General features: G+C 43.0%; 2 protein-coding genes across 4 annotated transcripts in view; one reads left to right on the top strand and one right to left on the bottom strand.

Annotated features, from left to right (window-relative positions):
- Positions 1 to 1,303: 1,303 nt before the first annotated feature.
- Positions 1,304 to 61,416, top strand: TMCC2 (transmembrane and coiled-coil domain family 2). 3 transcript variants are annotated; one of them, XM_072648056.1, is made up of 5 exons: positions 1,304 to 2,064; positions 23,215 to 23,763; positions 55,510 to 56,444; positions 58,835 to 58,970; positions 59,772 to 61,416. In XM_072648056.1, exons 1-5 carry the CDS (start codon positions 1,858 to 1,860, stop codon positions 60,081 to 60,083), a joined length of 2,139 nt encoding a protein of 712 aa, XP_072504157.1. In that variant the 5' UTR covers positions 1,304 to 1,857; the 3' UTR covers positions 60,084 to 61,416. The 3 variants fall into 3 exon arrangements, with proteins under 3 accessions (XP_072504157.1, XP_072504158.1, XP_072504159.1); XM_072648057.1 differs by lacking the exon at positions 1,304 to 2,064 and adding an exon at positions 2,087 to 3,194; XM_072648058.1 differs by lacking the exons at positions 1,304 to 2,064; positions 23,215 to 23,763 and adding an exon at positions 36,166 to 37,218.
- Positions 61,417 to 105,153: 43,737 nt separating this feature from the next.
- Positions 105,154 to 121,896, bottom strand: part of NUAK2 (NUAK family kinase 2) — a 21,382-nt gene continuing 4,639 nt past the window's right edge. The window contains exons 2-7 of the mRNA XM_072648055.1: positions 115,988 to 116,108; positions 112,648 to 112,799; positions 111,399 to 111,464; positions 108,909 to 109,028; positions 108,226 to 108,358; positions 105,154 to 107,172 (exon numbers count right to left, since the gene is read on the bottom strand). Of these exons, the coding sequence (XP_072504156.1) occupies positions 106,109 to 107,172; positions 108,226 to 108,358; positions 108,909 to 109,028; positions 111,399 to 111,464; positions 112,648 to 112,799; positions 115,988 to 116,108 (1,656 nt within the window). The 3' untranslated portion in view covers positions 105,154 to 106,108. The remainder of the gene's footprint in view (positions 107,173 to 108,225; positions 108,359 to 108,908; positions 109,029 to 111,398; positions 111,465 to 112,647; positions 112,800 to 115,987; positions 116,109 to 121,896) is intronic.

Below are 121,896 nucleotides of genomic sequence, written 5' to 3'. Positions count from 1 at the left end.
GAACTTCATGTTTGTCTAACTGCTTTGACATTTGTATTTTTTTCAGTCTTCCAGAGGAAGATCTGCAAATTGCTTGTCTAGCAACCTGACAACATAGGAATTTCTCTCACTGATTTTGTGACAGTTATCCAAGTTTGCTACTAATCAATGTGGCACTTGCTCTTGTGGTGGCCGACTCTTACTTTATGTTTACTTATCTGTCCTATAGATATATTGTTTCCTCCAAGTAGAATGGAAACTCTTTGAAGCCAAGGAAGTTTTCTTTCATTTCCTCTCTCCCTCCCTCCTTCTCTCCCTTCTTTCCTTCTTTCCTTTCATTCCCTTTTTTATCCCTGGCGTCTACCGCAATACCAGGTGCTGAACAGTAGTCAGCATGCTAAATAAATATTTGTTGATTTTAATTCAATCCACATGCTGCTGCACAAGGTCCTCCCTCCTGTTATTCTCATCTTCTGAGAGGAAGGTGAGTCCATACTCACCACTTAGAAACCTGCCCCAGAATCACTAGGTGACCCTTGAGGACTCGGGTTTGGATAACCCCGTGGGCTTTGGCGGAGATTTCTTCTCACACTTTACAAATAGGTATTAGCCATTTGCCAGGTCGTCTCAGTCTTAAACGACTGAAATCTTTGTAAACCTCTGGAGACAAGTTAAGGGTTCACCCACAGGTGAATGAGTGTTTTCAAAACCGAGAATTCCCTCGGGTTTGGACGGATCTGTTTGGGTTGCCCGGATGCCTCCTAGGACTCCCCGCTCAGCATGAGGCAAAGGATGTAAGGACTACGTGGCCTTCAACCCTCCGCTGGTCTCCGGGAGAATCTTGGTATCCGCGGCTTAAGCGGTCTAATTTATCAGCTGGGGGGAGAGGGAGACAGGTGTGGCAATGCCTAGGGTATGAATGGGAGAAGGTTCCCAGGCATTTCCTTGCTGGCGGGTGGGACTCGGAGAGCCGCTTTACGGAGGGGATGAGGGGCGCACCCAGCCGCTTCCCGCCACCCTCCCTTCCCGGCTCCCCGAGCCTCCTCTCTGCATTGCTGAAACGCAGCTGCATCGCCCTCCAGCCCACTCCGCGGGGAAATGCACAGTGCAACCAACCCTCCAACGTGCCTGGGCGACGCCCCCTCGGCCTGCCGCCCGGTTATTGGCCGCGCGTCGATGTCACTCGACGTCCTAGTGTGCCATCCCCTCCTGGGCTGAGGAAGACGGGCGGGGTAGGTTGTGCGCGCCGCTCTCCAGCTCCGGTGGCTGTGCCTTTGCAGCAGGCTCAGGGCGGGTAGAGAGGGAGAGGGCGGGGGAAGAGGGAAAGGGAGCGGGAGCTGGGCACTCTGCGGGCGAGGCGCTGGCCGCTCCATGCGGGGAGGGGCGCAGCCGGGCAGGCCAGGGCTGGGGGCGCTGCGGCCGGCGCCGAGGGCAGCCGAGGAGGACCTGCCCTGGCTGCCCCATGCCATGCCCTCCCTCGCCCAGGCGAGGCAGCGGGCGGGGAAGGATGCGCCGCCGTCCACTGCAGTTTGCAGTCCAGCTTTCCTTCTTGCAGCCCATGCCCTGAAGCAGAAAGTTTGGGGACCGGGGTCTTCCATCCTTCTTCCCTTCCAATGACTTTGCCCAAGGACTTCTGCTGCCCAGCCCTGACTGTGACCTGGCATCTGGTACCCAGATCAGAATGAATTGCTCCAGGCAGTAACCAAGGTTCCCCTGTTCCTTCAGCACCCCCTTCTTTTTTTCTTTAAATTTCAGTTTCTCACCTTTTTGTTTTGTAAAACTCCCTGCTCCTTTTCTGGGTGGGAAGGAGGGAGAACAGTTCTCCCTTAAGAAGGAAGCGCTGGAAGGGACAGATCCCCAAACCGACCCAAATTCACCATGAAGAGGTGTAAGTCTGATGAACTGCAGCAGCAGCGGGAGGAGGATGGAGCCGGGCTGGAAGATGCTGCTTGCCACCTGCCGGGCCCAGACCTGAAACCTGGAGAGGTCATGAGTGCAAATCCCACTGTGCCTCCGGCGACTCCAGACGTAGGTGCTACCATGGCCCCCAACCCTGGCCCTCGAAGCAAGCCTCCGGATTTAAAGGTGAGCCTACATTCTCCTCCTGAATCCCCTTCTTGCCCTCGGATCAACTAGAAACTGGAGGTGAATGTGAAAAGGGAAGTTGAGGTCAGGGGTCAGAGAGCTTGAGCTAGTGGTTTGGAATCTTAGATCATTAAATATTAAGAGTTGGCAGGGGCCTTTTAGGAATCATCTAACCTGACTTCATCTTACAGATGAGGAAACTGAGGCCCAGAAAAGGAAAATGATTTGCCCAAGGGCCCTGCCATACAGCTTAGGCATCAAGCCTCAGCTTTGTTTCCCTGGCTATACATCAGACATTCTAGTGACTCACCCAGAGAGGAGGATCCCTGACATCATGTGTGAAGTACTTTTAGCTCCTTAGCAGCAAATGCACTGGAGAAATTAAAAGTGTTAACATTGTCATAATTACCTCTTTGGGGGGTGAGAGAAGAGAGGAAAGGAGAAGAAATATGATTTGGGAATGATAGACCAGCAGTCCATTTTTGAGCCTTTTTCCCCCCTGAATGTCTTTGGAAATAATCCCCTGGAGCTCAGTTTGCCCACCTGTGAAATGGGAGAAAGGGACTTCTTGCCATTAGGTGGAGCCAGAGGCTAAGTTGGTGCTTGGAGATCCCTGGATGGCAATGGGTAACAGATAGGTGGCGCGAGTGGTACTTGGGCTGCCTTTGGGGACTCGGTTCAAATTGCACACATGCTGAGTTGAGGAGCCCAGGAGTGGAACTTAAAGGGAAGATGTGTAGGCAACTAGCAGTAATTAGCTTCAGGCCCGAGGTCCTTGAGACTGTTTCTCCAGTACTGGGTACTAATAATAGTGTGGGTAACAGCAATAATCAATAATAACGTACCTTTCTGAAAGAGTGCCTTCAGTGATTACAGGCACTGGCTTGTTCTCATCTTTCTGAGGGATGTTGGGTTCTGGAGGAACTTAAGCATTGTGGAGACGGATGCATCAGGGAGATAGCTTCTCTCACGGGGATGCAGGGCCTGGGCTAAGAAAGAAGTGAGGAATCAGTTACTCTAAATAAAGCCTGTAACCTATGGCAGCAACCACTAAGGAGCTCTCCGGCAAAGCCCAATGACACTCCTTATGTGGTGTGAGCGGACTGAAGTCAGGAAACTCTGGGGTAGAGGTGAGTATGTTTAGAAGCCAGTTCTCTTGCCTGTATGTTACCTGTCTGCTTTTCTTCTGGGGGCCGGGGGAGAGGGAACAACAGGGCTGCTAACTCCATGTTGAACCGACTACTTAAAAAAGAAAGAAAAAAAACCTGATTGTTGTCAGCAGGAAGAATGGAGGGCAGACTTCAGGTCAGGCTTCCTTAGGATCTGGGGCACATTTTTTTGGAAACAGGTTTCAGCTGACCCACCCTTTACCTTAACCTTTCCAGTGGCCTGAGAACAGCTATATTCCAAAGTAAGATAGGTTTTAGATGGAGATGTTAGGATAAAGTCACAATCCAAGGGAAGCTAAAACCCTTACTGCATAGTTCAGTAATCTTTTGCGCTTTTAATCCTAGTAAATAAATTTCTAAAATGCCCTTTTATTGAAAATATGAGTAAGGTAAATGCCATCCCACAGTTGTGGGCTTCCTACTCCTTCTCTGCTGATCCAGAGGAGCCTGGCCCACTGCTCTCATGGACTTCCTTTCCTCAGTTTTTATACCCAATGTTTCTTTGCTAATAATAAAAAACCCTCCTCATACCCCTGAGACAGCTTTGGAAATAACCAGTTGTCCAGGCCCAATAATACTGGCCCAAAGGCACATAGTAAAGACTGCTAATTTCATTCATTTTATTTGAGGTGTTACCTTCCTGGCTGAAGAGTGAACTGATAACAGTGTGTGGGCAGTCTAATATTTTGTACTTATCAACAAGGCAGTCTTATGGCGACTTGTACCTCTTCTATCCACCCACATATTCTCTAGCTCTCTGGCTGTTACTAGTGGCAGATGAAGCAGCAGTTCTGTCCTTAGTATTAGCTGTGGTACTTCCTAGAACATGAATTTGTTTTGGGTGTGGAATATAGGATAGGGGAGAGGGGGTGGGAGCTACTTAGGAAAAATAGTACTGGGGTTGGTCCCAGCAGCTCGGATTTGAGCTGTGAACAGGCAAGATAAGACCCAAGCACTACTTGCCTAGTGGGATCAAGAGGCAAGTGGATGATGCCTTTTCCTGTTTATCTCTGACCCTGTCATCATAACATGTTTACAGCTCTGTGCGATGACTAGACTTGGAATTGGGGCTACTGATTTCTTACCTGGACTCTGTTTTTGATTTTCTGTGTGATCTTTGGCATGTTATAACTTCTCTGGTCTTTTCGTCCCTGGGTAAAGGAGCAAGGGATATACTGATGGACTAGATTTAAAGCCCTGGAAATACTGTGACCAAGTTTGTTTCCCAGAGATAGGGCTGGAGTAGCGGGGCAGGACTGGGGAGGAATTCATCATTAATCTGGGATCTCTATTGGACTTGATTCATTTCAGACCCAATGATGAGAATGAAGGAGATTGGTTTCATTTTTTTTAACCTTCTCACCTGCCTTTTCTGAGGCCAAACTAACAGTTTGGACTTCTGTCTGTCTTACTGCAAATTATTCTGATGAGCACCTATGTCTCTACTTCATTTTTTTTCCCCAGTGACATAGCTCTGAGTTGTGATAGATTTCTGAATACCATTCCAAAGATGCTAAAAAATCCTGTACAAGGCACCCTCACTGAGGTGTGTTTTGGCTTTTGTCAAAGGGATTTGGATAACATTCCACTTGAGTTTTCTCCTCTCTCTGAGCTCTGTAGACATTAGTGACCCAGCTAGAGGTAAGGTGATGGAGTGGATGGATTGGTTTAAATTAAGCTTTGGACTCCTTGAGGTGTGACCTTGGGTAAATTACTTGAGTTCTCTGAGTCTCAGTGCTCTCTTCTGTCAAAAGGGGATAGTAGTACCTGTGCCATATCTCTCACAGGGTTGTTTTAATATACTGTATAGGGAGTGTTTCGCAAACCTTGAAACACTCTATAAATGTTAACTATTGTTATTTTCTTTTGATTTTGTGTCTCCCCATTCCTTAATTCCTCATTCTGTGATCCTTCAGTTCTGATGGGAAAGTCTCCAATCTGTTATTGTAAGTGGGGAGAAAATGTCAAGCAACAACTTTGAAAGCTAATGACATGAGGGGGGAGAGAATAAACATTCATATTGAACATACCTTACAGATATCTCATTTGATCCTCATAACAATCCTGTTATGGGATAAATACTGTTATTATTCACCTTTAAAGTTGAAGGAACTGAAACAAACAGGTTAAATGACTTGCCCAAGGTCATACAGCTAGTATATGTCTGAGGATAGATTTGTAAGTAGGTCTTCCTGACTCTAGGCCCAGTCTCTATCGCCTGCACCACCTGGCTGCCTCAGTGCCATTTGATGCTGTTACTGGGCAACTGCCGTTAGAGGGTCATCCTCCTTGATGTGGACCTGTCTGCAAATATTTCAGTGTTTTTTCCAGCCATTTCATGCTCAGGGTGTTCCAAAAATCTTAATGCAGTTTTAAACTTAAAACTACACTAAGGCTGTGGCATCTAGCCCCTGAATGCAGCAGGAATCGGATTAAAATGTAATTGGGAAATGTTTCACAAAATAAACAAAAATATAATCCGACATACATAATGTTAATTTCTGGTTTTCTAAGTCAGCATGTGGAACCCACAGGGAGTTTGATGGATCCCATTTCTATTTGACCGCACTGGTCTAGGACATCGAAGGGAGAGTTGGCACAGCCCAAATATACCAGCATACTCCAGCAGCAAAGAAAGCTTTGTCCCAGTGAGATCAAAGTTCAGCTCTCTGTCTCTCTCTCTTTCTGTCTCTGTCTCTGTCTCTGTCTCTGTCTCTCTCTCTCCCCCTCCCCCTCTCTCCCTCTCTCCCCTTCACCCCTCTCCCACCATTAGCAGCTGAAGTGATAAAAAGCAGAAACAGATTCGGGGCACATGGGCCTGTTTAAAAATACAGTTGTGATAGACATTTCTGAGGTTTGTGGCATAGTGACTAATTCCACACTGGGTGCAAGAGCTTGTTTTTCCTGAAACATTTTAGAGGTGCTAGGCTAGGGCCCCACAAGTTAAATACCACCTCTAAGTCCTCTCCACGTTCATTGTAATGAGAGGAATTTAGCATTTTCCTGAAGGAGAGAGAGCCAACTGTATTATCCAGAGGCCAGCCCCTACAATACCATTAATACCCATCCCTGTGATAGAAATACAGAATGTCCCAAAAGACCAGATGCGATTATAATCTTTAATACTTTAAAAGTTCATTAAGGCTTTTGTGAGATTCTTCCCTAAAGAAAAAGAAAGAAACCTTTTTGAATCACATTCCTGATTATGGATAATTTTTTTTCAAGTGAAAGTTTTTATATTTTTTCCAATTATAAAATTTTTTTTAACATTTGTTTTTTTTAAATTTTGAGTTCCAAATTCTTTTCCTTCCCTTCCCTCTTCTTGAGAAGGCAAACAATTTGATATAGATTATACATGTATAGTCATGCAAAACATAGTTTATGGATGAGTTTAAATCCCAGTCTCAGCCTACCCACTCAGCCTGTGTTTCAGTATATTGTCTTTTTTCTTCCATTCATATTAACATTGTCGTCATTAGAATCTTTCCTTGACTCAGAGCAGAGGACAGAAAACATGATAAGGAGCAGCACATCTCGAGGAATTCCTAATAAGATCTTGAAGACTTTTCATCTGTGCTTGATCACAAGCCCTGTTCATGACAGTAAATCTTTTGGCACTCATTGCATGGACTATATTAACTCTATTGTCTAGTGAAAACGTCATTAGAGAACTTTGGACCTAGATTACATTTCTAGCTTTGTCACTAATTTATTTTGTGTCTTTGAGCATGTCCTTTGATCTTTTGGGGTCTCTGTTGCTCCATCTGTAAAATGGGAAAGATGCTGCTATACAATTTAGATGGATGCAGTGGGAAACAGAGAGTGATCTTAGGGTCTCCAGAAAAAAACCTATGGAGATCTATGCTATGGAATGTAATGGTCATCAGATTTCAGAAATGAAAGGGACTTTAGATATTATCTAGACTAGCTCCTTTCGTTTACAAATGAGGAAACTGGGGCACAGTGGTAAAGTGACTTTCCCAATGTCATACCACTAATTCTTGGGGAGATCTAGGACTATCAGCCAGATTTCCTGATGCCTCCCTTCTTTCCTGTGCACCAATGCTGTCTCTTTATCATTCATTCCAACAGGTACATGCAGATAGCACCAAGCAAGGTTGTGTGTGTGTGTGTGTGTGTGTGTGTGTGTGTGTGTCCTGGGCTTTGTGCCACCAAAATCCGAATCTGATGAGATTGTGTATAGCAAAACACTTTGTAATTGTAAAGTGACGTATAAATGTGAGTAACTTTGTTATGATCACTATTAATGTCTTCATGTGGTTCTGGAAAAGCCTTTGATATTAGTATTTTTCAAGCATGGATGATTCTCATCATCACTGACATAAACCAATGACAAGGTTGGATTGCTGTGGGGGTCAATGCTAGGTTGCTTCCAGAACAAGGTAGATCAATAAGGAAATTGACAATTCAGAGCAGTCGACATTTACCATTTGTGTGTGAAGATCAGTAGACTCTGGGCTATGGTGAGATAAGGAGGACGTGGTGGCTTGTAACTGTTCCCCCTTCCCTTCAGGCATTCTCAGTGCAACAGGAGAAAGAATATATATTCATGAAAAATAAATTCAGCTATATAAGCATAAATAACTTGGGGTAGCTTATTATGGGGACCTCAGGACATCAAAGATGAAATATAAGTGGGGTTAACCACAGAAACTTTTCTGATAGAAGGAAGATGGGATTTAGATTTTGAATGAGTGAAGAGATGTCACTGGGCATGGAAGCACATGCCAGTAGTCCCTGATGCTGGAGAGGCTGAGGCTGAGGCTGGTAGATTACGTGAGTTTGGGAGCTCCGTTTCAGTAGGGCTGAAGCCAGTAAAGTGTTTGTCCTAAGTCCTGCAACAAGACATTGAGGCCCCCGGAGCTAAGGGCCATCAGGCTGCCTGAGGATGGAGCAAAACAGCCCAGATCTGACAGAAATGGGACTCATCCGTGTTGGCCCTATAGGGACTGTGAGTTGGTGCTGCATTTGCAGCCTGGGAAAGGTAGGGAAACCCATTCTCGGAAAAAAGAAAATAAAAACAAAAAACTCAAGGAGGGGAGAGGGGGAATGATAGGAATTGTCCTTCTAAACAAGGGGTATTGGTTACCCTAAACAAGTAAATTTTAAGGTACAGCAAATAGACATGCTTGACCAAAATGGTGGTTCTGCCATTCTTTCAGCAGCCATACAAATATCTAGTTGCTAGCAGCTAGGTACAAGACAACATTAGTGTTGCTGGTAGCTAGGTGGATCGAGCTCTGGACTTGAAGTCAGAAAGACTTGAGTTCAAATTTGGGCTCAGACACTAGCTATGTGACCCTGGGCAGGTCTTGTTCTGCCTCAGTTTCCTCATCTGATAAATGGAAATAATAGCACTTACCAACTAAGTTTCTTGTGAGAATCAAATGAGGTAACATTTATGAAGTTCTTAGCATGGTATCAGACACGTAGTCGGCATGCTCTTAATTAATCTATCAATCTAACCCTATTACTGGACACTAGATATTTGCAAGACTGCTAAAGGAAAGACAGAAACACCATTCTGGCCAAGCAGACCTGCTTGCTATGTCCTAAAAATCACTTGTTTGGGGCATCCAACTCACCTTTTTGCAAATTCTTGTCTCCTTTTCTGCTATGGTAAAGATCGCCAAGGTTATGTATTTCATTCCATCTAAACCTTCTAGGTAGGTTAGTTAAGCATTAAGTGGACTGTTCCATTTAGGGGACCATTGTTAATTGTTAAGGTATACTTACTGGCTCACTGGAAGACCACAAATGGCATGGTACGTCATGCAAGAGGGCATTGGACCTGTAATCCAAAGATCTGAGTTTAGGTCCCAGTTCTACTATTTAATAGCTCTTTGATCAAGGCAAATCATCTTATCTTTCTGATCATCAATTTCCTCATCAGTAAAATGGGGGGAGTCGGTTGACTTGAGTTGCGCACCTCATGGAGTTACATTATGAGGAAAGCATTTTGTAAGTTGCTGTATAAGATGTGATCTTGAAGTACCAGCAGGAAGATTGAGAATCAGGCTGAAGGAGTTAATGTTGGGAAAGCCTGTTTAAAATGAAGTGTTCTATGCTAATGTTGTGTGCATTTGAGTTCTGAATTAATTGGTTTGATGGCATGTTGCCTTCCTGTGTGCTCAGTATTTACAGAATTACCATCTCTTAGTTTGTTCCTAATTACATTTTAACTGTCAGCCCCATTGATGAGAATATCTTCCTTAGTGAAAAATTGAAATAGCCAGTTTAGTCCCAATGTTGGATTGGAATGTAGACGGAGAATTGGCACAGCATTTTTTCCGTGGTCTTAGAAGCCAGCTCAGAAACATCTCTATTTTCCTCTCTCCACTTAAGAATGACATTTCTCCTTTCAAAGTCCCTGAAGTTTAAGATGAGGAATTTTTGGAATGCTGCCATTGACCCTGTTGGACTAGTTCTTCTTACAGTGTCTTAATGGTCTAACCCTTCACAAGGCTGAGGTTTTTGAAGCAGGATTGGCGAATGATGACAGGTGGTTTTTGTTGTTGCCCTTCGGGTTTTTTGGTTAGGAAAAATAAAAGTATTTGTAACTTGGCCAGATCAAGCTTTTCTTTGGTCGTTTGGATTGAAAAAGCCAAAGAGGAAGTTGTGTCCTGTACTCTGGAAAGCAGAGCTGGGCTTAAAGAACATGACCTCCCTCACCCTTCTCTCTTAGCCAGTATACAAAAACAGTAAACAAGGCTTAGCTCTCCTTCCAGACCAACTCCAACTCAGTGATTTGCAGCTAGAAGAGTGTTGTTACTGAGGAGCACAAGTGGCTGTTCTCAGCCTCCAGATGAGAAAGGCTGAGTTGGGGCAAGGGAAGAAGGAGCTCATTTAGCCTATAATGGATTTAGCCTAGGATACAAAAGGGGCTTTCCTGGTTGACAGCTATTTAGAACTGGAAAGGGAAGTTAAATGATACAGGATTGAAATAAAAGAGATAAAGACAAATGGCTGATGATATTAATGAGGTACCACATGACCAAATGCCAGAGGAGAGGCATGGTACTCTTAGTGTAGTAGGAGCACAGAGGAAGTTAGGTTGAGGTAGTCAAGGAAGTGAACAGTTAGGTGGCACAGTGGATAGAGCATAGGTCCTCGAGTCAGAAATACCTGAGTTCAAAACTGGCCTCATACAATTACTAGCTATGTGACCCTAGGTATGTCACTTAGCCCTGTTTGCCTCAGTTTCCTCATCTGTAAAGTAAGCTGGAGAAAGAAATGACAACTCCAGTATTTTTGCCAAGAAAGCCCCAAATTGTGAAAGGTCAAACACAACTGACTTAATGAACAAATCAAGGAAGGCCTCGCAGAAGGTGGAATTGGAATGTGGTCTTGAGATCTGGGTCTCAGTCTAACTCTGGTCTATACAAAGGGCATTTGGAAGGCCTATCAGAACTAGACAACACTTTTGAGACTATCAACTTGAGGTCCATGAACTTGTTAAAAAAAATTATACTTTGATAACCGTATTTCAATATAATTGGCTTTCATTTTAATTCTCTGTACTTTATATATTGAAAAACATGATTCTGAAAAGGGTCCATAGGCTTTCCCAAACAACCAAAGGCAGATCCATAACACACACAAAGTTAAGAATCCCTCATCTAGTCCAACCCTTTCATTTTACAGATTAGGAAACCAAGAAAGAGTCACAGTGTTGAGCTGGACTTTGAACCAAGGTTTCCTGGTTCACAGTCAGTCCATGGTTCTTTCCTTTACAAGACTGAGGAGAAATCACATGCCCTTCCATGAACTGACTTATTTGTTAATATCAGCTTGGATGCTGGGAAAATAAAAGATTGCAGAAACCTTGCATAGTGATGTTTCTGTGGAGACCATGAGCAAATCCCAAACTCCAGTGCCTTTTCTCTCCTCCCAGTTGTCCTTGTCGTGAGTTCTAAAGCTGGTCTAATGGCTCCCCTTATACTTATTTTGTGGAAAGCTTCTTCAAGTCAAGCCAAGCCCAGGCTTTCTCAATTCACTTTGTACCCTGAGAGTGGGTTTTTACGGTGATTAGCTCTGTTTCCATAGAGACCCTATAAATAGAGGAAAATTTCAATCCTGATTCCTCCAAATAAAGATTCACTGTATAATGTGGGGACTTTGGCTTGATGTGACTCAAGATGACCTAGTCACCCCATCTTGCCCCCTCAGGAATGAATGACAAGATTAAAGCCAGTTGGGAAGGGGGAAAGGATCAATAATAATGAAAAGGGTAAATGCAAATTAGGTAAGGGATTTTTTAAAAAAATCCTTCTAGTTTTTCTTAGAAATGTCAAGAAGACCATGGGAACCGTTAGGAATAAGCTGGTGTATCTGAGCATTTCTGAGCCCAGCAGAGCAAGAAGCTGAGATTTTTTAGTTTTGGGCAGCCTGGTTTCCCAATTGAAGACAGACCCTGGTGGTCTTCCCCTTCCTAGATTACTTTGTATCTATCTTATATTCATTACGTCTGTACCTGTGTAGAGTCAGCATAGTGCAACTGGGAGGGATAGACTAGGCATTTATTAAACACTTAATGCAGTACCTAGCGCATAGTAGGTGCTTATGCTCCAAGCTCTGCATTAAGTGCTTTTTACCAATATAATCTCATTAGATGCTCACAACAACCATGGGAGGTAAGTGCTATGTGACTTGCCCAAGGTCACACAACTGGTAAGTGTCTGAGGCCAAATTTGAACTCAGGTCTTCCTAATTCCAAGCCTGGTGTTCTATCCATGCTACCAGCTACCTCAGTAGAAAGGATATTGGGATTTGTAATCAGAGGACCTGGGTTGCAACCTTGGCTCTGGCATTTCCTATCCAGGTCACTTTAGGCAGGAAGCCCCTTTGCCACTCAGTCTTGTTTTCTCATATGTAAAGTGAAGAGCATGGCGTAAATGGTCTTTTAGGTCCCTTTGAATTCTAAATCTATGATCCTATGACATGACATATTGTCTCCCCTGGTAAAATAGGAACTTTTTATGGACAGAGATGGTTTTGCTTTTGTCTTTTTTTTGTCCCCAGCATTGAGCAGTGTGTTGAGTCTACAACAGGCACTTAATAAAATGCTTGTTGATTCAATAGGAAAAACAGTTGTGCTATAACAGAGTCCTACTGCAGGGAATTCCAGAAATCATTTGGCCTACCCTGGGGGAGTGACAGCTCTGGAGAGATAGAAATCTGGAGTGAAATTGGTTAAATTTCTAAAGGAAGGAAATATCAAACCTAATTCCTATAGGAAATTCCTGTGTCAAGCAACCTCTTTGGCAGGAAGTTCTACTTTCTGTCCAGTTTTACTTGGAGAAGTAAGAACTTTCACTTTTCTGTTCTCAGGGTGTATAAGGTCCAGATGACCTTCCTGTACTTCTGCACTGATTTCCTAACATGTGCTATTAACTTGGTCACTAAAAAGTTTGGGTTTTTTTTCTTCACCTGGAAAAAAAGTTTTTTTTAAAAGTCTTTATGGGAAAGCAAGTGACATTTATTTTCTGGAGTGTGCTAGTTAAAGCAGGTGGTGCTTTCTGATGCGTTGGTTGCTGAGTTCCCCAGAATCAGTCACCATGGTTTTCCTTACTTTCAAAATTTGTAGTTGGGTTGTGATATGTGCATATGATTTTCTTATGAAAAAAAAATATCCTATTTGTATTTGTCTAGTTCTCCAGTCTAGTAGGAAGGGCTGCATTCCCCCACCCCCACTCCAACAAATATTTACATATAACCCCAGCACTTGGAGCTAAGGGGTAACTACCCCTTAGCTCCAGGTAAGCTACCAACAATCAGTTCTTCCAGAGAACCTAGTTCATGCTCAACTCTTTGTGACCCCACTTGGAATTTTCTTGGCAAAGATACCAGAGTGGTTTGCTATTTCCTTCTCCAGCTCATTTTACAGATGAGGAAACTGAGGCTAACAGGGTTAAGTGACTTGCTAAGGGGTCACACAGGTAGTAAGCATCTGAGGTCAGATTTGAACTCAGGAAGATGAGTTTTCATGATTCCAGACCCAGCGCTCCATTCACCTCACCACTGGGGTACTTGGCATGGGCCAAGTTAGTCCTTGCTTAAGCCATCTTTTTGTTTTATTGGTACTTTCATCTTTGTCACTTTCTATTGAATGCCCTTGTATTCTTTACCCTTGGAACAAATAGTCAAGTAAAATAAATCAGTTTATCAGGCTTGTTTTGCTGTCAGTCTTTTGAAGTCGGTGCTTTCATCAGAGTTCCAAAATCTTTTTACTCTTGTTTTCCTTTAGACTATCTATGGTGTTAATCATGTAAGCTATTCTTCTGAGTCTGCTCACCTTGCTTTGTATCAGTTCATGTAAGTCTTCCCAAGTGCCTCTGAATTCATCATATTCCTAATTTTTCGCACCATAGTATTCCATTTCATTTACATATCACAATTTGCTCAGCCATTCCCCAATTGATGGGCTTTCCTTTTGTTTCCATTTCTTTGCTGCTATAAAAAGTGTTGCTATAAATATTTTCATATATATATATATGAGACCATTCCTTCTGTTATTGACCTCCTTGGGATATATGCCTAGTACTGGTTTCTCTGGGTCAGAGGACAAGTATATTTCGGTGACTTTTTTCTTTCTTGTAAATTCCAAACTGTTTTCTAGAGCAGTTGGACCAATTCACAACTCCACTAAAAGTTCATTCATGCGCCTATCCCACTTCGGTCACATAAACTGTAAGCAGCAGAGTTAAGATCAGTGCCCCCTCCCCTGGAATCTAAGGATTTCTTCAGGCTCATTTCAAATGGGTTTAGAGCTACAGTTTGGTTTGAGACTCTTTGGCCTAGAGCAAACCAAGAAGGACTCATATTCCAGAGCAGTTCAGTATCCTGGGAGTTTGTCTAGGACAGGGATGAGAGGAAATGATGAGGATTCTATTATTTCTTGCCTGCTCCAAACCAGAGCCCTATGCCAGAAATTGGACTGACCTCAAAGGTGAAATATAGGGCCCCCCTTTGCCCCAGGTTGCCTGCTTGTCTTAAAACCTTTGTAAATATTCATTTCCCCTGTGTAGAGTTGTCAAAGATGAGAAAGTTTAAAAAAAAAAAAGGATCCATTGATAAATACTTACTGAGTGTCTGTGGCACCATGGAAAGAACACTAGGTCAAGGGTCAGAAGATCTGGTCAGAATCACACTTTACCACTCAGAATACTTAGTCACTCTGAGACACTGAGCAAATTGTTTTCCCAGCTTTCCCATTGGTAAAATGGGAATAATAATATCTATCCTACATCCCTTGAAGTTTTAATGTGAAGATCTTAATAAATGCTTTTGAGTTCAGGATCAAATGAGATGATGGAGGTGAACTCATAGAGGTATGGTGTTGATAGCAGCACTATCATTTTACTGGGCATTAGAGGTCAAAGAGAGAGCTGCTAGAGAAAAAGAAAACAGCTTCAGAGTTCACTGTCTAATCCAAGGGAAGTGAGACCTACATACAGGACAATATTTAGACATTGAAAAAGGAACATGCAGATTATTAGACCACATAGTAAATGTACAAGTGTGAGAGGCAGGGTGGCCTTCTGTAATGGGTAGAGAGCTGCTCTCATGTCAGGAAGATCTGGCTTTTAGTCTCTGCCTCTGATATACTAGGTACGTGACCCTGGATAAATTGTCCAAGGCTAGAAATTTCTGATTTGCATTGGTAGAGGAAGTTCCTCACCTGGCATTCCCTATAACAAGGAAATCACAGGTCTGGTTCAAAACACCAACAGTAATGTCACCAGCTAGCGCGCACCCTCCTAGGAGACCTCTCTCTTTCCAGCAATTCCTTGATGATCTCAGAATGCTTTTGGTAATCCCACACAGTAAGCACTCCATGATCTTAGACTTCTCAGTAGTGTAAAACCCTTATCTCTTTAAATACCAGTTTTCCTCCCTTGATTCTACATGGCTGCAAACCATGACACATGATTTCTGAAAAAAGCAAATGACATATGCCTCAGAAGGGTGAAGGAAAGATGATGCTTGGGGACTTCTGGCCAAGATAGCTTCCTGAACAGAGGCAGGCCAATTTGCTCCTCCTCACTTACTCCAGCAGAAACCTGAAAATTGTACCAAGCCAATTAATGATCAAAAAGTTCAATGACAAATTAATAGTGACTTCTTCCACCCCAAGACTATACAAGAAGGTGGCCAGAATCCAGTGGCCCATTGACTGTAGACAAGTGAGACACCAGCTCAGGCAAATCAACCTCTCAGTGCTAGCAGAGGTGAATCACATATGGCCCCTGTGAGGCTTTGTGTCCCATGGTAACGAGAATAGAAAAAACCCCAGGGTGATGGGAAACCCACAGTGAGGTGCCTTCTATCAATCAGTGAAGCACATTATCACTCCGAACAGGACCCTCCAAGGTCAGGGGTTCTGAGGTCCTTAACACTGACTTGAGAGATCCTAAAGGGCTTTATAGCTCCAGAGCTCTGAATTTCAAAAATCCAAGAGGACCTCTAGGATGTGAGGGGAGCTAAAAGATTCAGAACAAGACCAAGCATCGAAACTATCCCCACTCACCCAAACCACAGCATGAGAAGAGCCTGCACGTATTATAAAGTCCCAATTCATCAACTAAAGCCAGAGTACTAAAGAAGCTGAAGAACACACCAACCACTATAAAGAATGATTATAGATCCAAAACATGGCCAGAATCCAATTTATAAAGACAGAATAATGCCATAGTAACTGCAAGCAGAGGCTCAAAGGAAAAAATTGTATTTTCTACAAATACTACATAGATAACTACGAGAAATGAACTAGAAAGTAGGAGGGAGATTCCCGTCAGCTGGGGAATAGCTGAGCGAATTGTGGTATGTGAGTTGTAGTGGAATTTTGTGACAACCTAAGGAATGATGAGAGATTATTTCAGAGAATCCTGGAAAGTATGAACTGATGCAGACTGGGGTAAGTGGAACCAGGAGAACAATAATACTGCAAAGAAAAACAACCCTGAAAGACAAGAATTCTGATCAAAGCGATGACCAACCAGAGGACCAACGATGAAGTAAATTACTGCCCTCCTGTTAGAAAGATGATGGGCTCAAGATGAAGAGATGTACATTTTTTTTGACGTGGCCGCTGTGGGGATTTGTTTAGTTTAATGATTCTTATCTGTTAAAAGAGGTTTGTTTATTTTTCCTGTTTTTAATTGGGGAGGAGGTTGGGAGTAGAGAAAGGGTTAGTAATACTTATGAAGAAAAGAGGGTCATTGAAACATTTTTTACAATGCACAGAAGAGACCAGAAGGTAGTCCAGAAGGAAGCACAAATAAGTAGGACAGTTTTAAAAGTTATGTGTGAAATTTGTTATATACTTCCAAAAAAATGATATGAAATGGAGACTCATGGTTTTGTATACAGTCTTCCTTTTGTGTTGAATTATTAATATGAAAATGATTATGGAGAGTTAAGTTGAGAATAAAAAAGATGCCTGACAGGTGTACGCAGGCTCCATCTTACTAGAATGGATGGTTTATAGTTAACAAGTCACATAAAGACATTATTGAGGAGACACATGACCAGAAAAGGACTTGAGGTGAGGGACTTCTATACGGATAATGAGGAATAGCAGCTGGACAACATGAGTGGTACATAGATACTCTTGAAATATCAAAAATAAGAGGAAACAGAAACACAATGGATGAATCGTCTTTGGAGGTGACAAGATTTGCACAAATGAGAAAATGTACCTATCGCTCTGATCCTCGTCAATGGAAGGAATAACCCGACCAAAAGAGTAATCAAAAATAAACTCAACGGAAGCTCACCTTTCTAAAGTGCTTGAAGATTTAAAAGTACAAATCATATATGATCTTATTTGATTTCCCGCAATAATCCTATGAAACTATTATTATTTCCATTTTACAGAAAAGAAAACTGAGTCTCAGAAGTTAAATAATGTGTAGTGTCACAAAGAGAGTACATTTCTGAGATGGAATTTGAATCTAGGCCTTCCTGACTTCAAGACGAAAACTGAATTTACTATATACCAAAGCACAATAATTCAGAGAATGAATGCCAAGAAGTAAAGAAAAGAATTATGAGAATGGAATGGGATTAGTTAGGAGTAGGTGAGGCCCTTTGGGGGACTGCTGGTTGTTCCTTAAATCCAGCAGCAGGTTTGGATCAAGACATGCTCTAGCTCCCACTAAGTGGAGATAAGAGAACATCCTTCCCCTACTTAGTATCAAATTCTTTCCCAATTCCTCTTTGCCCTAATCGCCCTAGACTATGTGAAAACCATACACTGATTCTTGGTTCTGCCTCCACCACATCTCTTGCATCCATACATCTCTCCACTCATATGGCTGGCCTCCACTGGGGACCATCTCCAGTCATCCTGATCTATACCTGGCCACTGGATCCAGATGGCTCTGGACGAGACGGTGAGGCTAAATGACTTTGCACAGCTCTCTCTCACTCAGATCAAAATTACCTCCCTGATGTCATGGTCCTCCTCCAGACCACAGAACAATAGCAATCACAATGACCTTCACTCTAATTCAGGCCTTCACCTGGACTACTGGAGTAGCCTCCCAACAGGTCTGTCTGCCTAAAGTCTTTCTCCACTTCCACACAGATGCCAAAGAGCTTTTTTTTAAAAGTGTAGATCTGACAGTGTCACTCTGCTGATCACTGAACTCCATGTATAATGTAATGTAATATATTATATAATGTAATATAATACAATGTGATATAATATGACATGACATAAAATATATTATATAATATAAATATATTATTATATTATCAAATATAAATTCTGTTCAGCACCTACTTTGCCTTAGCTTAACTTACTTTTCTAGCCTCTTCATGTATCCTATAGTCCAACCCACAGTGAGGTGCTTTTGCATTGGCTATCCTCTGCCTAAAATGCATTTTCTCTTCACTAATGCCTCACAAAATCTCCAGCTTCTTCTAGGCTTAGCTCCCTTTGCATGAAGTTTTCTCATATTACATCCTCCCCCTCACCACCCTTATCCAGCTACTCGTGTCTTTCCTGCAAAATTATCTTGATTCTATTTTGTATCTCCCTATCTATGTATGCTTTGTTTCCTGTTGCAGGGAGTATTTCACTATTGTCTGTATATACCCAGCACTTAGAATAGTGCCTGGCCCCTAGTTTTGTGCTTAATAAATACTTACTTGTTGGTTGGCTGATAAAGCCCTGAGTCTACATTCCATTCCTTTGAAGGAAGGGCCTTTCTCGGATTCCCTCATGTGCCTTTACTGTCTGAGCCATGCAGTTATGAGATGAAGGCTCACTGGACTGTTCTGTCTCATTACATTCCTGACTTCAAGACCGATTTGTTTCATTGATGCCAATTGTTTAGTATTGCTTCAAATAACATTTTCTGATAGACTGCCCTGCCCTAGCCTCAGAACATTCTTTTGGAACAAAAACCACCGAGCAAAACTGACTCACATAATGATTGTATTTGACACTGTGTGCAGTAGTTTGTACTTTTAGTTCCTCACCTTCTGCTGAGAGGAGGGAAGTGTGATCCGTCTGTTTTCTGGGACCAAGATTGGTCATTGCATGAAATCTGAGATCAGCTATAAGGCTGATTTTTTTTTTAAAAGGCAGAATTGATATGTCCTCATTTATTCAGCAAACATTTACTGAGGGTCTACGATGTGGTAGCTACTGTGGGCATTGTGAAGATGATTAAGGCATAGCCATGGCTCACCAGGAATTTTCAATTTAGTAGACAAGATCAGATATGTGTGCTAGAACTTCTGTTCTAAGGCAGAGTGTGATAAGGGCCATAAGAGGCTGTAGGAGAATAAATTTTGAGTTGGAAGAGGCCTTAGAGGTCATTTAGTTTAACTCCTTCATTTACAGAACAGTAACCTGAGACTCAGAAAGGCTAAGTGGTTTGCCAGCAGTCACATAGGGGGTAATGGCAAGGCTGGGATTGGAACAGGAGTCTTTTAACTATAAATCCAGCATTCTTTCTATTGTGCCAAACTCCTAAAAAGTGTTTTGTGAATGCAGAAGAGGGAGAGATCAGGTCAGGGAGAGATAACATGCTGGTCAGGGAAGTCTTCAGGGAGAAGAGAGAATCTGAATCCAACCATGAAGGCTAGATCAAATTTGAGATGGGGATCCCGGGAAGTAAAAGAAGAAGTCATCCAGGCAGAGGAAACAATGTAAGCAAAGGCAAGAAAATGCAGAATGTGTTTGGGGAATGGTATGTAGTCCTATTTATAGAATATCCAAAGAGGAATCACATGGAAAGATCATTTGAGGCTAGATAAAGGATGTCTCTGAATATAAGACTATGGCATGTCATCCTTCAGAGTAGTCCTCCTGGAAAAGTGTACACTTAATAGTTAGTGTGTATGTATGTGTCACACACAGACACACACTTTAAAGATAACTGTATGTGCATATATGGATGCATGTTATATATATATGTATGTGTATACACATAGCTATGAGATGTATATACACATAGCTATGAGATGAAGGTTCACTGAGCTGTTTTGTCTTGCTCCGTTCCTAACTTCATGGCTGATTTATTTCATTAATGCTTTTTGCTTTGTATATAATTTTCTGACATACATACATGTGCATTTTTACATACACATATATGTATGTATATATGTGTGTATAAATCTATCTACTTATCTTTCTCTCTATCTCTATATCTTTAAAGGTGCAGCTAGGTGATGGAATGGATAGAGTGCCAGGCCTGGAGTCAGGAAGATTTATCTTCCTGAGTTCAAATCCAGCCTCAGACACTTACTAGCTGTGTGACCCTGGGCAAGTCACTTAATCCTATTTGCCTCAGTTTCCTCATCTATAAAATGAGTTGAAGAAGGAGATGGCAAACTACTCCAGTATCTTTGCCAAGAAAACCCCAATTGGGGTCATGAAGAGTCAGACAGGACTGAAAACAACTGAACAACAGAAACAGTCTTTAAAATTTGTAGAACACTTCATATATGTCTATTGTTTCCCCCATTTTACAGATGAGGAAACAGAGGATCAGAGGAAGTCAATGACTTGTGCAGGGTTATGCAGTTAGAAAGTGTCTGAATTGAGATTTGAACCAAGATCTTCCTATCTCTAAGTCCAGCACTAGCACTATGCCACAGCAAGGTTGGCACCATTGCCCCTAACATATTTGGAGCTCTTTGGGGAGGTCAGTTTCCTTAGAATCAGCTTGAGTGACATAAGAAAATCAATTCTATATCATATTCTCCTCCTTTCTTTCCTGCCAACCTAAAAAATCCCAGTTTTCCTGCTTGATTGCTTGTCTTGCTCACTAGACTTGGCTGTGAATGACATTTGGTTGTTTCCCAAAATCAAAACCATTCTCAACGAATGAATATTTACCACCACTGAAGATATTTGGGGAGGGAAAGTTAAGGGAGAGAAATAGAATTCCTCCCTCCAAAATAAAGAAAAGGTCATTGAAGCATTTCTAAATGTGTAAAAGAGAACAGAAAAACTAGAAATAATCACAGAGACACAGAGCAGCTCTGAGTTGTATGCTGAATTTATTATATACTTGAAAATTTATTTACATATATTATATATAAATTTATGACATACTTCACACTAGACATTCAAAATTTCATGTGTAATCTTCTGTTCTATTGTGTATATGGAAATATTAATTTAGTTTGTTCATTTCATAAATAAGAATAAATTAAAAATCCACAAATAAATAAATTTAAAATCCCCTCCCAAAGAACAAAAATAATGAAGCATAGTCAATCATATTATTCTCACTAAATTTCTGTTATTAATGATGTTTCGTGAGAGAGATAAAAGTTTTTTTGTACCTTTAATAAATATAATTTTAAAATCTTTTTAAGTGGTAGAGGTGGGAATATCCTTGCTTTACCTTTTTACTTATTGGGAAAGTTTCTAGTGATTCTTTTTTGCAAATATATTGGCTCTTGGTTTTGTATAAATATTTTTGATCACACTTAGCAGGGCCCCTCCTTTTAGAGTTTTGGCATGAATGAGCACTGTATTTTGTTGAAGTTGCTTATTCATTTGTTAATATGGTCACATTTTTATTGTATATATGAACAATTTTACTAATTATTTTCCTAATGAATAAATAGCTTTGTATCCTTGTTATAAAGCCAACCTGAATTAGTAGGGAAGGGGAAAAATAGTCTTAGATTTGGAAGCAGAGGACCTGGTTTTGAATCCTAATTCTGTATGACCTTGAGCAAGTTGATTACTCTCTCTGATCCCCAGTTTCCTTGTCTGTTCAATTTGTTAAATGAGAAAGTTAGACTCTATGACTTTCAATTACCCTTTCACTTCTTATTCTATGATCCTTTACTCAGAAAAAGATGTGCTGCAAGTAGACCCTAAAGCCTTTTTCCAAAAATATTTGGAGTATTATAAGCTCAGTTGGGATGACCAAAATAGTTTTCTAAGGGTACAGCTTGAAAAGAAAGAATATTTTTCTGGATGTGTACTGAATTGTGTTTATTATTTCATGACCCCACTCAGCCTAGTGAGTTTGAAATACTTGGAAGTTTGCAAAGCACTTTATAATATATAGAACACAAAATACACTTTATAATAATGTAGTACAAGAAAATTTGTAAAATACTTGATATACGTCTCATTTGAGCCTCTTAAAAATTCCTTGGGGTAGACACTGCAGGAATTATTATTCCCATTTTTACAGATGAGGGAACCAAGCCTCTGAGGTTAAAGAATTTATCCATAGTTACAGTGCAAGCAAGCATCAGAGGAGACATTTGAACATAGATTTGACTGACTTTAAGGCCAACCAACATTGCATCCATTGTACCAGCTGTCTCTTTATTCATTCTGCAACCATAATCTGTTTGATAGGATGAGTTGGAATTGCCAAATGTCTGGTGAGATGACTCTGAAAACTCCAGGGACTTGACTTTTAAGCCAGCAACTATCTCTATTTCTCAAGATGTAAAGAATCCTAGTACCCTTCTACCCTGAAAGAGTTAATGCTGCTTCCAGAAGTAAAACTTTACAACAGTAGTTTCAATCCAATATTAGATATTGAAGGCATCTGGAAGATCACCTTTTCCTGAGTTCAAATACAGCTTCAGACACTTACTAGCTGTGTGACCCTGGACTAGTCACTTACTCTCTGTCTGCCTCTATCTCCTTATCTGTAGGATGGGGATAATGCTTTGAAGGATTGTGGTGAGAATCAAATGCTGTATTTGTGAAGCTATTTTCAAATCTAAAAACACTTTATAAGTGCTAACTATTGCAAATATTATTATCACAAGTTAGACAACTGAATCCTGGAAAAATGAAATACCATGCCCAGGGTAACACAGGTAGTATAGGGCATAAGTAGGATTCGAATCCAGTTGTAGTTAAAAAGCTAGCTCATACTCTTCTCTTCCTATTATGCTATATACTACCCATGGTTTTGAAAGTGCTTTCACATATATTTTATATATTTTTTGTTACCTAACTTGACTTATGCCCAATGAGGAAAACAGGATAAGAATTATTATCTCAATTTTATGGTGGAAATGGGAGTTCAGAAAGGTTATATATCTCTGCTCACACAACTAGTAAATAGAGGAACTGGGATTAGAACCTAGGCTATCTGATTCTTCATTCAATGCTCCATGCTGGTGAGGCTAGGAAGAACCTGGCTGAATAGAAAAAATTTGCTAATGTGAGTCATGTATTCCATGGGAAACAGTGTTAAAGTAGCATGATGTTCAGTATCCCCGAACCTGTCACTTCCCATCATACTCTCTTAGAATGCCATGTGGTAGCCATGGGAGTGACTCTCTGGGGCATGAGGTGAGTGATGTTTGTAAATAGAAACTTATCCATGGGTATCTCTGGATTTGAAGTGTTGTTGGTGACTGGGATCTCACTAGGATCCAGGCTCAAAGGACCTGTGGAGGCAAAGTAGAAAGATGCATTCTGATCACTTTTGTCCTGTCTTCTCTCCTTAAGAAAATCCAGCAGCTTTCTGAGGGCTCCATGTTTGGCCACGGTCTGAAGCATCTGTTCCATAGTCGAAGGAGGTCCAGGGAACGGGAGCAGCAGCAGCAGACATCTCAGGACTCCCAGCAGCAGCACGGCATGTCAGACCATGACTCCCCAGATGAGAAAGAGCGCTCCCCAGAGATGCACCGTGTGTCCTACGCCATGTCCCTGCACGACCTACCTGCTCGGCCCACTGCCTTCAACCGTGTGCTGCAGCAGATCCGCTCCCGCCCTTCCATTAAGAGGGGGGCCAGCCTACACAGCAGCAGCGGGGGCAGTGGAGGGGGTGGTGGTGGCAGTAGCAGTAGCCGCAGAACCAAGAGCAGCTCCCTGGAGCCCCAGCGGGGCAGCCCTCACCTGCTGCGCAAGGCCCCCCAAGACAGCAGCCTGACAGCCATCTTGCACCAACACCAATGTCGTCCCCGCTCTTCTTCCACCACTGACACTGCCCTGCTGTTGACAGAGAGCAGCAATACCTATTTCTTGACTGAGGAATCTGAGGGCCTTTCTGATAAGGTAAAATTGGAATTGGGGAGGAGGATGAGGGCACAAGGCGGGGAGGGAGGGAATTAGGGAAGATTTGAAAGGGAAGAGAGTAGAGAAAGTCTGTCCTGGACTGTGGATCCTACCTGCTGCAGTTCGTAACAGTGATGTTATTCAGAGATAAGTATCACCTGCACTGATGGAAGGATTCAGTGAAGTGAATGATCCAAAGTAGGAGTCTATGAAAAGAAATCATTCGTATCTGTTGATGATTTTCTATTAGATCTGTGTTCCTAATTACATTTTGCTTTGACTGATGACAAAGTTGGTTTGCTCTTCCTGAATGACCAGCTGATGAGGAGTAGGAAATAGCTATGAAGTGTGCTGATTGGCAGTGTTACGCAGTTGAAGGAGCACCAGATTGAGAGTCAGGATATCTGGGTTCTTGTTCCAACTATACCAATTAATAACTGTGACCTTGATCAAGCTATTTAATTGATTTCATTCAATTCAATAGGTATTCATTAAGTGCTTTCAAGATGCTGCTTTTAGGCACTGGGGATATAGAGATGAAAAATGATACACTCCCTGGTCTCAGGATGTTTACAAACCAAGTGGGGATATGACCTGAACACAAGTGAGTATGATACAAAGTTCAAAATACTAAAGGCGAAAGACAGATCCAGACAGAATAATGTAAGAAAATTTGAGGAGGGAGAGATCACTTTCAACTGATCAAGAAAGGTTTTGTAGATCAAGTGGCACCTGAAGCGGACCATGAAGGGAGAAAAGAAACTCAGTCATGGAGGAAGTGGATTCTAGACATAAAGGGTAGTCTGCATGATTGCACAAAGACTGAAGAAAATAAGACAAGATTAGGGAACAACTAGGAATTCCTTTTGACTGGATTGCAGAGTATGTGAAGGGGAATAATGTGAAATAAGGACAGAAAGGTAAATGAGAGCTGTTTGTGGTGGGTTTTAAATACCAGGCTAAGGAGTTATTTGATTCTAGAGGCAATACAGAGCCTTTGAAGGGTGTTGAGCAGGAGTGACATGGTCAGACTTAATTATCATATTTTTGCAAATATTTAGAGGAGGAAGAGACCGGAGAAGGCAGAGAGACCAGTAGTTACACAGGTAGCTTTTACAACAGTCTAGGTCAGAGGTGATAAGGACATGAATGAGGTGTTGGTACCATGGGTAAAAAAGAAGATATTGATGTGAAATATTTTGGAATCTTAATTTTTCCTTCTACCAAAGGGGCATGTTTATATCTATCATTCTTACCTCACAGTGCTGTGGTAAGACCAAAAAGACAATGAAAGTGAAATCTTTTGGAAACTGTAAAGAACTCTTATTTGCAAAAGTAAGAGACTGATAAAAGGGAACAATTTTGGCATTTCATATTTGCAGTGTATAAGCCCCCAGGTGAATGACCTGTGCTCAAACCACTGATACCTTCATAGCAACATAAACTGTAATGCCTTTGTATAATTTCAGTTTCAGTAATTTCAATGACCATATATGTGACAAGTTAGCTAAAACCAGCATCAGAGAATAGAATCCATAATGATTTAACACAATACAGTTCCATTTTCTAAGCCCTCATAGTTTCCATTCCTCATAGTATTTTGGTATAATCCTGTTTTACAAGTTGTAGATCCTACTGGCTATTGGCTCTTGAGCTATATTAGAAACTTCATGGGTTATCTTGGCCCTTGGTTCCTCAGATCAGGACTCTCTGATAGGTAGAGCTCTATCTGCCATAGACCTCAAAGCCTAGCATGGGGATACACCAAGCCCACTACACTTTAGCTTGTGGGGAAGAGAACATATCTGGAAACCAGCCCCGTCCTCCAAAATGGCACTTGGATGCCACTATTCCCTGCTCTTCCTTTGGGAGAAAATCGAAAGTAGCTCTCTTGGAAAAAAGTTAATGCCAAAAACAAAAAAGGAGAAAAAGTTAATGCCAACTAAAACTGGCAGCAGAGAATGGAATCCATAATGTTTTAACACAAATATAGTTCCATTTTCTAGGCTCACATAATCCCCATCCTTCATGGTACTTTGGTTCAATCCTTTTCTGCACATTGCCGAACTTACCACCATTGGCTCCTGAGCTGTTCTAGAAATTCCATGGGTGATCCTGGCCCTTCATTTCTCAGATTAGGTAGATCCCTGTCTGCCTGTAGATCTTAAAGCCCAGTTTGGATGATCACCAAGCTCACTATTCTTTAGCTTGTGGGGAAGAGAGCATTTCTGGAGGCCAGCCCCATCCTCCACTCTCAGTGTATGTCACTTGGATACTATAATTCTATGTCCTCCCTTTGGGGGAAAATCAAAAATAGGTCACTCAGAATAAGTTAATGATCCTTGCTCTAAAAGGTGGGAAGTGAATGAATCAACTGACATTGTTATGTGGCCCAGAGCTCAGAGTGGGCAGGGTAGTGAATGGTAAAACATTAAAGTTTAATGTGCATCTGGAGGTCATGCATCCAGGACTCTTTATACCTAGTGGGTTTTTTTTTTTTTTTAAAGTGCAGGTAAGGAACTCTACTGTTACTTCAGTTTTTTAATAAAAGAGAATTTGAACCTCCTCATTCTTGAATGCAGAAGAATTTGGAAAGTTTTCCAGACAAACAGAGGACAATGGAAGGCAGAGGATAAGGAGAAAATAGAGTTGTTGACACTGGAAACACAGGAATGAGATGGGCCAAGGGTCAAATAGGGTTCTTAGTGCCAGGTTGGACATACTAGTCGGTTTGGTAAACTGATCTGCCAGGCTCTTCCATCTGTTATCTCATTTTGTCTGCACATTGTTCCTGAGAGAGCGAGACAGAGAGGGAGGATTCAAATGAAAGCTCAGTGGCATTTGGTGACTTATTGACCAGATCACATAGTGTGTCCTTACAGCTAGACTCCTACCTTAGATAGTGGGAGTTATTTTTATTTTACATCTGTCAGTTACTTTTAACTTTTCACGTTTATATCCTTGAATTGATTTTCACAGTAGTCATGAAAAGTAGGTAGCTTAGGAATTACTTTCTCCATTTCACTGATAAATCTCAGAGATAGTAATAAGAGCCAGCATTTAAGTAGCATTTCAAAGTTTGCAAAGTGCTTTATGTGTTATCTCACTTGATCTTCACCACAGTCCTGGGAGGTAGGTCCTTATTCTGACTTTACAGATGAGCAAACTGAGACTGAGAGAGGTTAAGCATAAACAAATGTTTCTTGAATTGGATGATTGAATTAAGTGACTTGCCCAGGGTCACACAGCTAGGAAATATCTGAGGAAGAATTTGAACCTGTGAAATGAAGGTGTTAAACAGAATGTTCTTCCAAGTTCCTTTAATAGATTTGATGGAAGCTATTATTATGAGGTTCTCAGTTTGACCCTTGTGGAAGCAGCATTAACCCTTTCAGGGTAGAAGGGCACTAGGATACTTGACATCTTGAGAGCTAGAGACAGTCCCTTAAGAGTCAAGTCCCTGGAGCTTTCAGAGTGGTCTGGAGCCCTGTCTACCAAGGCTTACCTGAGATCACTCATCTAAACCCACAGCCAGGACTAGGACCTAATTCTCTACACTCCTAACTTTGTGGTCTTTTCCTTAGACCTGACTATGACCTGAGATGCCTTTTTTGTCAGCAAGAATTGACTATATACCAGGTATCATGGTAAAAACTAAAGATACCAAGAAAGGCAAAAACCCTGTCCCTACCCTCAAGGACCTCGAGTTCCAGTGGAAGAGACAACATACAAACAATATGTAGGTACAAGATATCTACAGAATAAACTGGAGGTAGTCACAGAGGGAGGGAACTAGCAGTGGGGGGCACTGGGGAAGTCTTCCAGCAGAAGGTGGGATGTAAGTGGAGTCTTGAAAGCCAGAGAAGCCAGGAGGCAGAGATGAGGTGGGAGAGCCTTGCAAGCATGGAGGACAGTCAGAGAAAAGGAACGCAGTCAAGAGATGGAGGGTCTTGTGTGAGGAATGGCAGTGAGGCCAGCATCACCAGATCCTAGAAAGTAAGGCTTTCCTCACCATGGACGCTAGTGACTACTTCTCTTAGCTGCTCTTTCCTTAAGCTTTTCCAACCCTTGGAGTTTTTCCTTCAGGAAGGTGAAGTGAGAATTTTGAGAAGTCAAGAGGGGATCAGGACAGACTGGTTTTGAAGTCAGAGGACCTGGGTTCAAAACTTGTTACTTTAACTACCTATGTGTCTTTAGGGAAGTCAGTTGGATCTTCTGGGCCTCAGAGCCCTTATCTAAAATGAGGAAGTTAGACTAGGTGATTTTGGAGGTCCTCTGATCCCGTATTCCCACCTAGAATAAAAACTGGGAGTTGGAGGCAGGGAGGAGAGGTAAAAGGCCTGTTCAGGAAATGTGGTTTGCTGTCAGCAGCTGGTTTCCCTCAGGCACCAGAAGATACTTGGTTAATGTGAGAAGCCTGGGTGCTGGTGGTTTAATCCCTGTAGTCTCTATGCCTGAATAGAAGGTATTTTTCTCTCCTCGTAAATAGAGAGTTGCACATGCTCCCTCCAGTCTCCAGGCTATTACTAGCATCTATTTTTAATTCATGAGCTTCCCCCGCTCCCTACACCCTTTGCCATTGTTTCGATTTCACCAGCTGGCTTCCTGACCAGAGATGGCCCAGCTGGAATGCTGCATTACTGAGTGCCACCATGACAGCTAACATTTGCTGCTCGGCTACAACCAACCTCCGTATCCCACCCCAGAAAGGCAAGAGACCCTGAGCCAGAAGAAGAGAAGTCAGAATTTCAGAGAGACACACAGTGACGGCCTCAAGTTCCAGGGAGTCTCCTGACTTCTCCATTGGCTAAGGAGATACATGGACTATGAATCTAGACCACATGGATTCTCTTCACCTTTGATGCTGTAGGATATACATAACTCACAGGGGAAACCTAGGCCTGGTTTAAGGGGCAGGTTAGGGCCAAAATAACTTCATGTACCTGTCTAGGAGACCATAAAAATTCTGGTAGGGGTGAATGGTTTGGGAAATGGAGCTTATCTTCACCTCCAGCCCAGGTGTAGACAAACAAGTGCATTCCTATTTGTTGCTAAATAGCTGCATCGTTGGGAAAGATATAGCTCTCTGACTCCTCCTACCCTGACCACCACTCTTCCCCCAGGAGACATTTTGGGCCCTAGCGGTGGCACGTTATAAGGCTCTTCATGCCTTCCTGTAATCTGACCGAATTCTCCCTCCCCTTTCTTCTCTTCTTCCTCATCTTTGCCCTGCTGCTGAGCTTTTCAGAGCTTTTCACTGTCTGTGGGAGCCCCACTGGCTGTCACTACACCCCAGGCTGAGGCCTTCTGCTTGAGCACCCACCAGACTCATGCAGCAGGATCCCAAGCTCAGACGTTGGGAGCGTGTAGCCCATCTCTCCGTTGCCTGTGCAGTGTAACCTCTTGCCCCTCTGTGAAATATGAACTACCCCATTCTAGGACTGGAGTAAAGATGAATGAAATTCCATGGGTGGAATGCTGGTAGCTTAGGGAGAAAAGAAAACATCCAGTAGCTTTAAGAAATACAGATCCAAAGCATTTGGGAGAACTGTTCATGAGCAGAATTGACACTGTGGGACTGACAGACAGGCACACAAGTTAAACCATTTCCTTTGAAGCCCTAGTGCAGAAGTGGAGCTGAGATCACTCTCAGCCTTAGGGGACTAGGCAGTTGAGGGTGGAGCTTGCTTAGGATACTCTGACTGGGCTTTTTCTAACATTCACACCAGGATGTTATCTCCAGAACCCATACAGGGAGACAGCAGGGAATCAGTAAATCAGTAAACAGGGAGAGACCTCAGGTTTCCTGTCCTTTCAATTTCCTCTTCCAGCTTTAGCAACTGATTGAGATTTTCTCACTTTGGCATAAACAAACACCCGTGTTTACCACAAGGGATGGCTAGTGAGGGACAGGCCCCTGGTTGGAAGCCCTTGCCAAGAAAAGTCTAAGATCTTGGCAAAGGCTGAGGGATTCCTGCTTGTTTATGTGTCTAGAGACCAATGGGTGGGGGAAGGGTGAAATTGCCTTTTCTGAGACTTGTTTTTTTTAACATCCTTCCTCCTCTGTTTGGGATGGGAGGGGAAAGGTTATAATTGAGGAATAATCAATGATTATAGTGCCACCCAAGTCCGAACAGGCCATTCTGTCATCTGTAGCATCCAAACCCAAAAGGCTACGTTGCTTATTAGGCAACTTAAGTGGGCATCAGCCTCGGCTACTGAGGACTAAGAGAACCAAGGAATCTGGGCTGTCACCAGGACCTCCTGGCCTAGATTCATATGGGAACAGAGATATTCATTTACAGTACACATGTACACACATAGACATGCATTGTACTGTAAGTATAACTGTGTGCAAGTACTTTCATGTTTATCACAAATACACACATACATGCGCATTACCTTCTCTTTGAGATGCTAGAGGAGAAAAGTTCCTTCCTCCTTCCTGTCCTGTGTCTAATGGATGATCTACTTTTCCACCTCTGGAACCCTTTGGTTTCTTCAGGCAGAAAGAACCAGGAGAGCAGCATCCAGCATTGCCCACTAGGCAACCTTCTTTGGCAGTGCCCTGATCGACTAGCTAGAGAGGAGCACTGCCTTTGATCTGCCAGGAATCCTTATTCATTAGTGATTAAAAGGTCCTCCAATTCCCAGAGGCCTTCAGGCTCCAGCACAGCAATCTGCCCTTTTGAGATATAATGATCCGCACAGTCAGGAAATTCTTCCTTAAATCTAAATAGCACTCCTCATGCTTAAGTTGAAGACTGAAGAGGCCTTAGAAAATGGGAAATTGCCCCTTCCCCAAATAGATAAACTTCAAGGATCATAAACAGCTTTTTTGACTTCATTGAATTTGTTCTTGTCTTATGAGGATAATCTATTTTTAATTCACTCCCAGACCTGGGCATCTGGCAGTCTTCCTGTGTGCCCTTGCACAAGTTACATAACATCTGTCTCAGTGCTCTAGGTAACTCTTAAAGGCTATAAAACTGAAGGTGGCAGACGAAGCTTCCTTGTCCAGGGAGTTCCCTGTATTAATAAAATCGCAAGTCCATTCTCTATCCCTATAGCCCATTCCCATGAGGATGCATGTCTCCTGTTCAACCAAGCCTCAAGAATTGGACTGCATTCCTCTCTTCCCCTATACCATCTCAGATTCTGCTCCGTATTGTTCTGGATTCTTTTTAGAAGACACCCTGCCCACCATGTATTCAAATACCATGTCAAGTGAGACAGTATTTGGAAAGCACTTAGCACAGTAACTAGTACGTAATAGGTACTTAAATGTTCTTTCCTTCTTTCCTTCCTTTCTTCTTTTCTTCCTTCCTTTCTCCTTCCTTCTTATCCCCCTCTACAAGTATGGTTTCCAAGGAGTTGTGTGTGTGTGTATGTGGGGGGGGGTAACTTGGGGTATAGTGAGTTTATGAGTGAATTGTTCCTAGGGATCTGGCCTAGAGGGAATTTTGGTCCAGGCCTTTTCCTACCTGACTCCTTGCCTTTTAGTCAATGATTCTTCAGCAAAGGCTACCTTGGCTAACAATGGCAGTAGAGATTTGGAGGCAAAGCCAGTCCAAACCCAGAGAAGAGCTACTGAATTAGTCTTCTCTCCTCTCCAGGGTTCTATCCATTTCAGCTTTGGCTCCCTCACCACCCCCTGACTCCCTTTGCCTGGGAAGAAGGCATAGTGGAGTTTCAGGTGTCAGACCTCTCTCTGCCAGAGCCAATAGCAGCCGGGGTGAAGGCGTTCTCTGGCATTGAGTTTCAGACCAAGAGGAGTCTGGTCTGGCAGGGTGGGTGGGGGCTGTGGGAGTTAGCTCAGTACTCCTGGTCACCAAGACGGATTCCTCTCTGGATCTGGTCACATCCCTGAGAAGTGAAATGTGACCCTGGGCCCTTCTGCTGCCTGATGAGGCAATGGAAATACAGTATCATGAACATGATCCTAGCTTCTCTTCCTCCACCCTCCCCCACTTTTATGTAAACTACATTTGGACTTTCTCTATTTACGCTTGAAGGAGAAGAGTGACTTGAAATAGGAACAAAGATGGACACACATACATAAGGCCTTCTAGTCCCCTGGGAAACCAAGGAATTCCCTAAGCTTCATTAAAGGGTGGTGAGCTAAGCTTCTAAGGATAGTAGGCCCTCAACAAATCCACAGCAGAGAGTTGGGGGCTGGGCAGAGGGTGAGATTGATTTCTAGGGAGTTGCTTCCATTAACTTGTCCTGCACTTGCTGGAGTTTTTAGCAGCCTTGACAAGCTGGCCGAGACACTACTTGTTTCTTTGGTCCTCTTTAACCTTCCTATCAGTCTGGCTGCTAGAGATCTGAATGAGAGTATATTGAGTCTCCATCCTCCTCTCTTTATAGCCCACTGCCTGGACCCCCTCCCCCAAATCAAGGGCTGTCTTCACATCTGGTGAATAATTTAGTGAGTCTCATAGAAAAAAAGGAGAATTAGATCCAAGGCGATATTGTGATGAGGAGGCCTCCTTAGGGCTGCTGGAAAGGTGAACCCTGTCCTAGAAAGACAACTGCCTGTAACATTAACTTCATTACATAAGGTTTCTCCATAGCCTGAGAAAGGCAGCTTTAGCCTTGCACATAATCTGGGCTCTGTGCCTTTCTGTTAACTCCTTGGGGGATGGATGGCCTTGTGGATATATTCCTTGGCCAAACTCTAAGACTTGCCAGACAAGCCCCTTTGATAGGGACCCTAGCACAAAGATAGCCTGTGATAAAAAGCAGAGATGCTGAGTTAGAAGGACTCTGTAAAGGTCATCTTGTTGAGCCCCCTGTCTCCAGACAAGGCTGTTCTACACGATTCCAAGAAAATGATGTTGAGGGAAAGATTTCTCTCTTTTCTTAAAGACCTCCAGGAAAAGAAATCTGGCTTCCTCCCTGGGTCCTTGGCTTTTTACCAGCCCATCCTTCCCTATGGCAGTTGCTATGAATGTGAAGTGCGTGAAATCAAGGATCTTTTCCTCCTGCCTGGCACAAATTTTGCTTTGCCTCTGCTAACTCTAGTGAGTGACTGTTTCTCTGTTTCTATGGAACAGTCTCTGGTACCGTGTTAGTGTCACACCCACCCACCTACCCACCCCCACACTTACTCAAGAAGGACTTCCACACACAGAGTTCTGCCCAAGACACATTTGTATACACAGTTCTCCCTGTGTGCCTGTAGTCAGAAGTCGCAGAGTATAAGCTTCCCTACCACCCTATGCTTTGGACCTGTCTGGGTTAGGTCCTGTGTGGATAGGCCTCCTGTGTGGATACTCCCAGGAAACCTTGGTACCCTTGTCTTGATTCACTCAGAAGGATATGTGATTCCATGCTGGATCTCCATGGGTGGGGAAGAGAGGTTCAGATTTACTTCTCTGTATACATATTATATTCTCCTTGACCCCCATTTTGTTCCTTCAGAACAAAAACTATTCTGTTTCTCTTTGTATCCTCAGTGCCTAGCATAGGGTCATGTACATAGTGAATGTTTAATAAATTAAATTTGGTGCATAAACACGGCACAGTAGGAAAAACACTGACTCTAGAGTCAGAAGACCTGTCCAATTATGCCTCTAAGCGTTTCTGCTTGTGTTACCCTGGCCAAATCATTTAATCTCTCTGGGCCTCAGTTTCCTCATCTGTAGAATGAACATGAAGGCCTTTGGGGTCTCTTCTAGCTCTACATCTTGGATCCTAGCAGATTCCATGTAGGCAAATCTGGCAGTAACTGAAAAGAGATGTAAGAAAGAGAGAAAATAATGAACATTGACTTTTGTGGACCAGCCAGGTAGAGAGAGAGGAGAGTTAAAGGCAAATCCAGCATTTTTTTTTCTAAAAAAAAAAAAAAAGGATTGATTTATTTGTTGTATGTAGACATGGAAAACAACCCAACAAACTCTTCACAAAGTACACTCCCTGAAACAGTTATGCAAAACAACCCGGGAGAAGGATTGCCACTGATGCTGTGTATCTCTTTCCACTTTTATCAGTTATATTTGTCAACAAAAAGGAAAGACATTCACTTTCACTTTTATTATGTGAGTCCCTAGCTTTTGAAGGAGGAATGTTGGGTGGCAGATTTTCTTGCTTTGGTCCAGGCTCCTGGAGCTCCAGGCCGTCCTGTTCTCAGCCACTAAATTTAGCAGCTTTGGATGCCATTCTCTCCTACAGCCTGTGCTTCCTTCCCTCCCCTCCCCCGCCCAATGACAACTTGTGTTCTAGTATATTATTGAAATGAGAAAAAAGGAAGGGGAAAACAGGAAATGGGGGAAAGGTGGGGAGAGGAGAGAGGAAAGAAAGGAAAGGATGACAAAGTTAAACTAGAAGAAAATGAAGAGGATAATGTACTGCTAGACCTGGAAGGGACCTCAGTTCATTTTACAGATGAGGAAACTGAGGCCCAAGGAGGGATTTGCCCCAAGTCATACAGATGGGGGGGAGATGCTGAAAGAGAAGTGAAAGATGAGTGAAATAAAGAAAATAGAAATGCAGCAAAGATGATAGAAACCGGGAGATTATGAGTGGAGAATGATAATATTGCTAGGAAGATACAATCAAACATTTATTAAGTGCCTATTATATGCAAAACACTGCAGTAGGGAAGGTTATAATTTTGTACAGTTTAGAGTTGAGGAGTCAATAGAATGTCGCCTTCTTGGGCTTTTTTTCCCCCTCAATATCCAGAGCCCAAGAGTTTTCTTACTTATAGTAGGTAGGCTCCTAAGGGCTGAATTGAATCTTTTTCAGACACCTCATTTTATAGATAGAGAAACTATAGCCAATAGAGATGAAGTAATTTTTCCAGAGTCATACAGGTACTAAGTAGCAGAGATGAAATTCAAATCTTAGTCTTATGATTCTTTGTTCCTGTGTCACACTGCCTTGTCTCCACGGTCTCTCTAAGGTCCCATTTTGAAGTGGAGGGAAGTCCATTTGTTTTGTTAGGTCAGGTAAGTGAGATATGTAGAAGCTGCAATACCTTCCTATAGCCAGTATAAAGGAACTAATACCAGATTTTATTAAAATTCAGTTACATCTCCGAGACACTGCAGTGTTGTGGAGACCATGTGCTTTGCCTGAACCATTTCAAAGGAGAGGCTGCAGGGTCATGGGATTTCCATTCTAGGGCCAGACCTCCAAAACTGGGAGTTGCAGGGTTGATAGAATTTCCAATAAACAGCATTTTTATTTACAGAACTATAGTTATTCTTTACCTCATCCCATCCTTCCTCAAACCAGTTTGCCTCTGATTTTTGTCTTTTTTTCCCTGTGTCTTCCTCATTCTTTCTCCTTTCATTGCTATTGAAATGACATTTCTGACTTCCTCTGACTCACCCAGGTGGTATCTAGGTGGATACCTATTGTCTCCTTCCACTCTCCCAGAAAAAAAAAAAAAAGTTATATGGAAGGAACCTCAGGACAGCTTAAACCTAACTTGTAGTCAATCAATAAGCATTTAAATCTTTTTTAGTGTTTGGAGAATCCCCTGACTTCCAGAGAGTGTATCTGTTACTCAACAGGGCCGCCTCTTTGAGAGCACTTACCCCTCCTACTTTCCTGTCAGCCCCCAAGGAAGAATTTACTCTTATATAGATGTAAATTTTTCTTTTCAAATTTTCTTTATTTTTAAAGTTTTTTTTCAATTAGTAAGCATTTTGCCCTCTTTCCCCATCTTTCCTTCCCCCACTAGAAAAGAAGAAAAAAAGAAAAGCCTTGTGACAAATACACATATTCATGCAAAACGAATATTCCCACTAGCTATGTCTGAAAATGTGTGCCTCCTTCAGCATCCTGAGTCCATCAGCTCTCCATCAGGTGGTGGGCAGCTGGCTTCATCCTTGGTCCTCTGGAATTATAGTTAGTCATTGCACTGATCAGAATTCTCAAGACTTAAAGTTAAACATTTTACTGTTGACTTTAAATCCACAGGGAAGACATTGGTGAGAATGACTTTCTTCTGCCCATTTTGAACCTTGATATTAATTTTTTTCTTTTATCATTCATTCATTCATCCATTCAGAAAGCAAAGCTGCTCTGTGTCAAGTTTGTCTACCCAGCATATACAGAATTCCTGACTGAGGAACAAGAGATTTTGCTACCTTATATTTAAGATCTTTTTCTGCTTCTGAAAGAAAAGTACTAGCCAACATTTCTATATCACTTTAAAACTTGTAAAGCACTTTAACATACTTCACCTCATATAATCGTTATAACATCCTTATATATAATCCAACCTTGTGAGGCAGGCTCTATAATTATCCATGGAGGATGAAGGAATGGAATTTCAAAGTTAAGTGACTTTCCACTGATCACATAGCTAGTAGGCAGCAGTCAGAGGAGGAAGCTGGGTCATGGTTTCCCTTGATTCCAAATCCAGCACTTTTCTGTTGCACTCAACGCTCTGTTACACTGTTATACTGTTAAACTTTTCTGTTACACTCAAGAAGAGAACAGAGCAGTGGAGAGAAGTATAAGGCTAGGGAGGGTGTTCTCTGTCCTGTCAGACTGTCTGCCAGTCTTTACCCTATCTCTTTCTTCCCTTTTAGCAGATGGTGATTTCTCTCTGCCACCTGCTGCTGGGTAATTGTGCTGAGCACAAAGTCCTCCCTGGCATGGAACTCAGACTTCCAAAATGGGGTGATGGCAAAACCCTAGAAGAGGCTGGAAAAACTTCCCAGGGCATTTGACTGACATGCTGTAGGCTTGACTGATGATTAGGAATCCTAAAGATCCCTAAAGTATGTTCTTGGCAGAGGGAGTGAGGTCTCTGACTACAGAGATTCCCTGAACTCCCTTCTTTAGCTGACTTCATCCAACTTCTTACATTCCTTGAAATCTATCAGTGGCCTCTGGGTTCAGACCTCTGGATCTAAAGCTGAGGCAGTTTTCTGGGCACTCTTCCCTCTCCTCTATCTCCTCCCACCCGCCAAACTCTAGCCTCCACTTCTTCTGTGTAAGCTAACTTTAACCCAGCTCCTTGGCCCTCAAGTCATCATCAATGACAAATATTTATTAGGTTTTCATAGAGCTCATGACTCGCATGGCTAGGTCATCGTGGGTACAGGGTGATCTCCTTGGATTTCCCCATATGTCCCCTACCCCCACCCTATTTTTTTGGCAGCAGGGAACCCAAAGATACCAACCAGTTGCTCTTATCTCTCTGCTCCTTCTTGAGCTTCGGGATTCTGACAGTCAGCAGTCTTGATCACTCCCTCTATATAAGACCTAAGCCCCTGGCTGGAACCTCAAGTGTGGAATTGGATGACCGTGGGGACCTGTGTGAAGTTCATTACAGAGGCCTGGAAATCCCAGTCTGCCAACCCTGGCCACTTTCTTCCCTTGGCTAACTTCACCCAGTTCTGTGGACTCCTGGCCCCCTCTACTGGCTACTTAGAGTTTCTTCTGCTGATTGAAAACATCCCGATGAAGTCCCAAGAGGCAGAGAAAATTGTATGTTAGCCTTCCTTATTTCTTCTCTGAAGCTGCTTTGCTGGACAGGGCCTGGTGCAAGTCAGGGAAAGCTAATCTCTTGAGAGAGGCTCAAAGGGAGGCTGTGACTCCAGCCTCAGCCGAGTATGGACTAGGTATCAGGACACTGGATTGGGTGTCAGGAGACCTGAGTTCTAGTTCTGGCTCTGCTGTTTCACTAATTGTATGACTCTGGGCAAATTGCTGGATTCTCTGGATCTTGGTTTACCCATTTGTGAAAGGAGGGGGTTGGGCTAGATTCTTTCTGGGATTTCTTTCAGCTCTCACATTCTCTAGTTAAGAGATATCTTTTTTTAATTAGAAATCTTGGAGTCTAAGGAAATTGGGTAGATTCCTCACCTATAACAGGTGAGGGTTAGACTAGAAGACTTCTAAGGTCCCCTTCAGCTTTAGACCAATGATCCCATGATCCTAAGACCATCTCATATCTCCTCAGCATAATACAACAGACATTTATTAAGCATCTGGTGTATGCAAAGTACTGTGCTCAGCTTGGCTAAGAGATAATCCCTAACATCAAAGAGTTGACAGTTGAGTCAGAAGGGGAGGACGAGTAGAAAGTAGGGTCAGGAAACTCTGAGTTCAGTTCCTGCCTCTGATGCTTACAGCCTGTGTAAACCTAGATATCACAATGTACTTCTCAGTGTTCCAGGAAACTCTCTAAAGATACGTAGTTTGAAGAGTAGATGGTGTGGTATGCATTGGTGGAGGGAATTTCCTCACTGGGACTTCTCTATATCAATGAAATCACATATATGGTACAAGAAGATAGCCCCAACAGGTAACTATAACCTACAAGATTATAGGATACGTGAGTTAACCAAAAAAGGGAGGAGGGGAGGAGACATGGAGTGGAGGTCATGGGGAGAATAAGGAAAGGCTTCAGAGGTAACATTTGAGCTGAGCTTTAAAGATAGATAGGAATTTAGCAGGTAAAGAGGAGGAGGGAGATATCCCTCCCAGGCACAGGGAACAGACAGAAAAAAAGGAAGAGAGATGTGAGAATGGGGTTTGTTGGGAAGCTGAGGGAGGAGGAGGGAGGGAGAGTCATTCTGGGTAGCTGGAATATGTAGTGCTTGGAGGGGAGTAATGTGAGATCTGGCTGGAAAGGTAAGAGGGCCCCCTATTTTGGGGGATCAGATCTGTGATCTCTGGGTAAGGAAGATGCATCTGACAGCAATACCAAAGGCAGATTGGAACTGGTAGAAGGTGGGAGCAGGAATAACTGTTACAAAATTACTTCAATAGTCTAGGTCAGCATTTCTCAAACTTCATAGTCTTAGGAGCCCTTTATACTCTTAAAAATTATTTAGAACTGTCCAAAGAACTTTTGTTTACATGGTTTGTATCTATCAACAGTTATCAATTTGGAAATAAAAACATGTTAGCATTATTTTAAAAAATAGTTTTGATCTTATGGACCTCCTGAAAGGGTCTCAGGGATTCCCAGAGCTCTTTGGGCTATATTTTGAGAGCTGCTGATCCAGGTAATAAGAAGCTATCCTAGGGTGGTGGCAGTGAACATGCAAAAGAGGAGGGGATGGATGTAAGAAACGACTATGGGCAGCCCTAAAGGTTTTGAGACCATGTGGTATGGTAGAAGGAGTGCTGATCGTTTAGTCAAAGCACTTGAGTGCAAATCGAATCTCTGATGCTCACTACCTATATGACCTTGGGGAAGTCACTTAGCCTCCTGGGGCCTCGGTGTCCTCATCTATAAAATGAAAGGCTTATACAAGGGCAGAGGTTCTTAACTCAGGGTCTATGAACTTGCTTTTAAAAATATTTTTATAATTTTATTTCAACATAATTAGTTTCCTTTAAAATCTTTTGAATTTCATTTTATGCATTAAAAAATGTGGCTCTGAGAAGGGGGTCCTAGGCTCCACCAGTCTACCAAAGGGATTCATTGCATAGAACAGGATAAGAAACCCTGGGCTAGATGGTCCCGTCCAGGGGGCACACTATTCATTGGTGTGGAGTAAGCTCTTTGAGGGCAGGGATTGCTTCTTCCTTTGTATCAGTATCCCTTGCTCCTGGCATGGTGCCCGCCATATAACAAGCGCTTAATAAATGCTTGTGGATTGATTGATGATGTGATTTGTGCAGAGGGAATTACAGGTGGGTATATGCCAATGTTTGTAGGGGTTTGAGTATGAACATGCACATGTTCCTGTAACAGTGTACTACTGTGTCATAACCATGAGTATGTATATGTAAGTGTAAGAAGCTGGTTTTGCACATGTGTGTGCGTGTGTGTGTGTGTGTGTGTGTGTGTGTTCTGTTAACTGGGAGAGAGAGTTGTGTCTATGAGTGGTACCTATACACGTGTCCATGGCAATAGCTTTGCTGCTCTCACCTGAATTAGGAATGACTGATTACTACATCTATTCATCCCTGTGCAGGCTGAGTTCCTAGTTCAACTAGCTGGGATTAGGGATTAGGACAGCCCTACTAGGAGAACCCTCCCTCCTCCTCCCCCAGCTAGGTCCAATTCCCAATGATCCCTCCTTGGTGACCTGCCAGGAGGCTGCCAGATGGGAATGCACAGTACCACCAGTGCTGGGGGAGGGGGTGGGGGAGGGATGGGAAGGCTTTCAGAGCAATCCGTCCCTAATCCCCCAGGGCTGGTACTCAGATGAGATGCCCCGCTGTGCCTGCTAGTAGGTCCCTTCTTCCCAAGCAAGGCTGGCGCTTCCCAGGGACGGTGAGATCCTGAGCCTGATCCAGTCCACAGAGAGCTGGGGGGTCAGAGAGCCTGGGACCCCATCACCAGCACAGCTTTTGGAGATGGTACATGGGCAGGTGAGGTCCTCAGAGACATTCTGAGCCCATGTAAATAGGGAGGTGGGTATAGGGGTATGTGGAGAGAAGGCTCCTCAGATTGTCTCTGCAGGCTGATCCATCCTTGGGGTATGTGTGTGTGTGGGTGTGGGTGTGTGTGGGGGTGTGTGTGGGTGCATGGTGGTACAGGGAAGAGACAGGTCCAGCAAGCTACAAGAGATAGGGGATCACTAGATTTTTTTTATCCTGTTATCCTAGGAGAACTTCAGATGTAGCCCCATCTTCTCTCCTTGAGGATCTTAGGAGATAATGGAAATGAGAAAGGTGTTTGACCTCCCTGAATATTTCCTGGATGTGAGATCCAGATGATCTACTAGAGAACTAGGAGAGGCAGGATCAGAAACTCAGGCTGAAAAGACTAAACAATAGAGCCCAAGAGGAGATCTGGAAAGAGAGGTAGTGTAGAAACTAGAGATGTAGGAGAAAATGGGTAAGAGCCATGACTTAGAGGAAATGTGAGGATCAGTGGGGGTGATATGGGAGAGGTGGGGGAGTAGTTATTTGGTGCACATGGTATGAGCTTAATAAATATTGACTATTTACTGTCCTGAAATATGAGAGGTGAGAATCTGTCAAGTGCAGAGAAATTCTGGTTGGGATGAGCTGTAGTAGAGGGGCCCTCTAGCAGATTGTGTGGCCAATAAAACAAAAGATACTCCCTAAATATACCCTAAATGTTGGGTTGGAGAAATGGATGAGTGGATGATTATAATGTTTATCAGAAAAGCAGCACTGTCAGGTAGATAGGGGCTGGAGGTGTGACTCCCTTGTGGAGGGCAATGTGTTTATCTCTTTTGGGAGGCTGGATAAATGTCTTAGTCAGTCATCCAACAAGCATTTATTAAATACCTACTGGGTGCCAGGGATTATGTTATGCACTGGGGATACAAAGATAGACAAAAGACAGAACCTGCTGTCAAGGGGCTCATGGCTCCTAACTTGATGCTTTCAAAGGGCAAGGGAATGGGGCATTTAACAGCCCCATGATGGGCTAATGGAGATTGGTGGGGGCATTTCAGGACAGCTGAACAGAGCGCTGTTCAGAAGAGAGATTAGTTCAGCAAATTCCTGGGGTGGGGAGAGGAAGTGGAGTCCGCATGACAGCCGCCGAACTGGGGTTCAGGTGACCACTAAGGGAGCAGATTCTTCTTGAAGCTGATGATTGGACTTTAAGCTCAGACAGAAAAGGGGCCTGCTCTTTCTTGAACCAAAGAAATGAGGAGGAGTAACCCTGGCTATGGCCTGGTATTAGCAAGAAGTGACAAGAGACCCTCAGAGTCAAGAGGGAGTCCATGGAAAGAAGGGTGACACAGGGAGTGCCTAGAAAAGACTAATTCATGCTTGAAACCAGGGCCAAACTATTTAAATGAGAACCTGAACCTCTAATAGTGCTTTACACAGAGTAGACTGAAGGATTTCATTTGTGGCTTTGCCTGTGACGCAGGTTGTGACTTTTGGTCCTCAGGTACCTAACTGAAATAAACATTGCAGTGACAATTATACTTATTTCGTGTTTTAAAATGTTAATGCACTTTAGCCAACCCTTTGAGTATGCATTAGATGCTTTTTGGGAGGAGGAACAGGGTCAGATAAATGAAAGGGGAAAAGGCTCTGAGTCAGGGGCGGGAGGGTGCCTCTCCTCATTTGCCAAGGTCTTGGGGATTCTCAGAGAGCCCTGGTGATGCATCCAACTCTGAGGCCCAGACTTTGGAGGGGAAATCTTGGGAATTTATAAAGGAAAAGTAGGACTCAAAATCTAGAATAAAACATGCATTTTTGGACACAGCTTTTGTGGGAATTAATTTTGCTTCACTATGCATATTTGTTACAAAGACTTTATTTTTCTCCACTCACTCCCACCGTCAACCCAGTTCAGGATGGTAAGGACAGAAGGATAGGGCAGTAAGGAAAAAAATAAAATAGTCATTAAGGAATCTTTTTTTTTTTAATGCAGGAAGGCCAAAAGGAAGCACAGACAAGCAAGACAGCTTTGGAATCTACTGTTTATGTAGTTTGCATGTATTGGAAGGTTGTCTATATTGTATATATTGAAAGGTCAATATATATTGTTCTATAGATTGTGTATATTGAAAGCTATTGGCATATATTATTTTATGGGTTGAAATTATTTATTTAAAATTATTTATGTAAATTATTTTATTTAAAATTAAATTATTTATTTAAAAAAGAAAAGCAAGCTATGCCAAATAAGATGCACAGTTCCATGTACAGACCTTTTTGTGTTTGACTAGGTATATGGAAATGGCCGTTTTATTTAGTGTAAAGTTCAGAATAAAAAGAAATTTTCTAAAAGGAAACACCCTAGGACTTCAACCAGCTGCAAACCTTCTCCTCTCATCTGACGTTATGCTGTAGGGAGGGTCTGCCTTGCCTTAAGCCTGTCTGAACAGTTGGTTCCCAGACTCAGAGAGGAAAGCTTCTTATACTTTTAGGGCAGCGCCCGACTAGCTAGGTGGATCGATGCCTCCCTTCCCATTCTAGCCGTCTGCAGTAAAGGCCCTGGAAGCCCTTGGAGTCAATATTTCAGAAGCACCTGGATGTGGGTGTTTAGTTCTATACAGCGTCTCCACTGAGAGTGAGATTGGTGAGAATCTGCCCTCAACAAGGACAGTCCAGGAGAAGGCTGGTTACCTGGGCCCCTTTTAACTTCAGGACCAGGTCCCAGAAATATTTGCCCAACCCCCATCAACAAAGATGTCAATGGGTACTGGAATTAGCAAAGCACCTCTTCCCGTCCCTCCCAGCTGTTCCTATGGAGCCATCAGTTGGGATTATTAAGGAATGAAAGATTTCTAAGGTCTCTGCTTTTTTTTTCTTTTAGTCCTTGGTATGGTGGGGAAAGAATCAGATTTGATATGTGGAATTGGGTCCAAGCTCCAGGTCTCTTACTAACTGTATGACTTATCTGAGCCTCAGTATCCCCATCTGTAAAATGGGGAGATTTCTTTACACTACCTAATAGAGTTATCGTGAACAGAAGTTAAAATGTAATTGTGGACCGCCATCATTGTTCATTTTGCTAACTTTCACCCCCCCTACAGAAGAAGGAGTAATGGGAAAATAGGAGTTTTCAGATGCTTTTGCATCTCATAAAATCTTCACATTACTCTGTGAGGGAGGCAAGGAGTTATTATTCCCATTTTAGAGAAGAGGAAATAGTCTTGGAGATGCCATGACTTTCCCAGCTAGTAAAGTGGGTTTGGGGGGTGGGCATTTAACAGCCTGAGCTTTTACTTCCATACCATAGAGCAGAGGTTCTTAACCTTCTCTGAGTCATAGACCCCTTGGACAGTCTGATGAAGTTTATGAACCCTTTCTCAAATATATTTAAATCTATTTGATATTTAATATAAAATATATTTAAATATAAAATATTAAATATATATGTATAAATGAACCCCTTCTCATGTATTTAAATGCATAAAATAGAATTTTGTTGTTGAGTCATTTTTCAGTTATAGCTGACTCTTTATGACCGCATTTGGGGTTTTCTTGGCAAAGATACTATAGTGGTTTGCCATTTCCTTCTCTAATTCATTTTACAGGTGAGGAAACTGAGGCAAACAGGGTGAAGTGACTTGCCCAGGGTCACACAACTCAAAGGCCAGATTTGAAGTCAGGAAGATGAGTCTTCCTGACTCCGGGTCCTAAATAGAATTCTAAAATAAAATACATAGGTATAAATAAGAGATCAATGCAAAGATTTTCTTTATAAAACAAAAAAGTTCATGGATTCCAAATTAAAAAATGATGATGATGATGATCTCCACTGAGAGGAGATAATGTTAATTAGCATTTATATGGCACCCTAAAGTCTATAAAGTACACTTTGTGTGTTGTCTCATTTGGTGGTGGTTACAACAGCCCTGTGAGATAGGTATCATTATTACCCTCATTTTTACAGATGAAGAAACTGAGGCAGAGGAAGGTTACATGATCAGCAGGATGTGGAATTGTCTGAGGCAGGATTTAAACTCATGTCTCCTCCTGCTTCCAAGTCTAGAATACTGTCCCAACTATCCTGGGTGAGATCAGCTCAGTTGTCAGGTGACTGGCAGTGGGAGGGTGAAAACTTTTTTTTTTTTTTGCCAGCATTTGCTCTTCCTGCCAGACCCCAGAATCAGTAAAAGATGAGCTGAGAAATTCCCACTGAGCTGTGTCCAGGGGTTATTCCAGCTGGAGTCCTAGATCTTGGAAGAAGCCTCTGGCACAGACCCCATGTCCTTGCTGGCCCATCCGCAGCTCTCCAGGAACATCCTGCAGGCTCAGAGCATCCGAGTCCACAGCAGACATCTAGCTCTGTCATTTCCAAGTGCTGGGAGGCATGGCCAGGGTGGTGGCACACAGGCAGAGGTACCTCTTTTCTGAGGCCAGTCTTGACAGGCTGAAGCGAGGGAGGCCAAGAGAGCCCAGCAAGGTTTATCTTCTGGGTCTCAGAGTTGCCTTTGATGGGAAGCTATTCAGTTCTGTTAACAGTCCAGAGGCCTGTTTGCCCAGCTCATGGTGCAGATGGTTAAGGTGCAACATTCCCTCTGCAGGGTTCCTGACATACAATGTCACAGCAAGAATACTAGATCTGGGTTCAAATCTCACTTCTGCTACTTGCTGACTATGTGACCTGAAGCAAATCAGTTCCCATTTCTAGGCCTGTTTCCTCATCTCTAAGATCAGGGCAGGGTCTTTCTGGATGAGCTCTAAAATCCCTTGCTGACTTAAAGCCTGTTTTTCTTTTTTTCCTATCTGACCTCAATAAAAACCTGCCTTTCAGTCTATTAAGGAGAGTTGGCATCCTTGAGGTGTTGAGGAGTTGTGTTTGCAAACAGTCCCTCCTATTGGCCTATCATCATCAAGAGGACAGTAGTCCAGACAGTGTCTGGTATCTGCCACTGGATAGTCTTTAATTCTGGAGATGTGACATCTTTTTAAAAAATTATCTTTTAAAATTATGCACTAGAAAATCACCAGCAAACATGGGATGTTTCCATTAACAAAGAAAGTCAGAAAAAGATGATTGTATATGATCTCATGGATCTATTACGCACAGCTTGTTTTTCAAAATATATGTTTAATTTAATATGGTAGTAATAACATTGCCCTGCTTCTCTATTTCCCCTTATAACTTCCTTCTCTCCTCTGTGTATTCTTTTAAAATGTTTCGTTGATGTTCTCTTTCTTCTTTCTTTGATGTCACTTGGTTACCCTCCCAAGTCTCCCCCCAAATAAAAACTCTCCCCTGTAACAAATAAGTATAGCCAAGCCAAATAAACTTGTGTTATATTGATTGTGTCTGAGAACGCTTCCTCCTCCAACTCTCTCCAGCAAGGGGTAGGAGACATGTTTCATCAGAGTTTTCTGGGGTTGTGATTGGTCATTGCATTGATCAAAGTTTAATTTTTTATTAATTAATTTAAATTAATTTTTTATTAATTTTTTTTCAATCAGAGTTCTTAAGTGTTTCAAAGTTGTTCTCCTTTAAAGGGTTTTGGTCGTTGTATAAATGTTTCTCCTGGTTCTGCTTCCATCATTCCTCATCAGTTCACACAAGCATGATCGGCATCTTAGTGTCTGGAGAGCAGGGAGAAGGATGGAGTGTCACATGGATGGGGCAGGCTAATGTCAGGAAACAGACTACAGCTTAGGAGAGAGAGGGTGAAGGAGCATGTGTGAGCTTCTGAAAAGGCCTGGTATAGGGCTGGGTAGGCAGGTCTGACTGTTCCTATCTGGCAGGGTGCCTCATCTGTTTTCTTAGTGCTGCTAGGAAGGAGCTCCTGTCCTTGGGAGGAGTCAGGTGGTATGGTAGATGGAATGCCAGGCTTGTACTCAGGAAGATCTAAGTTCAAATTCTGCCTTAGACACCTACTAGCAGTATGAACCAGGGCATATCATTTAACCTCTTAGCCTCAGTTTCCTCATCTAGAAAATAAGGGGATTGAACTCTATGGTTTCTAAGGTTCTTTCCAGAATTAAATCTATTGGATAGAGATTTCCATATATGATCTATACTGGGCAGGGCACAATTCCCCTTAGAGAAGAGTACATAGAAAAAGGCTGCTCCACCTCATGGTGTTAGAGCATTTCTGGAGCCTCAGCTGGACTACCATCAATTCATTTCATTTCAGGCAAATATTGATTAAATGCCTACTATGTGCAAGACTTGGCACTGGAGGCACTATTACTGAGCACCACTGAAAATATGTTCCAGTAGCCCAGTCCCTCACCTTGATGGGCACTGTCAGTCCAAATGGTACCATTAACCTCTCCCAGAAGCCTGGTTAGAGAAAGGAGCAGGTGCTGGGAAGTTGTCAGATTTGTAAATTAGAAACCCTTGAAAGGAACGTTTTCTGCCTAAACTAGGACTGTAAGAAGGAGTGGGGTGGTAAATAAGTCCTCTAGGAAGGAGAATAAAGAAAATGATCCTTAATCCAGATGGCTTTCCTCTGTCAGCAGCCAGACTGAGGTACCCAGGAGGTTGGCTCTCAGAGCCTGCCTGGCTAAGCAGGTGGGAGTTGTCCAGTAAGGATCATTGCCTGCTTTGCATCTCCTAGAAGCCCTAGTCATTATCACTTGTGCAATATCACTTGGATTGGGCTGGGGAGGAGGGAGGGAGCGAGCAGTGGTAAAGGGGAGTGTATAGTATCAGTAGAGACAATTCCAGATATGGGGGCTGACAGCTGTGTGCAGGCATTTGGTGGGATTTATTTCCAAGATTCATGCAGAGAGCTGAGCTGCCTATTGGGTGTGTGTGTGCTAATTGGAGGAGGCAGAAGAGGATGATTCTGCAAATGTGTGTGTGCCCAGGTGTCTGTGGCAATGGGGGAGGTGGAAAGGCTCACTTCCAAAACCCCAATGGTCTTCTATAAATCGTCACAAGGCCCTGGGAGTGCCTGACTTTGACTGAGTATGTGGGATTTGAATTGGAAAATGTTTGTTGCTTGTGTTTCTTCCAGGTCTTGGTTGATAGAAGCTCTAATGTATTAATATCATTGTCATTATCATGTATTTAGCATTTTGCTCATAGTAACCCTATTGAAGTAAGTAGTACAAGTATTATTATCCCCATTTTACAGAGGAGGAGACTAAGGCTTAGAAAAGCGAAGTGATTTGCCCAAGATCCCACAGACAGTGAACAGTATCAGGTCTAGAACTCAGTTCTCTTGATTCTCACCTAATCAAGTGTGTTTGGCTCTCACTCAGTCTAGTGACCTTTTCTCTGTATCTCACTGGCTTTGGGGAGAGGGATGCTCGAAACCATCAGCCATCAAGACACAGTTTTCCTTTCTTCTAGGGTTGTCTCTGTTATGGAGGCTCTTCCTCTCCCCACCCCCCAACGCATTTCAGCTTTGCCAAACACTTGTCTTTCTCCTCTCCCTGCCTCACTGACTTATTTCGTCACCCTTTCCATCTGTCTCCTTCCTTTTCCTTTTTTCTCAACTCTTGCTTTGTCTTGGAGTACGGAGCTCATTGCTTCCTTCTTCGTCCTTTGTTTCCTCTGTCTCCTCCCTCCCCTTCTCCATCTTCCCTCTTTGTTGTCTTTCTTTCTCCCCTTTCCCTTTCCTCCCCCCTTTTTCCTCCTTCTCCTCTTCTTTCCATTTCCCTCTACCCTTTCCTTTCTATCCTCCACAATTCCCTTTTCTTTTCCCTTCCTTCCCCTTCTTTCTTCTCCCCATTTTTCCTTTGCCCTATTCCTTTCTTCCTTTCCCCTTTCTAGCTTCCTTATTTCCCTCCCCCTTTCCCTTCTTTATTTCTCCCCACCCTCATTCTTTTCCTTCTCATTCCTCTCTCCCTCTCCCTCCATCTCCCCCCTCCTGTGTCTATGACTGAAAAGTTTAGAAACAATTGCCTAGTGCTGTCCTCAGCCCAGCCCTCCCTCCCTCTTGCCCATCCTGGGAGAGAAGCTGTTGGCAGTTCTACAAGGCTCGAAGCTGAACACTGGCTTGTTCACATTCTCTTCGAGCTTACCCAGGCACAGCCAGTGGTTCTTTGGACTCCCTCTGGGATGGAGGTAGGAGACTCTGAGCAGAGGGGTGGGCTTCTGGTTAAAGTATAAGGAATATTTCTCATTCTCTAGAACCCTAACATGTTCCCCTCTCTAGGTTCTAGGTTCCTAAGTTCAGATAATCAATTTGCTTTGAGTATGAGAGAGAGTCGGTGTCAGGGTCTATGGAAGACTGACACCCTTGAACTTTGAGAATAGCTTATCCCCAGGTTTGGGAGCTAGCTTTGCATCTCTGTTTCTACAGCTTCCTTCCCCTGCTCACCAGTGAGCTCAGTATAGCAATGACTAATGGGATTAGTGACATATTGCCTGAGAGCTCCTGATGGGCATGGGTGGGACTGTGTGCACCTGGGAAGGGTTGAAGTGGATGGTGGGGGAGGATCTGTCAACTTCTGTGATTTTTTTTTTCGTTTAGCCCTTTCCCCTCCTACTCACCAAAGGTACGGCTGTCACCCCATATGCCTAGGCCACCAGGCAGGATAGTGGATAGAGTGCTGAACTTGGGAACAGGAAGACCAGAGTTCCAATCATGCCTCAGACACTTAACAGGTGTGTGACTCTGAGCAAGTCTCTTAACCTGTATTTGCCTCAGTTTCCACATCTGTAAAATGGTGTTGATAATAATATCACTCACCTCCCAGGGTTGTTGTGCAGATCAAATGGGGTGACCTATGTAAAGCACTTTGCAAACCCTTAAAGTGCTACAAAAATGTTAGCTGTTATTACTGTTTTGATTGTTGTATCACAAACTGGTTTCCTTCTAAATGGGGGATCCTCCCTTAAGCAAGGATGGCGGAGATGCTCAGCTGTCACCCTTTCCTTTTTTGCACTTACTGCTGTCACCCGGCATATTGGCAGATGACAGTTTTGCCGGCTTTTTTAACACTTTTCCCCTCCCTAACCCTGTCTCATGAAAGCTCAATACGGTTGTGTCCTAGCAGGCATGGCATCAAGGGAGACATCGAAGGAGAGAACCACTGAGGGATCCCTCTGGATCTGTCAGTCCCCTGCTTACAGACCAATTTCAGGTCCAGTGACCAGGCAGACATGTCTCAAAAGGGAATTCTTGATGCTTCTAACAGTTACAGGAAACATGGGAGGGTAGAAAGAGACAGGAGGCCTGGGTTCTTATTCTGGCTAGACTACTTTGATCAATTGATAAATCAGACAATAAACATTTATTTAATCAAGCAATAAACATTTATTATTATTAATTAATTAATTTGTAATTTATTATAGTAAATAAACATTTACTATGTGCCAGGCACTGTGCTAAGCTCTGGGAATACAAAAAGAGGCAAAAGACAGTGCCTGCCCTCAATGATACTAATCTAATGATACTAATGATTCTAATTAGCTATTGGACTTTGAGTGGGCTCTTTAACTTTTCTGAAACTCAGTTTTTATGTCTATAAAATTAGTAAATTGGGCTGCATCCCAAGGTTCCTCACAATTCTAATAATTTTACTGAGGGAGGATGGAAGAACACTGACTTTGAAGTCAGAGGACCTAGGTTCAAATCCTGTCTCTAACACTTAACTCTCGATGTGACTTTGAACAAGTCTGCCTCCCTCACCCCCGCCAGCCTCAATTTCCTTATTCGTAAAATCAGCAGGATTGGTCAGAACCAGGAGAACATTTACACAGTAACACCACAGTAACACAGTATTGGTAAAGATAGCCAACTGCGAAAAACTTAGTAACTCTGATTAATACCGTGACCCACCATAGTTCCAAAGGACTCATGAAAAATGCTCTCTATTTCTAGTTAGAGAACTAATGGACTCAAAGTGCAATTTGAAGCATTTTTTTCTCTGTCTTGTTTTTCTTTCTTTCTTTTTTTGCTAGTATGGCTAATAACAGACTTGTTTTGCATGCCTTCATATTTGCCACGGGTTTTATATTTCTTGCTTTCTAAATGGAAGGAAGAGAAGCTAGAAATGAAAATAAAATAAATTTAGGGATGGTGTGGAGAGACGAGAGGGTTGAACTAGAAGCCATCTGAGGTCCTGTCTGGCTCTAGATCTCTAATCTTAGTATAAGTATTCTTCCCCAATGAGGACAAAAGATAGAAGGGTAGAAGGAGAAGGTGGAATCTAAGGCCTTTATTTCTCCTTACACATCTTCATACCAGATGTGTAAAAGTAAGTTGCAGACATTGTGCGATGATCGACTTTGTTAGACTTAGCTCTTCTGAGCATTGCAATGATCTAAGATAATTCTAAGAGACTCCTGATGCTATCCACATCCAGAGAAAGAACTATGGTGTCTGACATGCAGATCTAAACGTAATATTTTCTCTTTTTTGTTTTTTTTGTCTTTTCTTTCTCATGGTTTTTCCCTTTCATTCTGGTTCTTTAACAACATGACTAATGTGGAAATATGTTTATATGGTCATATGTGTACAGCCTGTATCAGAGTGCATGCCATCTTAGGGAGGAGGGAGTGGATGGATGGGGGGAAATTTAGAACTCAAAATCTTATAAAAGTAAATGGTGAAAACTAAAAAATAATTCATTTTTTTAAAAAGCAAGTTGCAGAAGAGGGTCAAAGTCCATTACCACAGGATGATAGAATGGAAAGAGCATTGGATTTGAATTCTACCTCCAACACTTATTAACTATGTGACCTTGGACAAGTCACTGATTTTACCTTTCTAGGCTTCTGTTTTCTTGTCTTTAAAGTCAATTGGACCTAGATGACTTTCAGGAGCCCTTACAGAGGCTCATCTGTGGTCCTCAGGTCTCAGGTAAATAAAGAACTGAAAAGCTTGTAGGAGCAAGGGAGCCCACCCGGCTGGACCAGGTTCAGAAGTCAAAAGCATCAGCCAGCAATAATGTTGTAGCTCCTGGGCCAAAGGAATAATTTTTCTCCAGTTATGAGGTTTCTGTTGCTCTGTTCATCCAGTATAGTTTCAGGGTCCCCCCCCCCCACCTCCTGCTCCCAGGGCAGCTGTTCCTTCCTCTGCTTCCAGGGCACTTAGAATAGCAACTCAAGAAGAACAAAATGCTGACTATGGCAGTAGGCAATCCTGGTGCTTGTAGGAGTTCTTCTAGCCACTCGCTGTGTCCACACTGAAATCCTCCCCCAAGGGAAATAGCTGCATGAGGAAGGGCTCTTTTGTGAATGGAGACCCTAATGGCAGCTCCAGAAGCAGCTTAGTGCTGGGGAGAAGTGGGGTTTTGGCTTTATCCCTCTCTAAAATATAATTAATCGCCTGCATCAGAACCAGTCACATTGACCTTGATATTTAGGCAATCTGCTCTCTTTATACCCCATCCTGGGGCCAATCCCTAACCCACCTGGGGCTACTTTCTCCCCTAGGTAAAGGAAAAGGCTGCACAGGAAGTCAAATTAGTGACCAGAGGCCTTTCTTTGAGCACCGGTTATCTACCAAGCCAGCAATAAGCATTTATTTATTTATTTTTTTACTTTCAATTAAATTTTATTTTATTATTATTATTTTTTAATGTTTAACAATCACTGCCATAAAATTAGGATTTTATCCCCCCCACACCAACCCCCCACTACCCCCCTCCCTCCCCACGACTGCATACAATTCTGTATAGGTTCTACATATACTTTCCTATTGAGTACATTTTCACTATAGTCATGCTATGTAGTCAGACTAAAATAAATGAAAGAAATCATATAACAAATCAAAACATGATACACAAAAACACACACACACACTCAAACATGATCTGCTACATTCTGCGAATGACTTCCATATTTCTTTCTCTGTGTGTGGAAGGCATTTTGCCTTAGAAAACCACCATTGGGATTTTTTTTTTTAATAAGTTCTTGCGTTAAGCAATAAGCATTTATTAAGCACCTTCTGTAATGTGTTAGGCACTCTGTTAAGCGCTGAGGATACAAAAAGAGGCTGGCCTCAAGGAGCTTACCATCTCATTAGATTGTCTTGCATAACTCTTATCCCTTCTGTTCCCCAGCCTACCTGCTGAGAGTAGCTTCTGTCTGACCCACAAATAGGAAAGGAAGAGGACTGCATTCTTAGAGAGGCTGTGAGACAAACTCCGGGCCCTGCCTTCTTGTTAATAACTATGGGCGCAGGGCTTATCCATTATCCAGGACTAGCACAGGACGCCTGGTCTTCACAACCAGCCTGTGAGGTCAAAGGGACTTCTTCCCCATTTTCTGGGCAAGGACAGCTGAGGCCCCAACAGTATTAAGTGGCTTGCTCAAGGTTTGTTGGTTGGCAGGGCCAGGGCTCCAGATTGTAGGACAAGAGAAAGAACACTGAACTAGGTGTTGGAAAACACCCAACTCTGCCACTTACAAGCTATAAGGACAAGCTGCTTTACCTTAAGAACCTTCATCGGTGAAATGTGAAGTTAGCCCAACGTTCCTTTCAACTATAAAATTCAGTGATTAAGATGGATAGTGGATGAAAGGAAACAAATATTTGTATAGTTCTTACTGTATGCCAAGCGCTTTACAAACGTTGTTTACAACAGTCCTGGGAGGTAAGTGCTATTATTATCCCCATTTTAGAGATGAGGAAACTGAAGCAGATGACAGTTAAGTGACTGTTCAGGATCACACAACTAGTAAAGTGTTTGAACTCAGGTCTTCCTGACTCCAGGTCTACTACTCTAACCCATTATGCTACTTATCTGCCCCTAGGAAAGGGAATGGGTATTGATGAGAATAATAAGAGCTGACATTTACATAGCATTGTGTATGACTTTAAAAGCACTTCATGTATGTGACCTAATTTATTACCTTGTATTTTCCTTGCACACATACACACACACACTCATACGCACACACACACACACACAGAGTATCTATTTATGTGTGTACATGTTATTTCTCCAGAAAGAGTGTAAGGTTTTAAGATAGTGCTTGGCACATAGTAGCTATTTAACAAATGCTTATCTATTAATGACTTCAGTCTCACAACAGCTATGTGAGATAGGGAGTATAACTGGTATTAATCCTATTTTGTAGAGGTGAAGGGCAGCTAGTGGCACAATGGATAGAGTGCTGGGTATGGAATCAGGAAGACCCGAGTTCAAATCCAGTCTCAAATACTTACTAGCTGTGTGACCCTGGGCAAGTTACTTCACCGTGTTTGCCTCAGTTTCTCCATCTGTAAAATGAGCTGGAGAAGGAAAAGGCAAACCACTCCAGTATCTTTGCCAAAAAAAAAACCCAAATGGGATCATGAAGAGTCAGACATAACTGAAAATGACTAAAACGCAGCAGCAGCAACATAGACCTGAAGCAACTTGTCCACAGTCAAGTGGAAAAGCCACAGTTTGAACCCAGGTCCTTTCACTTTAAATTAAGTGACTAAAGCAAGATTCTCTCTCCTAGTAGTGAGCAACCAGGGATTCTGAGGAGCAAAGACTGGATAAGTGAAAATCTGTAGGAGAAAGAGGGAGGAAGAGCAAAGACCAAACAAAATGACATGAATGAAAAGACTCAGTCTTGTTGGAGAGAATTAGTGACCTGTCCAAGGTGGAGTGGCAAGTGAATGGCAAATTCATCAAAGGCTAAAGGGACCATGAGCTAGAAAAGCTGATTGATTTCCAGCCTCGGAGCCTCTGAGACCTCTTGTCTCAGGACATTGACAAAGCCAAGTTGTCCAATAATTTTGCACGTTGGTGAAAATCTGGTCTAGTGGCTTCTGAATTTAATTGGAGTGAATCTATTTCCTGTCACAGGGTGCGAAATGGGGCTTTTCTTAGCTTTCACCCCATTGTCTCACTCACCTTACTCCCTCCCTCTAACACACAAACACAGAGAAGAACCCAGCTGACATGGCAATATACGTAGGGTGTGCTGTGCGTAAAAATACCCAAGTTGAGCCATTTCCTTCTGCTTCCGCTGTTGTTTATGATAAGATACCCCAGATCCTCCTAATAGGCTGAACTAGGCAGCCTAGGAGTTTGGTGCTGCTCAGAAAAGTCTCCTGGTTTTTCTGTCCTTTGTGTGTTTTGGGTGGTGCTGAGTGGTTTTTTTTCCCCTTTCTTGGGTCCTTTTTTTTTTCATTCTTTTTCCATCTGCCTGTATTTTTCTCCTATCTTTCTCTGCCTTTTTCTTTGTTGTCTTTCCTTGTGGCTAAGTGACACTCTGGTGTTCTGTGTGTAGCTCTGCTGTAACTGGGGGAGGAAGGGAGCAGTGTCTCTCATTTCCCCTCAATCTGACTGCATACCTTGAGAAGCTGATTCCTCCAGGTCCTCAGAACAGTCAGGAACCTCTCTCCTGACTTATCCCACCTGGCCTGTGAGTCACTTCTTTCAGCTTTGGTTCTTGGGGAGTTCTAGCCAGTTACCTAGGTGTTTGTCTGGTTTCTCCCCAAAGCCTGGGGAAAGGGTGAGGGGTTTGGATGCACCCATCACCATGAAGCGGAAGATATTGGTGACTCCCCATGAAAGCTGGAAGGTAACATCACCCATACCCCAGAGTGCTTCGGGGGTCACATACAGACCCACCATCTGCAAGCTTGGTGGGGACAGTAGGAAGCTGAGTCAGGGGAGGGCAGGCCTTTCCTATGGATATTGGGATGGAGGATTGGAATAAGTTTGACATCATCTTTATAATTCTCCTACAAAGAGTTGGACTTATTCAGTATTAGTACTGAGATGTAGGGTGTTTGTTTGTCCTTCCCCAGAAATATCCAGTGCATATTTTATTTACATGTAGGGAAGTCAAGGCCCAAAATGACCATGTGTAATTTGTTTTGCTAGATTCTGCATTCCTGAGTTTTTTTCTTTTTCCTCATGTAGGATGTGGGTTGGAGAGTGAGGGAGGAAAAGGAATTTGATAGCAAAAGGAAGGAAAGAAGCAAGGAATAAAGGAAGAAAAGGGAGAAAAAAGAAAGAAAAAACAAAGGAAGAAAGAAAAAAGGAGAAAGAAAGAGTGTTGGGTTTTTTTTTAGACAGAGAAGAGAATAAAAAGGAAGGTGAGGAAGAAGCACAAACAAGCAGAACAACTTTGAAAGCATCAGGCTGAACTTGTTATATATTTCCAAAGTAGATTCTTTGTTATATGTACTTTGTAAAAATCAATTCTTTGTTATAAGAGAAGCTTCTCTGGGAGAAGAGAGGGAGAACAATATAAGGGAAAATTGTAAGAACAAGAAAATCAGTAAAAGTTTATTTTAGAATAGTGATCTGCGTTTTTATATGCAATCCTCTTTTGTCTGTCACATGTATGTGTCTATGTAAATGCCTATTTTATTTAGTGTTTGCTAAATTCAGAATAAAAATAAAATTGAAAAGATAAAAATCCCTACAAAAGGACCAATGAAGTGGAATAGTCTTCTTAGGACATAGAACCAAGAATATCCCATCAACCTCAGAACTCCTCCTTCCAATTCATTTTACTTACCTCTCTCCTTTTATTCCTCTCACCTCCAGGCAGAAAAGGGTGACCTCATCACACTTCCTGGTGGCCCTGGCCATGGTGACTCAGATGGCCCCATCAGCCTGGATGTCCCTGAAGGGACCCCAGATCCCCACCGGACCAAGGCTGCCATTGAACACCTGCATCAAAAGATTCTCAAGATCACAGAGCAGATCAAGATTGAGCAGGAGGCCCGGGATGACAATGTGGCTGAATACCTAAAGCTGGCCAACAACGCAGACAAGCAGCAGGTGTCACGCATCAAGCAGGTGTTTGAGAAGAAAAACCAGAAATCAGCCCAGACCATTGCCCAGCTTCACAAGAAACTAGAGCATTACCACCGGAGACTGAAAGAAATTGAACAGAATGGACCATCCCGACAGCCCAAAGATGTCCTGAGGGACATGCAACAGGGGCTGAAAGATGTGGGTGCCAACATGCGGGCAGGCATCAGTGGCTTTGGGGGTGGTGTGGTGGAGGGTGTGAAGGGAAGCCTCTCGGGGCTCTCCCAGGTGACCCATACAGCCGTGGTGTCCAAGCCCCGGGAATTCGCAAGCCTCATCCGTAACAAGTTTGGCAGTGCGGACAACATTGCCCACCTGAAGGACCCGCTTGAAGATGGTCACCCGGAGGAAGCAGCCAGGGCTCTAAGTGGCAGTGCCACCCTGGTGTCCAGTCCCAAGTATGGGAGTGATGATGAGTGTTCCAGTGCCAGTGCCAGCTCAGCTGGAGCGGGCAGTAACTCTGGGGCAGGGGCTGGTGGGGGGCTAGGGAGCCCTAAGTCCAACACTCTGTATAGCCACCCCAACAACCTAGATACTCTGCTGGAAGAGCTGCGGGAGATCAAGGAGGGCCAGTCACACATGGAGGACTCCATGGAGGACCTGAAGGCTCAGCTACAGCGAGACTACACTTACATGACCCAGTGCCTACAGGAGGAGCGCTATAGGTAGGAGACTCCATGATAATGCCCATTGTCCCTGCAAATCTCAATTCTCCTTCTTCTCTCTATGCCTCCTCATGCTTATCACTTAGATATACTTCTCCATGGGATGGTATCTCCAAATAGCTCCTCTATGAGATGTGAGTGGAACAAGAGGGATCTAGAAAGATCATGGAATGTTATGATGGGGAGACCAGGAGCAGATTTTAGGGCCACCTAAAGGCACAGGGGTGGATTAAGGTGACCTTGGATGATTTTACATACACATATATATGTATATATATGTATGTATATTATAGGTAGGTATATATGTGTGCTTGTATATGTGTATCTACACATGCATACATATGTATGTGTAGATACATACAGTGTGTATACAACATATATACATACAAACATACGTGGAGGCAGCCAGGTGACTTACTGGATAGAGCACTGGGCCTGGAGTAAAGAAGATCTGACAAACACTTAGTAGCTGTGTGACCCTGGACAAGTCACTTAACCTCTATTTGCCTTAATCCACTGGAGAAGGAAATGGCAAACCACTCTAGCATCTTTGTCAAGAAAACCTCATGGACAGTATTGGTCCATGGGTTCATGAAGAATTGAATGCAACTGAACAACAATGTGTTTATGTATATACCTATATACATACCTATATACCTATATACCTATATACATACATATACATTCATGCATAAAATATTATTTGGCATACTATATACCTATATATTTTATATATGTGTATGTACAGTAAGGTGAAATGGGAAGGATGTTAGCCCAAGAGTCAGGAGCCCTGAGTTCTGTCCCCAGGCCTACCCCTAATTAGCTACATAACCTTAAGTAAGTGCCTTCACCTCCCTAGGCCTTGGTTCACCTACCTGTATAACAAGGAGACTGGACTAGATGATCCACGAACTTCCTTCCAGCTTTGACATTCTAAGATTTTATGAGCTGAAGGCACAAGGGAAGGTAGTGGCAGTATCACGGAAAGAATATAGGATTGGAAGTCAGGAGATCAGAATCCTAATCCCATCTTGACCTTTAAGCAGCTGGGTAACCAGGGCAAATTGCTTCCCCTTCCCCAAATTGCCTCTCTTTCCTCCTCTACAAAACCAGAGGTATGGATTTGTTGACCCCTACAGGATTTTCTGCTCTTAAATTCTAAAAGTCTATGACTATCTTCAAAGTGATAAACCAAGCTCAAGCCATACAAACAAAATGCCCTTCGACATTACATGGATGGGAAAATTAAGGATAGGACCAGTTTATGGGTTTAGTTTAGAATTTCAGGTGCCAGGCCAAAATCGATCGGGACCTCTCTCTGTCCCCTGAATAAAAGGAGAGGTGGTGTGGTCATCATTGTCACAGTAACAGCTCATGTTTCCTTTGGCATTTGCACTTTTCAAAGCAATTTCCTCTCAACCAGTCCATCAAGAAATATTTATTAAGCTCCTACTGTGTGCGAGGCACTGCGCTAAGGGCTAGGGATACAAAGAAAGTTGAAAGACAGTCAATCCCTGCCCTCAAGGAACTCCCAGTTAAATGGGGCAGACGACATGCAAGCAGCTAGGTACAGACAAGCCATAGGCAGGATACACCGGAGATAAGTAGCAGAGGGAGGCAATGCAATTATTTCATTATTCCTGTTTTAAAGATGAAGATAGAGAGATAAAGTGACTTGTCTAAGGGCACGTCGCTAGTAAGTAACAGAGCCAGAAATTTAGCCAAGTCTCCCATGAACATTGTAGTGCTAATACAATGCCATATGATAAAGCTACATAATAGTATTAGGAGATCATGGGGTGGCGGAGTTCACAGAGCTCTCAACCTGGAGTCAGAAAGACTTGAGTTTGAATCCTGTCTCAGACACTGCGTCACCCTGGGCAAGTCACTTAACCTCTGTGTGCCTCAGTTTCCCCACCTACCTCCCAGGATTGTAGTGAGGATCAAATGAGTTAACCTAAGTAAAGCACTTTGCAAATCTTAAAGCCCTGTATAAAAAGCTAGCTATTATTATGTAAACATGAGCTGTTGTCATTCCCTCTCTAAGTACAATGCTTACCTCTCTCAGCTCATCGGTTGTTCTTTCTGTCTTTAAATACTCTCCTGGTTAGCATATATACTTTTTGTTGTCTTTTTTATTAGTTATCTTTTTATACAAGTATCCTATCTCCCCAGCTAGATTATAAGCTTCAGAGACCCCAGCTTTATCCTTTATAGTCTTCTCTTCTCTTCCCCTTTTGTTGCCTTGTGCTCAAACTTGGAGCTCATGGAATGTTTATTAAACATGAATGAATGAATGAATGAATGAATGAAAAACCAGATGGGAAAAGAGGGGGAGGAATTGGGTGAGTAGTAACAACTGGGCTGTCATCCCCCCTGTCCTCCACCAGGTATGAGCGCCTAGAGGAGCAGTTAAATGACCTGACAGAGCTACACCAGAATGAGATGACCAATCTGAAACAGGAATTGGCCAGCATGGAAGAGAAAGTGGCCTACCAGTCCTATGAGAGGGCTCGAGACATCCAGGTATACAGGGGTTGGACTGGGCCAAGTCAGGCTAGGCCAGGCCAAACCATGGATGGTCCTAAGGATGGCTTTTTCCTCTGTAAGGACTGGTGATAACAGTAGGATAGGCATCTTTTTTTGGCTAGGCCAGGGCAGATAGTCAGGAGGACAGAAAGAGACAAAAGTGCACAGAGGGAAAAAAAATCCAGCAAATATTGGTGAGATAGGCATAAACAGACCCAGGTACGTAGTGAGAGCTAGATAGTTGCAGGTGCATCAGTCTGTGGATGACATCTATCCCCAGACCATCTTAAGATACTTGCCCTTTCCTGTCACCAGGTGCATTTTCAACCTTGCCACAAGAAGCGCTGTTTGTAGAACTGCTCTGATTAGGATTGAATCAATTTACTCCCTTTCCCAACCCCTCATTTCCTAGACTTTTATTCTCACATTCATAACTGGAACAGCCCCAGATCTAGGTTGTAAATAGGCAAAACACAGGACTGGTAGTCAGAAGACTTAGTTCCAACTCTGCTGTTAACTTGCTGTGTGATCTTAGATAGGCTATTTCAATTCTCTAGGTCCAAGTTTTCTCTTCTGTCAAACAAGGGATACTCTCTTGGTTAATGTTAATCTGGAAGCCCCTCTGTACCTTCCCCAATGTTTTGAGACCTTATACATTTTAACCTTCCCAGTGTGAGGGCTCCAGCCAAGATCTGTCCCCTTCCCCATAGGTTATGGGCGGATTTAGAACTCTAGAGCAGGTTTCCTGGCAAGTAGATCTCCTCCTTTCCTCACCCTCATCTCCCTGCCCACACCCAGGAGGCCGTGGAGTCCTGCCTGACCAGAGTCACCAAGCTGGAGCTCCAGCAGCAGCAGCAACAGGTGGTCCAGCTAGAGGGCGTCGAGAACGCCAATGCCCGGGCACTGCTGGGCAAATTCATCAACGTGATCCTGGCACTGATGGCTGTGCTGCTGGTGTTTGTCTCCACCATCGCCAACTTCATCACACCGCTCATGAAGACCCGCCTGCGCATCGCCAGCACTGCACTCCTCGTCCTTGTTCTTTTTCTCCTTTGGAAACATTGGGACTCCCTCAGCTACCTCCTGGAGCATGTGCTACTGCCCAGCTGAATCACCAGCCCGAGCGCTTACCCGAGCTCCTAGGCAGCTTCTCTTCTCTAGTGGGGAGACCTGGTCCCCCTTGGACTTTTTCGTGTGTTTGGTTCAGGCTCTCGCCCCAGATTCCTGCACTCTGTTGCCCTCCTCTGTTTTCCTTGTGTTTCGTTCATATCTGATAATGTTTTCTCCCTCCCAAGGGGAAATTCATCCCAAGGTAGATTGGAAGCTGACTGCTTCCCTCCCTCAGCACAGATAAGGGAACTGTAACAGAGTGGAGAAGAAAACCAGGGATTATATTTATTTGATTATTTAAAAAACATTCCAAGTCTTCTTCCTGTTGGCCTAGAGATGGCCCCAAGGGCCCAAAAGTCCTTTGAGAGAGGGAGGGAGAGAGGCCTCTGCTCTAAGCCCCTTGGGAAGGATGGAGACCTCTCTGTGTTTGAGCTCAGGACAAAGATGGGCAAGCAGACCAAATGGGAGGGAGAAAGATGTTCACAGACCCCTGAGGTCTCAGAGAGGCCACTGCAGGAGAGAGGTATTTGATGGGGCAGGAAGCGATCCCTAGTGCCCCAGATGTCTGCAGGGCAAAAGGGGACTAAGAGGAGCAGAGTCTGCTGCAGAGCCGACCTCTGTGATGCACAGCATTATGGGCCAGAGGGTGAGGGGCCCTGCGCCTTGGGAATTGTGTGCTTTTAAATGTTTTGCTGTTCTTTTCCATAATGTCATCGACCTGTCATTTTCAGAGAAATACAGCTCCCTCCCCAACCCCCACCCCAACCAGGGCCCTACGCCTCAGGTCTTTGGCTCCTGTGAGTACTGTGGATTTATTTCTTTATTTATTTATGACTGCATTTCTTCTTTCCATCCTGAATTCCAGGGAGCTCCCCCCCCTACACACTCAAAGTAACCTCTCCCTGTCTTCTCTCCCTGGAACCAGGGTCTTACCCTGGGGAATCCCATCTGGGTGGTGTTAGCACTATACAATTTGCTTTCTGGATCACTGAGTCCAGACTGGGAGCAAAATTATCAAACCCCCTATACCCTGTGGGAGCAGCTCCCCAGCTGGGACAGGAGGAGTCAAGCTTTGGCCTCCATTTTTTAATGTCTATTTATTATTTGTATATGTGTGTATGCGTGTGTATGTATATGGTTTTTTTTTTTAAGTCACTGGAGTGTTGTGTGTGGTTGCTGTTCACAGCCCCCGCCTTCCCATTGGCACTTCCAGGAGAAAAGGGGGTTCCTGGGAGAATGAGCAGCGGAATCCTCTGGGGTTTGGGTGAGCCCTCCCTACTTGAACTTGACTGGGGATTTCAAGAGAAATAAAGAACCTTCCTGAATTCTCAAACCAGATTGTGTGGCCTGAGTTGATTGTTAAGGGCGGGTCCAGGAAAGCCACTCTCCCATGTTCTCTTGCACCCTTCTCTGCCAATCATAGTAAAACAGCTCTAGTAAAATGGGTGGAATCCTTGGGAAAATACTACTAGTATTGCAACCATTGCTGATAAACATGAGGATGAAGATGGTGAGAACAGTAATAACTGAGAGTTAACCTTTGCAAAGTGCTTCTCCTCACAATAACCCAATGAGGTAGGTAGTTCCAATAGCATTGTCTCCATTGTACAGATAAGGAACCGAGACTCAGCCAAGTTGGTGTACTGCCCACGGTCGCACAACTGGCAAAGGTCAGAACTGGTGTTTTGACTTTGGTTCCAATACAAAATCCTGTACTCTTTCCACAGTATTACATTGCCTCCATGCAGACAATTATCATTAATTTTCCTGGATCTCAGTTTCTTCCTCTGAAAATGGGTTGCATGGAAAGTTCTTTGCAAATAATAAATATGAACTGCTGTCATTATCGTTATTATAATAATTGATTATTGTTATTTTCCCAAGGATTCAACCCATTTTTACTAGGTGGAGCCAGACAAGATTGTCTGTAAGGTCTGTTCTGGCCCTAGATCTAGGATGCTGTAATCAGTGCACAAAGCACTTGGTGGCATCCTCTACAATCATGGGACCTCCAGAAATTGGCATTCTCAGAGAAATAACCCATCCCCTGTATTTCTCTTTTCAATCCTTCTCCATCGTTTTTCATCTGGGAGGGTTTCTTGAAACAGGAGAATCTGAGAGAAAGGGAGTAATCTTAGTTGATGAGAGAAAAGGCCCTGCCAGTCATACCCAAATATGGCCACAAGAGGGAAACAAAGTCCCAGCTTTTCCTAGGTCCACTCTGAAAGCCTTTCAGCTTCAGAGGCCACCCTTAACCTTCTATCCCAGCTCTGCCTCAAGAGGGAACATTTCTCTGGATCACTTAGCTCTGCTTGTTCATTCCTTTGCCAGTCCTTCAGCCCCGAGCCCTTCTCCACTAGGATTTAGAGCTTTAAATAGGGAGGCCAGGTGGTCTGGTAATGCCCCCATTTCAGCTCCTGCCCTTCTCTACAGCTCACCATGCCCAAGCTCTGTGCCCACAAAGGCCACCTTTGCCTACCAGCAAGAAACTCACTTGAGACTACAGGCTCTCTCCCAGAAGATGGAGCTGCTATGGAAGGGGGGAAAGAATGGTCCCTGGCAGTCCCATCGTGGCAAAGAATAACGGCGTACAGCAGTCAAACTCAAATAGAAAGAGATTCCTGTGGGTGGCATATTGACATAGAAAACCACAAATTAGCATTATCTGTGCTTGTTGTATTTTTAGTTATTTTGTTAAACGTTTCCCAATTACATTTTAATATTCTAGAAGTTTTGTGGGCCACTTGCAACCTAAAGGTGACGAGTCTGACACCACAAACTTTTAAGAAATTTTTTGATAATTATATTTTAATAGAATTGGTTTCTTTCGTAATTTCTATGTTTTATGCATTTAAAAACATTGCTCTGAAAAGGGGTCCTAGGCTTCTCTAGAATGTCCAGGGTCCCTCACATGCACAGGTACAAAAGATTAAGCACTTTGTTTGAGGGGAAAGAGCACTGAACTTGGCAGTTAGGAAACCTGATCCTCAGATTCACTTACTTCTAGTCTCATTGTTAGCATAATGTAAAATGAACTCTTTTCTCTAGGCTTCTTCTGATCTTGAAGTCAGGAAACCTGGATTTGAATGGAGAGGGTGGGGCATGGAGAAGATGGGGAAGGATCTCCTTGGGTCTTAGTAGTTTTAGGTTTGGATGCTCACTAGCTGTGTGACCCGGGGTAATCCCTTCCCTTCTCTGATCCACTTGGTTCCTTCCCCAAGGAACAAGGTTTCTGTTGTTTGCACTACCAAAATACGACAACAAATATTTATTCTGTGTGCCAAGTACAGTGTCAGGCACCGAGAGAGAGAGAGAGAGAGAGAGAGAGAGAGAGAGAGAGAGATGTAGATACAACTGCTTAAAATTTAGATTAAAATTGCTCTCAGATTCAGTGAGTTTACCATTTAGGAGGGGAATAAAATGGCCGTTAATACCCAGTTATGTGGTAATATCCAAATTGTCTTCTTAGGTGGAATGTCAACTCCTTGAGGGCAGGACATACAGTTTTATTTGTCTTTGTATCCCCGGTGTCTAGTACAGTGTAGCACACTATGTAGCACATAGTAGGTTCTTTCAAAATGCCTGTTGACAGACTGAAGTACCCCAGAGAGGCACAAAACCAAGTGTTGCGGGAGGCCTGAGGGGGAAGATCTGGGGAAGATCACTCCCTGTCTTGCAGGCTTTCAAGAGAACTGCCTAAACTTTAAAGTGCTCTGTCATAATAATAACTCCTATTTGCATGGCACTTTAAGGCTTACAAAGCTCTCCTCACAAGCTACAACTCTGTGAGCTAGGCAATGCTCCTACGACAGCTGAGGCAGCTGAGGATGAGAGGAAGGGACTTGCTTAAGGTCTCTTGCTTAGCAAGTGAGCATCAAAGCTTGCCGTGGGTTACTCAATTATTAAAGGCTGAAACTCTGATCTTGTGACTCCAAGATGAGTGTTCTTTCTACTACACTATGTTAGTTCGGAGTTTCTTAGTATTTATGTCTCCTCTGTCAAATGAGGGTGTTGGATTTCAGATGATCCCTAAGGCCTCTTTCCATTTTGATATTCAGAGATTCTCTTGTGTCTCAGGAGTCTGCCTCCTCCCCCCTCTCTCTCCTCCCCTAAGGAGATGAGGATAAGCAAGGAGCCCACATTCCTGGACTCAGGTGGGGGGTGGCTGTTTTCTGCCACAGACATTTTACACATTCCTCCTCAAGGTCAGGAGGCTTCTGTTCATTGGTTCTCACAAACAATTCCCTCACTGCTGTTCTGGCTACCGGGGAGGGAGAGAGGAAGGAGGAGAGGGCAGGGGGTCAGTGTCTCCTCAGCAGATCTGGAACTGACAGAGCAAACACCTAGCCCAGGGGAAACATCCAAGCAGCAAAAAAAAAAAAAAATGTCCTGCAAGAAGAATGGGCCAGGCCTCAGAGTCACTGACCACCTTGGGCCTGGAATTGTCCATTTCAAGGAAAAGCAATCTGGTCTACTGATGTCTGAGCAGGGAGCTGGGACTTCTTGGTTCAGGCTGCTGCAGTGAAGAACATATTGGATTGGAACAAATTCCTTTCTTGTGTCATAGACCTCTTTGGCAGTATGATGAAGCCTAGTACTACGGTAGTACATTCATAATTGAAGGAAACACTACATTTCAGTTAGAAGTTAGTGAAAATAAAGTAATTTTTTCCATCCAAGTTCATGAACTCCCTCAAATATATCCATGGACTCCAGTTTAAGAACTCCTGGTCTAGATAATCTCTAAAGTATCTTTTAGCTCTAAACACTATGATGCTGTTTTAATTTTTTTCGTCATGGACTCTCCCATGTTATTTAGACTCAGTTATTTGCCTAGCTTGGGCCCTGGTATTCCTTTATAAAACAGGTTAGATGGTCCCTATGTCTGTCTTTTTCCCACCTTCAACATGAGCAAGATTGAATTTGGGGTCATTAGGACTTGGGGATCTCTCCATTTGGGTGAGTTGGGGGCTGACCATTCAGTAGTATCTGCCCCAGCAAACTGGCTATTTCTTGGAGCTCCTGCCCCTTCAGGCCTCTGTCCTCTCCACCTAGCAGGGATACTACCTCTCTTGGGAGGGGCCATGGCATCAATCCAGGTTGACACACAATAGGCCTTAGTCCATCTCTAGGGTGGGGATGGGTGAGAGAGTTCTCTGCCCAGGGCCATCTCTTCATCTCACTGATGGGCATTAAACAGGCAGATGTCCAAGGCCTAGGGCAGGCTCCTGTGGCACGCAGGGCCTGTTAGAGCATGGTTATGATGCCTGTGGGGAATTAGGGTGCTCCACCACCCTCTTGTTTGGAGAAAGTGAATTCCAGCATGTGAGACTTGTCCAATAACTGTAACCCAGTGGTGTCAAACTCAAACAGAAATAGGATCATTAAACTATACGTAAGGATCCCTGCCAACAGCATATTGACTTAGAAAACCAGATGAATATTATCAATGTTCTATTATATTTTATTTTTATTTACTTTGTTAAATAATTACATTTTAATGTGGTTCAGGAATGGTATGGGACCCATGTGCCCAGCAAGTGGTGGGTTTTGCACCCATGGCAGGCGAAAGGTGATATGACTGAGGAAACAAAGGATTGAGCTGTTGAGTATATCAATTTATTAAGCAGTGACACATGCTGATTGCCTAACAAATCAGGACAGACATCCTCAGCTTAGGGCTAGATCCCAAATAGAAGGGGAGACAGACTTTTATGCATTAAAAACAATCAAATAAGACCAATTATTTGAAAGGAAACAGTGCAACATTAGGTAATTTGATTTCTAATTGGAAGAAAGATTAGGAACTTTCCAAATTGGGAGGAGGAGTGAACAGGTGCAGTCTTTGAATTCAGAAAAGAAGGTGTCCCACTCCCCAAAGTGTCTGTATTCAATCAAAGGAAACAATAACTGATTGATCAGTACAGGACCAATTTTCAGATAAGACTTATGGGTTGCTTGAGATGTACAATTGTGAGAAAATTCCTTGCATCAATCTTTGGATCATGGCTGGGTTTTTGGGCAGCATAAACTAGGTCCTTAGTTAAGGAGTCTCTGAGCAGTAGGTGGAGGTAGTCCAGCTTCCCAGTCACACAGGGCTAGATTCAAACCATATAATAAGGTTTTCTCCCAATTCCCTGAATTGAATAAAGTTTTTCATAGGACAGAAATTGAACTAGGCCCATAATTGAATAGCAAGGGAACTCAGCTAGCTCCAGAACTGAATCACAAGACAAAGTCAGCATGGTTCACTCAATTTCCACTATCAACCACTTGCTATCGCTCATACCGCTGCAGTGTAGCCCACAACAGTTTAGGGAAAGGGGGAGATGGGGACCATGGAGGTAGTATTGAGGACTTAACCAGGAGACCCAGACTTGAATCTAGGCTTTCAAAATCATAGAAGTTGAGATTTAGAAGGGAATCTGATACTTGAACGGATTCTCACTAGTTGTGTAGCCATGCACTCTGAGACTCAGGCCCTTTAGTCAGTAAAATGGTGATAATTCAATGCAGTTCAGTAACTACTAATTACCTAGGTAGGCTGCTTTGTGGATAGAATGCTCATCTCCCAGGAAAACTCCTTCTTGAATTCAAATCTCATCTCAGACACTGACTACCTGTGTGACCCTGGGCAAGTCACTTAATTCTTTTTGCCTCCGTTTCCTCATCTATAAAATGAGCTGAAGAAAGAAATGGTAAACCACTCTAGCAACTTGGCCAAGAAAACTCCAAGTGAGATCACAAAGAGACAAGACTAAACCCCAGCAATGGGTAAGGCACTAAGATAAGTACTAGGGATATGAAGAGAAAAAACAGCTTTTACCCTCAAGAGGTTTACATTTTTCTGGGAGATACATGTAAAAAGATACAGACAAGACCATTGGTGGGATCTGGGAAGACTGGTGAAGAGGGCAGACCCTGAGCTGAGCCTTGAAGGAAGCTGAGATTCTAAGAAGAGGGAGGGAATGTATTCCAGATATGTGGGGTAAGAAGGAGAAGAAGACAGCTTGTGTGAAAGTACAAAGGTGGGGATGGAATGCTGAGTTCAGAGAAGCAAGTAGTCCAGCTTGACTGGAAAGTTTAGTACAAGAAGGAAATAATGTGAAATAAGGCTAGAAGGTGTAGACCTGGGAGGGACCTCAGAGGTCATCTGGTCCAGTTCTCCCATTTTGTAGATGAAGAAACTAAAGCCCAGGGACTTGACAAAGCTGGCTGGATTTCAGCTGAGACCCTCCAGTTTTAGAGCTAGACTTCTTTAAATGTCAAGCTGAAGAGTTTATCGGTTTATCTGAGAGGGGTCACTCAAGGCTTTTGAGTGAGGGAATTTCATGGTTAGGAAAGGCATAGACCTATGCCTCAGAAATAATAATGTTTTTACTATCACCCAATGAAGGTATTGCGAAAAAAGCCAAAGGACCAGAGAAACAGGAACTATGGCTAATATCTCCTCCACCCTCCACCTTCTTAGGACGGTGAATGTTAAGGAATAACGGGATTAGAGGGTGGAGAGCTAAAGTGACCCTTTGGAGGAGCTTTCCAGGAACAGCTTCATCCAGGTACAGCAGAAACATCACTGACCAGGGACAATAAGAAATCAATGGACTTGCCCAGGATCATACAGTCAGTATGGCTCAGAGGCAAGACTGAACCCCAGGACTTCTTGACTAACAGGCCTGGACCCCATCCATTAAGCCACACTACCTCCAGCACTTGAACTCTCCAAGTATAAGTATTATTTGTTATTCTCATTTTACAGATGAGGAAACTGAGGCTCAGATAAAGGAAGATGGGATTTGCCCATGGTCACACTTCTAATGTATTGGAGCCTAAGGCCTCCCAAGTCCAATGAGATACTTCCCCTCTGACCTACCAGTGGATCCTGGGATGAAGGAGAGGCTGTTCTAGGTCATTCATCTCATGAGGAGGTAGAACCTAGGTACTTGATGTTCTGCCTACCCTCCTGAATATACATAGAAGGCTGTTCCAGTTCTGATCTAACCATACATTGTCTCTAGAGAAGGCCTGGGTAGCACTGCCATGTTGGTACCAGAACTACTTAGCCTTTAGAGGTGAAGATTAGGTTAGGATCAAGTGCCTGGGCATTCCTTATCAATATCTGGAGCCCTTAATAACTTGCATCTAGTTGGGATTTTAATATTTACAAATGACTTTGCTCACAGAATCATAGAATTTGAGAGCTGGAAGGGGCCTCTATGGCCACCTAATTCAACCTATCCAAAGAGGAATGCCTGTTATATGAGCTTTCATTCTCTCTCTGCTTGAAGATCTCCAAGGAAGGGGAGCCCCTCACTTTTTAAGTCAGTCCATTCCGATTTTGGATTCAAAATATCCCATTGAGGTAAGCAGTAGAGGTATCATTCTCATTTTACAGGTGAGGAAACTAAGGCTCCAAATGGTTAAATTATTTTCCCAGCTAGTATTGATTGAATGTCTTTATTTTAGACTTGGTCCCAGTCCTGACTGGGGAGTGGGGAGCCCTTGGGGATGCCATCAGACTCTCCTGAGAGCAGAGGGGAAATGTCCTTACCTACAATGTCAGAAACAGGACCCATCAGACATTAAATAGGTGAGCTAGGAAAAGAGAAAAGGTTGGAGGAGGAGGAGAAAGAAAGGCAGACTTGATGTCAATATGAAAAAAGAAACTCAAAACCCACTGAGCCTGTTTGAAGTGACAGAGTTGGGGTGTGAGAAGGCAAGAGAAGGGAATGGAAGCCACAAACTTGTCCCAGCACATCCTGAGGCTGACAATAGGGTCTGAGTCACAAGCCTGCAGGGCCACAGCTGGAGCATGAGGAGCTACAATGATCAGTAACATCCCCACATCCTGGGCCCCACAGAAATGCCCTTGCTCCCCTAAAACCTCGGAATTTCTTAGTTGGAAGGGAAATTGAGTTGCTTAGTGCAACCTGAACTAGCATCTCCTCTATAGAACCCCTAACAAATGGTCACCCAGTGTCTGCTGAAAGAACTTTAGTAACAGGTGAATCTACTTCAGAGCTTGTCTATTTCATTTTGGGGCAGCTAGAATTGCTTTTCACAGATACTCTTACCTTTTATTTCGTTGTTGTTTAGTTGATTAGTCATGTCTGATCCCATTTGGGGTTTTCTGAGCAAAGATACTTTTCCTTTACCAACTCATTTTACAAATGAGGAAACTGAGGCCACTGAGGTTAAGTGATTTGCTGCACTCACACTGATAGTAAATGTCTGGGACCAAATTTGAACTCAGGTCCTCCTGACTCAAGGGCTGACAAGAGGCAGAGGGGGAGAAGGAAGAGCTTTTCAGGCATAGGGCACAAGCCAATGAAAAGACAGAGTTGGGAGATGGTATCAAGTCTAAGGAAGAGCAAAGGAGCCCGTGTCCCTGGATCACAGAGTATACAGAGGGTAATGAAACATAAGAAGATTGAACAGGTAGGGTGGGGCCGGGTTGTGAAGGGCTTTCAGATCCGAACAGAGGAGTTTACAGTTGACCATAGAGGTGAAAGGCATCCGCTATTTTATTTTATGTATTTATTATTGAAGAGGGGTATAGGGTGAGTGACATGATCAGATTTCAAAAGGGTGAGAATTGCTGACCTAGAGAATTAAATTCCCCAAAGTCTAATCCCTCTTCACTTGCTCCAGAACTTCTGTCCTCTTTCATTCCTGTTTCACAGAATCATAGATTTGGAGTTGGTAGGTCCTCAGAGGCCATCTAGTCTACTCTTCCATTTTGCAGATAAGAAAACTGAGGACCTCAGAAGTAAAGCAACTACGCTAAGATCACACAGCTACGGAGTGGCGAGACTGAGCCTGATTGGACCAGGTTCTTCCAATTCTAGAGTTGATGGTCTTTTCTAATATAGTACATTATGGGTTCCATTTCATGTTTCTGGGTCTCCATTCTAGGTCACTCTAGGGAATCATCCACTTCTCTCTGGGTTTTTAACTGAGTTCTATGAGCTTGCCTTTTTTTTTTTTTTTTAGGAAGCCCTCATTCCTAGATTCACATACAAGGTGGCTGCTTTAGGCCACAGTCATCTGACATACTCCTCCCCAAGTCAAGAAGCCTCTCATTACTAGTTCTCAAAGACAATTCCCTAGCTGCTGAAGAAAGGAAGTAGAGAGAGCTCACGCAGGCTCACCAGCATAAGTTGTGGATGATACGATCCTACTACCCAAGGGTACCAAGTGCTGGGACCTCTCCTAAGACTCCTTACACATGTGGACAGTGACTAGTAGTTAGAAATAAGTCCCTTATCCCCCCTTGATATGCCAGATCCATTTCCATGACACCAAGGAGAAACAGCAAACATTCTAGGTCTGCTGACATGAAGGCAATCTGCTCAGGACTCCAGGTGCCTCTCCCTACTGACTGGACCAGAAACCCTGAGTCTATAACCTTCTCAGGGATCTCTCCTCACTAACCATCTGTGATCTACCAAGGGCCCCCAGAGTCTCTTCCTCACTGGCTATGACCTTGAGTTTTTGAACCTGTTATCTCTTTTAGAATTCTCTCCCAAAGACCCCAGAACCCCTTTCCCTAGAGGCAATGTGGAAAGAGCACTGAGCTTGGAGTTGGGAGATCTGGACTCAAGGTTTGTCTCTTCTTGGGTAAGGGAAGGGTTAAACCATTTCTCCTCTGGATTTGATTTCTAAAGTAAGGACCTTAGACCAGATGTCCTTTCTTTTCCAGCTTTGCTACTCTGTGAGTCTATGAACATTATTTCACAGTTATTTGTGCAGGTGATTAGTTTATGTAATTAGTATGTATATTTTTTAAAGTGATCTTGAAGGTTGTCATTAGAGAGATGTATGATGGGAAAGCAATATGAATTAGTCATGTGGAAAGCAAAAGGGATGGATAGCCTTTAATGTGCTCCACTGGTATCCATGCAATGCCTAGAAGCTTAATGATACCCAATATTTATATGACACTTTACCCACTACAACATGTAGCTGTCTTAAAGTCAGCAGTCTGTGATCTTACCTTAGATACTTAAGAGCTCTGTGATCCTGGAAGAATCATGTAACCTCTCTTTTTTTCCCCTCTTCTATAAAATGGGAATAATAGTACCTACCTCAAAGGGTTGCTATGAAGACCAAATAAGAACATATCTGTGTATATGTATATGTATATGTATATGTATATCTGTATATGTAAAGTACTTTATAGCACCATAGAAATGCTAGTTATTATTACGATTTTTCAGAGCTCTAACGGAAGACCCCACAACTTTTGGTAGACTCGTCCCCGTGGAGGATTTATGGGAAGACGGAGACGGGTCCTTCAGGATGAAAGGGATAGGTGTTCGGTTACATCAAAAAAGAGCGTATACACACACACACACACGCACACGCACACACATAAAATTTCCAATTCACCTTGTCATTTTTTTCTTCTCTGGATCCTGCTCATCCAAATGTTCAGCATCTGACTCTCATCAATGCCTTTGGCGTGGAGTCTAGAGGGCTAATACCCAAAAAACCATGCGTAGGGTGTGAGGAGGCTGATGTCAAATGTAATATAATTCAACAAACATTAATTGAGTAATTTGTGCAAGGCTCTGTGTCAGGCAGCAGGGGATGGAGATGTAAAGGAGAGTCAGTGTGGTACAGTGGGAGGATCGTTGGATTCACAGGGAGTCAGCCAGTCTAGGTTAGAATCTTGCCTCTTCTATCCTCTGTGGGACTTTGGGCAAGTCACAACCTCTGTGGGTCTCAGTGTCCTCATCTGTAAAATGAAGGGGTCAGACTAGATGTCCCCTGAGGTGCTGTCTACATGCCTATGACATGACACAGGATCCTGCCCTCAAGGAGTACCCCATCTAACCCAGAGTACCAGGATATTCCCTCAGGAATGGGTATGGTTTGTATTTTCAGTTCAGGAGTCAATATCCTAACTGGAACCCTCTCCTCACTGTACTATGCAACTATCTCTACTCTGCAGAGACTGGGAAATACAGTTGTGGTGGAAGAGAGGGGAGGCTTTTCATGACGGTACTAGGAGAAGGCTGTGTCTTAGGCCAAAGAGTCAGAAATGGGGCATTTTCCTGGGCTCTAAGGAAAGTACTGAACCTTGATAGGGTATGTGTGTATTGAGGCTGTGGGTGGCAGAGGACTAAAAGGAAAAGGAAAAATTACCCCAGCATGTTGGATCCAGAATTGTAAGAGACCTTAGAAATCCCCTTTTCTAGCCTTCTTATTTTATGGAAGAGGAAACCGAGCCTGCTTTACTTGTCAGCACTCCTCGCTGGCAGTTTGGCAGTGTTAACTTTCATTAATGATTTCTCATCTCCACTGAAATGCACTTTTCTTTGCTGAAAACATAAACAGTGACCCTGAGTTCCAACTCTAGAATTGTTTCTTTTGGGTCTGTAGAGAGAAGGAATGCAGCAGGAAGGTTAAGGGTGGAGCAAGCCAGGGCATTAACTTGAAGTTGCGAACAAACCCATGTCAGCAATTAGTGTCTACTAGAGCCTGAGACTTTAATGAATCCATTAATGTCAGGGTGTTCCTCTAAGGTTCAGGATGAGAACTCTTCTTCCACTCCACTTCCCACTACATATTCCCAGCTAACGACAGGCCTAAATGCGTCCCCAGTCATGTTCTACTAATGTATGTCTGAGATTGTTTCTCCACATCCCAGGCTGGAAGGCTGTTCCTGGGCATGTTTAGCCCTCTTTAGGAAGGGGGACTCATCTAGCCTCATTTGGACCCCAGGCCAAGGGCACAGGGGACACCAGTGTGTAGGTGACCCTGAGTTACCCCAGGGTTCCTTCAGGCCTTGCCCACGAGGAAGCAAGGCTAGAGACTTGGTACTCCTGCTGGGCAAGGTTTCTTTTCTAAAAGAAAGGGTGGAGTATGGGGAACGAGGGGATCCTGGGGAGGTTTCCTATAGGCTCATAGTCTCATCATCACTTTTGCAAGAGAACCTGTCAGAACGATTTATGGTGTCAGATAGGACAGGGTGGGGCAAAGTCCTCAAAGAAGACTAAGTAAATAGTCAAGAGGCCAGGCCACCAGGCTGGGTTCCATGACTGCTGCTCCTTCACCCTAACTTCCTGAGAAGAGTGCAGACATGGCAGCCCCTACCCCTTCTGGGACCTGAGCTGCTGTCCCAGGTTGTTGCGCCCCAATGTGGGCAGAGGGAGCACCTTCGCAGTCCCCAGGGGCTTTGAGGACCAGGATGGGAAATCTGCTTCCACATGCCTAGCTGACCACAGGTCCCAACATTTCCCAAATGAGAGCTAGGGAGTAGACAGTCGTCCTGGCTGACTCACTGCTGAGACAGACATCCCCACTCCCAGTTCCTGCCAGGGGGCTGGGTGGGGAGGGCAGCTTTGGCTCTGGCTCTTCCTCTTAGGCTGGTAATCCATCTTTCATTGTTAGCTTTCTCCCTCTCTTTAAAGCTCCATGTGTTGTTGGGTGCGGAAATTTGGAATCATGGATACAGAACTGGAAGAGACCTTTAGAAGCTATCTACTAAAATCCCCTTATTTTACAAATAAGCAAACTGAGGCCCAGAATGGTTAAGTGTTTTGTCTAAGGTCACACAAATGTTAAGTGGCAAAAACAGGGACTGGAACTGGGGTCCTATGACCTCAAGATTAATACTCCTGGTTCAGTAGTCTCTTCACTGCCTCTTTCTATCCACTGTTTCCACCTCAGCAGAGGATCACAGATCATAAGCTTAATCTGTTTCAAGGTGGCATGTGCTGATATGGCCTGGCTGGGCAGCAGGTCTGGGCAGGGAGTGAAGAGTTCTGGGTGTGGCATCTAGGGAAGCATTGTGTAAAAAAACCAGATCAAAGTCACAGGAGACAGGAGTGGACTGGATCTCAGCAGACCTTCAGACAACTAAGCCTGCCTTCCCTTGGCCATCTCCTATGGGGAAATCAAAAAATCATAGATTCAGAGCTTAAAGGGACCACTGAGATGCCACTGAGTTGATTTCTTCATTTTTTTCACAAAATAATTTTTATTTGTAACTTTTAATACCACTTTCATTTCTAAATATATCCTTTCCCTCCATCCTACTCAGAGGGTCATACCTTACGACAACAAAAACTTTAAAAAACAGAAATGAAACCAAGGAAAAAGCAGTCCAGCAAAACTAATATATTCACTGAGCCTGACAGTCTGATGTATAAAACAGCTTCCACACCCATAATTCTCTACCTTCCAAAAGAAGAAAGGGAGGGATATTTGCTTCTTTTTTTCCTCAGGGCCAGCTTTTTGGTCATTGTAATTACAAAATGTGGAGTTTCAGGCCTTTTGATTTCTATAGGTAAATAATTACAGTCATTGTACATATTGTTTTTCTGGATTACTTATTTTATATCAATTCATTTGATCCACCCATGTTACTCTTCACATTCATATATTCTCCACATTTATCCTTTTTCTGGGCAGCTTGCTGGTGCAGTGGATAGTGCTGGGCCTGAAATCAGGAAGACTCATCTTCCTAAGTTCAAATCTGGCCTCAGACACTTCTTTGCTGTGTGATCCTGGGCAAGTCACTTAACACTATTTGCCTCAATTCCTCATCTGTAAAATGAGATGGAGAGGGAAACGACAAACTACTCCAGTATCTTTACCAAGAAAATTCCAAATCAGGTCATGAAGAGTTCAACATGATTGAACAACAATCCTTTCTTAACAACATTTCATTATATTCACATGTCACAATTTGTTTTTAGCCTTTTCCCAATTAATGGGCACCTAATTTATTTCCCGCCAAATCCCTTCCCTTATTTTAAAGATGAGAAAACAGACCCAGAGAATGTTACATGATGTTACATGACCTGCTAATAAGCAGCAGAGCCAAATTTTGAACCTAAGTCATCAGACTTCAAATCCAGCATATTTCCCCTCTATAATCAACTCTACTTTCCCTCCCATATTTTCCCATTTCCCTTGGGTGAGTAGTTTTTGGATGACTGGAGAGTAAATGCCTTTTCACTCAGAACTTCAGTTCGAATGTGTCTAGAACAAGGGATTACAACATCTAATCCTCAACATCCTTCTCTCCAACTCACTGAGCCAGAAGAGCCAGACAAAGGGAAGGTAACCTACCCAACTCTCCTGGGCTAGCCGGACTGCTGTCTAGTTGGACTAGACATCATCCTGTCTGACTAGTCCCTGGAGCATGGATCTTCTCTATGACATCCTGAATTTTGTTTAAATGTCTCCAGAGACAAAGCAGTGAATCACAAACATTTTTGTCATCTTCTCTGAGGCCACCAGGGACTGGTTGAAAGCTGTTGATCTGGTCCTAACAAAAACAGCTGACATTTATCTAGTGGTCTCCTGTACTCGATCTCATTTGAATTTCACAATCACATCATGAGGTGGGCACATTAGGTATTATCTTCCTAATATTATGGATGAGGAAAGAGATGAAGTTGCTTGTCTTTGGTCTTATAGTTAGGAAATGTCACGGACAGATTCCAACACATCTCTTCTGAGTTATTGTGATCTACCTCCTATACCATACTGACTCTCTCCTTGATTCTGGTGCAGCGGAAAAAATGCTGGATCTGGAGTCAGAGGACCCAAGTTTGAATGCCCCTTCTACTATTTGTTATCTGTGTAACTTTGGATAAGTCACTTAAATTACCTAGGCTTCTCTTTTCCTCTTCTGTAAAATAAGGCTTTGAGACTACATGATCTCTGAGGTCCTTTCCAGCTCAAAATCTAGAAAACTATAAAACTTCATTCCATATCACAGCTCAGAGCTCCTCATCCCCAGCCTAGGACAATGGGGCAAGTACCCAAGGACCTAGAAGGGAGTAACTGGAGGCCTTGGATACTCTGCTCAGCACCCTGGCCTTCTCGAGACTTTCTTGGCTCCCTGAAGTTGTCCCATCTACCATGATACTCTGTCCCATGGAGTTCCAGGCTTGACCCCCATCCCAGTAAGAGGGATATGGCCTTGACAATGAGTAGATTTTCAGGAGAGGAGTCCTTGGACTGAGGGCTCTCTGACTTAAATTAAACAGAGCCAACAGAAATTGAAAAGGAGGAAAATTCAGGAGAAAAGAGAAAAGACAATCCCAATAGCCTGTTTTTCGCTTGGGCTCAAGGCTGCTAGGTCTCAGCCTGCTTTCCACCTTGATCCCTTCCTCTACTTCTACCCTTTACGCCCACGGTATAGGGAGTGAGAAGCTGAGGGTCTTTCTGGTGTATTCAGTTTGGTGAGGGAGAGGACCAGACTGCCTTCTGGGGCTTTGGGAGAGGGTGAACAGAGCCTGGATCCTGGGCATAGCTGGATGCAGTTGGGTAAAAGGATGAATCTGAAGACCAGCAAAGCAGAGATGAAATGGGCAGAGCAGGCGTTTCCTCTACAGAGGCCAACTTACAGGAAACTGAAGTAGGAATTCATTTATTTGCATGCATCTATTTTTATTTGCATGTACTTTGCTCATGTCGTCATAGTCATATGTTTTCTCTTTTCTATTGTAAACAATTGTTAAATTGCCACAGTATTTTTGCCCTCCTGAATGTCATCTTTTCTCATGCTTTTCTTCTTTCCTCCTTCCTTTTCTATCATCTACCCATTACATTCAGAGGACCAGAGTTCAAATCATACTTCTTCCACTTTTGGCATGTGTGACCTCAGGCAAGCCACTCAATTTCTGTTTCTTCATCTGTAAAATGAAAGGGTTGGTCTAGATGATCTTTATGTCCCCTTCCAGTTCTAAGTCTGTAATCCTAAAAGCCTCACACTAGAAATATAGAACAGATACGGGAAGGGAGAGGAAACACAGATCCAACTTCAGGGAGAAAGGCATACACAAGATTCATGAAATATACAAGATACATGAAATACATACAATACATGAAATATACATGATTATGAAATACAGTACATGAAATATACACACTATATATGGAATTAACAAGATACTGAAATATACAAGATACATAAAATTCACAAGACATATGAAATACACAATACACCAAATTCACAAGATATATGAAATACACAAGATACACGAAATACACATAATACATGAAATACATAAGATATATCAAATACATACTATACATGAAATTAACCAGTTACTGAAATATATGAGATACAAGAAATTCGCAAGATCTATGAAATACCAAGAAGAATGTCCTCTCCCTCCACTCCACTATGTGACCTCAGTCTAGATCCCAAATCTTTTTGTTATTTTTCCCTCAGCACCCCGGACCAGTCCAATCAGCCTCTGTCCCTCTTGGTAGAAACTTCTCTTATCACTTGGTCCCGCTAGGTGGTTCCTGAGACAGCTACAGGTTCTCATTACGAGCATGAGCAGCCTGAGACAGTCACTCTAGTAAAGATATCTGCCCCTTCCTGGCCATTCTGGCTCAAGTAGGTTGGAGAGGATACTGAGGGTTAGATGCCTTAACTTGTTCTGGCATTTTCCCTAAGACTTAAGGACTATAGACTTAAAAGCTTCAATGCCTCCTTCAATACCTCTGCTTAACAAGTAGTTTTTATGATTGTGATGGAATATTGTTGTACTATAAGAAATGATGACAAGGAAGGCTTATATGGTAAGACTTGGTAAGACTTAATGAACTAATCAAAGTGAAGGAGAACCAGGAGATCCTATACACAGTAACAGCAATGTTATAGAGATGATCAGTTGTGCAAGATTTAGCTAGTTACTCTGATCAATAAAATGATCCAAGACAATTTCAAAGGATCCATGATGAAAAATTCTATCCACCTAGAGAGAGAGAGAGAGAGAAAGAGAGAGAGAGAGAGAGAGATGATGATGATGAACTCTGAGTACAAGGTGAAGTCTATTTTTTTTACTTGGTTTATTTTGCTTGGTTTCTTTTGCAACATGTCTAATGTGGAAATCCATTTTGCACGTATAATCGATATCTTTGCTTACCTTCACAATGGGTGAAGGTATTACTTGATACTAATGTCTAAACTTCTGCCATGGAGCAGCTAGGTGGTGCAGTAGATAGAGCACCTGACTCTATCCTGAGGTCAAATCCTGCCCCAGTCTAACTGTGTGAACCTGAGCAAGGCGCTTCACCCTGTTTACCTCAGTTTCCTTAACTGTAAAATGATCTGGAGAAGGAAATGGCAAACCCCTTCAGTATCTGCCAAGAAAACCCAAATGGGGTCATGAAGAGTTGGACATAATTGAAAACTGGCTAAACACAAACTTCTGCCCACCTTAGCCCACCTCCATGTGGGCTTCACAACTCTGTTATCAAGCCTAAAACTATGTAACATTGGCTTTCTTTAGTCTGAGACTTTGTAAATGTTTATGACATTTTCCTGTGTGAGGTCAGTGGAATAAGTATTGTTATTAAGAGGGACATCATGTTGTAGTGGATAGTGTTGAACCTGGAGGACCTGAGTTCAAATCCTACTTTGGACTCTAGCTGCAAGGCAAGGCATTTACCAAAATTAATAAAAGCTTTCCTGATTTCACAAGTATTGTCATTTGTTTAAAGTGAGCATGTTTCTCACACTCATCTCTAAAATGAGGATAAGAATGCTACTTCATACAGTTGTTGTGAGGCAGGGGCCCCAAGGAGATTCGATTTAATTCAAAAAGCATTTATAACTATGAGTTAGGCGCTAGACATAAAAGGACAAAAATGGAAGTTTCTGCCTTAAAGAGGCAAAGCATCTAGAGGACAACTTTTCCTTACTGTAAGAAAACAACATGTATAGAGATAGAAATAAATACAAAATATAGACAACAAACCCTTACAAAGTGCCAGGCACTGATCTAAGCCCTGGGAATAAAAATATAAGCAAAGAAGGTAGTTCCTGCCCTCAAGAAACTTATATTCTAGTGGAGAAAGACAACCCTCTTACATTCTAATGGGAAAAGTTGAATGAGGAAGGTGTGGATGGTCAGTTCCTGTCCTGGGGAGTGATGGAGGAGTCCAAAAGACATCCAGGGGAGAAATAAAAAAAGGGCAGCCGGCCAGGGAACCTACTTTAAATGCAGGTTCTGAGAAGAGCCATCCAATCAGAGGGAGGAGAAACAAGGTGGAGAATAGGCATTTATATGGCTCCCCTGGTATGCCAGGGCCATACTGAGTGTTTTGGTTTAACAGATATTATCTCGTTTGACTCAAGAATAATTCTGAGATGTGAATTTCTGGGTTGCAATGACCATCCATGATGAAGTTTTCTGGGGTATGATGGAGGAAATACAAAGCAATTTTGAGGGGTGGTGTGGGAGTGGGGAGTAACAATTGGGAAACTTAAGAAAGACTTCTGCATTGAACTGTTACTTGAGGTAATAAATGTAAAGGGATCTGCAGATTTTAAAAATTGTTTTATAAACATGAGCTGTTATAATAATCCCCATTTTGCAAGTAAGGAAATTGAGTCTCACAGAAGTTGTGATTTGCCTTTGATAAGGTCACATGGCTAGTACAACCTAGGCCTCAGATCCCAGGGCACTCATATTTTTGTTCCTTAAGCGTTCCATGCCCATCTCCTCTGGACCCCCAGCCTATAGCCATACCCACATTTGCTGTGCTCTCCACGTGACTTCACCCAGAGCCCTCTCACTTCTCTCTGCTCTGGGCCATAAAAAGTTTCTGCTCTCTAACTCCTGCAAAGACCCAGGAAGACATTATTTTTAGCTTGGTACACAGGGGAAGAGGGGCCATATGACTTCATTCCCCCGAGTATTTGACGTTCTCCAGGGACCACAAGTTCAAGCCTGCCCCCACCACTCCCAGTCAATCCACCAAATCATAATTCCTCTTTTAAATAATCATAACATGGCTTGACATGAATCTTGCTATACCTCTATTACATAGGTCCTTGCTTGTCCTCCTAGCTGCCTGGTGGGTAGAGGTTACTTCATTTCCTACAGGATGGGAGATAAAACTTAAAGCGAGGAAGAGAGTTGCTCCAATGACAAGATCTTAGAATCACAAACTCTTAGAGTTGGAAGGGATAGTAAAGGTCATCTCATCCAATCCCCTGCCTCACATATAAATTCCTCTACAAATTTCCAGATTAACCTTGGTTTAGACAGATTCCCAGTCTTGGGTCTGATGAATTTTGAAACTATTTTAAGAACAACCCAAGCCTTACATATAGAAAGTGCTTATACAATCATAGGATCATAGACATAGACTTAAAAGGGATTTGAGGATATTAAATCCAGCTGTCTCATTTTATAGATGAGAAAACAGGTCCAGAGAGGTTAAGGTCACACAGGGAGAAAGGGCAGGCATTCAAACCTAGAGCTCTTTCCTCTATACCACCCTGTGTCTTCTCAATATACATTTAATAGAATCAGAACCTCTGAATTAGAAGGGGCTTCAGATGTCATCCAGGGTAACCTGTACATAAACAGGAATCCCTCAGTGATGATTCTGACAAGCTGTGATCCAGTTGCCATCTGAAGACCTCCAGAGACAAGGAACTCACTACCTCTTAAGGCATTTCATTTTGTTTTTGGACAGCTCTAATGATTGGACGGTCTTTCTTTTACTCAGCAGAAATTTACCTCTTTGTAACTGCTACCTGTCACTCTTAGTTGTGACCTGTAAGGCCAGCCAGGAAAAGCTCAGGCCTTTTCTACTTGTTCATTGTTCAGTCGTTTCAGTTGTGTGCAACTCTTCATGACCTCATTTGGGGTTATCCTGGCAAAGATACTGTGTGGGTTTGCTATTTTCTTCTTCAATGGATTAAGGCAAACAGAGGTCAAGTGACTTGTTCAGGGTCACACAGCTAGTAAGTAAGTTTCTGACGTTGGATTTGAACTCAAGACTTTCAGACTCCAGCAACAGGGGCAAGTTAGAACTTGTGGTCCCTGGAGGATTTGAAATAATTAGGGGAATGAAGTCATATGATCCCTCTTCCCCTGCATAGTAAACTAAAAATAATCTGTCTGAGTGGGTCCTTGGAGGGGCTAGAGAGCAGAGGTTTATCATGGGACTGAGCAGAGAGAAGTAACAGAATTCTGGGTAACTTCCTGACTTCCTATCCACTGTAACATCTGGCAGCCCCAGTCCTCCTACCGGACAATCCTTCAGATTCTTAAAGGCAATTGTTGTCATGTCTCCCCAGTTCTCATCTCCATGCCGAACATTCCTAGGCCCTTTAATTTTTCTGTACTGTATAGGTGACTCTTCTCTAGTCAACATCCTTCCTAAAATGTGGCACACAGAACTACATAATACTCTGCATGCAGTCTAACCAAGTTGGAGTGGGTCACCACTATAACTTATTTCTTTCTGGTCACTCTGCTTCTTCTGCTAATGGAGCCTAGTATCTCATTAGCTTTGGGGAGTTACTGTTAATTCAGTATGGACTACAAATGGAACCTACAATCCATGAAAACTACCAGGTTCCCTTCCTCCCCTCCCCCTCCCAGGGACGTCTAGTTGTAACTCTCTGTTTGCTAACCATGGGGGTGAATTTTTTTGAACCCTATGTGGAACTTTTCATTGATACCTATTAAATATCATCTCATAGATTTGGTTTGTTGATATCTCCCCAAGATGATTCCAGTTCTGTTACCCAGTACATTTACTGTCCCTCCCAGTTTCGTGTCATCAGCAGATTTGAAAAGTACATTGTCCACATCTTCATCCACATCACTGATAAAAATGAACAGAACAGAACCTTCTGGCATTCCACTACTGACGTCGTACACTTTGATATATGCCTCAGAAAATCTGGGATTTGATCTGCATGAATATTCCCTTCACTAGTACAGATCATTATTTATTCATACATTCTATCTAATTTGAATTTTCTTCAGGTTCTCCCAGGTTGGTCAGTTAACTAACATTTATTAAGCCCCCACTATGCACTAGAAGCAGGGCAGGTACCACACCAGATATAACACTGGGTTTGGAATTAGAAAGACTCATCTTCTTGAGTTCAAATGTGGCCCCAGACATTTACTAGTTGTGGGACCCTGGACAAGTAATTTCATCTAATTTGCCTCAGTTTCTTCATCTGTAAAATGAGCTGGAGAAGGAAATGGCAAACCCATCCAGTATCTCTGCCAAGAAAATCCCCAGTGGGGCCACAAAGAGTCAGATGCAATTGAAATGAACGAACAACTACATTCTAGGCACATAGTATGTGCTTTATATTTATTTGTTTTCATTTCCTATAGACCGTTAGATCCTCAAGAGTAGAATGGTTTGTTTTGGTCTGTGTTTCCTCCAAATATAATCTTGTGTCTCCTATTTGCTTGTGTCTGCATATCCTTCTCTGCTATTTTCTTTTGGGGGAGGGGATAGTGTCTGCTCTTCTCTCCTCTTCAGGCTAGTCAAGTCAATGAGCATTTATGAAATGCCTGCTGTGTGCCAGGCACTATATTAAGCACTGGAGAAACAAAGAAAGGCGAAAAACAATTCCTGCTCTCAAGGAGCTCACAGTCGTTAATGGGGGAAGCAACTTGCAAACAACTAGGTACAAATGTTTAGAGAGGACCTCAGAAGGGAGGCTCTAAGATTAAGGAGGACAAGCGAAGGTTCCTTGTGGAAGGTGAGACTTTAGCTGAGACTTAGAGGCAGCCAGGGAAGTCAGAAGGCAGAGATCAGCAGGGAGAATATTCCAGGCTTAAGCAACAACCAGATAAAATTCACCTAATGTTAGAAGAGTGAGGAGGCCAGAGTCACTGGATCAGAGAGAATAAGGAGGACAGAAAGGTGTAAGAAGACTGGAGAGGTAGAAAGGGGTCAACTTATGAAGGGCTTTAAAAGACAAATAGAGGATTTTACATTTGATCCTGGAGATAATAGGGAGCCAATGGAGTTTTTTTAATAGGTCCATAATCTCAACATAATCCTGTTCATTGCATGGATTTATCCAGTTTAGGTCTACCAAAACTTTGTGAAGGATTCACTAAATACCCTAAAGGCCTTTTTCTAGGACTTTTCTGGGTACCAGTACAGCCCTGGGGCTGTTACCTCTTCCTCTCACTAAATGACTGGTCCCACCTCCTTTTCTGATCATATGTTTCCTAGAAAGTACAGTCTATTTTGCTTCTTGTATACAAATCATCATTCCAGCTCTGTTATTAAGTAGTTGGCTAGGTTGGTTGGTTGGTTGGTTGTTGGTTATTGTTTGTCGTTTTCAAAGAGGACCAAAATGACATCACTATGATAAAGTCAAATTTCAGTGTGTCTGACTGTGACTGATCAGACCAACATGAGCTCAAATGCTCTACCATAGATTGGGCACAGATAGTCCATGTGAATATTTGGGGTGGATACTTTAAATTTGCACATCCTACATTTCCTTTGAGCTGTTTCAATTCTTCTTTGCTCATAGAGCATAGTATCTTCTCTGATGTGGGCACGCCATGCTGAGCAGTCCTGTGCCAGCATCTCCCATGTCACACAATCAATTCCAAATTCTTGAGAGAGACCTTGAGAATGTCCTTGTATTGCCTCTTCTGACCACCATGTGATTGCCTGCCCCGTGGGAGTTCTCCGTAAAATAGTCTTTTTGGCAAGTGTGTGTTTTGAATTTGAACAATGTGGCCAGAGCATTGGAGTTGTACTCTCTGAAGCATAGTTTGAATGCTTAGCAGTTTAGTTCAGACCTCAGTGTCTGGTACTTTATCCTGCCAGGTGATCTTCAGAATCTTTCTAAGACAGTTCAAATGGAAGTAATTCAGTTTCCTGGCATGACACTGGTAGACTGTCCATGTTTCACAGGCATACAACAATGAAATCAGCACAATGACTCTGTAGACCTTCAGTTTGGTAGTTAGTCTAAAACTCTTCTCTCCTATACTTTCCTTCAGAACCTCCGAAACAATGAGCTAGCTCTGGCAATGTGTGTGTCGACCTCATTATCAACATGTACATCCCTGGAGAGTACACTACCAAGGTAAGTGAACTTATCTACAGCATTCAAAACTTCTCCATTTGTTGTAACTGATGTTTCCACGTATGGCTGGTGTGGTGGTGGCTGATGGGGCACGGTATGAATTGTTAGGTCAAAATTAGCACAAATCCCAGAGAACTGATCTATACTTTGTTGCATCTCAGTTTCAGAGGCTGCATTGAGTGCACAGTCATCCACAAACAGAAAATCATGCACCAGCACTCCCTCCACTTTGAGTACCACAGTGGATAGAGCATTGTACTTGGAAGCATGAAGAACTGAGTTCCAATCTAAACTTAGATACTTACTGTATGACTCTGGACAAGTCACTTAATCTCTCTCAGTTTTCTCATCTCTAAAATGGGATAGTGATATCACCAGCATCACAGGGCTGTTGTGAGCCTCAAATAAGATGATGTATGTAAGGTGCTATTATACCTGCTTGTTATTAGCCTTGTGACACTGGGTAAGGAACTATCTCCCTGAGATTCAATTTTCCCATTTAGATATTAAAATTATCTAGAATGATCTCTCAGGTCTAACAACCAACTTCTGTTGATCCCAATAGAAGACCCCCACATTTTTTCTGGCATCTACCCCAAATCCTTCCTACGATATAATCTAAGACTCTAGTGCAAGAATTCTTAACATGGGGTCTCTGGACCCCATGGTACATGAATAGATTGTATGGGGGAGGAGAAAGGTCAGTGAACTTGAATGAGAAAAAAATATAGTTTTATTTTCACTGATCTTTAACTGAAATTCAGTATTGCCTTTGAGTCTGAAGGTAGGGCTATAAAGCAGAGTAGCATAAAGGTCTACAGACTTTACCAGTTTGCTAAAGGGGGTCTATGAAATGAAAAAGTTGAGACCCTGGCAATACTCCCTTTCCCTAGGGCAATGCCTGTGATTTTCATAAGAATGAGTTACTTAAACCTGATAAATGAGGAGAGGGAGACTACCTTTTAAAGTAGTTTATGTCTAGCCTGCATTTTTGAGACAATTGGTGACCTCAGGGATCAGGGAGATGGTGCACTGAGAACTGTTTCTTTCAATGCCTCCGAAATGAAAGTGGCTTGAGCCGGTAAGGAAGCCAGAATATGAACAAATTCAAACTCCAGAGTCTCTAGGGCTAAGGGAGTCTGACTCTCTCCAGTCTCCAGACTCCCCAGAGATCCAGATTGCAATCCCTGCCCTGACAAATCAGCCTAAAGAAAGAGATAAACAAGCTTTGTCTGTATCTTAAGACTTAAGACAGAGACTGACTACTTGAGAGCCCAGATCAATCCAATGACCAACCATGATTCCAAAGGATTGAAGCTTATTACCCACCTCCTGACAGAGGTGATGGACTCAGGATGCAGAAGAAGAGTCACACTTTGGACAGAATCAGTTTCTGCAGGAATTGTTTGACCATGAACACATGGTGCAGAGGGACTGTCTTTTTTCCACTGAAGATGGGTGAAGACAGAGGTAGGGTAGGGAACCTGCCACCGGTGCCCTCAAGGCTTCAGGTCCCCCACCCTTGGATAGGGTGAGGTGATGGATAGGGATTAGACAGTAAAAAGAAAGAAAAGTGAGTCATTCAGGTATCTTTTTTTTTTTTTAATGAAAAGAAGAAACCAGAAGGAAGGCCAGAAAGAAGTATAGAAAAACAAGACAGCTTTGAAAGCTCAAGTTGAATATACTGTATCTTTCAAAAGAAAAGCAAGGGTATATATATATATATACATACATATAAAGAGATGTGTGTATGTGTATGTGTGTGTGTATTTGTGTGTGTGTGTACAATTGCTGTATTTTAGACAAATTGACCAAACAAGATCATAGAGTTAGAGCTAGGAGGGCTAGAATTTAGAGCTACGTTGAATAGTTTGGATTTAGTGGCAGCTGAGAGAGCCATTGAATATTCTTGAGCAGTAGAGAGACATGGTCAAATTTTTGCTTTAGGAAGATGAGAAGCTGTGTGAATAATAAATTGAGAGAGAAGGGACTGAAATCAAGGAGGTCAATTAGAAGGCTGCTGCAACAGTCCAAGTGAAAGGACCTATATTGCTGGTCAAATGAGAGGGAGACCTGGGAAAGAGATGTTACAGAGGTAGAATCAACAAGGTTTGGCAACTGATTGGACAAAGGGGTGAAAGAGAATGTGGGATTGGGAATGACTCCAAAGTTTTGTACCTTATTAACTATGAGAATGGTGGTATCCTCCACAGAAACAGGGCCATTTGGGGAAAGATTCAGCATTGGGAGGAAGATGATAAATCTGTTTTGGACAAGGTTGGCTTGAGATACCAATGGGACACTGAGGTGGTGGAGGTATCCAGAAGGTAGGTGGTGTTTAGGGATGGGAACTGAGGAGAGAGATGAAAGTTAGAGAAATAGATTTGGGAGTCATCAGCACAGAGGTGATAAACGATTAAGTCATTGAGGGAAGAGTATGTAGAGAAAGAAGAGAAGAGGTCCAGGGCAGAGCCCTGGAAGATAGCTACACAGAAGAAGAAATACATGAGTGATGATTCAGCGAAGAAGGTTGAGAAGAAGAGGTCCGTTAAGACCTCTGGCAAATCACTTAATCTTGCTAGGTCTGTTTCTTCATCAGTGAAATGGGCATAATAATATCTGGAAAATATATATAATAATATATATAATATATTATACATATAATTATATATAATATATAATTATATATAATACTTATAATATATATAAGTATATAGAAGTAATATATACTTAACAGAATGGTTGCGAGAACCAAAAGGAATAATATATGTAAAGCACTTATGTAAAGCCTAAAATGTCATATAAATGTCAGGCTTTTGTAAAAAGAAAAATGTGTAAACCTAGAATCTTGAAGTACAGTTTCCATAGGTTCTGAGCTTTCTAGCTTTTCATAGAGCCTTCATTAGGCACTTAGGAGCTGCTCACCAGTATTGGTGTTAGATCGAATTAAGAGTTGTTTGAAATACTCTGCCCTAACCAGACCACATCTGGAGTGTGTGTTTAGTTCTGGGAACACTTTCTTTCTTTTTTTAATGTTTTATTTCTTGGTACCTTTTGTCATTACATCAGAGTCATTTATGAAAGCCCAGTCCCTCTGGATTGAAACCTCCTGTTTACCAGAAAAAAACAGTTAAATTCAATACGGTCACCACATCTGCCAATATATACAACGTTCCGTGCTGGCAGTCTCCTGTTTCTTTGCCAGGAAGACTGAGGTATGTCTCATTGTCAATAGATAATACTCTGGAAGCATCACTGATTTTTCAGTTACTTAGAGTTTGGCTTCTTTTTAGTGATTTTTCGTTTACATTTTAGTCGTTATTATATGTGGAGCAGTTAGTTGTCTCAGTGGATAGAGTTCTGGATCTGGAGTCAGGAAGACTCACGTTTCTGAGTTCAAATCTGGCCTCAGACACTTACTAGCTGTGTGACCTTGGGCAAGTCACTTCACCATGTTTGCTCAGTTTCCTCAGCTGTCAAATGAACTAAAGAAGGAAATGGAAATTATTTCAGTATCTTTGCCAAGAAAACCCAGAATGGTGTCAGAAAGAGTTAGAAATGACTGAACAAGAAGTCATTACATATTAACATTCTACTTATCTTTTCTGCATCCATTCATACAAATTTTCCCATGTTTCCCTGAATTCTTCAGATTTATCATTTATCACTGCAAAATAATATTCCATTGGATTCACATATCACAAATTGTTCATATGACATAAAGTTATAACTGGAAGGGACCTTAGAGGTCATCTAATCCTACCCTCTAACTGTATAGAAGAGGAACCCAGGTCCCAAGACTTCAATCTATTTGCCTAAGGTCACATAAGCAGTAACCATTCAAATCAGGATCCAGGTCCTCTGTCTCCACACAGTGTCCTTTCTCTTGTATATACTGTCTTCCAAAGCCAGAGGTTTCACTGGATTATTTCAGTCATCAATTGACATCTACTTCCTTTTCCCTCCCTCCAGTTCTTTACTTATCTATGAATATTTTGATATTTTTTTAAATCTCTTTTGACGTGTAAATGCCCAATAGTGGGATAAGTGGATTAAAATTGATCATTTTTCTTGCACAATTCCAAACTCATATCCAGCATGGTTGGACCAGATCTTGACTGTACCAATACTGTGGTACCAATAGTGGTACCACATTTTATAAGGACTCGGATCAGCTAGAGAACATAGAGAAGGGAGGCTGCCCAGAGAGCTAGGGGAATGGAGATGAGACTGGTAGTACCAAAGATATTTAGCTCAGAGAATAGGAGACTTGGGGTGAGGGCAGGATCAGATAGCCTGAAAGACCATCACATGGGAGAAAGAGTAAATATGTTCTGCTTGCCTCCAAAGGACAGAATTGGGAACCAAGGGGTTGCTAAGTTCAATGTCAGCAAAAGTGTCCCACCAATGAGAGCTGTCTTTAATAGGCATGGGCTGTGGCCTGCCCTAAGAAGTAGTAGGTTTTCCCCCCCTTACCAGATATCTCTAAGGGGAGGCTAGAGGATGAACTCTAATCTGGGAAGTCACAAAGCAAATTCCTGTTCAGATACAAACAGTGCTAAAGTATTCATTCATTAGAGGTCCCTTCCAACTCTGGCCAAAGAACATCAAGTCTCATGCCACCCTGAAAGTCAGCAGGGAAGATTCAAGATCCTCCCACCCCTCCTTCCTTCATACTTTCTCTTCCCCCTCCCCCCTTTTCTCAGTTTTATCACTTCTGGCCTTCCCAGGGAGACTTGGGTTTGGCTGAGAGGATGAGTCTATAAATGGATCCTCCCACTTGAACAAATTTGAAAAGGTCAACTTGTTCATTACCCTGAATCTGGACAGCAGGTCCCAGTGGATGAGTACCTTCTCTGCCAAGAACTCATGTGTGACTATGGAAAGAACACCGATGACAGCCAAGTGGCCTGGGATCTAGTCCCAACTTTAACATTAATTTCCTTGTATGATCTTGGACAAGTCACTTTACCCCCTCTGTGCCTTGTTTTTCTCCTTGAAAACAAGGACATTGAAGGAGATTGATCTCTAAGATTCTTTTTTGCTCTAACATTCTCCAATTCTTTTAAAAAATTTATTTTTACAAGCATTTATCATTTTGCCCTGCTATTCTCCTCTTTAATTAAACAAAAAATGAGAAAGAAAAACCTTATAATAAATATAGCAGAACAGATTCTCACGTTGGCCAGTAACATTTTTCAGTTCTGTGACAAAGAACCCACCTGCACCTGAGCTCACATTTCCACCCTGAAGAGCCCGCTTTGGAAGGAGAAAGCTAGGGAGTGTAGAAGCCTCTGGCCCCCAAATTCAGAGACAGCAATAGATACTTCCGACTGGAAATCAAGGGCTTTTGCTTCTGAGTCTGGGAAAACCCCAACTTGGATGGCCGGCAGTGTCTGTTTATCAGGAGAGATGAGTCAGAGAGAGCTATCTCTCTGGGGCTGCTGCTGCCAAAGAATTCCATTTGTCCAGAGCCAGCCTCAGGCTCTTTTTTCCCATCTCAGGGGAATTCCTTTGGCGGGAGGAAAGGAGAGGCAGTCCCGGCCTATCCCAAGAGACTTAAACCTGAGACATGGCCATTTATGGACTTGAAGCCCCCTAGGGGTGACTCATCTTAGCCAAACCCAAGTCCCCCTGGGAAGACCAGAAGTGATAAAACTGAGAAAGAGAGGGGAAAAGAAGGTGTGAAAGGAGGAGGGGTGGGACATATTTGGGATATTTAGAGAACTAATATGGGGATGAGGGCCATAAGGAGCAGGGAACTTGATAGGAAGGAGGGAGTAGGCTGGGGAGAAAGGAAGGAAGAGGCAGTCTTCCCATCAAGGAGGGAAAAGGAGTGTGCTGAGCAGTTAAGCTATTTTCTTTTTTGGAGGCAAACAGAGATTAAGTGACTTGCCCAGGTCACACAACTATTTAAGTTTCCCAGGCCGTGTATTTGAACTTGTCTTCCTGACTCCAGGGTGGGTATTCCATCCACCACACCATCTAGCTACCCCACCTAAATTATCCTGCTCCCTTTCAGGGGTGGCTCCTGCTTGGTGGTAGTCCAGTGCAGAGCTCATATTGAAAGTCTGATTTTCCATTCAATAAGGTTTTATTAAGCATCTTATTATATATAGGGCACCGTGCTTGGGCACTGGGTACACCATCCAAAAACAAAATCAAAAACAGTCCTGGGTCTCATGGAGTTTACATCCTACTAACAGGAGTTCTTACACTGGGGTCTGTGAACTTTTAAAAAAAATGTTGATAGCTTTATTTGGTTATAATTGGTTTCCTTGGTAATCTTATGTCATTTATTTTATGCATTTAAAAATATCACTCTGAGAAGATGTCCATAGGTTTCATCAGAATGTGAAAGGGGTCTGGGACACAAAAAAGATTAGGAACTATGACAGTTTGCTGTGTCTTCCTTGGCTTGGAATTCCACTGTTGCTATGCTATAGGATCCATATATACTCTGGGGCAAATCACTGCCCTGTCTGGGTCTTGGTTTCCACATCTGTAAAATGAGAGGATTGCATTACCTGTGTGTACTTAGAGATATTCCAGAACTCTGCTCTATTCTACTCATTATCCTCTTACTAGGGGACCACACTCCCTGTCATTCCTCCCCAAGATCGTCAGGGACTTTCTATCTGCCCTCCTAGCTTCCTTGTTTAAGAACTGTCTGGTCATACTCTCTGACCTTTTTATCTGCCCTGAACAGAATATAAACATGAATCTTCCTCTATGTCTTGTCTCCCCCAATTAGAATGTGAGCTGTTTGAGAACAGGGACTGTCTTGATTTCCTACTTGCTTCCCTAGTATTTAATATGAAGGGCTTAATAAAGGCTTTTCCATTCCATTCCATTATCACTAAGGTCTCTTCGAGCTCTTAAATCTAAGGATCCCAGAATCCTTTGAGCCACTGTCTCCCACAGAATGGTATTTCTGATGGTCTTAAGGCATATATGATGTTTGTTTTTTTTTAAGATATAAAATGACATTAGATTGAACAGGAAGGGACTGTAGAGATCAGATAGACTCAGCCAAGTGCCTCGTGTTATAAGATGCTGAGTCATAAAGAAGAAAACAACACCAAAGACTGTTCTCCCCATCACCTTACTTCACATAGAGTTCCTCAGTCCTCAACATCCTCATCAGAGACAGAAATCCAACATCAGGGATTGGGGAATGAGCCTCCCAATGGTACCAACAACAACAGCAAGTATTTATACAGCGCTTTGCAAGTATCTCATTTGATCCAAACAACAACCCTGGAATGCAGATAATATTATTCTCCCCATTGGTATAGATATAGAAACTGAGGCACGTAGAGATGTAACTGACTTGTCAGGGTCATACAGGAAGTGTCTTGAGGTAAAATTTGAACACAGTCTTTCTGATGCCAGTGGAGAGTTACAAAGAAGCAGATTCTCAGTCTTGACAAGTGGTTGTCAAGCCCTAACGCCCTAGCAGATGGTAAATAATGCTTGTCACTTCTTACATCCTTGTTCCCTCACCCTAACCTCATTACCAGTCATTTTCTCACAAAGTTACTGCTAAGCAATTCCTCCACAGTGGAAACAGCTGCCCACTACATTCACAGACTCACAGAATGTTAAGGAAGGGACCTTCAATGTCACCCAAATTGACCTCCTATACCTTTCAGTAGTTTCTCTTCTACAACATCCTAAACACGTGTTCAAAGACCTTTCCAGTGACAGGGAGCTCATTGCCCTCTAAGGAAGGCCTTCCATTGTTGGACAGATCCAATTTTTAGAAGTTTTATTTTTTTCTGTTGAGACAATATTCACCTCTAGTGCCTTCCACTCACTGGTTTTAACTGCCCTCAGAAACCTTGCAAAAGTCTAGTACATCTTCTGTAATGTAGCTCTTCTAGATTTTAAGTTAACTATCACATCTCCCCTTCCCTTAAATCTTCTCTCCTCTAGGCCAAATTCCTCTGGTTCTTTCAACTTTTTATTCAATTCATTTAGGAGGTAATATGGTTTAGTGAAAAGTTTGCTGAATTTCATATCAGAGGAGCCTAGTCCAACTTCCAGCCAGGCCATTAGATTGCTTTTGTGACCTAAACTAGTCACTTATCCTTCTCTGGTACTCAGTTTCCTCATTTCTTAAACAAGAGGGTTAGTCTTGATGGTCTGTTAGGTCCCTTCCTGGTTTAGATCTATGATACTAAGGTATAGTTTCAAGTGGCCTCACTACCCTGGTCTCCCTCTTTTGGATATACTTCAGTTTGCCCAAGTACTTCCTCAAATATAGAACCCCAAATAGAACACAATAGAATAAGAGAATCTCTTAGCTGCAAGGGTCCTCAGAATTTATCTAATCTGATCCATATCTAAGCAGAATCACCTAAATAATAACTCATAAAACTAGAGTGGAAAGAATACTGGATATGGGAAGACTTGTAAGAGTTGACTCAGAGTGAAATAAATAGAACCTAAAATACGTTGTCAGTGACTACAATATTATACAGGAAAACAACCTTGAAGACTTAAGAGCTCTGATGGATACAATGACCAGTTAGGACTACAGAAGAAGGATGATGAAACATCTCTTGGCAGAAGGATGATGGATTAGAAGAGTAGAATGAAGCATACATTTTTAGGTATGGCCATCAACGTAAGAATTTCTTTTGCTTTAATCTCTGTATTTACTGCAAAGGAGGGCTTTTATTAGGGGTGGAGGATGAAGAAGAGGGTTGGTAGTGATAGTGATACAAAAAAAGAAAAGATATTTCAACGAAAAAGTAAAAAATGCACAGAAGGCAGTAGGCAATCCAGGAGACACAGACAAGTAGGACAGTGTTTTGTTTTGTTTTTCATTGTGCTAAATTAAATAAAATACACACTAAAAAAAAAACTGCATGTAGAAGACATTACAGCTTCATGTAAAATTATCTTTTTGTTTTCTGTATATTGAAATGCTCATTTTTTATGTCTAAGCATAACAAAAAATTTTTTTTAGAGAACACTCATTTTGATCCAGTGTTTAAACGTCATTGGTTTAAATCCTGGGACTGATATCATTTAGTTAGGTGGATCAGTGGATTGACTGCTGGGCGTAGAGTCAGGAAGACTCATCTTAATGCATTCAAATCTGCCTTCAGATGTTTACTAGCTGTGTGACTGTGGACAAATCACTTAACCTTATTTGCCTCAGTTTCCTCATCTGTAAAATGAGCTAGAGAAATGGCAAACCACTCCAGTATCTTTGCCAAGGAAACCTCAAATGGGGTCATGAAGAGTTGGACATGACTGAAACAACTCAACAGCAGCCGAGAAAAGCTTGTGTTCAGATCCCTCCTCTATAAATCTCAAGTAGAGGCACAGAGTATCCCATAGGGATGAATCCCAGATCCTTCCCGAATGCCCAGAGCCTTGCATGATACCTTGAACATTGGAGTTGCTTAATAAACTTGTGAATTTAAAACAAACAACCTGTGGGCAAATTATATTTCTCTGGTCTTCAATTTCCCAATCTGTAAAATGTCAGTTAGTAGACAAATGTGAATGAAGTAGCCACTATGTGCAATGCTTACCACAATGGTGTTTACAAGGAAAGGGCTTTGTAAACTTTCAAGTACTGCATAAACACCAGTTAATGTTTTCATTAAGTGATCAGCCAGCTCTGGGGCTACTCTGCCTGTTGGAGTGCTTCTGGTGGGTTTTAAAGCCAGGGAGGTTTCTGTAGGATCAATGTCTGGGCGAAAGGCTTGGGGTGTGAAGGAATCCAAGTCCCTTCTTATCTATCTGATGCCAGGAAACAAAGGGGAAGTCCCAAGTTAGCAATGGCCAGAGACCAGGGGGAGGCCCTAAGTCAGCAGAGGATGGGGAAATTCTTACAGAGGAAGATGGATGCTAAGTGGCCAGTTTGGGGAGTCTCCTCAAAGAGAATTCCTGGAGACTCCCCCAGGTAAGGAGAATTTCCATTTAAGAAAAGAAAGGACATTGCTGAAGAAAAAGGGAAGTGGGGAGAGCATTGGGGGCTGCTTGGAAGGCCAGGAGACAGACAGACTGAGGGATGGAAGGAAGAAGAATCTTCCTGAGAAGTTTTCCCCAAGGAGAAGTTTCCTTGATGCCCATACAAGGCTCCTTCCAGTTCCCCCAAATTGCCCAAGGTCATCGTCTGGGTTATCCACATTCCGGAAGTGTTGATGTGGCACTAATCATTCTTGGAGCTTCAGAGTCCCCCTCCCATGCCCAACCCCCCTTTCCTGGGCCCGACATCATTTCCCAGAGGTCTGCTTTCAGGAATGCTTGCAGCTATGAGAAGCCAAGGTGGGTGGGGGAAGGGCTATAGACCACGGGAGCCCTCTGGGAGCTCTGGCTCTGCTTCCCTTCCTTTTCAGAACCCAAATGGAATTCCACTGCTCCACCCCACCCCCACCTCCAGCCCAGCCCCCACGTTGGAAGAGAGAGCAGGGCCAAAGCAGCCAGGCCAGTGGAGAATTTGAAGGGGCTAAGTAAACATATCAAATAAAGAACAAAGGTCTCAGAACAGGACATCACTGGCCCTTCCTTCCTTCCCTACAATTCCACATCCCCTCAGAGGTGACGTCAGGATCTTGGCTTCCTCCGAGCTGCTTACTTGGTACTTCTAGATTTCCCTGGTGTTCCATTATCTTTTCAGGTTTTTAGTTATCCTTTCACATACTAGACTGGAAACTCCTGGAGGGTAGGGGAACATGGCTAACAGTGCTTTGTTGCCTCTTAAGGCCGACCTAGGTGGAAGACACTTCTATAGCCCTGTCCGGCCACAAGGGCCACTGTCACGAATATTACTGAACTATAAGAAACCATAAATATGAAGACTATAGAAAAAAATGGAAATACATCATGTAGTGAAAGCAAAAAGTGAAATAACCAGAAGCAGAATAATTATAGATTCAATTACTTCAATATTGCTTACAACACAATGTTATGGAGTTCAGCTAGGTGGTACAGTGGCTAGAAGTGCCTGGCTTGGAGCCAGGATAGACCTGAGTTCAAATCCAACTTCAGATATTCACTAGCTGTGTGATCTGGACAAATGATTGCACTTATGTTTGCTCTAATTTCTTTATCTGTAAAATGGGAATCATAATAGCATCCACCTCCTAGGTAGTTATGAGGATCAAAGGAGAAAACTGTAAAGCCCTTAGCACAGGGCCTGGTACACAGCACGCACCAGACAAACTTTATTATTATTACTGCACAGTGGATAGAGCATTGAGCTTGGAATCAGAAAGATTCATCTTCCTGAGTTCAAATCTGGCCTCAGATACTTACTGGCTGTGTGACCCTGGGCAAGTCACTTCACCCTGTTTGTTGCCTCACTTTCCTCATCTGTAAAATGAGTGGGAGAGGGAAATGGCAAACCACTCCAGTATCTTTGTCAAGAAAACCCCAAAATGGGGTCACAAAGAGTAGAAAATGATTGAGACAACTGAACAACATTATTATTATCTACCTCACAGATTTGTTATAAGGGCCAAGTGAGATAAAAGGTATAAAGTGATTGGCATAGCACTTGGCACATAGAAAACACTACATAAACCTTAGCTATTATGGTATTATTATTATTATGAGGTATGTATGTTCATCCTTTGTTGCTGAAGAAGACCATGCCATCAGAGAAATGATGACATGACTTGCACTTGACTTTGTTTTGAGTGAGGAAGGGCTGTGCAGGTCACCAGCCTCACTTCTCCTCCAGACCCATCTGAATCCAGTGACCAGATATTCATCAGCATGACTGGAGATGACCCAGGATGAAGCAATTGGGGTTAAGTGACTTGCCCAAGGTCACACAGCTAGTGAGTGTCAAGTGTCTGAGGTGAGATTTGAACTCAGGTCCTCCTGACTCCTGCGCTGACGCTCTATCCACTGCATCACTTACCCGCCCCATTATGTATGCATGTATTATTATGAGGTGAAAAGAATAGCAAAGCCCCTCCCCCAATTAAGTGCTCTTCCTAATTATTCTAATGATGAAACTGGTCACTGAAGGAGAGATGAAAACATGCAACTCTCCTCTTTGCAGAAGTGAGGAGCTATTGGTATATATATACTGTCAGACTGGTCCATGTGTTGGCTTTATTGATCTATTTCTTTTAAAATTCTTTGTTACAAGGGATAGCTCTCTGAATAAGGGAGGGGAAAGAGATATTTGGAAAGGAAGGTGATGTAAAAACAAAAGCTAACATTAACATTAAAACAACGACAAAAACCCTCACATTTATTATTGCATTGGACTTTCACCACTCCTGGAAGTAGAAAGAGCAGGTCTGCTTAAACCCATTTTGTAGATGAGGAGACTGAAGGTCAGAGAGGTGAAGGACCTCACCTAGGGTCACCAAACCAGTATGGAGCAGAGTTAGACAGACCCTCAGATCCAGGCCTATTCTCTGATTTCAAGTTCAATTCTATATACTTGCTGGATTTATTGAAGGCCTGAATGCCTTCTCTTCCTCAGGCTCCAGGACTCTGTATGATCCCACAGGTGCGTGGGGACAGAAACCACGAGAGAAGGCACCAGGTGAGGAGTGGGAGGCAAGGGCTGCTGGGAGAGCAGGTGTGGATCAGGGAGCCAGGACCCTCCTGCTGTCCGTGGTTTTCCTTTTGTCCTTGCTGTGCCCCATCTGTCCTTAGATTTCCTCGCCTGGGAGTTTCTCAATGGAGCAGGAGGCATGTGAGGAATGCTTTGCAGGGGACCTTGATGGTGGCACGTGGGGAAGGGGGGGAGGGTTGACATTCCAAGCATTCCCTTCCTCAGGGAGTGGGGGTGGGGGATTGTCTCGAACTCCCCAGGAACAAAAGGAAGTTCAGCAAGGCGGATTTCTTTGGAAGGCTCTGAGAACAGCTGCTCCCTTTAAGCAGCCCCCACTGACAATCTCTCTGTGGCTTCCCGTTGTCTTTTGGATAAAGCATAAACTCTTGATTCTGGTATTCAAGTCTTTCCCTAATCTGCTCCCACCCTTGGTTTCCAAGCTCATCTCAGATGTTCTACATTCCAGCCCTCTGTTGAAGATCCCCGTCCTGTCCTCTCCCTTTCTGAGACCCTGCTCATACCTGAAATAGATCACCCCAGTGGCTCTCCTACCACACTCCCAAATACTGTTTCAGTCCTTTCCTTTTTTTTTCTTTGAGGCAATCAGGGTTAAGCAACTTGCCCAGTATCACACAGCTCAGTCCTTTCCTTCTGTCAATGACAGACAATGGCATAGGGTGACAAAAGTGCCCAACCTGGCATCAGGAGAAGCTTTGGGTCAAATCCTGCCTCTGACACTAGCTGAGTGATCATGAATTATATTATATATAAAATATTATAGATTTCGAGCTGGAAGGGATCTCAGGGGTCACCTAGTTCACTTAACCTTTCAGTCTCAGTTTTCTCATTCATAAAATGGGGACAATACCTGTGGGGTAATACATATCTCACAAGGTTGTCAGGAAGATCAAATGAGATGGTGTATGTAAAGCTTTCAGAAAACTTTAAAGTGGTAAATGAATGTCAAGTTAGTATTACTGAAGACCTAACCTAAGTGTTACCTCCTCGAAGAAGTCTTCCCTGAGCTCCCTCTGCCCACATATACAGAGGGGGAAGTGATCTCTTCCTTCCAAATTTCTCATTGGTGGTGGCTGCCTGGTCTCTCAGAAGACCAAGATGATATCACTATGTTGGAGTCAAGGTACAGTGTGTCTGAGTGTGGCTGATCAGACCAGTACAAGCTGGGAATTTTCTACCACAGGTCGGGCACAAATAATCCACGTGAACATTTGGAGTGGAGATGTCTCTAAACTTGTGCATCTCATGTTTCTTTTGAGCTGCTGCAAATCTACTTCACTCATAGAGCTCACCATGCTGGGATGGTCCTGTGCCAGAGTTTCTCACAGTCTCACAATTGATTCCAAAGTTTTTCAGAGAGACCTGGAGAGGATCCTTGAATGACTTTTTCTGACCTCCATGTGAGTGCTTGTCTTGTGTGAGTTCTCCATAAAATGGTTTTTTAAATTTCTCATAGGGCATTGCTCCTCCTTTGTACTTGTACCTACCCCAAGAAGGGGAGGCATCTCTGGTCGTCCAGATCTATAAATTGCCACTGGACCCAGATGGTTCTGGAGGAGAAAGTGGGGCTGCTGACTTTGCACAGCCCTCCCTCATTTAACTCCAATTCACTTGTGTATCATGGCATCACCTTTCTGACATTATGCTCCTCTTGGAGAATGAAGGACAGACAACAACCTACTACGAGGAAGATGGAGATGTGTTTATGTACTATATCTTACCTGTTGAAGTCCTGGAGAACAGAGCTTGTCTCCTATCTTTGTGTCCCCAATACCTAGGTATTTAATAAATGTTTATTGATTCTTAGGACTTATCTCTTAAATCACAGACATCTTGCAACCTGCTTCCTTATGATCCTCTCGGAGTTCTTCCCTTGGACTTTAGCTCTATGAGCCCCATTCTTCTACACTTTCCCATAGAATTTCTGACCTTGAACTCATAGTTAACTAGATTTTTTTTTAATAGGTGGGAATTCATTTCAGGGGGAGTAGTAGAAGAAGGGTTGAGAGCTGAGGTTCCTCTACCCAGAGCTAAACATTGGGGGAGCAGGTTCTAGAAGACAGAGATACTGGAACAACACAGGGGTCAGGGAGATTCAAGGCAATCGAGATAACTTTTCGCTGCCAAGAGCCATCAGAGCAGCCAGAGAGTAACAGTCCAGTGCTCTCAGTAAGCAATTATCATTAGTCTTTTAGGTGATTTTACAGTCCTTATTCTTCAACACTACAAGGGGCCTGAGATAAGAAACAAAGGTATATTGATCTCAAACAAACACAAAAGTGTTTGCAGTTGACCTGGGGAGTTAAGTGCATTAATATAGGTCTCCCTGAGCCCAGCTTCTCAGTTGGATTCTCTGCAGCGTGGGTCACAGCTTTTGAAAGAATGGGGCTGGAGGAACTAACAAAACTGAGCGGTGATGACCAACCAGGACTCTGGAAGACCAATAATGAATTTACCTCTTGGTGAGAGGCAAATGGATTAGAGCTAGAGAAGTCATTCATTTTCAGACCTCATCTATGTCTGATTTGTTTCTGTCTGATATATCCATGTGTGAATTTGTTTTACTTGGCTATACTTATTTGTTAAGGGCTGAGGTTTTTTGAGGGGTGTGTAGAGGCAATATGAGGGGAGAGAAAGATTAGTGATCTCCCCTTTCACAGCCAACCTTCTATATCCTTTGCCTTTACTTCTTCCCCTCTCACTTCCAACTCCTTGCAATCACTCAACTGAAACTGCTATCTCTAAAGTTACCAGTGATGTCCTAATTTCCAGATCTAGTGAGCTTTCCTCAGTCTTCATCCTTCTTGATCTCTCTGTGGCATTTGACACTGATGGCCACTCTTTTCTCCTGGATATTGTCTGCTCTAAGAGTTTTTTGTGACTGATCCCTCAGTCATCCTCCCACCTGTCTGCTTGCTCTGTCTTGTTCTCTGGATTCACCTCCCACTTTGCTTTGGGTATACCCCTCAGGTTCTGTGCTGAGCCCTTTTCTCTTTCCTCTATATGCACTCTCTCAGTGATCTCATCAGCTCCCATTGATTCAATCATCATCTTTCTGTAGATGACTCTCAGATCTGTATATCTAGCCCTAATCTCTCCTTTGAGTTCCGGTATCACCAACTGTCCATTAGATATTTGTTTTTTTAAGTTTATTTATTTTTAGTTTTCAACATTCACTTCCATAAGTTTTAAATTTTCTCCTCCTCCCTCCTCAGTCCCCTCCCCAAGACAGCATGCAAACTGATATAGGCTCTACATATTTTCACATTAGTCAAGTTGTATAGTAGAAATAGAATGAATGGGAGAAACCAGGAGGAAGAAAAAAGCAAAATAGTCTGCTTCGCTCTGTATTCAGACTCCATAGTTCTTTCTCTGGATGTGGATGTTCATTGAACATTTGAACTGAATATCCTTTAAATGTTTCAAATCCAACATCTTTCCCTCCTAAACCCATGTTTCTTCCTAACTGTCCTGTTTCTGTGGAGGTTACCACTATCTTTCTAGTTACTCAAGCCTACAAGCCCACAGCTAGGCCAGGTGCCTCACCTACCTCATATATCCAATAAGTTGCTACCTCCATATAGTCTTTCATTTCCCTCAGGTGAAAGTATGCTCTCCCTTCCCAAATTGGCCTAGATCTCTTTGCCTGAATCTCTCCCATTGCTTCCTACTTTGTATTATAACCTAGGTCCTGATTAGGGCAGATAATGAATCCCCTGAAGTGGTCTCATTTTTCAAATTTGTAGTACATATTTCCATTGAGCTGGAACCAACGACTATATTTTACATGTAATTCTAATTTAGAAAAAGGTTAAACCAAATATATGTGACTGCGTCAGAGGATTCATTGCATGTTTATCTGTGCATATGGTGTATCACTCTTCCTCCCTCATCTACCCCCGAACTCCTTGAAGGGGCAGAAGAGATGTGGCTTTCATGTCCCCTGTACTTGGGAAATCCAGTAGTTCCTTCAACAATTTATTTAATTTATTTGTTTGTTTGTTTATTTTTTAAAATTTATTTTCAGTGTTCCACAATTACTATCATACAGCCTAGATTTTTTTGTTCCCTCCTTCTCCCTTCCTCCCTGAGATGGCATATAATTTTATAGATACATTCCTACACATACATTCCTATTAAATACATTTTCACCATAGTCATGTTGTATAGAAGAATTAAAATGGATGAGAGAAATCATATAACAAACCAAAATGTAATACAAAAGAAAATGATCTGCTACAATCTACAATTGAATTCCATAATTCTTTCTCTGAATGTGGAAGGCATTAGGCCTTGAAAGACCATTGGGAATTTTTGAAGTCCTTGCATTGCAAAGTTCTAAGTGTACCAGAAAAAATCCTCGCACACTGTGGTTGTTGCTGTGTACAAAGTTCTCCTGGTTCTGCTCCTTTCACTCAGCATCAGATCGTATAAGTCTTTCCAGGCCTCTCTGAAGTCTTCCTGTTCATCATTTCTTATAGCACAATAGTATTCCATTACATTCGTATACCACAATATATTGAGCCATTCCTCAATTGATGGGCATCCCCTTGATTTCTAGTTTTTGGCCACTACAAAGAATGCTGCTATAAATATTTTTGTGCATGTGGGACTCTTTCCTATTTTTATGATCTCTTGGGGATACAGTCCTAGAAGCAATATTGCTGGGTCAAAGGGTGTGCACATTTTTGTAGCCCTTTGGGCATGGTTCCAAATCGCTCTCCAGAATGGTTGAATCAGCTCACAGCTCCACTGACAATGAATTAGTGTTCCAACTCTCCCACATCTTCTCCAACATTTATCATCTTCCTGTTCTGTCATGTTTGCCAATCTGATAGGTGTGATGTGGTATCTCAGAGTTGTTTTGATTTGCATCTCTCTAATCAATAATGCTTTAGAGCATTTTTTCATATGAATATAGATATCTTTAGTTTCTTCCTCTGAAAACTGGCAGTTCATATCCTTTGATCATTCTTTTAACAATTTCAAGGTGCTTCCTGGTATTCAAATTCCATTGATGTTTTTCCAGTGTTGTTATATTATGGCTGTTAATCATTGCACCCCACATCCTCCAAAGAGTCAATAATGTGGGTGGCTTATAGGGTAATGGAAATACAGTAGGTGCCAGTGGGTTGTAGCATATTACTGATAACGACATGAACCAAAAAAAATATAGCAGAAGGGACACTCAGTCCTCATATGGATCTGTGATCTCACTGGTATGAGTATACCCTCCAGGGATGCAGGTTACAACCTACTCATCCTTCCTATCCATGTACTTCGTGAGTGTGCCATTGGCTACTGCCATCCAACACATGGTAGGGTTTGCTTGATTTCTCTAGACATTATGAGGATAACAGTAGAACAACAATCAATCAATAAACTGTCCTTCACTCTCACCATGTGACCAGCCCATCTTTTTCGTTCATTCACTTCCTTGATGACATTCTTTGCACTGATTCATCTTCATGATTTCTTATTTGTAGGATTACAGCCTGCTCATACTCATTCTGCCATCCCCCCTGCTTTAAAGGATACTCAGTTTCAATTCTTGGGAGCCTACAGTTTTCCATGACTTTCATAATGTCTCCTTGTTTCAATTAGATTGTAAGCTTTCCAAGGGCAGGGACTGTCTGTTACCTTTCTTTGTATCCCTGGCACTTAGCATAGTGACTAGTACATAATAAATTCTTAATAAATACTTATTGGATGACTGATTTAAAGCCATGCAACCATGGCATGAGATATCATCTGGAAAATGAATGATAGGAAAAGGAAGTATGCCAGACGTGTACTGAGAATGAAGGACAATGTTGATGGACAATCCAGTACTATAGGGGATCCATCCATACCTGCCTATCTTGTATCTTCCCTTAAGTTTAGGGACAAAGAGTCTTCTTCACTTTTTCCTGACATCATGAAGATAGCTGTGGCACACAGAGGTCATCCACTCGTCATCCCTAGCTCTAGCCATGTGGACAGCCCACACCTTCCTTTTTTGATTATACATTCATTGGATATCCTTTGTTCTAGTTCTTCTTTATGTATCCTTACAATGCACTTCCTCTAAGTATGGTTATTTTTAATGTTTCAAAGTGTCCAATGACACAACCATATGATGTTGATAAAATATTTCAAAGATTGTCCTTTGTTCATTTCTAGAAATTTGGAGTCATTAAAGAAGCTTTGCAATTTCCCAAAGGTGATCTAGCTCACTTTACTCTTTTTCAATCAATCAATCAATCAATTAATTAATTATTAGATTAATAAAATTTAATGTAAATTAATTATTGGCCCAAATTCAACATATTCAGTTTATAGTATCAAATTTCATCAAGGAATTCTTGTGCAAAGCCAAAAGAAAGGGACCTCATTGGCAAGTGCATGAAAGCCTGAAATGTTCTTTTAAGGGATTGGTGCTTCAGGTATGACTAGATAACCTCAAAGATCCTTTCTAACTTTAGTCTCCTCTGAGTCTGTGATTTGAGATTTTTAGCCCAAATATTTTTTCCTACATAAGATGTATCCAATTAAATAAGGTTAGAATTCTGGTTGTCAGGAAGTTAGGTCTTGGCTCCAGGCACTCTCTCTAGCTGTCTCCTATATCTGGAATTTTCTTCTTCAACTCCACTTACTGGCTTCCCTGGCTTTCTTCAAGTCCTAGGTAAAATCCCACCTTCTACAGGAACCCTTTTCCAATTCCTCTTAATTCTAGTACCTTCCCTTTGTTCTTTCCTATTTAGTCTACATGTAGTTTGTACGTAAGTTTCCTTGTCTCCTCCTTTAGATTGTGAGTTCCTCGAGGGCAGGAACTGTCTTTTGCCTTTGTATACCCAGAGCTTATCACAATGCCTAGCACATAGTAGGTACTTAATAAATGCTTACTAACTGGATGTCATAATGTAGATAATAGGTATTTTTCACCCACATGATTACTCTGGTGTGGATTGTTTGGTCAGACTACCGAGTAGTTAAAGATCTCATTCAGTAGACAACGTTCCAACGCTTGAAGCTACCAGAATGCTATCGAAAACCAGGACCATCTGGAGAAGCTTATCCATGAGATCTCTCTTCAAATTGGACTTTGCCCTAGAACTTCCAAGATTCCATCAGTCCTGGGATTCTACTTTCATCACCACCCTCTCTTTCTCTGATTAGAAGATGGAGTCATGAACCCCACACCTCCAATTTCAGGAGGTTCAGCTTAGAATATCTCATTTTTTGCCTTTGGGAACTCATTGAATTTTCTACCACGCCCCTTTCTGTGGGGTATTTTCTTCTGTCTTCTCCCACCCCGGCCCCCCAGGAAGGCAGGGAAAAACTTTGGCCTCTTTAGATTTCCAGTATTTGGATAGTGCCTGGCACTTAGTATGCTAGTAATGCTTATTGGCTAATTGGCTAAAATACGGGAAAGCCTTTGGCAATAGGTCAAACCTAACAAAACACCAGAGAATTCAAGGGGAAAATGTACTAATATAACAAATGAAGGAAAATACATTTAATCCCTATCACACACTGGAGGCTTCACAGGAAAGTTAGATCTTCAGATCCATTTCTTAAAGGACAAACTGGATAACCAATAGCTGGGTATGCCAGAGAAGGGATTACTTTTGCATATGGGTTGGGGTAGATGGATGCTAAGGTCCATTCAGACTCTCAAGGTCTGTGAAAAATCTTGGGCTCAAGATATCAGGTGTGTCTTTCTTTGGGAAGGTTATAAAGAATGGGCATGTTTTCAGAAAACAGGCATCATTTGTTGTGTTATGAGTATTTATTTGTGGTGTCTTGTATAAACTTTTTCCTTTGTCAGTTTAGAGGACATCATTAAAATGGGCCAGGAAGGTCTTAGCAAACCATGTGGTAGACTAGTTACCTAACTCTATATGACTTAATGCTTGCCTTGACCTATTTTGTATGCCTGTGTTTGCTTGCACAGTACAGATGTATTTGTGTTCCTTCCTCCTACTGTGATTGGTTAATTAAGAAGTAACATTGGCCATTGTGGTCAGAGTTGATTCCTCTATGCTGTGATTAATTCACGGTGCTTATTATATACATGGTTCTACCTATACTAACATTCTGATTGCCCTGAAAGCATCCCTGCTATGTATCTCGATTTCAGAAACTCTGAGGCCCAAGAAGGGGTAATGCTGTTCTTAAATCTTTGTCCAATAAAACAGATAAAATTAACTACTCCTAGGTAAGTGCCTTCCTGCCAGTGTAACCCTTGACTCAACTGATTTAAGCAATCAGATGACTCAAGTAGGGAAAGGGTTGTGGTGTCTGCTAGAGAAGACAGGAGTGTAGCGGCCTTCCCAAAGCCCCCTAGGAACCAGGATCATGAGCAAGTTGGGCCAGTCCCAAAGTCAGCCAAGTGGATGTGCTGGGGACAAAGAGTCATCCTCATCTGAGGTAGGGAAGCCAGGGAGCTGAATGCTTGTGGGTCTGAAAAATGTTGACAGGGTTTATCACAGTAACAGGAAGACTTGATTTAAAATAGATCAGTAAGCTGAGGGGCTGGGTCACACAATGTGTTTCCTTATGCGCTTTCACTTCCCTGAAATTTGATTATTGTTATTTTTCTGTGTATATTTCTGTTTTATTTTGCTCCTTGTGACTACAGGCAACATAAAAAACACTCCAAAACACCATTTCTGGAAGATTCATCCATATTATTGAAAAGAGTAAGATTCATTTTTTAAAAAATAATACATAACTAAGGAAATACAAATAAATAGAAAACTTCTCTTTTCAAGACAAAAAGACCCCAGGACAGTGATCCATCCACCCACCCATTAGAGAAGAGGCCAGACATTGTCTGGGGTGGGGAACTGGGGAAAGAATGAGGAGGGCCAGTGGCCTTCCTCATTTGAGGTTCAAAGATCCAGGAACCTGGGCCCCCACTGAGATGACTATTTCATTTGTGCAGCAGCAAAGGGCCCTTTTCAAGTCCTGTGGATTTATAGCAGCTTGCCTCAATGGTTCAAAGGGAAAAGCCTGATACAGGGTCAGGGCTCACGCTTAGACAGCAGGGGAAAGGCGGAAGAGATGTGTAGTTCTCCTCTTGAACTACTACTGGGTGGACCCTCCCCTGTGCCCAGAAAGGTACCAGAGACCCCAATACCATGACACTGTAGAAGTCACAAAGGCACAACAATGGGTGCCTTATGTCAATTTTGGAGTTCAGGCTTGAGAAAGAATTCATTTCTTCTGAAGACTTGCCTTTGGATGTCTGCCAAGCCTACTCAACACCTCTCCTCATACTGGAGGAACAGAGTCTCCTGGTGGAGATGGATCCAGTTATACAGTCAGTCCTCACTTGGCGTATCAGGAGTTGGCCACTTGTAGATTGTCCATTGAGACATCTTTGGCCACTTGTCTTTCCACCCCCTTTCAATTGGGGGTGACTAAGACATATGGTTTAAAGGGGAGATCTCTAACTCTCACCTCACTTACTTTCTTCCCTTTCCCTCTTCAGGGAGTATAGCCTCCATGATGGTAAACTCAGTCTGCAAGGCAGTCTCTTCTGAGATGGAGGTATGGCAAAATGTTTGAGCCTTCCTTCATAGACACAAGGGATGGGGCACAGTTGTTGCTTTACCACCCTCAGCTGAGCTTCATACCAACAGCCAATGCCTGCCGGTACACCTCAGTTACCTCCTGGCAGTCTGTCAGGGAGAAGCAGCTGTCAGCAAGGGGATCCTGCCTCCATCGCTGGAGCCTCCTTGAGCCAGAGCCCTGGGGTGCTGGCTCCTCTAGGTTCATCAGGTCATCCACAGATACACAGCCACGTAGGGTCCGCTTAGGATTGGGTAAGCGTTCTGGTAGGTCGAGCTGGTCAAAGGACTCAGTGGACAAGATGCTGTCCTCACTCACAGCTCCTGAGGGGCGAGTGGTCCGAGTGGAGGAGAGGGCTGGGGCCAGCTCATCCAGCGAACCAAAGACTGCGAGTTCCTGAGAGGCCCCTGAGAACTTGCCATTATGCTTGAGGATGCCTTTGCGATGGAGGGGGAGCTGTGGGGGCCGAGAAGGTTCTCTGACACTAGGGTAGCTGTTCACAAACACGTCACCTGCATCCAAAAGGTCCCCTGAATCACTTGGTTCGGGGGAAGAGTAATACCCTGATTCCCTCTGTCGAGGTTTCTTAAGAATACCTTTCTTGGGTAATGCCAGGGCAGTGTGCCTTGGACTGATGGGGTCCATGGTGGGCTCCGGTATAGGCTCCCCAGAGTTCTCCCTTTGTCCCTCTGCAGGAGATGCCCCCTTCTTCTTGAGGATACCCTTGGGCAGCATGAGAATGCCTTTGCCTGGGCCAGGGGAGGCCTCTGCACCTACACTCCCCTGAAGAGACTGAGCCATATCGTTCTCCTTCCGGGACTTCTTAAGTGAGTGCTGGCGCTCCAGCCCAGCTCCACTTGTTGTATGTTGCTTAAAGAAACTGCACACCTTGGCACCATTTTCCAGGAGGGGTCGAGAGGAACGGCGGAGCCATTCAGCCACCGTGGCCCGGGGGGAGTCTCCTCCTGGAGCCCCACTTTCTTGTAGAGCCTCCTGCTCCCCAATTGGCATAGCATAGCCCCAGTTGACCCACCAATGGCTGGCCACATCCTCCAGCGTGGCCCTGCGGGTGGGGTTCACCATTAATAGCCATCGGATAAGTCCACAAGCATCTGGAAAGCAGAAAAGAAAGCAATGGAATTAAGAGAGCATCCCAAGAAAAAGTACCTGACTTCCCTTGAAGGCTTCTCCTCTACCTCCCGTCACCCCACTCAAATTAATATTATCCCTTCTTGGAGCAACTAGATGGAGCAACAGACAGAGCACCAGCCCTCGAGTTCAAATCTGGCCTCAGACACTTAGCTAGCTATGTAACCCTGGGCAAGTCACTTAATCCTGATTGCCTACCAAAAAAAAATACTATCCTTGCTCCTAATTATTTATTATCTCCCCAATTAGAATGTGAGCTCCTTGCGAGAAGAGATCATCCCCAGAGTTTTACCACACAGCCTAGCAGACAGTATGCACCTAACAAATGCTCATCAACTGACTGAGTGAACTTGTTCATTTTCTGTCCGTGCTATTCTTTACTCCACTCCTTTCCCACCAGGTCGAGTCCCCTTCGAACCACCTCCCCCTCTTCTCCAGGACTCTTCAGCATGGAGGTGGCTGTAGAATGTACTGTTACTTTAGCCCTAGCCCTGGTCACTGTTGGTTTGTCCTCCTTGTGCTCAGGATGACTGTCATCTATGATGTTCCCCCCCCTCCAACTCCTTAGTGCCCACTTTGCACAAAGAGGCGGTCATTAGGTCCTGTTGTTGACCGTCTGACACATTCCTTTTCTCCACAGAGGAGAAAGGAGCACACAGACACACTATGAGATAATAAGAGATTCCTGAAGAAGAAGAAAGCCATAATTCTTTTGACTCTCCCTCCCCCCAACTGAAGCAGGCCTAAATTTTAAAAAAATGAATAAGAAGAATCAAAGCAAGCTATTGGAAGGAATTCTGCCAATTACAGGAAAACAAGGAAGGAGAATGACCCAAAATCTGTTTTCCTTGGAGATATTCCCATTTTGGGGGATAAATTTGTAGGATGAGATAAAATGATATTTGAAACCTCGTTGGATTTCCAATCATTGTGAGTAACTCTTTTTTCCTTCTCTCTATTTTGCTAAGGGAGTCAGAGAGAAAATCCAGGAAATCAGTACATCCCATGCTACTCACCAGAAGGCTTGGTGGGCTCCCGGTATTCACCATTGCTGATCTGTTTCACAAGGCTCTTATAGTCTTGTCCATCAAAAGGCATCATGCCATGTACCAGGATGTAGAGGAGAACACCCAGAGACCAGCTGTCCACCTGCCACAGAGAGAGGGGCATTGGCAACAGGGAACACTCACTTCCTGGGCAGGCCTACCAGTCTCCCCACCCCCACCATGGATTCAAGGAAAAGAAATGTCCTTGGGTATATTGGATTTTGATGGCCAGTGTTGGCACCCTTCCTTCCCTTGCCATGGTGGGACTGAGGTTATACACCAGATAGTCCTTTCTGGTTCTAAGGAGTGGTCAGTTTTGGCATGGCATGAGCCATTCCCACTTGTCCAATATATCATCTGAAGAATGGAAAATTAAAGACCACAAACATAATCTAACCTCCTCATTTTATAGCTATGGAAAATGTTGCCTGCATAAAGTCACACAGCAGGAGATCTGAGGAGGAGTTCTCACTCTTACTCCAGCTCAGTATCTAGCCCCACTTCTAACACCCCACCATGAATGTCACCTGTACTTCCGGACCAAGCTAAGGACTGCTGTTTTTCTCTGGGTGTCACCAAACTAGACAAAGGCCTCCAAGAAGGCAAAGGAGTCCCAAGGGAGACCAGGGGATTGGGGAGCTGGAGCTACTCACCTCTGGGCCCATGTAGGGCTTCCCATTGACAATCTCTGGTGAAGCATAAAGGGGACTCCCACAGAAGGTCTGCAGGAGCTTGTCTTGGTGATAGAGGTTGGAGAGGCCAAAGTCTGCAATCTAGGGGTCAGACAACAGGGCAGTGGTTACATGGAGGCTCAAGCTGAAGGAAGCTTGTCTATCCCATCCCGCTCCAGCAGGCCCTGCTCACCCTTCCCATCCACTCTACACTGGGAACATTCAACACAAGGCATCCAATCCCAAGGCCCTTGGGATTCTGGCCCCATAATCTCAAGAGCACATCTAAGAGCCAATATCAGCCAAGAACATTCTCACCAAGGGGTTGTTGGGGAAGGAGCATGTTAAGGTCCCTTCCTCCTCTGTAAAGTGAAGACCAGCTGGTCTCTAAGGTCCTTTTTTTTTTAAGCTCTAAATTTATCATCTTATGATGCCTCCTCTGCTTTATGAAGCATTTGGTGACTTTTATAGCCCTCAATGATCCTTAAGTATCTGAGCCCCACAATACATGTATTAGGGGGTGGGGATAGGATAAGAAGAATGGTGTCTGGGATTTGTACCATTCTCCAGATGTTGCAAATGTTGGTGTTACTGAGGGAGGGAAGGGGACTCCTATTCCCTGGCCCTCTATCTTTCTTAGCACACAACAAGATATGTCTGATGACTAAAAGGAGGATCTAGGAGAGTGGAGGTGGTGGAAAAGCATAGAAGGGAGGAAGAAGTATACTGTTTACATTTATCCAAAGGCCTTGACCTTAAGAGAGTCCTTGGTTACTGATTAGCCCTACAAATATACACTGTCTTTCCAGTAAATAACTCATTTCTCTCTATACTGTCTGAGCTACAGAGGGGTGTGGTGGGATGGTTTGTGTCCAGTTAAAGAGTTGTAGGCAGGAGGCATTTGGTCTACAAACAACCTGAACCTTTGGACCTGAGGTGGGGGCCTCTAAAAGGACAGGACCCCCAGGAAAAGTAGTAGGAAGAACTCACATGTATATAGAGCTGTTTTCATTATTTCTTCTGGTCCTCATAGCAATCCCTATCTCTCATTTTGCAAATTAGGAAACTGAGGTTCAAAAAGTCATGACTTGCTTTAGATCTCCCATTTGGTAAGTATCAGAGATGAGATTGGAACCCAGGTCTTTCTGACTAAATCTGGCATTCTAACCACTAACCATCTTGCCATTCAGTACTATCTGGGATCTAGGGACCCCAAGGGCAAGTTTAGACTAGGCTGGTAAACTTGAGACCACCTTCATGATCATCCCCAGTTGGCACCTCCATCTCTGGTAGAGGTCCCATTCAAGTCACCCCCAGGTTAGTTTCAGTTAGAGATTGTTTATGAAACTCTGACTGGAAGGTTTATGGCTTAATTGGTCCTTTATCAAGGTACCCAGGTCGTTAAGTGCAGATGGGAAAGTTCAAGCCTATTCCAGAAAACTATTTTACTGGTACCAACTGTCTCTGGCAAGCTGTAAGGAAAGCCCCACCTGCTCTGGGAATCCAAAGGCAAAGAGCATCCAAGGGCAAGGACCTGGAGCTACCCAAGGGAAGCACATTTCATATTTGGGGTTGGGTCAAACCTCTTTTTCTTTGATGGCACCAAGGACACTCATTCCCTGTACTGAAGCCTTCTTGCAGCATCCTGGCTAAAAGGCCAGAGCTCAAAGACACTTAACTAAACCCACCTCCTAACACAGAGGTCATGGACTTAAGATGCAAAGTGAAACATACATTTATTGCTATGGCCAATGTGGAATGTATTTTGTTTTCCTTTTCTTTTCAGTTCTGCCTTTGAATTTGGGAGAGAGGAAAAGTAAACGCTTGCTAATTAAAAAACTTTTAACAAAAAAAATTTTTTTAAGGATACTTAGCTAAATCTGAGATAAAAGGCCTGTATTCTAAGATCATAAGATCATAGGTCTAGAATTGGAAGGGTTCTCAAGCATTCTCCAGTGATCAATCCCGTCATTTTACAAATGACGATACTGAAGTCTATGGGAGTTAATCTGCCCAGTCATACAGAGAGTAAATGTCAGAGAAGACATTCGAACCTTAGTTACTTAGACTCTTGAATTGGCTTTCTTTCCATTATACTATGTTACTCTTATTTTCCTTGACTTCTATTCTAAGTCAACAGAGATACAATAGGATTTTACTTGGCAAAAAATTCCTTCTAACTTCAACTGAGCCGCTTATCATTGCTTGAGAATCCAGTTAACAGAAGCAAGACAGTGAGAAACTATGGGCAATCAAGTTGCCCTGGATGATTTCTGGGAAGTGATACAGAATATAGGCCCTCATAATATACATCAGACAGCAAGGATAAAGTCCTCAGGCTGTGAGCAAAGGCCGGACAGCCTTGATATCTGTGAGCATGTGGAAAGCTTAGCTCAGTGACCCCTAGTTACCTGCCTAAGGACTTGGCAGGCTTAGGGCAGAGAAACCTCAGACATGAAAACAGGGACTCACCTTAATGTTGTCATTAGCATCCAGGAGAATATTCTCTAGCTTGAGATCCCGGTGGACAATTCCATTCTAAAAAGGGAGAAAAGATAAGAATTGGTCAAGCAGGATGGCACACTGACCAGGGGAGGAAGTAAGTATGGGGAGCAGCTGATGGAATGGAAAAGCTGGGAAACCCTTAAAATGAAGTGAGTCACAGGTTAAACACTGGAATGTGGTATAATATAAAGAGTTCTGCTTTTGGAGTCAAAAAACCTAAGTCTGCCACTTACTAGCTAGGCAAATCAATTTATCTCTCTGGTCACTTCTGAAAAAAGAGGATGATACGCACAAAAATATTTTTACAGTGGTTATTTTTATAGTAGAAAACTAAAAACTAAAGGGGTGCCCATCAATATGGGAAATGGCTGAACAAATTTAAGGTATTTAATGTAATGGAACATTGTTGTGTTATAAGAAATGAGAGGGATGGTTTCAGAGAAAACGGAAAAGATTTATATTAAGACGGATGCAGCATCAAGTAAACAGAGCCAGAACAATTTATACAATGACAAAATATCATGCAGAAAAACTGTGGAAGACCTAAGGACTCTGATGAATGGAATGACCAACTACAGTTCCAGAGGACCAATATTAAAGCATACCACCCATCTCAAGGTGCGTAGTGGACTCAAAATGTGAAATGAGACATTCATTTTGGGATATGGACAGGTTAAGGAATTTGCTTTGCTTATAACAAATATACATTTGTTATGAGGACCTTTTTTTCTTTTAGTGGGTGGGGAGGTAAGGTGGGTGTGGCTAGGAATAAAGTTCTACCTTCTACAAATAAGTAAGTAGATGAATCACCCATAAAGAGGACAGTTTTGAAAGTTACATGTGAAATTTACTATGTACTTAAGAAGAAAAGCAAATGCTATATAACAGATTCATGGTTTCATGTATAATCCTTTCCTTCCATTCTACAATGTACATGGAGATGCTTTTTCCTAAGGTCCCTTCCAGTACTAACACTTTCTATCCTTTGATATGCCTCCTTGAAGGCAAAGGATTCTGGAATGGGAGTCTTCTTTACTCCTGCCTTCCTGTGACCCTAGGCACATCAATTTCCTCTGACTGGTACCACAGAGAAACTTTCCAACCTCTTTCTAGGAATGTGGAGGGTGAATATATGAATTCTTGGGGAGGAGAGGATAGATAGGGATGGAGGGGAAGGAAGGGAGGGCAGGTGTAGGTTAGGGAGAAGGTGTCTTACTTTATGACAGTAGTACACAGCTGAGACAATCTGTCGGAAGAAATGCCGGGCTTCTTGCTCACTAAGACGCTGCCGTTCACTAATGTAGTCATACAAGTCTCCTCGGCTGGCATACTCCATGACGATGACAATCTTGTTGCTGTTTTCAAACACTAGTAGAGAGCAGAAGAATGGTCAGATTTAGGGGGTATCCTACTTGGGGCCACAGTAGGCAGGGTATGGGGCTGGAAGAAGAGTGGCAGGTGCCCAGGAAACTAGCGTTATAAGGCATTGTGTGCAGGGTGGGGCTCAGACCCTCCTGCCAAAATATAAGCAGGATGGGACTTCTTGCTTTCAGGAAGAACTGATCCTGTGGGGACTTATAATGGGTTTATAGATTTAGAGTCCAAACCCCTTAATTTATAGATAAGGAAAATGAACTCAGGCCTCCCTCACTCCAAATCCAGCACTCTTCTCACAGTATCACCCAGATACCACAAAACCATGGGAAGATGTAAGGCATGGGGGTAATGGACCCCAAATCTCCTAGCAATAGTTGGCCAAGTCTAATCCAAAGCTGCGAAACTCAAGGCTACCAGTCTGCCAATTTTAGTGGGGGGTGGGTGGGTAGGTGGAGTATCTTTTCAATTAAATTCAACCAATGTTTATTAAGGGCCTAGAGCAGGGGTGGGGAACCTTTGGCCTCAAGGTCACATATGGCTCTCTAGGTTCTCAAGTGCAACTTGAGGACCTAAGGATGTGTTCTGTGAAGCCAAAAGGGCTTCACTTGAGGACCTAGAGGGACACATGTGGCCTCAAGGCCACAGTTTCCCCACCTCTGGCCCACAGATTTCTGAGCCAGGTGATATAAGTAAAGTTTATATAAGACATGATCCTTGCCTTAATATGTAGTAATGTATAAATGTGGAGAGACATAAAACAGGACTGTGAAGGTTCTGGTTCTCACCTACAATAGAAACTCCTCAGAGGCTCTCTCTGCTGTTTCAGAAGGCAGGGAAAGACCTCTTGAGGACCTTTCCCAGTGCCTCTGACACTGCACTTCTTGAAAAGGGTTCGAGGGTGTGAGTATGGGAGGCCATGCCTTAGCCCCAAGGAACTACCTACCTGTCATTCCTGAAAATCTAGAGCAAAGACATTTACTAAGCTGGTCACAAGCCCCTTAGCTGGCAGGATGGGTCCATGTGTGTATGAGCCCTGCTTCTTACATGAGTGTTAATTGGTTCCTATAAGTTTAGCTTGCTTAGCCAGTTCCAAAGATCCACGACTGTCTAACTTCTCCCAACCTGTCTAGATCCAAAGAAAGAAGTTGAGTGGACGTGGCTCTCAAAATCAGAAGACTAGAACCCAGGTATCATGCCCGGGGTCAGAACACAATGAAGCATGTGCCCAGGGACTCATGGTAAAAACTATACTATTTGTATTTTTTTTAGGGCCAGAAGGTGGGGAAGGGAAAGATCAAGTAGCTGCTTAGGCTCAAGTCTTTGGATACTGCGGCCAATGGCTCAATCTCCTGGGGAAGCTGTCCTATCCCAGACTTTGGCATCTCTCTGCTTACAAGAGAGAAGAGAATGTTACCTGTCACAGAAATTCAAAGGAGAGAGGCCCTACCCTCAAGAGCTAGTCAGGGCACGTCCAAGAGAAGGAGCACGATCATTCTACTACCCTCTCCCTACCCCAAAGTCCCACAATGGGATCAGGAAGGGGGCCTGACCTTTAATAGCCTTTGCCCCAATACCTGTAGGTACGAAGTAACTGGGGAGAGGGGGTGCTAAAGAGGATGGTTTTTGAATTGATGATCATGTATGAATGGATCTTGTGTGAGTAGGCATGAGAAAATCCCTACATGGGTTAGTTCTTCCTGAAAGCAAAGCCATATACTTTGAGGCTCAAATCATGGAAACACTCCAGATATGAGTATGAAAGAAAATTCACATACATGTACACACACACACACACTGTCCAATCACCAAACCTGACTTAGCCACTATACTATTACCTTCCCACTCTCCCTTGGGGAAATAAATTGAGATACAATCCGCCTTTTCTGCCATTTGCCCAGGCTTCCTGCATTATTGGCTGGGGTGGAAGGGCCAGGCCTGGGCTAGCTGCTTTTGCCTCCTAAGCCTTCTCAGGGAATCAGAAACCGTCTGAGAGGGAGTGGTTTGGGATGCTTCCCTGGCTGCTCCCTGTCATTAAATGAGGATAAAGAGAAGTCTTCGGGTCTCAGCTCCCTTCTTTCCTCCCCTTTCTAAGTAGTATTAAGACCACAATGCAGACAGGTGCATGTGGGTGTCTGCCCTCTCCCCACCTCCCCCAATTATTTGGAACACAGAACAGAAGGTGGCTGAAATGACTGACGTCACAGGGAAAGGAAGCCAGGATGCAGAGAAAGAATACAGCAAAGCAGGTGGTGAGCCAGCCCTCGGGCAGGAGTGACTCAGGCTGCAGGTCCAGGGGAAATAAGACACTTCAGCTCTATGAGTGTGTGTCTGTGCATGTACGAACATCTTTGGGGAGAGGGGTGGGGGTAACCAGGGTAGTCTTTGAATTCATGATCGTGTACGAATGAGACTGGTGTGCAGGCACGGGAAGGTAGCATTAACATTGGCCTTGGAAGGTCTGAACCCCAGGTCTATTGTTTAATTGCCAAGTGACCTTGACAAGTCTCTGAGACTTAAGTCTTCTCATCTATAAAATGGCAATAATAAAGTGTATTCCAATTTCTGGGTCACCCTAGCTTACGCCACCCACCCAAGCTCTCACAGAGCTGTTGTAAAGGTCAAAATAGATAATGCTTGGAAAGTATTTTGTAGCTGTAAAATGTTACCTAAATATGAACTGCAATTTGTGAATTGATGAGTGTCTGAATTTATTTAAACTTTAAAACCCCCTATAAATGTGAATCATTACGTTATATCGTATCATATCATGATAGAAGCAACATAGAGCACTTTGAACTTGGAATCAGGCAGATCTTTGAATTCTCCCTCGGAATTACTTGCTGTGTGACTACGAGCAAGTCACTTAATGGCTGCTTGCCTCAGTTTCATCAACTGTAAAATGGGAATCATAATAAAATAGTACCTACTTCCCAGGGTTGTTTCAATGAGATGCTATTTGTAAAGCACTTAGCACAGGGCCTGGCACATAGTAGGTTATTCCAGAAAAGGTTATTCCCTTTCCCTATCCCCTTCCCCTAGTTGGGGTGAGTTGAATAACCTTTCATTTAATTACCCCTGGGCACTGGGAAGTCTCTTGGGGCTAAGGAAGCTCAGGTGATGCCCTCCCCTTTCTCTGCTCCTCCGGTGGGCCCCTGGACACCCCCCTTCGTCTTCCCTACCTTCATGGATGGTGATGATGTGTGGGTGGTTGAGCGATGACATGATCTCAATCTCCCTGCGGATGTGCAGCAGGTCCTGCTCATCTTTGATTTTATCTTTCCGGATGGACTTAATGGCCACCTGGGAGAAGAAGGAGGAAGGTCACTAGGTTGATCATATTCATTTTCCTGGAAGTCTCTTTCCTTGTAGATATAATGTCACTGAAACAATGTGGTACTACAAGACTGAATGATCTCTGGTTCACTGAAATCCTGGATCCACTATTTTGTTGCCTGTAGGACCTTGGGTGTTCATTTCATCTCTGAGATTGCAGAGGAAGCTTTGGGTAGGGACAGGGCATTAGGACTTGGAAGTCAGGAGGATCTGAGTTCAAATCTTGACTCAGATAGGTAATAGCTGGATAAATCCCTTAATTGCTCTATGCCTCAGTTTCCTCATCTGCAAAATGAGGGAGGGGGTCTCTTCCAGTTCAAAATCTATGATCCTATGAGATGGGGTGTATTAGATGACTTCTAAAAAACCCTTCCTCCTCTAAATGCTAACTCTGTCTTCCGAGATCAGAATAAGGGGGGAAAGAGGCTTAACCTGCAGCTTGCTGGTTAGCAATGAGGTAGGATAAAGACCTTCTGGCCAGGGAAGGCTGTTAAGTCATCAGAAGTGCTGCTGACAGAGACTCTCACCTGCCCAGGTGATTTTACATCCTCACCTCCCAGAGGCCAGCTGGGTGTGGTCCAGTCCTCAACGCCCGAAGGAACCCTGAAGAACTTCAGGGACCCTTGACCTTTTTTTGTATTCATGGATCCCCTTTGGCAGCTGGGTGAAATCTATGGACCCCTTTTCAGAATCATGCTTTTAAAATGTATGAAATCAAATATGTAAGTTCATAAAGGAGACCAATTCTACTGAAACAGTTATCAAAATACCAAAAAAGCATGTTGAAGGACCTCCTGCCCGAGGGGCACAGGCTTTGCCTTTGTTGAAGCAGGCAGATGGTACAGTGGATATAGCCCTGGGCCTGAAGTCAGGAAGCTGGGAGTTTTAAATCTGGCCTCTGGCAGATGTGAACTCTGGGAAAGACACTGAACTTAAGTTTGTCTCAGTTTCCTTCTCTGTCAAATGGGGCTAATAATATCTACTTCACAAGGCTACTGTCATGATTAATAATATTTGTAAAGCCCTTAAGCCCTGTACCTGGCACATGTAAGCACACTTCTTGTTAGCAGATGTAGGACATTAACAAGGCAAGGCAACTCTTGGTGGAAGCCCATGACTGCAAGAGTCAAAACTCTTCAGAAGGGCGAAGATCCCCTCTGCCCTTCTCCTGGGGTAGGGGCTTGAGTGGGCTTCACTTTTCTGGACCTAGGTCTCTTCAGCTATGATGACAGGGAAGCACCACAGAGGCTGAGTTCTCTGGTTCTGAGGGGCAGAAGGAGAAATGGAAGAAACCCAAATCCCGATCAAATCGACAGGAGCCCTCAAGGACATACTTTCTCTGCAGGAGTTCTCAAACTCGGGGAGCTCAGAGAGGCAGCTGCTACCTTAGAAATGACAATGGAGCAGCAAGACTGGGGGGAGGTAGGGGAGAAAGACCCATCGGCGTGCAAGGAACAAAGTCAGAAACCTGGGATTATCATGGAAAAGTTGGCCACTAGGACTGGTTACACTGGGGGGGGGGGGGGGAGACGTGAAAATCAATTGCTTGCTCCCAATATCCTCTTGGAACAGCAAACATAAGTTTTCCTGCACCCAGCCTGACCGACAAGGTTTTGGAAACCTGAACACAGGCAATGGGGAATCGCTTCTAATTTAATACTCCAGAAGGCTTCTCTCTAGAGGGGCTTTGAATATTTTCCCCCCAACCCCCATCAGCCAAAGGGGGACAGAGAAAAAGAAAGCATCCCAGGAGAGGAGGGGCCTCTAATCCACCCTTTCAAATGGGTCCCAAAGGCAGACAATGCCTTCCCCAGCTCAGAGGGACAGCCAACTCTGCTGGGACCAAGTTCCCCCATCGGACAAGAATGCGGAACAGCCATAATCCCGTAAGAGGAGCTGGCTCACAAAGCCAAGAGCCTGGTCACCCCAGCAACAGGCCAGGGGGATGGCCTGGCCTCCGCCCCCATCCCTCTCTCTGAAGCCCTGGGAGGAGGGGCCCAACCTAGCCTCAGTGAATGGGCAGAGGGGAAAGTCCCGTTAGGAGCAGACTATCTGGGACAATGGGCAAGGCGGGAAAGGGAGATGGAGGTCAGTCACCCCAGAGGCCTCCTTCCCAAATATTCAGGATGAATGAGGCCACAGGAAACATGACAAGCAGCTCGAGGATGAGATGGGACAGCATTTTCTGTTTTTGCCTTGTCCCCCCACCCCAGTATTTCTTTGGTATGTAACATATAGAATAGAAAATTCCCTGGGTGGGAACTAAGGAGAGCTGGTTTCTTATTATTTGCTAATGCCAATTCACTCCCTGTGTTTGGGGAAGTCACTGAAATTCTCTGGGCCTTGACTTTCACTGAGCAATCTTATTCTGGGCCCTCCCCTCCCTATTTCAGGAGAGCAGTTTCAATAGACCCAAGATATAAAAAGCACTTTGAGTTCTTCAAAGAAAGGAGCTATAGATAAAGAATTATTGTCATATAATAAAAAAGCTGTAAAATAAAATACTCTCATGAATATAGATCAAACACCCAGCAATAATTGAGCACTTATTAGAGTGCCAAGTATAGATATAAAATATGTACATATTAGTCATATAAACTAACACAGGCCAATAAGCTTGGATCCCTAAAACAAGTTGGATCAGGCCTCGAAAGTCAGCAGACCTGGGTGTGAATCCTATCTGTGTGTATAGAGAAGAGAATGTCCTTCCTTGCTAGCAAGGACTCTTTTCTTTCCATGGGTATACTTTCAAACATTATTAAGCATTTGCTATGTTCAAAGTAGACAGACAATTTTTGCTGAACTGGACTGAACCGGGTGATTGTGAGCAGTTCATTCTTTCTGTGTAAGCCTCAGTTTCCTTCTTTGTAAAATGACGATGAGAATATTTATACTCTCTGCCTCAAGGCTGTTAGGAGAAAGGCTTTCTTATGAACACCAAAGGACTCTATAAAATGTGAATTGTTGTTATTATTATTACCATAAAATAAATTAGGTTGCCAGCAAGTAGGAATGCCAATTAACAAAGGAATACTCTCCTGGTAAGCACTCCTACCCCTAGTAACAGGAAAGGAATGATGGATCAGAAAGACTAGCCAACCATTTACTGCAAGGAGGTCAAGGGGAAAATGGAAAGGCCAATATAGACCAAATACTCATAGCAGCACTCCCAGTGGTAACAAAGGACTGGAAACAAAGTGATTGTCCATCATTTGGGGAATGGCTGAAAAAAACCATGGTCCTGGAATGTAATTCAATATTATTACTGAACAGAAAAGAATATGCGATATTAAGAAAAATGTGGGAAGAGCTGTATGAACTCAACCGAGGGAACAACTACAATGGGGCAAATGAAAAGAGCTCTAAAACAAAGTCAAATTCTGGATAAATGAAAAATTAATAATGGTTCAATGAATTAATCAGCTTTGCTATTTTCTTCCTTTTCCCCTTCTCTTTTTTGTGCGGGGGGGTGTCTTTAAAATATTTTTTTAATATAGGATAGCTCTCTGGGAGGGGGAGAGATATGAAGAAAACTTGGGTGATTAAAAAAAAGCAAAGATACCAATAAAAAAAATTTTTTTTTAAAGTAATGACAGTCCCAGAAAACAGATGAGGAACTTCTAGAACTGAAGGCTGCATACAATGTCAAATGTTTTTTGCTTAATTCTTTTCCTTTGTCACATAGTAAAGTTTGATATGAAGAAAAAAGCACAAATAAAACTTAAAAAAAACAACTTGGGGGCTCACTTTTCTAAGCTTCATTTAATTCTCCTAACAACCCAGCTTAGAATGACGATTATTATCCTCATTTTTTCAGATCAGGAAACTTGAGGGATAGAATTAAATGACTTGCCCAGATTAACATGGTTAGGCTAGTAACTCTCAGAACTGGGATACGGAGTCTAGTCTCTTGATTCTAAGATCTAAGTGTTCTTTCAGCGCTACCAAGTTCCCTTCTTTTTCTTTAGCTTTCTGTCCCAAAGGACAGCTTGGCTGAGGTCCCCAAGGGGTGGGAGGGACTTCCCCACCTTGTTTTCCAGCCCAGAAACAGATTGTGTCATCAAGGATCTTGCTGGTCCCCAAACAGGTGACAAGATGAGAGTACTGGTGTCCCAGCAGGCCTTGGGAGACACCAACTTTTACTCTGGCCTCTCTGTTTCACTGTTGGTCAGAGTGAGAGGGGATCGGATCAGTGGGTCCTTGGTGGACATCCCAATAATCCCACCTCTAAGGTTCTCCTAGGGACCTTTGTCCTAACCCCATGAGGGTTTAGGACAACCATGCATTAGGGGCAGGACAAGAGATTGACTCTTCACAACAGACAAAAAGGATAGGATGACCATTCTACCCTCCAACCCCATGAGCTTATCCAGAGGGAACAAACCAACCATAACAAGAGAAGCATGAACATCAATTCAAAGGCAGCGTCTGGTGGGAAAGAGAAGGTGCCTCAGCAGATTGAAACCAGGAGACCTGGAAAATTCTGGCTCTGGAACGAGCAACCTAAGGGCAGCTAGGTGGTGCCACAATGCACAGGGCACTGAGCCTGGAATCAGTTGGACCCATGTTCAAATCCAGCCTTAGACCCTTTTAAAATGGGGATAATCATGGCGCCTACCTCCCAGGGTTGTTGTAAAGATTAAATGAAATATAATAATTGTATCACCTCTCTGGACTGGTTACCTAAAACAATAAACTAAGAGGTTAGACTCTGTGGTTTCTAAATTTTCTGTACCTTCTAAAAAAAAAACAAAACCCAAACCTCATGATTTCTCAGGGCTCAGTTTCCTACCTGTAAAACTGAAAGGGCTCATCTCCACAGGGTGGAAATTACAGGGAGACCTAGTTCAACTCAATACGTGAACTGCTTAAAAAGCTGTCAGATATGGGGAGAAAAAATCCTTCTCATTAGTAAGGAGTCCCTCATCACTGGAGCTATACACGAAAGGTTAGATATGTCAGGGATGTGGAAAGTATTTATGCTTCCACACAAGGAAGTGACTAAATGACTTCTAAGATTCTTCCAAACTCTCAAATTTGGTTCTAGACTTTCTCAAAAAGCAGCAGCTCTAGGCAACTGTCATATCAGATGTTCCCTAAGATTAGGACGTTATCTCTATTAACCAAGCATGCTTCCATTAATAATGGCTAGCATTATAGATCACTTTAAAGTGTTCAAAGCATTTTACAAATATTAACTCATTTTATTCTCATAACAACCCTGGGAAGTAGGTGCTATTATCTCCATTTTGCAGATAAGGAAACTGGGGCAAAAACAGGTAACTCACAACGAGTGTCTGAGGCTACAGTTGAATTTGGGTCCTTCTGCCTCTAGGTTCCATTTTCTATCCATTGTCTTCCCTCATTATAGCATTGTGATTTCATCTGACCAGTAATATTCCTACTAATTAATCTAAACTACTTCATAGGCCTCAGTGTATCTCCATCAATCAACCAACAAGCATTTCTTAAATGCCTGCTGTAACAGGGAATATAATAGGGTGGGCATGCCGGAATGCTGTCCCCCTGTAAAATGTTTTGGTTCATGGTTAGGAAGGCAGGCTGATCTAAACTAGAACAAACAAAGGAGATGGGGTATTGACAGTACTGTGGAAGAGAATTAGTCAGAGTAGTCTAGTCCCAGAGAAAATATTTTAATCCAAGATCTACTACAGCGACATCATGCCCAAGCCTCAGTTTCCTCCTAAGGAGAATAAAGAGTTTGGCTCCCCGATCCAAGTTCCCTTTTCCAGAT

The sequence above is a fragment of the Notamacropus eugenii genome, chromosome 2 (assembly GCF_028372415.1).
Source record: "Notamacropus eugenii isolate mMacEug1 chromosome 2, mMacEug1.pri_v2, whole genome shotgun sequence".
Taxonomy (NCBI): Eukaryota; Metazoa; Chordata; class Mammalia; order Diprotodontia; family Macropodidae; genus Notamacropus; species Notamacropus eugenii.
The sequence above is the reverse complement of the archived record's forward strand: the minus strand, read 5'-3'. Positions and strand labels throughout refer to the sequence as shown.

What these genes read in the sequence shown, in the direction of transcription:
- TMCC2 (XM_072648056.1), top strand. Translation starts at nt 1,858, where the DNA reads ATGAAGAGGTGTAAGTCTGATGAACTGCAGCAGCAGCGGGAGGAGGAT. An exon ending in CTGAGGGCCTTTCTGATAAG is followed by an intron (nt 23,764 to 55,509) that starts GTAAAATTGGAA and finishes TCTCACCTCCAG; the next exon opens with GCAGAAAAGGGTGACCTCAT. An exon ending in AGAGGGCTCGAGACATCCAG is followed by an intron (nt 58,971 to 59,771) that starts GTATACAGGGGT and finishes GCCCACACCCAG; the next exon opens with GAGGCCGTGGAGTCCTGCCT.